Source organism: Lepus europaeus, chromosome 6 (assembly GCF_033115175.1).
Source record: "Lepus europaeus isolate LE1 chromosome 6, mLepTim1.pri, whole genome shotgun sequence".
Lineage (NCBI taxonomy): Eukaryota > Metazoa > Chordata > Mammalia > Lagomorpha > Leporidae > Lepus > Lepus europaeus.
In genome coordinates, this window is record NC_084832.1 from 1,245,323 (window position 1) to 1,383,938 (window position 138,616).

General features: G+C 56.2%; 2 protein-coding genes across 3 annotated transcripts; one reads left to right on the forward strand and one right to left on the reverse strand.

The window, feature by feature from the left end:
* Positions 1 to 22,144: 22,144 nt before the first annotated feature.
* LOC133762578 (basic salivary proline-rich protein 1-like) lies at positions 22,145 to 24,103 on the reverse strand. The gene has a single exon (XM_062195555.1). It carries the CDS (start codon positions 24,101 to 24,103, stop codon positions 22,145 to 22,147), a length of 1,959 nt encoding a protein of 652 aa, XP_062051539.1.
* A 3,361-nt stretch (positions 24,104 to 27,464) lies between these two features.
* TUBGCP3 (tubulin gamma complex component 3) lies at positions 27,465 to 112,790 on the forward strand. Of its 2 annotated transcripts, XR_009866181.1 has the most exons (23): positions 27,465 to 27,611; positions 40,356 to 40,463; positions 44,083 to 44,150; positions 48,241 to 48,318; positions 48,865 to 49,082; positions 51,712 to 51,884; positions 54,433 to 54,551; positions 55,465 to 55,590; positions 57,128 to 57,196; positions 57,541 to 57,673; positions 58,984 to 59,150; positions 71,545 to 71,655; positions 72,315 to 72,423; positions 76,153 to 76,342; positions 78,398 to 78,533; positions 79,329 to 79,397; positions 82,609 to 82,744; positions 92,775 to 92,863; positions 92,948 to 93,079; positions 99,536 to 99,676; positions 101,199 to 101,315; positions 111,689 to 111,901; positions 112,424 to 112,790. XR_009866181.1 is itself a non-coding variant. In XM_062193927.1 (22 exons), the coding sequence occupies exons 1-22, from the start codon at positions 27,536 to 27,538 to the stop codon at positions 111,845 to 111,847; spliced, it is 2,724 nt and encodes a 907-aa protein (XP_062049911.1). In that variant the 5' UTR covers positions 27,465 to 27,535; the 3' UTR covers positions 111,848 to 112,790. The 2 variants fall into 2 exon arrangements, 1 of the variants encoding a protein (XP_062049911.1); XM_062193927.1 differs by having other exon boundaries at positions 111,689 to 112,790.
* Positions 112,791 to 138,616: the final 25,826 nt, after the last annotated feature.

The window sequence follows — 138,616 nt, forward strand, 5'->3', positions numbered from 1 at the left end:
TCCTTCTGAGTCCGTATCCTCCTGGGATATTTTTTCTAAGCACATAGTGTGTTTTTTCCCTCACGGCGCAGGTGCCATTGTATGTTTGTGCAATCATAGATGTTATTGAGATTGAATTTACCAATTTGCTGATTATCTCACATTTCCTCCATGACCTCCTTTCTCTGTTGATAGGTTTTTATTTATGTATGTATTTGAAAGGCAGATTGGCAGAGATCTTTCCTTCTACTTGTTTACCCCCCAGATGGCCACAGAAGCCAGGGCTGGGCAGATCCGAAGCCAGGAGCCCGAAATTGCTTCCTGGTACCTGGGTGCGGGAATCCCAAGCACCCGGGTCGCTGTCCACTGCCTTCCCAGGAGTCCTAGCAGGGAGCTGGACCAGAAGCAGAGCAGCTGGCACTCTGGTGTGTGCGCTCACGGTCCTGGAGGCGGAACCCCAGGTCAGGGCACTGGCAGAGTCCATGTCTGTCTGTCTGTCTGCTGAGGGCTCTTCTGTGTCCCCGGTGCCTTCTCACTGCGTCCTTGCAGCAGGACGGGGTGGGAGCCCGCTGGGGTTCCTGTTGCCAGGACACGAATGCCCCTCGGGGGGCAACACTCCCCCCCACCTTGTGGCCTCTCCTCGGACACCTCCCCTTGGGAGTAAGGATCTCAGCTCAGGAGTGGTGACCCTAGGAGGGTGTGGGTGCCTCCTCTGCAGGGGACCAGGGCCGGCGTCTGTCTCTGGCAGGTGGGAGGGGCTGCTTGCCCAGGCTGTGCACCCCAGGGCCCTCCTGGGTCTCGGGCCTCGCCAGGCTGGGCTGCTCTGTGCCGTGGGCCCCCACGCCTGACTGCTCCGTGTGCCCGGCAGCCGGTGAGGGATGGACGTCTGTGCATCCCAGTGTCCGTATGCAGGAGCCCTGCCCCAGCAGGTGATGTTGGAGCTGGGGCCCCCGTGATGGGATTAGCAGTCTGTAAGAAGAGGAAGGGAGTCAGAGCCCCCCCCCCCTCTCTCCCCCTCGCTGCTGTGTGAGGACACCTTGAGCTGCGGCTTAACCACAGACGGAGTCTGCCGCCACCATGACCTTGGCCTTCCTGCTGCAGAGCTTGGAGAAGTAAATGACGTCTGAGCTGACCAAGCACCACCCACATCCCAGCGGGCTCAGTCCATCCTGAGGTCGGGGGCTCAGGGAGTCCCCACACTTGCACCCCAACCCCGGGAAGGGCACCGGGCTCCTCACCCCCACCCAGGAAGGCTGCACCAAACTCGCTGCTTTGCCCAGTTTCTGTTCTGGGGACGTGTGGCGTGGGGCTGGCCCTTTCTAGGAAGATCTTCTGGGGCCGCTGCTGGCCATCCCTGGACACAGCTCCCTTCCTGCCCCACAGCTGTGTCCTCCCCGCCCCAAGCATGGGATGCGGCCCCTTCGTCTTCATGAAGCAGTGACTGCTGGTGCCCGGGAGACACGGCCAGCACGGGACAGGGGTGGGGCTGGTGCCTTCTCCTGGGGTGCCAGGGCACTGCCTGGCTGAATGGGGGCAGCTCTGCAGAGCCCACCCCAGGCCTCAGGCCGCAGGGCTGTAGAGAGCAACCATGTCTCCTATGTGAGTTCATCTGTGACCCTCGGTGGTGTGTTGGGAAGGGTAAGGTCGTGTAGACACAAGGACTCCGAGTGAGTTCATATCTGGTGGGCAGGGCTGTGTAGACTCAAGGACCCCGAGTGAGTTCATCTCTAACCCTCAGTGGTGTGTAGGGCAGGCAGGGCTGTGTAGACAGGAGGACCTGGGGCGCGCAGGGCTGTGTAGACTCAAGAACCCTGAGTGAGTTCATCTCTAACCCTCAGTGGTGTGTAGGGCTGGCAGGGCTGTGTAGACACAAGGACCTGGGGCGGGAAGGGCTGTGTAGACTCAAGGACCCCGAGTGAATTCATCTCTAATCCTCAGTGGTGTGTAGGGTAGGCAGGGCTGTGTAGACACGAGGACCTGGGGCGCGCAGGGCTGTGTAGACAAGGCAGAGCTGGCGTCGCTGCCCGTGGGCGTGCGGAGCGCCCACACGCTCGGCACACGCCCGGCCTCCCCACCGTCGGCGCAGGGTCTGCGCTGGGAGGATGCTGCCATAGTTGCTGTGAGCCCATTCCCAGAGAACAGAAAGGAGACTGCTTCTCCCGCCCCAGCGACCGTCCTGCCTCGTCCTGCCTCGGGTGTCGGGTCAGCCACAGTAAGAACCTCGGCCGGGAGGGAGCGGAGGTTCCGGGGGTGCTGAAGCATAGACGAGCGTCTCTTTATCCCCCGCCTTTGCCTGTTTTTCTGTTTGATTTCGAGCTGCTCCGTTCCAAACCGCAGCTGTGCTCCTGTGCGGGTGACTAACAGCAGGGCAAGCTCCCTGAGACGCGTCATCTCGGGGAAAACGCGCCCCTCGCCACAAAGTCTAGAAACCAGAAGTCACACGGACGATGTCTCCTGAGCATGTTGTCGCCCGAGAGAGGAGACTTCGCCCACTTTTAAGAAGCGCGTCCCTCCTGTTGGCCTCCGAGAAACACGGTGCCGCCGGTGCGTTCAGAACGCTGCTCCGGGTCTCCTCCGGCAGCCCGGCCCTGTCCACCCCCTCCAGTCGCCTTGGCAGCTCTGGGAGTGGCAAGGATCCAGGTCCCCGGAAAACACCAGGGCACTCCCTCCAAGCGGGGTGGCGGTAGAATTCCCGTCAAGGAGAACGCTTGCCTTAGGCCCAGGAAGCCACAGCTTACAACAGGCCTGGCTTACAAAGACTTAGGGGATAATTTAGAGCAAGCTTCTACCCTCCCGAGCTCCCGCGTGACCTCGTGTCCCGCCCCTCTTGGCTGCCCGTGTCCACGGCGCCGGCTCCACCGTGAGCCCTGCTGCCTTCAGACGGGATTTTACAGCCTGGGGCCTGGCTGTGCAGGTGACGGCTCTCCTGGCTCAGGGGAAAGGAGCCGTATGAGAGGGAGAGACACCACAAGCCCAGGAGCAACGGGAAATCCGCAGGCTCTGTAGGAGCCCCCAAGCCGCCTACACCCCCGGAGGGCAGGGGCACCGGCTGATGCCTGGGTTGCTGAGCCCCCAAGCCACCTGCACCCCCGGAGGGCAGGGGGCACCAGCCGATGCCTGGAGGTGTGCAGAATGTGCTCGGAGCCCAGAGGGGCTGTCCATTCTGTGAGCCAGCGCCCCCGTGGGGAAGACAGCTGCTGGGAATCCCGCCTCTGGGTCACCGTCCTCGGCCCTCTCCAGTTACCGGGGAAGCTCCTTCAGCCCCACCTGACAAACAGGAAACGACCATTCTCACTACGCTCTCTGTTGTTAAAAATACTGATTTAGTTTTTCACTTGAAAAGCAAAGATACAGAGGGGGGAGAAAGAGACAGGGAGAGGGAGAGACAGAGAGATCTTCCATCTGCTGGTTCACTCCCCAAATGGCCGCTACGGCTGGCGCTGGGCCAGGCCAAAGCCAGGAGCCAGGAGCTCCTTCTGGGCCTCCACGTGGGTGCAGAGGCCCAAGCCCTTGAGCCATCCGCTGAGTTAACGGGAAGCGGCGGCGTACGCTGCTGTGCTACGTCACAGGGATTCTGCCAGTGCCTGATCCAGCTTGATCCAGCAGGGCGTCTTCCCGCTCCTGCCCTGCTCCTCCCTCCAGGCGGAGCAGCTGGGGAAAGGCGTCCCCCTCCCTGCACGCACTCAGCCCATCACTGCACTGGCTGGGTGTCGGCCCCGACGCGCGTGCCCAGACAGGCCAATCCTGCGTCCTGTCGGGGTGCCGTGTGGCCAGTGAGGACAGCCACCCTGACGGCGCAGCGAGGAAACAGAGGCCAGGCCCCCGCTGCGGGCCGTGCTTGGGGGAGGGGCCTGTGCTCTCCCTAGGAGCCAGGTCTGGGCTGGAGGAGAGGTGCCCCCTGCCCCCCCCCAATGCTGCAGACCCAGGCCCGTGAGGCCCGCCCAGGTACCCTAGTGAGGACAGGCAGTGGCCAGGGAAGTGCTTGGCCCAGAACTGCCAGGAAACTTTGGGTCCAGAATGTTCCTAACGGAGCCAGGTAGAACCCATGACGGCGATGGCGGCTTGACCCGAGGCAAAGTACGGAGGCTGCGCTGGGGAAGCCCTGTCGTTGCTGACCGCTGCTTGTTTGGGCTCCTGGGGCCGAGGCCTGCATGTGCGCCCCAGAATCCATGCGTCAGAAGCCCGGTGCCCAGTGCGCCTGTGGTGGCCAGCGGCTAGGACAGGGGACTCCTCTCACAGAGCAGGTCAGTGCTGGCATCAAGGGGGCCGGGGTGGGTGGGGGCTCGCTCTGCCATTCACGGCACAGCAGGAAAGCCCTCGCCAGGCACCAGGGCCCCCAGCTGGGATGGCCCAGACCGGGAGGCTGCTGTCTTACATGACCCAGTGGGAGCGGGAGGGTCCTAGATGGGCTGATCTGGGCTCTCAGCAGGGTGACACGTCCCAGCCCGGGCCAGCCCCTCATGGAGCCCAGGGCTACTTTCTTTACCCACGAGTGGTGAGGTGAGGCTTAGAAACGGCCTACATAAGGTAATGCACGGTCCGCGTCAGGTGGGCATGGTTGGGTTGCTGGCAGTGCAGGGTCCGTGGCCTGTGGGCATGGACAGGCTGCCAGCAGTATGGGGGTCTGCAGTGTGCTGGCGTGGACGGGCCACTGGCCGCCCACAGTCACGTGTCTGCTCACCCTTTGTAGTAGGAACGCTGTTTAAAGACTTTGTGTCTGAGAAAGCTTTGGGGTTGCCTGACTCCCCCAGGCTGATGCAGGCTCCCCGCGTAACGACCGCTCACAGGGCCGGCGCTGCTCCCTGTGGGGCGCTGAGGGCTTCGCCAGTCCAGGGGACCCTCAGCGGAGCTGGTCCCTCCGGTCTGCAGATTAGGAAGGGCGCACGGCTTGCTCTCCTGGCCACGGGGTCCCCTGGACTCTGCCTCCGGGGCCTGTGCCCTGATGCTGACCACCATGGATACAGGACTCCGGCGCACACCTGGTAGGGTGTAGAGGCCGAGTGGACAAGCTGGGGTGCAGCCGCGGCACTGGGAAGGAAAGAGTGGTCTGGACGGAGCCAGAAGGGGCAGGGGTACCCGTGGTGGCCGGAAAGTGTTCAAAGAACTCGGAGAGCAGAGAGGCTGGACTGAGGGGGAGGACAGGTGCAGGGCAGGAGTAGAGGAGGGGGGTCTCATTCCCAGACAGCCTGGGTAGGAGAACAGGTGCAGTGCGGGAGCTGGGGGGGCTCATTCCCAGACAGCCTGGGTGGGAGGACAGGTGCAGTGTGGGAGCTGGGGGGGCTCATTCCCAGACAGCCTGAGTGGGAGGACAGGTGCAGTGCGGGAGCTGGGGGGGGCTCATTCCCAGACAGCCTGAGTGGGAGGACAGGTGCAGTGCGGGAGCGGGGGGGGGGGGGGGGCTCATTCCCAGACAGCCTGAGTGGGAGGACAGGTGCAGTGCGGGAGCTGGGGGGGGCTCATTCCCAGACGGCCTGAGTGGGAGGACAGGTGCAGTGTGGGAGCTGGGGGGGGGGGCTCATTCCCAGACGGCCTGGGTGGGAGGACAGGTGCAGTGCGGGAGCTGGGGGGGCTCATTCCCAGACGGCCTGGGTGGGAGGACAGGTGCAGTGCGGGAGCTGGGGGGGGGGCTCATTCCCAGACGGCCTGGGTGGGAGGACAGGTGCAGTGTGGGAGCTGGGGGGGCTCATTCCCAGACGGCCTGAGTGGGAGGACAGGTGCAGTGCGGGAGCTGGGGGGGGCTCATTCCCAGACGGCCTGGGTGGGAGGACAGGTGCAGTGCGGGAGCTGGGGGGGGGCTCATTCCCAGACGGCCTGAGTGGGAGGACAGGTGCAGTGTGGGAGCTGGGGGGGCTCATTCCCAGACGGCCTGAGTGGGAGGACAGGTGCAGTGCGGGAGCTGGGGGGGGGCTCATTCCCAGACAGCCTGGGTGGGAGGACAGGTGCAGTGTGGGAGCTGGGGGGGGCTCATTCCCAGACAGCCTGGGTGGGAGGACAGGTGCAGTGTGGGAGCTGGGGGGGCTCATTCCCAGACAGCCTGGGTGGGAGGACAGGTGCAGTGTGGGAGCTGGGGGGGCTCATTCCCAGACAGCCTGGATGGGAGGACAGGTGCAGTGCGGGAGCTGGGGGGGGCTCATTCCCAGACGGCCTGGGTGGGAGGACAGGTGCAGTGCGGGAGCTGGGGGGGGGGGGCTCATTCCCAGATGGCCTGGGTGGGAGGACAGGTGCAGTGCGGGAGCTGGGGGGGGGCTCATTCCCAGACGGCCTGGGTGGGAGGACAGGTGCAGTGTGGGAGCTGGGGGGGGGGCTCATTCCCAGACAGCCTGGATGGGAGGACAGGTGCAGTGCGGGAGCTGGGGGGGGCTCATTCCCAGACGGCCTGGGTGGGAGGACAGGTGCAGTGCGGGAGCTGGGGGGGGCTCATTCCCAGACGGCCTGGGTGGGAGGACAGGTGCAGTGCGGGAGCTGGGGGGGCTCATTCCCAGAGGGCCTGAGTGGGAGGACAGGTGCAGTGCGGGAGCTGGGGGGGCTCATTCCCAGACGGCCTGAGTGGGAGGCCGGGGCGGCGTTCCGGCCGCGTTCTGGCTCAGGAGGAAGAAATTGAAGGTGGCGTAATGCTGTGGTCGACAGAAACGCCCACAAATATTGCTCTGCTTGGCAGGAAGGATGCTGGGACGAGCAGAGAGCCTCCTGCCACGTCTGCGCCCAGAACTCTGTGTGTTTTCTCGAATGCTGACCTTGAGAGCAGTCCCGGGCTGGGAGGAGGCCAGAGGGCAATGAGGATCCTCAGACGTGAAGAGGTTTGTAGTGAGAAGGCAGGGGCGAAGTCTGGCCCTCCACCTTGAAACCAGCTAAGGAAAAGCGAGCCTCGGGAAAAGGTGGCGATGTCCTCACCGTGGGTAGAGCGGAGCGCCTGCCCCGAGTCTGTGCAGAGTGAAGTTCAGAGGCCGGAGTGACGCCAGCATCCCATATGGGCACTGGTTCCTGTCCCGGATGCTCCACTTCTGATCCAGCTCCCTGCGAATGCGCCTGGGAAAGCAGCAGAGGATGGGCCAAGTCCTTGAGCCCCTGCACCCACGTGGGCGACCTGGAGGAAGCTCCTGGCTTCAGCCTGGCCCACCCCTGGCCTTTGCAGAGGGATGAACCAGCAGATGGAAGATTCTGTCTCTGTCTCTCCTCCTCTGTAACTCTTTCAAATAAATAAATAAATAAATAAATCCTAAAACAGTTCAATGTGATAGAGCGCCCTACAAACCACATGCGTGTGCACACACACAGACTCACATCATGTTCCAGACCTGTGGGTCACTTCCACAGGCACTGGAAGTGACAATGTCCCAGTGACATTGGCACTGTCGTCTCAGTGTTGCCCCAGCAGGCCGAGCCCTGCGAGGAGTCACCAAGTTCATGGGCAGCAGGACTTCTGCAGTAATTGTTCAACACAGCAGTGAAAAGTTTGAGATTTGCTAAGCCCAAGTTGGTGCCAGTATTGCTAATGTTTGTGTACAGACAGACAAATGGGTACTGGTGCGTGTAGATGTGTGTGTAACTACTTTGCTATTTTTTGTCAGGTGAAAAATAAATGGGTCCCACTGGGGAAAAGAATCTGACTCCACAGTTTTGACAAAGTATTTTTAAATTTGGCTGTCACTTAAATATATGTCAGTGTGACCTTTAGGACGAACTCCTTATGTTCGTAAGCAATCAGGTAGGGCAGAACTCTGAAATCAACAGAACCCCGTGTGACATCGTCTCCGTAAGGGAGTTCATCTGACGCACGGATAAATGTGCGTGCTCTGTGTGTCGCCGGGCCGGACGACTCTTTCCGTTGTTTGACTCATCGTGCTTACCCTTGTTTTTGTTTTCAACAAACTCATTCCAGCCACTGACTCATTATTTAGGAGAGCTAATCAACTTGGCAGTGCTTCACCGAAGATTGTCCGTCAAGGCACAGAGTCCGCACGGGACGCCTGCATGTCCAGGAGGTCTCCGCGGCCACGGCCCCTCCGAGGGGAAGGGACCCAGGGCTCGCTCACGGCCCCAGCCGCCCTGCCGTCGTTTGGCCTGTACTGGCGTCTCTCCGGCTGCTGGAAGTTCCGTCTGCGTTCTTTCCCATCATCCCTCAGTGTGTCGAGAGGCGCTTCAGAAAGCCGCGGTACAGGACAGGGAACAGGTGAGTTCTGACTTCGTGCCTGCTCACAGAGGCTGTGGCGACAGTGGGCGCCGCCCTGGTCCTCCGCGGGACGTGGGCCACGCCTGTCCTGCAAGTTGCACATGGCCGCTACAGGCGCCACCTGCAGCACGCGTGGGACAGGCGGGGTTGTGGGCTCAGGCGGGGCCCTTGGGTGCCGCTGCTGTGACCCAGCGTGTGCTTCTTCAGAGGATCGTGGACAGGGTGGCTCACAGCCAGCCCTAGCGTCCCTCCGTCTCTCGGGGACAGTGGCACACAGGCTCTGCCAGGAGTGCGTGTGTTGTTCCAGCCTCAGCCCGGAGTCCCCAGCAGGAAGCCTCGGGCAGCCGCCGAGGGTGGAGCCAGCCGCCGAGGGTGCAGTCTGCCCTGTGCCTCCGATCCCCCTCTGCACAGGGGTGACAACAACGGTGCTCCCCACAGGCCTGGCGAGGACACTGGACAGGCAAACAGGGAAGCAGCTTTTACACTCTGGTGCCTAAGACACGTCTAGCTATTGTCATGACCCCTAGGCAGCGGGAATCCTTATTCTTCCCTTGGCGTCTTTGCTTTCATAAAAATGTGCTGCTTTTGAGAGGCAGACAGAGAAAGATGGAGAGCGCCCACGTGCTGGCTCACTCCCCGCATGCCCACAATGGCTCAGGCTGGGCCAGCCCAAGCCGGGAGCCAGGCCCTCTCTCCAGGTCTGCAATGACTTGACCCATCAGTGCTGCCTCCCAGGGTGCACATCGGGGGGGGGGGGGGGGGCTGGGTCAGCAGGCGCCGACGCGGGCCGCAGGGGCCGCAGGGGCCGCAGCTGCGAGCAGAGGTACGGGCGGGCTCCTACTGCCTTTGCTCAGCAGCTGAGAGCACAGAGCTGAAGTGACTCTCCCGGACAGGCTGCCCGAATGTTGTGTCTGTTTTACTGCTGCTGCATCCTCCATCAATCTCCGTTATCTGATAAGGCAGGCAGCCGGATAATCACGAAGCCTGAAGGCGAAGGCTCGGAGAGGGGCCCCCACGCCCTGACCCCAGGTGCTCACCAGCACCAGAGGAATCTTTGAAACAAGAACACTGAGAGCACTACGAGTCGTCACAAAGCCACGGCAGCTGACTCCACAGTGGAGGGAATCCCCCACCCTCCTGCTCCGGCTGTATGGGATTCCTGAGTCCCCAGAGGGGGACACGGGGTACACCGAGACCCCAGCGAGCCCCTGGGGCCCGACAGGCTCGGTTCTTCCTGACGCCCAAGCTGGCACAGGAGGGCACCACCTCGGCCCAGGGCTGACTGCAGCACTTGGGCTCCGTCTCTCCAACAAGGATGGTTTCTAACAGCGGGGGCAGGGAGGTGTCTCCGGGCTGAGCCAGTGCTGTCGCGCTGGCGGGGGAGCCCCCAGCCTCAGGACTGCCGGCCGCACTTCCTGGTGTTTTCCAGGGTGGAAAGACGAGGGCCCAGGGATGCCAGTGCCTGGGGAGCGGAGCCATGCCCTCGGGGCTGCACTTTCTGGTGGGGTGGGGGTCCTGGGCTCAGCAGGGGGCTGGGGCTGTCTGATCGGAGCCTCCAGGGCCTAGGAGGATGGCTCTTGTGCTCTTTGTCTCCCAGTTCCTTCTGCAGTCTGTCTCACGCCCAGCAAGGGCACAGACGGCCCTGCAGACCCCAGGTCTGTTTCCAACTTCACTGGGAGGCCTGAGGGAAGCACCCACTTACGAAACAGAACTGCTGTGCTGGGCCTGGACCCCCACAGATGGACAGCAATGCTGGGCCCTGGACCACGTGTCAGCCAGACAGATGGACAGCACTGATGGGCTGAGGACCCTGAGTCAGCCAGACCCTGCCCACACCTGCCCCAGACAGATAGCACCGATGGGCCCTGGACCCTGTGTCAGCCAGACCCTGCCCCCCACCACAGACAGACAGGAAGCAGTTATCCAGCCAACAGACTATAAGCCCCAGCCTCTGCACGGGTGGGTGGGAGAGAGCAGCCTCCCCCTGACTCCCGGGGACGAGGGAAGTGTCCCGTGGGGTCCTCTCCCACGACTCCCGGGACGAGGGAAGTGCCCCGTGGGGTCCTCTCCCCGACTCCCAGGACGAGGGAAGTGTCCCGTGGGGTCCTCTCCCCCACTCCCGGGGACGAGGGAAGTGTCCCGTGGGGTCCTCTCCCCGACTCCCGGGGACGAGGGAAGTGTCCCGTGTCTTCTCTCCCCTGACTCCCAGGACGAGGGAAGTGCCCCGTGTCTTCTCTCCCCCGACTCCCAGGACAAGGGAAGTGTCCCGTGTCTTCTCTCCCCGACTCCCAGGACGAGGGAAGTGTCCCATGTCTTCTCTCCCCTGACTCCCGGGGACGAGGGAAGTGTCCCGTGGGGTCCTCTCCCACGACTCCCGGGACGAGGGAAGTGCCCCGTGGGGTCCTCTCCCCGACTCCCAGGACGAGGGAAGTGTCCCGTGGGGTCCTCTCCCCCACTCCCGGGGACGAGGGAAGTGTCCCGTGGGGTCCTCTCCCCCGACTCCCGGGGACGAGGGAAGTGCCCCGTGGGGTCCTCTCCCCGACTCCCGGGGACGAGGGAAGTGTCCCGTGTCTTCTCTCCCCCGACTCCCGGGACGAGGGAAGTGTCCCGTGTCTTCTCTCCCCCGACTCCCGGGACGAGGGAAGTGTCCCGTGTCTTCTCTCCCCGACTCCCGGGGACGAGGGAAGTGTCCCGTGTCTTCTCTCCCCCGACTCCCAGGACGAGGGAAGTGTCCCGTGGGTTCAGGGCTTCGCTGGGAGAAGGCCCTGGCAGGATGACTCCCTGGCAGGTTGATGAATTGAGGTTGCAGAAGGAGATGTTCCAGGAAAACTGATGGCAGGGCAGGATTGCGGTCACCTTCCCCGAGGGCTGCGGACAGAGGCCACTTCTCCTGTCTGAGGTCAGATAAATCAGGCCCGGCCCAAGGGAGCAAAGTCCACCCGGGACTGTGAAGGTCCCGCGCGTCTGCGGTTTCTGCACCACTTGACCTAGGGAAGGTTGCACTCCCAGTGCGCTTTGGGGAGGCCGACAGCGCGGCAGGGCGTGGCTCCGCAGGCACCTGCAGCGGGGCAGTGCAGACTTCGGCTTCTCACAAACACCAAGTTACCAGGCCGAGTGAGCAGAGACGCTCAGGCCACTGCTGGGGTCTCAGAGGCGCCGGGAACCCTCGAGCCCACCCTGGAGACCCCCGTGCGGTCACCACGGCCAGGCGCAGGGACCGGGAGAAACCTCAGGCAGCACAGACCGCGGACTGGACCAGGGGGCCTTGGAGGGCAAGCCTGGCCGCTGCACCTGTGCCGGGTCGCGGAGGGGTGGGCGCGCTCCGGCCACACGCCCGGGGCCGGGGTGGGGCGCGCCCCTTCCTCAGCAAGAAGCAGGCTTGCCATTTTCAGGGGCGGGGAACTCTCCACCACGTCCTACAGCCGGAGCGGAAGGGGTCAGCAGAGTGGACGGCGAGGGGCAGCCGAGAGCCGGGGTCCTTAGCCCTCTGATGCCAGCGCACCATCACCGCACCCGCGGGGACCCCCGTGGGGCCTCACCCAGGGGCCGCTCCGTCTTGGAGGAAGGCCCCGGCGCTTCTCAACCTTACCAGAAGCTAGGGCGTTGCAGCGTCATGACGTCACTTCCCGTGGCCTAGATGGGGCGGAAGTGCCGGTCCGCTTCCGGTCAGGCTCCTCTGACCCCCGGTGGCACGGTTGGGGCCTTTGCGTCACGTGGAACAAACGCGCGTGTGCTCAGCGCAGGCACCGGCGTGCCCGCATCGGGATGGAGGCGACGGTGAGACGAGGCCTGTGCGCGGGAGGAGCTCACGGTTGCCACGCTTCCCACACAGCGGGCACACAGGGTCCTGCGGGAACCAGACGCCCAGCTCCCCCCGGGGGGGGGGCAGTGGGCGGGACGAGGAAAGGCGAGTTCCCAACTGCAAGAACAGCGTTTTCCACGGGCTGGAAGGAGCGGGACCTCGCGGTGGCTCGGCCAAGGCCATGGGGCCATGGGTCTGTCCACGTGCGGGGCGGACAGGGAGGCTGCCCGGCCCGGCCAGCTGTCACTCTGGCTGCATGTTGCACTTGCTTGGTGGTTGTGCACCATCTGCTGGGCTATTGAAGGTCGGAACGGGTGATGCGTGAGCCGGGCGGACAGTCACGGAGGGCAGGGCGTGGGCCTGGGCAGGGGCCGCGCGCCTGCAGAGGGGACACCTGGAGGGCCTTCGTTAGCAAAGAAAGGCGGCCGGCATCCCAGAGGCACGCAGGGCAGGCCCAGGAGAGGAGCAGGAGGTGGCAGCAGGGTGGGTGGGAGGGAGGCTGAGGGGGTTGTGGGGAGGTGGGGGGTCAGGGGTCTTGCTCTGTCCCAAGAGGAGACCTCGGCCGGCCACTCGCGTGCCGGGAGCACCCGGCTCAGCCCTTTTGGCCCTGGACTCTTCCCGCAGCCAGGATGGAGAACCATGGGTTGAGTGTGGCTGTGCTTCCCCTGGAGTTGCTTGAAGTGGATTTGTGCAGTGCCTGCTCTTAGCAGGCACACGGCGAGGTTGAGCCTCCTCTCCATCTTCCCTCCTGGCTTTTCTTCCCCGTGGTCTCCCACGGAGCAAATCAGCCCTGCCAGAGCTTGGTCCTTGTTTCCCAGTGTTCTGTCCTATGAGATCATAGCGAAAAATCTCATTTTTAAACCATCATTTTATTTATTCTGCCAAAATTGCACTTTTGAGCCTGTTGTTGGCAGGGCGCGGCCTCGCCCTGAAGCACCATGGCCTCCTCCGGGCGGCATGCTGGAAACCCGATCTGAAACGCTCCGCCCGCGCTGCCCGGCTATTGATTTCCCATCAGAGCACCATTTTCTCCTCACCCCGGCCAGCGCTGGCGGGGCCGGTGGTGGAGGGGCAGGACGTGTCCTGAGCCAGCCCGGCTCTCCTTTGAAGGATGCCAGTGCATTTTTATATATAGAAGGGGCCATGGCGACTGTGGCAAGAGCGAGCAGGCTCTGAGTGATGACAGACAAGTGAGGACGTTCTCCGTGGGCCGCCGCGGCTCAGGGACGGGAACAGAACCGTCCTTGGCAGTACACAGAGCCCGGTCAGCCTCCCAGCAGGCCAGGCCCCTCTGAGATCCTGGATACGAGCATACACCAACAATGTTATGTCTTCCACTCCCAGGCTTCGCCTGTGCTTAGTCTGTGTCCCAGAGCTTGCGAGGGCCCCCGCGTTAGTAGTGACAGTGGGAGAGCCTGATGGACAGCCCCCGAGCTACAGCTCCGTGGGAGGAGGCAGTGTGGGGGTTCTCTCGCACAGTCGGGTGGCTTCAGTGGAAGACAGGTGTAGCTCTCAAAAGCTGGAAGAAACGACCTTGAATGTTTTTGCCTCAAAGAAAAGATAATTTAGGTGGCGATATGCTTCTCCGGATTTGAACATCACGTAATGTGTACATGCATCGACATCGCTTGACTCCTCATAAACACGTGTGATTTTCTGTATCAAAAACAACAGATAAACAGGGGAGGGCTTCTGGCGCAGAGCCAGGGGCACCCGCATCCCATACTGGAGTGCTTGCATTTGGGTCCTGGCTCCACTTCCGATTCCGACTTCCTGCTGGCACATACCCTGGGATGCAGGGGTGAGGGCTCAAGTACTGGAGCCCCTGCCACCCTCATGGGAGTTCGGATGAAGCTCCAGGCTCCTGGCTTCGGTCTGCCCAACTCTGGCCATTTGTGGCTATTTGGGGAGTGAATCAGCAGATGGAAGATTTCTCTCCCTTTCTCTGTGTAACTGCTTTTCAAATAAATGAATACATCTCTAATGTATAATGTATTCAAACATGGGTCCTAGGGTTTAGTGCATATGCCTCCTCTTAATGAGGTCAATGTGTGTGCACTGGTGTGCCCGGAGCTGAAGTCCTCTCCCGTGGTGCCAGCTTTGGGGAATCGGATGTTCAAGTCTCCAACTGTCATCTTGGAGTTGGCTATTTCTCTCTCCAGCTTTATCGCCGAAACTCTACTTTTTAGGCCTAAATTTTTAAGATTTCTGTATCTTCTGGTGGATTAATTCTTTTATTTTTTTATTTTTATTTATTTGACAGAGAGAGAGACAGAGAGAAAGGTCTTCTTTCCGTTGGTTCACCCCCCAAATGGCTGCTATGGCCGGCGCGCTGCGCCGATCTGAAGCCAGGAGCCAGGTGCTTCCTCCTGGTTTCCCATGCAGGTGCAGGGCCCAAGCACTTGGGCCATCCTCCACTGTCCTCCTGGGCTGCAGCAGAGAGCTGGACTGGAAGAGGAGCAACCAGGAGAGAACCAGCGCCCCAACCGGGACTAGAACCTGGGGTGCTGGCGCCGCAGGCAGAGGATTAGCCTAGTGAGCCATGGCGCCGGTTTGTCATTATATTTTTTAAAGAATTATTTTTTATTTATTTGAAAGAGAGAGAGAGAGGTCTTCCGTTCTGCTGGTTCACTCCCCAAATGACCACAATGGCCAAAGCTGATCTGATCTGAAGCCAGGAGCCAGGAGCTTCTTCTGGGTCTCCCATGCAGGTACAGGGGCCCAAGGACTTGGCCCATCTGCTGCTGCTTTCCCAGGTCATAGCAGAGAGCTGGATCGGAAGAGGAGCAGCCGGGACTTGAACCGGTGCCCGTATGGGATGCTGGCGCTGCAGCCTGGGGCTTTAACTCACTGTGTCACAGCGCCAGCCCCTCGTCATTATATCTGAAGTGAGATTCACTTGCGATTGGAATCTGCTCTTCCAATCTGTCATTTAAGTCATGTATTTAGGTCATTTGCACTTAAGGTAACGTCGATGTGTTAGGAATTTGCCTGCTATTTTATAATTGTGTCTTTCCTTCTTCCTTCATTTCTCTTCTCACGCTGGGTCAGGTGAACATATCTTTAGATGTCCATTTTAATTTCTATACCATTCCAGTACATTTTTCTTAGTGGTCTGGTTGTTACAGATTTACAGCATACACATAAAATGATTACCGGCTGCTCTATTTCAAGACCACTTGAACAAGGTCTTGAAGTCTTCCTTCACCTGGCTCCTTTCACGGCCCCCACTCTTAAAGGCCGGTGTTTTAAGCACTGTGTACACACACTGCCCACCACTTCAACCATACAGTATCACTTAAGAAGTCCGGAGGTGAAGCACCCTGTGCTGCAGCTTTTGGTGCCCCCTGCTGTTCTGTTGCTGCAACTCGGTCTGTTTTGGTCCTCATTTCCTCCCTGCAGCCATGGAGGGGGGGGGGGGGAGGGGGTGTCTGCAGGCTTCCTCTCCCTCTGGGGATGCTCCTGTTCCCCTTGGTCCCCAGAGGGTGGCCTTTCTCTGTCTCTGTCTGGCGTGAGCGTTCTGATCGTGTGTCTCACTGGGAACGCTCGGTGTTCACGCCAACCAGGATTTCCCGGAATCTGCAGGTTGCCTCGCCAGTTGTGGGAAGTTGGCAGTTCCTGCTCACCTGTGCTCCCTGCGCCTCGGGGGACTCAGGGCGCGCATGGAGCCTGTTGTTGCGCACAAGCCCTGCGGCTCCTGGCAGTTTCTCTCTGCTCTCTCTGTTCCTGCTGTGAGAAGGTGACGGAGCACCCTGGGCTCCACGTGGCCGCCGCACTTGCTCAGCACGGCTTCATTCTTGTTGTTGCGTTTTTCAACTTTATACTTTCCACTTAGATCTTTTTAAAAAGTAATTCCATTTCTTGGCTAAGATCAAGAGCACGCGCTCCTGTCCTGATTAGGAAATGGAAGTCCCATCGGGACAGCAGGAGAGGCCAGGGCCCAGCGATGGCGGAGCCCAGGGAGCAGCGTGAGCCGCGGGCACAGAGCGGCTCTGCGGCCCCAGCGGATGCCAGCGGCGGCCACGTGCACGGCCATGGGGCCGGGTTCGGATCCCAAGTTAGGAAGCCGGCTTGCTAATTGTGATTCCTCCATTCACCCGCCCACGCGTGCCCAGCAGGGCGCCCGAGGCTCACGTCACCACGTCGCGCACAGCATTCTCCACGGCGCGGGCCTTGGCCAGGAGTTCAGGCGCTGCGCCGCCGCCCCTTGGGCCGCGCTGCCTGTGACCACAGCGGCCTCGGCGTCCGCCAGGCCCCCTGACGGCCCTGACAGCCCGTGGACGGGGCGGCGCGGCCTGGGAGCCGTGGGGCCGCACTGGCCACGGAGGGCAGCCCCGGGCCGGCGGGGGCGGACAGGCCGTCCACGCGGGGCCATGCACGCTGGGGGACTCTGGCGCCCGGAGCGCCGGGCAGAGGGCTGCTGACCCCGGCTGGTGACAGCTCCCTGAGCCTGGTCCACCTTCCGCACGCTGGGGACGCCGGAGCTGCAGCCCGGGCCGCTCACCCGGCGAGGATTTGTCTTACACGCGGCCCTACATCGACTTTCTGTCTCCCAAGTATTAATGCGCTGTTAGAATAAGGAGAGCGGTGCCTGGTCTAGCCCGTCTCTATTTAAGAAGAGGCTTTCAGGCGGCGCTGCTTTTGGGCGAGTGGTGTCTTCGACAAGGGCAGCCGCCGGCCCGGGGCTCGGCCAGGCAGGCCGCGCCGGGAATGGAGGACAACGGCCTCACCTCTCCTTGCTAAGGACATGAGCACAATCCGAGATGGGTGCCGAGTTACCAACGAGACCCGTGCCCTGAGGTTAGCACTTGTCATGGTGCCTGGTGGTGGCCACGCTGCTGCCCACGCCGCTGTGCAGTGGTCACGGGGCTGGTAGCAGGGCCAGACCCTGCCCCTCTCACCTCCCAGCCCTGCGCAGTCTGACTTGTGCAGGCCGCCGCAGCAGCAAAACGGAAGATGCTGAAGGCCCGTAGAGCTGACCCTCGGCGCCTTCCCAAGAGATCGGTGCCTGGGCCGTCATCTCCGAGAAACTTCCGTGGGGCGACCTGGGGCAGCGAGTTCAGGTGCCGAGGGTGCTTCCAGAATCCCTTCAGCATCGAGCCACGCTGAACTGGAAACCAGCTGGCCAGAGGAGGAGGTGAGCCACAGAAGCCGCCCTGTGTTCCGCGGACAGACCAGTGTGCAGCCAGCGGTCAGGCGTGAGCCTATGGTTTGACACTGAGCAGTAGAGTGGGAGGGGAGGAGCTGTCACGTGCGGGACAGTGGCAGTGCGCACAGCGGGAGACTCTGGGTGTGAGAGCTACTCAGCTCGTTGTCACAGAGTACCCGAGGCTGCTTCGGAGAGAGGTGTGTTCGGCACGGCTTTGGAGGCAGGAAGTCCAGACAGCACGCTTGGCTCTGGCCGGGCCGTGACAGATGGCAGGAGCAGGAGGGAGCCTCACACCTTGAAACAGGAAGCAGAGGGCTGGGCGGGGCTGGGCGCAGGCCTGTAACACGGTCCCCTCAAGTGCTCTCAGGGTCCCTTTCAGAGCAGGCCCCAGGGACCCCAGGACCTCCCACAGGCTCATGCTAACCCCCAGCGTGGGCACTCTGGGACCAAGCCCCTTGGTGGCCACCCAGACCACAGCAGTGGTGTGGGTGAGAACACTGCCTGCCAGTGGCCAGTTCTGTGGGCACAAGAATGCCTGGTGTTGATGCTTTAGGTGTTTCTGTGGTTTCCTAATTTTTCAAGGTACATTAATTTTGGGAGCAGAAAAAGGTTAATTTTTAAAGTGTATATGTAATAGTATCAACAATATAAAAATTACTTCATAGGTGAATAGCTTGAAGACGTTTCCCAAACTCAAAGATACCAAAAGAACTCCTTGAAGGGGCTCAAGTACTTGGGTCCCCACGGCCACACGGGAGACTGGAATGGAATTCCAGGAGCGCAGCTTCAGCCTGAGCCAGCCCTGGCTGTCGTGGAGAGGGAACCAGTGATGGAAGGACCTCTCTCTCCCTCCCTCCCCCCTCCCTCCCTTTCAAATAAGAAATAAGAGGTTGGCACTGTGCTGGAGCAGGATAAGCCTCCGCCTGCGGCATCGACGTCCCAAGTCCTTGGGCTCCTGCACCATGTGGGAGACTAGGAGAAGCCCCCGGCTTGGGACCAGCCCAGCTCCAGCTGCTGCAAGCATCCGGGGAGTGAAGCCGCGGATGGAGACCTCTGTATCTCTCCCTCTTTCTGCAACCCTGCTTCTCAAATTAAAAAAAATAAAATTTTTTTTAAAGAAAGCCTTAGAAAATCAAAAGTGCTTGAACTGAAAATAGCAGACTATACTACCAACACACTAAAGAAAACAGTACGACCTAGCGGGAACAGGAGGGTGGTGGAACAGGTGCTGAGGGGCGGTGGCTTCGGCCGCCGCTCACGACGCCGGCATGCCGCGTTGGAGCGCCGGTTCGACTCCCAGCTGCTGTTGCTGATCCTGCTTCCTGCTGCTCCGTCTTGGGAGGCAGCAAAGGGGGGCTTAAGGGCTCGCGCCCTGGCCACCCGGCTGGCAGACCTGGAGTTCCAGGCTCCTGGCTTTTGCCTGGCCCAGCCCTGGCTGTTGTACTGTTGCCAGCATTTGGGGGGTAAGTCAGAAGTTAGAAAATACTTCTCTCTCTCTCTCTCTCTCTCTCTCTCTCTCTCTCTACCTTTCCATCTTCAAGTAGATGAAAAAATACATAAATGAGCATTTTTAGAAGAACCAGGTAGGAGCCAGCGTTTGGCACAGCAGGAACGACGCCGGCCGGGACGCCTGCACCCTCACGGTGTGCTTGGCTTCGTATCTCGCGCCGCTGGCACTTCCAGCTTCCTGCTGCTGTCCAGCCCGGGAGGCGGTGCCGAGGGGTCCAGCAGTCGCTTCCCTGGCGACCATGTGGGAGACCTGGATTCAGCCCCAACGAGCACCAGGAACGAACGAAGCCCTGGGCGTTGTGGGTCCGGCAGAGACAGCAGCCGCCGGAAGCGAAGTGAACGGCCTCTCCCTTAGTCTGCGAGGGTGAGATTCGGGAATGCAGATCTTGCCTTGGGAATGTCCGCGTGGCAATTTTGTATGCACGTGGTACGTGACGTGTTCCCGTTGGCCAGAAGTTGTGTAGAAATCCCAGCTGTGCAGTGAAGTGTTCGTGTGTGAGACACCCCGGGGCAGTCTCCTGGTGTTGATGGCGTGCCTCGGTCGGACAGACTCCCCTGGGAATGGCACACACCCACGCGAGCGTCAAAGCGAACACACCGTGGTCGTGTGCCGTCCGGCGCGGCCCGCCACTTGTTCCGAGCGGCACGGGGAGTGGGACGGTGCCTGAGAGCACGCGCCTTTCTCCGTGCAGAGATGAGCTGCAGACGCTGCGGCCGAGGTCATTTATAACGTGTGTTTATAGACAGGAGCGGCCCTGCGGCCCTCCCTGTGCTTCAAGTTCATCCCCGAGCACGGCGCCGGCTGCGCGGGGAGAGGGAGGGACTCCCAGGCCGGGGCCTCGCGGAGGGGCGCACAGCCTGGCCCCCGGCCCACGCGCCAACCCCGAGCCCATCTGTCCGCTGCCCACCGGGTTGCTCCCCGAAGCGCTCCTGGAATTCCTTAGGAGCGCGGGGCTAAAGCCTTTTGAAGGACAAGCAGCACCCAGAAATGCCTTCGCGCGAGGCCCAAGGCTCCCCTGGCCGTGGGCTCGGAGGGGCCGTCTGGAAAGCCGGCTGCACAGGGCTGACCTCCCTCCGCCTCGGGAGGTGGGCACGAGGCCCCGGACGGCTGGGCAGGGCCCTCGGGGCAGCGCTGTAGCCATGCAGAACCCACAGCCCCGGCCACGGGGCTGCACAGGCCACTGGGAGGTGTGGACGTGGTCGCTTTGGGCCATGGCCGCCCCTGAGGCTCCCGCGCTGCCAGGTGCTGGGCAGACCCAGCCTGGTCCCGGGCGCGGGGGCACAGAGCATCCTGCTCTGAAACCAGACATCAGAGCACACAGGCCTGCTGAGCCTGAGGGGGGGCTGTCACAGAGTCCCTCTCAAGGGGTCCCTGTCGTGGGGTCCCTGTCACAGAGTCCCTGTCGCGCGGTCCCTGTCGCAGGGTCCCTGTCATGGGGTCCCTGTCGCAGGGTTCCTGTCACAGAGTCTCCGTCGCGGGGTCCCTATCGCAGGGTCCCTGTCACGGGGTCCCTGTCACGGAGTCCCTGTCACGGGGTTCCTGTCATGGAGTCCCTGTCGCGCGGTCCCTGTCGTGGGGTCCCTGTCGTGGGGTCCCTGTCACAGAGTCCCTGTCATGGGGTCCCTGTCGCAGGGTTCCTGTCACAGAGTCTCCGTCGCGGGGTCCCTGTCGCAGGGTCCCTGTCACGGGGTCCCTGTCATAGAGTCCCTGTCACGGGGTTCCTGTCATGGAGTCCCTGTCGCGCGGTCCCTGTCGTGGGGTCCCTGTCACGGGGTCCCTGTCAGAATCCCTGTCGCGGGGTCCCTGTCACAGAGTCTCCGTCGCGGGGTCCCTGTCACGGGGTCCCTGTCAGAATCCCTGTCGCGGGGTCCCTGTCACAGAGTCTCCGTCGTGGGGTCCCTGTCACGGGGTCCCTGTCAGAGTCCCTGTCGCGGGGTCCCTGTCACAGAGTCTCCGTCGCGGGGTCCCCGTCACAGGGTCCCTGTCGCGGGGTCCCTGTCGCGGGGTCCCCGTCGCGGGCCCCCGTCATGGGGTCTCTGTCGCGGGGTTCCTGTCACATGGTCCCTGTCACGGGGTCCCCGTCACAGAGTCCCTGTCGCGGGGTCCCTGTCGCGGGGTCCCTGTCACGCGGTCCCTGTCGCGGGGTCCCTGTCACAGAGTCCCCGTCGCGGGCCCCCTGTCAGAGTCCCTGTCACGGGGTCCCTGTCACAGAGTCTCCGTCGCGGGGTCCCCATCACGGGCCCCTGTCAGAGTCCCCGTCGCGGGGTCCCCGTCACGGGGTCTCTGTCGTGGGGTTCCTGTCACATGGTCCCTGTCACAGGGTCCCTGTCACAGAGTCCCTGTCACGGGGTCTCTGTCGCGGGGTCCCTGTCGCAGGGTCCCTGTCACGGGGTCCCTGTCGCGGGGTCCCTGTCACAGAGTCTCCGTCGCGGGGTCCCCGTCACGGGCCCCTGTCAGAGTCCCCGTCGCGGGGTCCCCGTCACGGTGTCTCTGTCGCGGGGTTCCTGTCACGGGGTCCCCGTCACGGGGTCCCTGTCACAGAGTCCCCGTCACGGGTCCCTGTCACAGAGTCGCCGTCGCGGGGTCCCTGTCATGGGGTCCCTGTCACGGGGTCCCTGTCAGAGTCCCTGTCACGGGGTCCCCGTCACAGAGTCTCCGTCGCGGGGTCCCTGTCAGAGTCCCTGTCGCGGGTCCCTGTCACAGAGTCACCGTCGCGGGTCCCTGTCACGGGGTCCCTGTCGCGGGGTTCCTGTCACGGGGTCCCTGTCACAGAGTCACCGTCGCGAGGTCCCTGTCACGGGGTCCCTGTCGCGGGGTCCCTGTCACGGGGTCCCTGTCACAGAGTCCCCGTCGCGGGTCCCTGTCACAGAGTCACCGTCGCGAGGTCCCTGTCACGGGGTCCCTGTCACGGGGTCTCCGTCGCGGGTCCCTGTCACAGAGTCCCCGTCGCGGGCCCCGGCCGGTGTTGTCGGGGCGCGCAGCCCTCCCAGCGCTCCAGGGTGGAGGGGCTGCACAGCTCCCACGCACGAGAGGCCCAGCCGCCGTCTGTGCCGGCCCCCAGGAGGGCCTCTGCGGGGTTCCCGCCCAGCGCACTAGGGGACAGGGGAACTGGGGGAGCGAGCCACGAGGACTCTGTCCCTGCCGTGTGCCGTCACCAGCCCGGGCGGCCGGCCTGTCCTCTCCGTGGAACCCGGGAGCGATGCGCACCTGGAAGCCCCTCGAGTGCGCAGGCGCGCCCCCTGCTGGGGAAGGGAGCGCCCTCCCTGCGCCGGCCACGCGGGGGCAGCAGAGCGCCCCCCGTGCTCCCGTGACGGCGGGCTGGGCCCTGCAACTGTCCACCTCGGATCACGGCTGGCAGAACGAGTGGCGGAGAGCAGAGTGGCTCCCCGCGAGGCTCCCCTGCCCGCACAGCTCCTGGCGTCAGCGTTAGAGCAGACCGGAGCCAGCCCGGCCGTCCTGCGTGGCCTGCACACGCCGCTGTGGGTTGCCCGTGCCGGGAGCGGTGCTCCGGCCTGAGCGGCCAGCGGACGCTGCTCACTCGGGCGGCCGGTGCGGACGGCTCCCCGCGCCACGGGGACCCAGGGCGGCCGGTCCCGACGGCTCCCCGCGCCACGGGGATCCAGGGCGGCCGGTGCGGACGGCTCCCCGCGCCACGGGGGTCCAGGGCGGCCGGTCCCGACGGCTCCCCGCGCCACGGGGGTCCAGGGCGGCCGGTCCGGACGGCTCGCTCCGCCACGGGGATCCAGGGCGGCCGGTCCCGACGGCTCCCCGCGCCACGGGGGTCCAGGGCGGCCGGTCCCGACGGCTCCCCGCGCCACGGGGACCCAGGGCGGCCGGTCCCGACGGCTCCCCGCGCCACGGGGGTCCAGGGCGGCCGGTGCGGACGGCTCCCCGCGCCACGGGGACCCAGGGCGGCCGGTCCGGACGGCTCGCTCCGCCACGGGGATCCAGGGCGGCCGGTCCGGACGGCTCCCCGCGCCACGGGGGTCCAGGGCGGCCGGTGCGGACGGCTCCCCGCGCCACGGGGACCCAGGGCGGCCGGTCCCGACGGCTCCCCGCGCCACGGGGGTCCAGGGCGGCCGGTCCGGACGGCTCGCTCCGCCACGGGGATCCAGGGCGGCCGGTCCGGACGGCTCGCTCCGCCACGGGGACCCAGGGCGGCCGGTCCGGACGGCTCGCTCCGCCACGGGGACCCAGGGCGGCCGGTCCGGACGGCTCGCTCCGCCACGGGGATCCAGGGCGGCCGGTCCGGACGGCTCGCTCCGCCACGGGGATCCAGGGCGGCCGGTGCGGACGGCTCCCCGCGCCACGGGGGTCCAGGGCGGCCGGTGCGGACGGCTCCCCGCGCCACGGGGGTCCAGGGCGGCCGGTCCCGACGGCTCCCCGCGCCACGGGGGTCCAGGGCGGCCGGTGCGGACGGCTCCCCGCGCCACGGGGACCCAGGGCAGCCGGTCCCGACGGCTCCCCGCGCCACGGGGGCCCAGGGCGGCCGGTGCGGACGGCTCCCCGCGCCACGGGGACCCAGGGCGGCCGGTCCGGACGGCTCGCTCCGCCACGGGGATCCAGGGCGGCCGCTCCGGACGGCTCGCTCCGCCACGGGGATCCAGGGCGGCCGGTCCGGACGGCTCCCCGCGCCACGGGGGTCCAGGGCGGCCGGTGCGGACGGCTCCCCGCGCCACGGGGACCCAGGGCGGCCGGTCCCGACGGCTCCCCGCGCCACGGGGGTCCAGGGCGGCCGGTCCCGACGGCTCGCTCCGCCACGGGGATCCAGGGCGGCCGCTCCGGACGGCTCCCCGCGCCACGGGGATCCAGGGCGGCCGGTCCGGACGGCTCCCCGCGCCACGGGGGTCCAGGGCGGCCGGTGCGGACGGCTCCCCGCGCCACGGGGACCCAGGGCGGCCGGTCCCGACGGCTCCCCGCGCCACGGGGGTCCAGGGCGGCCGGTCCGGACGGCTCCCCGCGCCACGGGGACCCAGGGCGGCCGGTCCGGACGGCTCGCTCCGCCACGGGGATCCAGGGCGGCCGGTCCGGACGGCTCGCTCCGCCACGGGGATCCAGGGCGGCCGGTCCCGACGGCTCCCCGCGCCACGGGGACCCAGGGCGGCCGGTCCGGACGGCTCGCTCCGCCACGGGGATCCAGGGCGGCCGGTCCGGACGGCTCCCCGCGCCACGGGGGTCCAGGGCGGCCGGTGCGGACGGCTCCCCGCGCCACGGGGACCCAGGGCCCGGTCCCGACGGCTCCCCGCGCCACGGGGGTCCAGGGCGGCCGGTCCGGACGGCTCCCCGCGCCACGGGGACCCAGGGCGGCCGGTGCGGACGGCTCCCCGCGCCACGGGGACCCGGGGCGGCCGTGGCAAGCACGTCCCTGACAGCGTCAGACAGACGAGCAAGACTGCGCGTGCGCTGCCTGACGCCGGGCCAGGTCAGGGTGAGCACGGCCCACCGGGGGAGAAAGGCGTCCCAGGTGCCCCAGGACACGGGCGACCAGCGCATCCACGAGCCCGACTCCCACGAAGGCCTGGTGTCACACAGGGACACGGCCCACAGCCAGTCATCTAAACAGAGGCCGGAGCTGGGAAGTTGTGGGCCTCAGCTAAGAGTGCCCTGTGCCTGTGTGTGCTCACTGTGTACCGTGTGTGTGTGCTCACTGTGTACCGTGTGTGCTCACTGTGTGTGCTCTCTGTGTACTGTGTGTGTGCTGTGTGCTGTGTGTGTGTGCTCTCTGTGCATGCTCACTGTGTACTGTGTGTGTGTGCTCACTGTGTGTGCTGTGTGTGTGTGCTCACTGTGTGCTCACTGTGTGTGTGTGCACTCACTGTGTACCGTGTGTGCTCACTGTGTGTGTTGTGTGTGCTCACTGTGTACTGTGTGTGCTGTGTACTGTGTGTGTGCTCACTGTGTACCGTGTGTGTGTGCTGGTCAAGCAGCCCCCAGCCCCACCCTGCGCAGGGAGAACCCTTGCCCCTCACCCCCGGAAGCCCGTCCTTTCCCCGTCCCCTGCACTGGTGCCGGCAGGGTCGGGGGCTGTCCTGTGTCCCCTGCACTGGGGCCGGCAGGGTCAGGGGCTGTCCTGTGTCCCCGGCAGGGTCGGGGGCTGTCCTGTGTCCCGGCAGGGTCGGGGGTTGTCCTGTGTCCCCTGCACTGGCGCCGGCAGGGTCGGGGGCTGTCCTGTGTCCCCGGCAGGGTCGGGGGCTGTCCTGTGTCCCCGCACTGGGGCCGGCAGGGTCGGGGGCTGTCCTGTGTCCCCGCACTGGCGCCGGCAGGGTCGGGGGCTGTCCTGTGTCCCCGCACAGGCGCCGGCAGGGTCGGGGGCTGTCCTGTGTCCCCCGCACTGGCGCCGGCAGGGTCGGGGGCTGTCCTGTGTCCCCGCACTGGCGCCGGCAGGGTCGGGGGCTGTCCTGTGTCCCCGGCAGGGTCGGGGGCTGTCCTGTGTCCCCGCACTGGGGCCGGCAGGGTCGGGGGCTGTCCTGTGTCCCCGGCAGGGTCGGGGGCTGTCCTGTGTCCCCGCACTGGGGCCGGCAGGGTCGGGGCTGTCCTGTGTCCCCGCACTGGCGCCGGCAGGGTCGGGGGCTGTCCTGTGTCCCCTGCACTGGCGCCGGCAGGGTCGGGGCTGTCCTGTGTCCCCGCACTGGGGCCGGCAGGGTCGGGGGCTGTCCTGTGTCCCCGGCAGGGTCGGGGGCTGTCCTGTGTCCCCGCACTGGGGCCGGCAGGGTCGGGGCTGTCCTGTGTCCCCGCACTGGGGCCGGCAGGGTCGGGGGCTGTCCTGTGTCCCCTGCACTGGCGCCGGCAGGGTCGGGGCTGTCCTGTGTCCCCGCACTGGCGCCGGCAGGGTCGGGGGCTGTCCTGTGTCCCCGCACTGGGGCCGGCAGGGTCGGGGGCTGTCCTGTGTCCCCGCACTGGCGCCGGCAGGGTCGGGGGCTGTCCTGTGTCCCCGCACTGGCGCCGGCAGGGTCGGGGGCTGTCCTGTGTCCCCGCACTGGGGCCGGCAGGGTCGGGGGCTGTCCTGTGTCCCCGGCAGGGTCGGGGGCTGTCCTGTGTCCCCGCACTGGGGCCGGCAGGGTCGGGGGCTGTCCTGTGTCCCCGCACTGGCGCCGGCAGGGTCGGGGGCTGTCCTGTGTCCCCGCACAGGCGCCGGCAGGGTCGGGGGCTGTCCTGTGTCCCCCGCACTGGCGCCGGCAGGGTCGGGGGCTGTCCTGTGTCCCCGCACTGGCGCCGGCAGGGTCGGGGGCTGTCCTGTGTCCCCGGCAGGGTCGGGGGCTGTCCTGTGTCCCCGCACTGGGGCCGGCAGGGTCGGGGCTGTCCTGTGTCCCCGCACTGGCGCCCGGCAGGGGCGGGGGCTGTCCTGTGTCCCGGCAGGGTCGGGGGCTGTCCTGTGTCCCCGCACTGGCGCCGGCAGGGTCGGGGGCTGTCCTGTGTCCCCGCACTGGGCCCGGCAGGGTCGGGGGCTGTCCTGTGTCCCCGCACTGGGGCCGGCAGGGTCGGGGGCTGTCCTGTGTCCCCGCACTGGCGCCGGCAGGGTCGGGGGCTGTCCTGTGTCCCCGCACAGGCGCCGGCAGGGTCGGGGGCTGTCCTGTGTCCCCCGCACTGGCGCCGGCAGGGTCGGGGGCTGTCCTGTGTCCCCGCACTGGCGCCGGCAGGGTCGGGGGCTGTCCTGTGTCCCCGGCAGGGTCGGGGGCTGTCCTGTGTCCCCGCACTGGGCCCGGCAGGGTCGGGGGCTGTCCTGTGTCCCCGCACTGGTGCCGGCAGGGTCGGGGGCTGTCCTGTGTCCCCGCACTGGGCCCGGCAGGGTCGGGGGCTGTCCTGTGTCCCCGCACTGGCGCCGGCAGGGTCGGGGGCTGTCCTGTGTCCCCGCACTGGCGCCGGCAGGGTCGGGGGCTGTCCTGTGTCCCCGCACTGGCCCCGGCAGGGTCGGGGGCTGTCCTGTGTCCCCGGCAGGGTCGGGGGCTGTCCTGTGTCCCCGCACTGGGGCCGGCAGGGTTGGGGGCTGTCCTGTGTCCCGGCAGGGTCGGGGGCTGTCCTGTGTCCCCGCACTGGTGCCGGCAGGGTCGGGGGCTGTCCTGTGTGCCCTGCTGTTCTCGCGCCTGCGTGAGGCTGAAGACTTCAGAGGAGAAAACACGGAGGTCCAAGGCTGGCGAGTCCGCGTCGCCAGGCACACGCTTGTGAGTGGCCGCAGGCACGAGTCTAGGCACCAGTGAGCGACAACCGAGGCACCAAATGGTCACAGTCACGAATCCAGGCCGGCGCGCTGGCTTAGCAGGTAAAACCACCGCCTGCGACGCTGCATCCCAGGCAGCTGGAGGTTCGAGTCCTGGGTGCTCCACTTCCAATCCAGCTCCCTGCTCTGGCCTTGGAGAGCAGTGGAGGACGGCCCACGTGCTTGGGCCCTGCACCCACCGGGGAGTCCTGGAAGAGCTCCTGGCTCCTGGCTTCGCCCTGGCCCAGCCCTGGGCGTCGCAGCCATCTGGGGAGTGAACCAGACGGAAGATCTGTCCCTCTCTAACTCTGCCTTTCGAATAAATAATTTTTTTTTAAAAGTCACGAAGCTATTGCACTGTTGTCAATACATTCCTTTCATCGAGAGTGTGAGCCCAAAAAACGCCATTTAAGAGAGAACACTCCGAACGACGGACGGCAGCGGTTGCCTGGCGCAAACACCCACATGGACCCGCGGCCCCGGGGCCCTTCTGCTGCCCGGAACCCTTCTGGCCTGCGGGTGTTGCCGGAGGGAAAACGAGCAAGCGCGCGGGGAACTGTTAGGCCGACGCACGCCGGCCGGTTCCCGGAAGAGCGAGGCATTCTGGGAAGCGGCTCGGTTTCGCGCGTTCCGGTAAAATGGCGGCCCCGGGGCTGGCGGCCCCTGCACCGTAGGCGGCGGGAAGGCGGGGAGCCACGGGCGCAGGCGGGCGGGGCCCCGCCGGGGCGAGGATGGCGACGCCGGACCAGAAGTCGCCGAACGTTCTGCTGCAGAACCTGTGCTGCCGGATTCTGGGCCGGAGCGAAGGTAGCGGGCCGGGCGCGGGGCCGGGCGTGGATGCGGGCGCGGGGCCGGGCGCGGCGGGGCCCGGGGCGGCCGCGTGCTGGCGAGTAGCCCCTCGCGGGTCCGCGGGCTCCGCAGGGAAGCGTGGCGGCGGAGCTGTGCGGGGCGCGCTCGCGAGCCTCCCCGGCCATGCGTTCCGAGCGGGAAGCCTTGGGGGCTGGGTGTGTGTGGGGTCCTCGCGCGTGGGGGCTCTCGCTGCGTGGGCGCGGGCGGCAGCTGCGGGCTCCGGAGTCGGCCCCGCGGGGCGGCCTCGGTCTCCTTTCTCGCTGGGTCCGGGGGGGAGGAACCGCCCTGTGTCGGGATAGGCGAGCGCCTGTCGGGGACTCGGGCCGTGGGCGAGGGCACCGTCCGAGACCGAGAGGCGACCCCGTGCACGGCAGCGGCAGAGCCGGGGGTTTTGTGCCCCTGGCGAGCTCTGCGGGGCCCGGTGAGAAGGGTGCGCGCCCCGCCGCCCCGGTGACCTCCAGCTTAGGAACCCGCGGTGCCCTGGCGGCCCGGGGCTTCTTAGCCGAGTCCGGCCTCGGGGCGTGGGGCCGGCCCCCGGGCAGCTGTCGTTGGCGCGCGCAGCTGTCCTCGTTCCTAGGTGGCGGTCCTGGTCCCGGGCTGGCACCGGGACAGCAGAGTGGGTTCTGCCGGTGCCGGCGGAGCTTTCCTTCGGGTTTACATTCCGGTTGTCACCACGGGGTTTTGGAAGTCACTTGTTGTGAGCTGGAATGTGTCAACAGTTAAGCATTTTGAAAACTGGACACTGTCAGAGAGTGCTCCCGTCCACTGGCCTCAGTCCCAGCCACGGGGCACCTGGGAGCTGGGGGTGGAACCCAGGTCTCCCGTGGCGGTGGCAGGAACCCAGCAACCGGAGCCAGCACCTGCCGCCTCGCCGTGCGCAGTAGCTGGGAGCAGAACTGCGCTGAAACCCCGGCGGTCTGATCCGGAATGCAGCGTCTTACCCTGTGTGTTACCTGCTGCTCCAACGTCCTGAGCCCCAACATGTAACTTTTTTTTTTTAAAGTGAGACTTCTCGTTGATACAAAAGTTCCTCTCCCGCCAAGACACCGCAGTGCCCCGTCTGCGGAAATCGCTGACCTCTGTGTTTGCATTTAGCATTGGGTCTACATTAAGATGGCTGACAGTGAGACCCGCAGGGGTTCCTTTGAGTGACATGTCATAAAACAGACTAACGGTGATAACCGCTTTGATGTGTTCTGACGTGCTAGCATCGCCACATGTTTATGGCACTAATTTGAGATTTTACTGCTGTTCACGGAAAAACTTGTTTCCTAGCTTATTGTGTTGTTTTATTCTGGCTGACCGAGCAAAGGAGCAGCAGCTGCTGCCTTTACCACATTTGGCATGGAAGCCTTCCTCGCTCGGTGGCTATTTTATCTGACAACCGCCTAGTGCCTTCATCAGTTACTCTTTCCTAATGATAAATTACATGTTCTGCATCCCTCATCCAAAAATCTAAAATCTGTGATGCTATGCAATCTGAAATGTTTCTAGTGTCATGCAGTATCGGAATTTCATTTTTCAGACTTTTGGATTAGGGATGCTCACCTGGTAAATCATATGTATTATCCCCCCCTCCCCCAGATCACCCCAAAGTCAAAAAGACTGCTGGCCCCAAGCATTTCCGGTAAGGGACATTCAGGCGGCACAGAGGAGGGTAAGGGACATTCAGACGCACAGATGACCGGTCTTGTGCTTCCCTGACATGTTGCTCTTTTAAGGCTGCAAAATCAAGGCGAAGTAGACTGGTTATTTTTAATGTGAATTTTATATGAATCACATTTGTATATCTTGGTTTTTAGGTTTTATTTATTTGAAAGACGTAGTGACAGAGGCAGACACACAACGAGATTGTTCATCCCCTGGTTCATTCCTCACGTGCCCACGGCAGCTGAAGCTGGGCCAGACCAGAGCCAGGAGCATCAGCATTCGATCTGGGTCTCCCGTGTGCACGCCAGGCCCAGTCCTGGAGCCGTCACCTGTGTCCTCCAAGGGTGCACATCAGCGGGAAGCTGCGTCAGAAGCAGAATGGGAACTTGAACCCAGGCCCTCTTGATATGGGAAATGGGCATCCAGGCCGCAGCTTGGGCTCTGTGCTTTTCAAATACATTCTGTCGTTTGCTTCCAGGGACCTTCAGATGCAGAGTGCCATGGTATGTGTGTGCTTGATGGTTTCATAAAGTTCTATCCCCACTACTCCCACTGCTTCCCCCTTGAGCCCTGCACGCGGGCTTGGTAGGACAGGGCTGTCTTCGTCCCCGCTGCTCCCTGGAGCGCGCGGCCATGCGTTCAGGGACTCCTGGTGAGCCCGGTGTCTCATCGTCAGGGCTTTTCAGCTCCGTCAGGGGCAACGCTTCCTCCTCACTGCTCATCCTCCTCTTCCTGACCGGAGTGAGGAAGGGATGAGGAGCGTTTCGCTAGATAATACTTGGGCCTGCGTGGCACTGAAGTAGGGGTGGCGGCTCACACACAGGTGAGTCGAGGGTTGTCCTGGTGTTGCCCTTGGTTACAGCATTTTCCAACATGGTGAGAAGCCCTTGATGGAGCTCCACATACGTATGATCTTCTTTGATATATGATAAGTGCGTTCCTGGGAAATTTAGCATATGCTAAGTATGTGTTAAAATGTACATTTTGGGGGCCAGTGCCGTGACTCATTGGCTAATCCTCCGCCTGCGGCGTCTGCATCCCATATGAGCACCGGGTTCTAGTCCTGGTTGCTCCTTTTCCAGCTCTCTGCTGTGACCCAGGAGGGCAGTGGAGGATGGTCCAAGTCCTTGGGCCCTGCACCCCATGGGAGACCAGGAGAAGCACCTGGCTCCTGGCTTCGGATCTATGCAGTGCCGGCCGTTGCGGCCATTTGGGGAGTGAACCAACGGAAGGAAGACCTTTCTCTCTCTCTCACTGTCTATAACTCTACCTGTCAAAAAAATGTATTTTTTGAAAAAGAAAAAACATGTCTATTCTGGTGGACTGTCAAGATGCTCACATCATGGTCAAAGTGCCTGGGTGTCAGTCCTGGCTCCACTCAGATTCCAGCTTCCTGCTGACTTGCACCCTGGGTACAGCAGTTGGTGGCTCAGATTCTTGGGTCCCCGCTCACCCACCGAGGAGATCGGTATGAATTCCTGGCTTCTGGCTTCAGCTTGACTCCGCCCTGGCTATTGCCGGTATTTGGTGAGATAACCAGAGAGAATATAAAATGTATGTTTATTTTAAAAAAATTTTTTTTAAGATTTATTTATTTGAAAGAGTTACAGAGAGAGGTCTTACATTCGCTGGTTCACTTTCCAGATGGCCGCAATGGCTGGAGCTGCGCCGATCTGAAGCCAGGAGCTACTCTCGGATCTCCCACGTGGTTGCAGGCGCCCAAGGACCTGGGCCATCCTCCACTACATAACAAGATTTTGAGTGCCTTCATCATGAGTGTGAAGGGACCCTGAGATTTAAAAAAAATAAGAATTTTTATATAATGTTTTTCTTTTGTTTCATTTTTAAAAAGGGTTTATGTTGTTTATTTGCAAGCAGAGTTAACAGATATTCCATCTGCTGGTTCATTCCTCAGATGGCCCCAGTGGCCAGGGCTGGGCCAGAATGAAGCCAGGAGCTTCTTCCCGGTCTCCCATGTGGGTGCAGGTGCCCAAGTACGTCTTCTGCTGCTTTCCCAGGTGTATTAGCAGGGAGCTGGATTGGAAGTGGAGCAGCCAGGACAGGATCTGGTGCCCATATGGGATGCTGGCATGGCAGGTGGTGACTTTGCCCAGTGTGCCACCACGTCAGCCCCTTGATTTTGTTTTAGAGCATTGCTTTTCAGCTGCACGTTGGAATCACCTGTGATCACTGGGGGTGGGAAGGGGAACCCGGGGCACGGGGGCAGGGGTAGGCGGTAGTTGAGGGCGGGATACTTGTTTCTGACCTGACCTCATGCCTTTTCATTTTGAACTCAAAGTGAATGCTGTGGGCCCATCTCTAGGGCTCTGAGTGTGTAGGTCTCAGTTGGACTTGGCATCTGAACCGTTAAAATGCAGGAAAAGTTATTCTGACAGGAGCAGGACGAGGATTGCTGGTGTAGGTGCTCTGCTCCCAGATGGAGCACCTGCGGCTCCCCCCTCCCCCCATCCTCCTGGCCTTCAGAAAAGCCAGAGTGTGCACCTGGGAGCCAGACCGTTGTGAGGGCGGAGGGCAGCATCTCAGCCCCCGGGAGCAATGTGTGTTGCCCCCCCCCCCCCCCCCCCCGCCACTTGCACTGCGCTTGTGTTTGAGGGCCTTTGGGCTGGGTGTCTTTGGAGCTGCCTCATTTGGAATGGAGATCTGCAGCCCTGAGTTTCTTGTCCTCCTCTACCCTAGAAAGGCCTTTTCTGGGAAACCCGTTGAGGAGACCTAATTCGTTCCTGTCTGTGGTCCCAGGATGGAGACCACATGACCTTGCTTAGGGGTAAAATCCAGCTGCTTTATTGAGCTGTGGTAGACATATGTCTTTAAAGAACATTTTCAGGTTAATAATAAAAATAGCTAACACTTCTGAGATACTTAGAATATGCAGATCTCACCAGCGTGCTTAATTCTCAAGCAGGGTTGGTGTAATTCTGTCGTGTAGACAAGGAAACGGAGGCTCTGAGCCACGCAGCTGACAAGTCGCAGGCGGGGGGTGGAGCCCAGGTCTCCGATTCAGCGCTGTCATGTGGAATTCGTCGTCCCTGCTCCGTGGTGTGGAGCATGCTGGCAGGTGTCACCTTTACCCTCCCTGCCCTGGGCCTGTCAGTGTCTGCGCAGCCCTGGTGCCCAGCTCGTGCCTGGGCAGTGTGGTCAGAGTGCCCGAGGGCACTGAGTGCCCTCTTCCCGGCTCCCCACCAAGACTGCCTGCTCCTCTCATACCCAGCCGGGTGGAAGGTGAGAGAATGATTCCCGCCTTTGGTACTTGGTGACCAGACACTGGTAACCTCTAAATTTTAGTTCTGGATTAAGCCAGATCATCAAAGATTTACACCCAGACTCAGTTGTCTGGGACTCTTTCTTTTTTTTTAAGATTTAGTTATTCGTTTATTTATTTGAGAGGTAGAGTTATAGAGAGAAAGGTCTTCCTCCGTCCATTGGTTCACTCTCCAAGTGGCCGCAACGGCCAGAGCTGAGCTGATCCGAAGCCAGGAGCTTCCTTTGGGCCTCCCACGTGGGTGCAGGGGCCCAAGCATTTGGGCCATCTTCTGCTTTCCCAGGCCATGGCAGAGAGCTGGGTTGGAAGAGGAGAGCCCAGGACTTGAACCAGCACCCTTATGGGATGCTGGTACAACAGGTGGAGGCTTTACCCACTACTCCATGGCGACGGCCCCTGTCTGGGACTGTGAAGGAGTGACTTTTGGCTGAGTTTCGTTTTGGAGCCCATGGTGTTGGCCTCCTGGGGGAGCAGCATGCTGGTGGGCCCTGTGGCTCACTGTTCTGTTCTTCCCACCTGCTGCTCCGCCTCCATTCCGGTTGGAGGCCGCTGCCTCCCCGAGTCCTTCCCTGGCCCGCCCACGTCCTGGCATTTTCCCTGTTGATGGTCTCGGTAGCCTTCTTGTCTGTGTTGTAGTTCTCACAGTCTCATTATCTTGTGTGGTTATGTGACCTTTTGTATCCTTCGGTCTGTCTGCTGAACCCCTGTGTGTTAAGTGCTTAGGGCTTGTAGCGTTCGGCACGTGGTACCTGCTGAGGAATTTTGCTTGAATTACTGGGAGTAGTTGTGCTTTAAAAACAGAAGAGCATTTTGGGAGCATTTAGTGTGTAGTTGAGGGTGTCTGATACTTCCCATGTTGGCCTTTGATGTCAGTTTCCTGGAAGAAGAACGCTTGTTACTGCTTGTTTCTTTGTCTGCATTCTGTGCATCCAGCTTTGAAATGCGGAGTGCAAAGATTTGCTTTATTTATTTATTTATTTTAAGATTTATTTTATTTATTGGAAAGAGTTACAGAGAGAAGTAGAGACAGAGAGAGAAAGAGGTCTTCCATTCACAGGTTCACTCCCCAGATGGCTGCAACGGCCGGAGCTGTGCCAATCCGAAGCCAGGAGCCAGGAGCATCTTCTGGGTCTCCCACGCGGGTGCAGGGGCCCAAGGACTTGGGCCATCTTCCGCTGCTTTCCCAAGCCATAGCAGAGAGCTGGATCGGAAATGGAACAACCGGGACTTGAACTGGCGCCCATGTGGGATGCTGGTGCTTCAGGCCAGGGCTTTAATCTGCTGTGCCACAGCGCAGCCCCGAAGATTTGCTTTAATAAATAGGTGGGTTTTCCTGTTGTTTTGTAATCAGCAAGCAGACTAGAAATTGGGTTGATGAGCGAGCGGGTAGAGAGTTTGAGTCATGGATGAAGTGGGCATGGGACGAAGTGTACTGAAGGTGCTGAAGGAACGCGGCGAGGAAGGAACACAGTATTTCTGTGTGGAGGAGTTTGTAGTTTTTGAGAGGAAAAAATTCCAAGGTGTATGGAGCTCTGAAGATGTGTTTGTGTGATGTACTTGAGTAAGAAAAGGGTAAAGTAATGACCTGAAGTAGAACTGCAGCAGTCCTCTGAAATCACTTCTCAGTGACACTTCATGTTTAGAAGATTAATGTGTCCTAGTGTAGAAGACATTGAAAGTGAGGAAAACTAAGAAAAAAATAAAAACCACTCCCTGGTCCTCTGCCCCGGAAACAGTGTTTAGATGATTTCTTTTTGCCCTTTTCCCCACTGTGTAGGCATCTGTCAGGTGTTTCCTGCACACACACTGGAGGCACAGTGGTGACTGGACTGTGTGCCTGCTAGTGAGGGAGGCGTTGGCGGACTCCGGGACAGGTGGGTCCCAGGAAGATGTGGACGTGTGCCAGGCCGCTGAGCAGGGGCTGTGCTTGTGGTGCGGCCGTGTGAGCGTGGCCTGGTGAAGGAGCCAGGCCAGGTCCCTGTGCTGCAGTCACGAGGCCCCTCTCTGAGCGCCACAGCCCCGGTCATGTGGCCCCTGGGCACTCTGCTCTCAGGTGCTGCCTCTGCCCTCCCTGGAGGTGTCCCTTCGTTACTGACCAGGCCTTTCCTGGCAATCTGATTCTTGTTCCCTTGAAGTTGTAACTGGTAGCTTTATGTTCTGAAAATTTGCTACGATGGGTCTAGATGTGAGATTTAAAAGTTCATTTGGATCCACAATCGGTGATCCTTCAGGCTGAGAACTTTTTTTTTATTTAAATTTTTAAATTTAAAATTTTTAAAGATTTATTTATTTATTTGAAAGTTAGAGTTACACAGAGAGAGGAGAGGCAGAGAGAGAGGTCTTCCATCCGATGATTCACCCCCCCGTTGGCTGCAATGGCTGGAGTTGCGCTCATCCGAAGCCAGGAGCCAGGAGCTTCTTCTGGCTCTCCCACACGGGTGCAGGAGCTCGAGGACTTGGGCCATCTTCTACTGCTTTCCCAGGCCATAGCAGAGAGCTGGATCGGAAATGGAGCAGTCGGGTCTCGAACCAGTGCCCATATGGAATGTTGGTGCTTCAGGCCAGGCCGTTAACCCACTGCACCACAGCACTGGCCCCTAATTTAATTTTTTAATTTGCTGCTATTTCTGTTTTCTTCCTCATGGAATCACACAGTTCGGTCTTCTGTTGTGCTTGAGTTTCACTTGCTCCTTGCTAATACCGTTGTGGTGCTGGGCATATTTTAAATGAGAGATTTTTTTCTAGTTACTTCCTGTATCCTGTACTGCTCTTTAGCCTCTGGCAACCCCCGTATCTGTGTTAACTTCCAGAATGTCGTGTGACTAGGATCACGCAGTGTATAGTCTCTTGGGGCTTACTTCTTTCACTAAGGAAAAGTGTTTGGCACGCAGTGTGGTGCTGGGTGTGGTAACAGCTCGTTCCTTTCCCTTACGGAGTAGCGGTCCACGGGTGGATCCAGCCGCCCATTGGAGGGTGTTTGGGCTGGTTCCAGTCTTAGGTTCTCCAGATTATGGGGAGTGCAGCTGTGAACAGTCACCTGCAGCCTGCAAGCTTTTATTTCTTTGGAATAAAGAGCAGCAAGTGGGATCTGTGAGCCATGTGCTAGGCGTAAGCTTACCTTAGAAGAAGCTGCCGGACTCTTCAGGGTGCAGGTGTCAGGTTCACGTCCTCCCCAGCAGAGTGGAGAGCTGGGGTGCCCTCTGCCTGCTCCCCTGCAGGGGGGAGAGCCCCTGGCGCCCAGCCTGCTGACCTGCCCGGTGGGGAGCTTGGGGTGCACCGCCTCCTCCCCTGCACTGGGTGCTGATGGCGTTTTAGCCTCGCGGGCAGGTGCGCAGTGATCGCTCGTTGTGGTTGTAGTGTTCCTTCCCCTAACCTGCGGCGTCTCGTCACGTGGCTTTGTTTTTCTCCCTGCCAGCTGTCTGTCTTCCTGATGACTTTTCTGTCCTAATCTTTTGCTTATGTTTTTCTTAGATTTTTTTTCCCTCACACTTGCTGACCATTGAGAGTTCTTAACATTTAAGTCCTTTATTGGTTGTGGATTTTAAAAATCCCTTTTCCTTGTTATTTCCATTCTCTTAATATCCTTAATCTTGAGGAAGTCCACTTTGCCCATTTTTGAAAAGTTGGTCATGACTTTGGTGCCTCCATGTAAGACCTCTGCCAGACCCAGAGTCGTGAAGTTTCTTCTTTCTCCTTTTTCCTAAGAGGGCTTTGATTTTACTCTTGGGTATGACCTCTGTGAGTTCGTCTGCATCACCTCTGTGTAGGTTGAGGTTCAATTTTGAGTTTATTAAAGAAACCTTGTTTTCCCATATTTCAGCTTGGTTTATTCTTTTTTTTTTTTTTTGACAGGCAGAGTTAGAGTGAGAGAGACAGAGAGAAAGGTCTTCTTCCGTTGGTTCACCCCCCAAATGGCCGCTGTGGCCAGCGTGCCGTGCCGCTCCGCAGCCAGGAGCCAGGTACTTCCTCCTGGTCTCCCATGTGGGTGCAGGACCCAAGCACTTGGGCCATCCTCCACTGCCTTCCCGGGCCACAGCAGAGAGCTGGACTGGAAGAGGGGCAACCGGGACAGAATCCGGCGCCCCAACCGGGACTAGAACCCGGGGTGCCGGCACTGCAGGCGGAGGATTAGCCTAGTGAGCCGCGGCGCCGGCTTACTTGGTTTATTCTTGAAAATAGAACCTTAAGAAACTGCTATTGTGACCTGATTCCACACTTTGTGAGAGAGTTCTGTCCTAAGTATGTTTAAAAATTTCATTTTAGAATGATTTTGGGTTCACAAAAAGATTGCAAATAGAGTCCCCGGATATTCTCCACTATTGTTAGCCTGCTACACACTCAGGACAGAACTCTCTCACAAAGTGTGGTTTTAGAGGTGTGGAATGGGGTCACGACAGCAGTTTCTTAAAGCTCTGTTTTCTAGAAGAAGCCAAGATGACATACGTTGCGATGGTGCAGTTGTTATAACTAATGTTAGTGTTAACTAAGTCCACTCCGTGCTCTGTAGACTTCCTCTCTGCTGCTCCAGGCTCCATCCAGGCTCTGCATTGCATTTAGTGTCAGCAGTCTGTGACTGTGTGTGTGTGTGTGTGTGTGTGTGTGAGAGAGAGAGAGAGAGACAGAGACAGAGAGAGAGAGAGATGACCTTGGCGGTTTGAGGATTAAACGTTACTGTGTAGGATGTCTCAACTGGGGTCTGTCTGCAAGCCTTCTTCTCATGGTTAGACCGGGAGGAGAAGCACACGAGTGAAGCGTCTCTGGCCCCGTTGTGCCCCTGGTACCTGCCGTCCACGGCTTTGTCTCCGAGGATGCTGCCCTTGGTCTCTGAGCGGGGGGGCTAGCACATTCGGGGGGGGGTGCTGGGTTTTATGTGCCGCCTTCAGCAGAGGTGGTCGACAGCAGTTATTTAGCCATTGCTGTCTTTAAACTTTCGTAGGATCAAGGCTGCTGTCCTATCCCCGCTTTCATTCCTGAGTTTATGCCTTGTCTTGTTCTGTCGGGCTGGTGGGGATTTATCAGTCCTTTTCCCCCTTTTTTTTTGTTTTAAATTCTATTGATTTCTGTTCTCATTTTTATTATTTCCTAATGTGTACTTTGAATTTAGTCCCCCCCCCCCCCTTTTAATTCAAGATTTGTTATTTATTTGAAAGTTACAGAGCGAGAGGGAGAGACAGAGAGGGTTCTTCCATCTGCTGGTTCGCTCCAGATGGCCGCAACAACTGGGGCAAACCAGGCTGAAGCCAGGAGCCAGGAATTCTCGTGGGTCTCCTGTGTGGGTGGCAGGGCCCAGGTACGCGGGCCATCTTCTGCAGGAATTCTCGTGGGTCTCCTGTGTGGGTGGCAGGGCCCAGGTACGCGGGCCATCTTCTGCAGGAATTCTCGTGGGTCTCCTGTGTGGGTGGCAGGGCCCAGGTACGCGGGCCATCTTCTGCAGGAATTCTCGTGGGTCTCCTGTGTGGGTGGCAGGGGCCCAGATACGCGGGCCATCTTCTGCAGGAATTCTCGTGGGTCTCCTGTGTGGGTGGCAGGGGCCCAGATACGCGGGCCATCTTCTGCAGGAATTCTCGTGGGTCTCCTGTGTGGGTGGCAGGGCCCAGGTACGCGGGCCATCTTCTGCAGGAATTCTCGTGGGTCTCCTGTGTGGGTGGCAGGGGCCCAGGTACGCGGGCCATCTTCTGCAGGCATTCTCGTGGGTCTCCTGTGTGGGTGGCAGGGCCCAGGTACGCGGGCCGTCTTCTGCTTCCCACGCACGTTAGTAGGGAGCTGCATGGGGAGCAGAACAGCTGGACGAGAACTGGTGCTGGCATTGCAGGTCTTGGCTTAACCTGCGTTGCCTCAACACCGGCACCAGTTTATTCTTTTTCTAGATTTTATAGTATAAACTGTCATTTTTTTAAATATGAGATTTATCTTCCTTTTGAGTGAAAGCATTTCCAGCCACAACTTTTTATCCAAGAGCTGTTTGAGCCAGATTTCACATGTTCTGGTATGTTGTATTATCATTTTCTTTCAGTTCATTTTCTAGTTTCCTTTGAGGTTTTTTTCCCCAGATATTGTTTTGTTATTCATTTCATTTTTTTTTTAAGATTTATTTATTTGAAAGGCAGAGTTACAGAAAGAGAAGAGAGCTTTCATCTGCTGGTTCACTCCCCAGACGCTGCAGTGGCCAGAGCTGGGCCGATCCGAAGCCAGGAGCCAGGAGCTTCTTTGAGGTCTCCCATATAGGTGCAGGGGCCCAAGGACTTGGGCCATCTTCTGCTTTCCCAGGCCATAGCAGAGAGCCGGATTGGAAGTGGAGCAGTCGGGACTTGAACCAGCACCTGCATGGGATGCTGGCACTGCAGTCGGCGGCCTTACCTGCTAGGCCACAGCACCGGCTCTTCAGTTAGTCATGTCTAGCATGGTGCTGTTAGTGCTAGGGAACATTCTTTTGAATAGTTTGAGGTATTCATATTCAGTACAGTTGTTTTGTGAACCCCTGGTTTGGTCTGTCTTGATGGGTGTTCCCGTTGCATGTGAGTAGAACTTGTGTTCTGGTTGCTGGATGCACAGCTGGGTCAGGCTCAGTCAGGTTGGCTGGTGGTGGTGCCCGGGCCGGGTCCGTCCGGGCTAGCTGGGCTTGCTCACCGTAGTCTTCACTTGCTCTTGCATCCCGAGCAAGCCCCAGCCGTCTTTGTGCACAGGTGTTTTCCTTTCAGTTCTCTTAGTTGCTTCAGGGATCTGAGAGATGTGCTTTAGGTGTGTACTGTTTAAAACTGTTATCTTCTTGGTTAATTGGCCCTGTTATCATTTGTTAATGCCCTTCTGTGCGCTTGCTAACTTGCTAGCTTTCCTTTGTCTGAAGGTGCATTGTGTGATGTGAATATGCCCCGTCCACAGTCATTTTAAATTGCCTGCAGGGTGTACCTTTGTTTCATTCTTTTATTTTTAAGCGACCTTCATCATTGAGTTTCAGCTGGGTTTGTTTAGCTGTCGTGTAGATTTAAAGGGGCCCTTTTCGCAGCTCCCTCTCCTTTGGTCCTGCCCTCACCCTGGCTTCCAGCACACTTGGCTGTGTTCCGGCTAGAGTGTGGGAGTTGCTAGCCTGTCAGTGCTGATGGTGCCTTGGGATTGCTGGGTGGTGTTTGTTACTCTTTCCTGTGGAATAGGAGGGTGCTGTAGGTTGCCAGGCATGGGAAAGAAGCAGACCCTTCCTCCCTGCCTGTCCCCTGGCTGGAGAGTGGGCCTGGCTTGGACTGTTGTCTTTGTGCATCCTTGGTCTGGGGGTGTAGAGGAGGCAGACAAGTTGACAAAATATCTTGGAAAAAAACACAAAGGCGAGGGAAGGCACTGCAGGTCCCTTGTTCCCTAGCTTCATTCCAGGCCTACGCCTCCTGTCCGTGGTTCAGTGTCTGGGGCGTTGACAGGGAGTTTTTCCAGGATTGAGTTGTTGCAGTGTGGAGTGTGCTGATTTGGGTCTGTGTGACTGTTCCGGATCGGAGTTCTCAGAGGCTCTGCTCTCCAGCGGACCCTCGTGCCTCCTGTCTGGGCTGACTTGGCAGGCTCCTTTCGCGATTATCAGTCCGGCTTGTTTCCTGCCTGTAGGGTTCCTCTGTCTGGCCTGTTACTTCATGCAATCCTCGTTTCGTTCATTTGTTCATTTTTATTTTGACTCCTGGCAACTTTTCTGTGCTTTCAGCTGAGACCATGGGACGGCGGATGCGGCACTGGTCCCCAGGTGGCCAGGGTCCAGCCTGCTTGGTGGTGATTCACGGCCTCTGTTTACCTTCCAGCTGATGTGGCCCAGCAGTTCCAGTTTGCCGTGCGAGTTATTGGCAGCAACTTCGCCCCAACTGTTGAGAGAGATGAATTTCTCGTAGCTGAAAAAATCAAGAAAGAACGTATGTATTTTTCCTAACTGTTGTGTGTTGGGTTCTGAAGCTTGTCAAAGGCTGAGAATATACGAGGGGTCTTGATAAAGGTCATGGAAAACTGGTATTGTGAAGAAAGCCATAGGGACTGGACAATTCCTCAGCACCAGGATAAACTGATCTTTTCATCCATTTTTCCACTAACTTTTTGGAGTCCTGTGTTTGCAGTTCTAAGCACATTGTGATTCCAAGTATCGTGAAAACCAAGACAACTTAGTTCTGTTTTAGAATTAACTCTGCCGGAGCACAGTGGTTGAGGTTTGTCTCAGGTATCATTAGACAACGTGATGTGTTCGGTAGAACTTTCTGGGTGGCAGTGTTTCTTTATGATTCGCGGGTTTTGAGCAGGCAGCACAGGACACCATCCTGGCACTAAACAGCTCTGGCGTCGTCACCTCCATGCTTGCGGTGCTTTGGAGCCTAAGGTGCCTGAGGGAGAGAGCTTTTCACTTATGCATGGCTGGGGTGTGGCAGGGTTATCTGGCTGTGGGAGGTAGGGCTGCTCACCTCTGCGTGTCAGGGAGGCGTGGCTGTGAGCAGCAGGCAGCCTTGCGTGGGGGTCGCACTGGTCCCGCTGAGTGGTCCTTTTCCTCTGGTGGCCGGTTCTCCCCTCATGGGTCCTGGGCTGTGTCAGCCATGCTCCTATGGAGCTTCTTGGCTGAACTGAAGGGGCCTGCTGTGAAGGCCAGCAGGTTTTCCTGGGAGGGCCCCTTGAGACTGTCCCAGCGAGTTCACCTCGGCCTCGTTTCTCAGCGTTTCGGCAAACTGCAGTGGTACCCCCGAGGAAACCCTTTCTTCAAGGCAGTGTCCCACCCCGGCCGTTGCCCTGTGAACTGCATTTGGCTATGGTGTGTACAGCTGTCCCGTTCAGAGCTGTGTCACCAAGCGGATGGTGGGTGAGCTGGTAATAGAGTGGAGGCTATGGCCTGGGAGTAATTGGATCTGACTGTAGTGGCCTTGTCCTGTGTAGAGTATGATGAGCAATGTTAAGTCTGAAATGATCCACCTGCTGATAAGTGTTACTCACTGTGTGTAGGTCAGTCCCCCCTTACTGTGGTTTCATTGTCTTGGTCAGCCGTGGTCCAGCCACATCATTATACACTGTTCTGAGAAGTGTGATGAAATTCCAGGCTGCCCAGCTCTGCCTGCTTCATTCAGCGTGTCCATACTGTATGTGCTACCCACCCAATAATCCCTGAGTAGCCGTCACAGCTACCAGACCTACTGTTTGCGTATCGCAGTGTTTGTGTTCATAGAACCCTTACCTTTCTTGAGAGTGGCCCCAAAGTACAAGAGTAGTGTTGCTGGTGACTTGGATGTTTCCAGAGAAACGGTGAAGTGCTTCCTCCAAGTGAGAAAACCCAGGGTTTTTTTATTATTTTTTTTTTTATTTTTTGACAGGCCAAGTGGACAGTGAGAGAGAGAGAGAGAGAGAGAAAGGTCTTCCTTTGCCGTTGGTTCACCCTCCAGTGGCCGCCGCGGCTGGTGCGCTACGGCTGGCGCACCGCGCTGATCCGAAGGCAGGAGCCAGGTGCTTCTCCTGGTCTCCCATGGGGTGTGGGGCCCAAGCACTTGGGCCATCCTCCACTGCACTCCCTGGCCACAGCAGAGAGCTGGACTGGAAGAGGGGCAACCAGGATAGAGTCCGGTGCCCCAACCAGGACTAGAACCTGCTGTGCCAGCGCCGCAAGGTGGAGGATTAGCCTAGTGAGCCACGGCGCCGACCCTGGCATGTCTTTAAGACAGCAAGTGTATGTGTCCAGGGCCCTTTCTTGTTGGTAAATATGAAAAGTGTTGGCTGTGTGCTCAGTCTTTGTACAAGGAATAGAAATTTGATGTGATAGATCAAAGAAATTTTAATAGATTCAGACTATTCAAAAAGGGAAAACACAAAATTGAGAATATGGAAGTTAGGGGCTGGCGCTGTGGTGTAGTAGGCTAAGCCTCTGCCTACAGTGCCAGCGTCCCATTTGGCTGCTGGTTCGAGTTCCGGATGCTCCACTTGTGATCCAGTTCCCTGCTAATGGCTTGGGAATGCAGTGGGAGATGGCTCAGGTACTTGGGCCCCTACATCCACGTGAGAGACCCGGAAGAAGCTCCTAGCTCCTGGCTTTGGATTGGCCCAGCTCTGGCCATAGCGGCCATTTATAGAGTGAACCAGCAGATGGATCACATCTCTGTCTCTCCCTCTCTCTATCTGTAACTCTGTCTCTGAAATAAATAAATCTTTTTTTTTTTTAAGAGAATATAGAAGTTATGTTAGCTTTTATTTATTTTTTAAGATTCATTTGAAAGAGTGGTGGGGAGGTGATCGAAAGATTGAAACCTTCCATCTGCTGGTTCAGTCTAAATGGCCACTACAGCCAGGGCTGGGCCAGGCCAGAGCCAGGAGCCAGGAGCTTCCCCCAGGTCTCCCACGTGGCACAGGGGCCCAAGCACTTCGGCCATCTTTGGCTGCTTTCACCAAGGAACTGGGTTAGAAACAGCAGCTGGGACTCAAACTGACAGTCTGACATGGGATGCCAGCGTTGCCGCTGGTGGCTGCTGGGCATGGCAGTGGCCTGAGTTAACTTTTGAAGTTCCTTTCCCAGTAGGTGTGGGAGGCACCTGTGCACGGGTGGTATGTGGGATGTTGTCAGTGTGGGCAGCTGGGGTCTCTTCCCTCAGGGAACCAGGTAGCATTGGTGTTTTCTCCCCTCTGTGGAGCAGGGCCAGCATGCACTTCTCATGTGCTACCGCCGAGTGTGGCTGCAACATCCAGAGACGTGGGGAATGATATGAAAAGTGATCAGCTGTTTTTTGTTTTTATATTTTTATGTATTTACTTACAGAGAGCGTGCTCCTATCTGCTGGTCCACTGGTCACGTGCCTGTAATAGCCAGGCCAAAGCCGAGAGCTGGGAACCCAATGCAGGTGTCTTGTGTGGGTAATGGGGACCCAGTTATCTGAGCTAGTACCTGTTGCTTCCCAAAGTGTACATTTTAGGAAGCTGAGGTGGGAATTAGAGCCAGGTACTGAATTCAGGTGCTACCATATGGGATGTGGGTACCCCAAGCTGGGTCTGAATCACTAGGTCAAACAGCTACCGCTTGATCTTTATTTTGAAACAGTAATTCTACAACATTTTATATTAAAACCAGGCTGGACACTGCTGCATATCTTCACAGAAATGTTCAGAATGTGTGGTTTTGCAGTCAGGTGAACCATAATGTTACACTTTGTTGTCCTTCACATTTAGCATTCCAGACATTGTCACTTTCGGTCTCTCCAGATGACTACTGTTGATTAGAGATATTTGCCTTCCCTGTTCATTTATCTTTAGAAGTAGAATCTGATCATCCCATCGTTTCCATTACTTTGTCTAATTTTTACATAAACTCCTTGATTTCAGCCCATATTTTACAAATGCCAGAGAAATTAAGTGGGTTGTCCAAATTCTTGCGTAGCTAAAAGTTACTCATTGGATAGTTCTTTTCACACTTGAACTCATGGTTTTTTCAGCTCTTGGGAGTTGGTCACTGTAGCAGAAATGGCGTAAAATGGATCTCGGTTTGTGAATAACATGCCGCTTTCTTTTCTAACTTGTCAGTTATTCGACAAAGAAGGGAAGCAGACGCTGCGTTATTTTCGGAACTCCACAGGAAACTTCATTCCCAGGTATAATGCAAGCATTCTGAGAGAAACTCCACTAATTATACAACGGGAATATTTGAACGTGTGTATGTGTGTGTGTGGGGGTGTCATATTAACACTCTGAAATGCGTAGTGACTGTCAGTTGTAGCTAGTGTTTGCTCTTCTTCGGGCTATTATTAGAAGGGAGCTTCATCTGGAGGAGTGAGGCTCCGTTGGGAACATCCTCAGGCATGTGTGAGTGTGTGTCCCAGACACCCGAGTGACTGCCGGGTGGAGTGCTCGCGTGTTAGCAGCGGCTTACCAAGCTTATCCCGCTGACGCGCTTTCCTGTGTCTGGGGTCCTAATTGTCCTGCTGCAGGGAGGAGCAGACCACAAGTGATCTTAAACATCTTGTGTTGATGTTGATACTTGAACACAAACCAGGGGATTTGTGCCCCTGATGTTTTACACAAGACTGTGAGCCTCTCTGTTGCTCTGGTAGTGGTGGTTTCTGGCCACGAGGGCACTGGGCTCACCCAGCTTTCTTCTGCAGGAAGACGGTGGATCTAGAGGGGTTTAGAGTCTGTTCTTGTACTGTGTGTGCCCTGAAAGCAGGGCTGGGGAAGCTGCTCTTGCCAAGGGCCTGTGGACACTTACAGCGCCATCTGCAGGCCACACAGCAGCTTGCGCGTCAGCCTGCTCTAGCTTTACTAACTTGCGAGTCTGCTTGAGGTTGTCTTGGCGGGGCCAGACCGGTGATTTCACGGCCTTGATGGTTTGGGGCTGGACGTTCCCCACCACTGCCTCAAAGAAGGAAGCTTATGTTTATTTGCTGGCCATTTTGATTTCTTAATTCAGTCTAATCCATTTGAATTCTTTGGCATAAGTATGCTTTTCCATCTGTGATAGAAGTTATGTAGTCAGAAGTAGTCCTTTTTGTTTTGTTTTGTTTTGTTTTGTTTTGACAGAGTGGACAGTGAGAGAGAGCCAGAGAGAAAGGTCTTCCTTTTTCCGTTAGTTCACACCCCCCCACCAATGGCCGCTGTGGCCGGCGTGCTATGGCTGGTGTACCACGCTGATCCGAAGCCAGGAGCCAGGTGCTTCTCCTGGTCTCCCATGCGGGTGCAGGGCCCAAGCACTTGGGCCATCCTCCACTGCCTTCCCGGGCCATAGCAGAGAGCTGGCCTGGAAGAGGGGCAACTGGGACAGAATCTGGTGCCCCGACCGGGACTAGAACCCGGGGTGCTGGTGCCGCAGGCAGAGGATTAGCCTATTGAGCCATGGCGCCGGCCAGTAGTCCTTTTTTTATACATTGATTTCTGGGCACATTGTTTCAAACCGTGATGTCATGTTTAGAATTCTGAATCTTTGAAATAGTGGCCAACTTCTTGGGGCCCACCCAGGACTCGCTTGATTGTTTTTCATTTTGTGGCTGGATATGAAAAGAAGCACTAGGTAATAGTGTAACACCAGTAATTAATCAAAGTATAAAAAATAGGTACAGACCACAGCTCTCATTGCTCGGCTGAGACACCTGTTCCTCAGACGTGCAGGGCTTGCTGGTGGTGTTCGTCCTGCCGTCCTGCGGGCTGTCCGCTGCCCTGCATGCCTGGCAGGAGGGCTGAAGGTGCAGCTTACTGCGTACTGTTGATGTTTTTGCCTCTGGACAGGGGTCCAGGTGAGGAGTGGAGATGTGGTGGTCCTGGGCTGGGCCCGGATGTGTAGCTGACAGAGGGCTGAGGAAGTGTGGCTGGGGCCAGTGAAGTATGGCCCAGCGCAGTGTGGGGCCAGTGCTGTGTGGAGGCCGTGGGGGCCTCTGGGTGGAGCCAGCTGTTTGCTGGTGCTGGCTAAGTAGCTGCTTCAGGAGACACTGTTCTGGAGTGCCTTGTGGTCCTGTGGTGTCTTCACGTTTGAAAGTGGAATGTCTGAGCTGGGGTCCTCGCGTTTTCAAAGTCTAGGGTGGCGGGGTCGTGAATGGTCCAGCGCGGGCTGAGCGCCAGTGCTGATGCGAGTTGTGAGGTTCTCTCCCTGGTCTGTTCTCTCCCTGTTCTCCCTGCTGCTCCGGGGTGTGTCCCTGTTCCTCTTGCCTTGCAGGAAGCAGCTGGGACTGGCCGGGGAAGGGGAGCGGAGGCCGGGCTGTGGAGCTGTCGCGGAGTGACGGTTTGGCTGACCAGTGCCTGCGTGTCCTGCAGGCAGGCGCCCTCCCGGGCTGCAGGGAGTTCACCTTCACCTGTGCCTTGAGGTCTAGCTGCTGGCTGCCCCTGTCCTGTGTTGTCCCCTGTTCCTGTCTACACCTGTGCCCGTGCCTGCAGCGCGCTGATACTGGATGGTTAACACCAGCTCTTTTTATATTAAAACAGCGTTGCTTCCTCCTTTAAACTGTGTCATTTGCTAATTGTTTGGTGCACAACGTTGTTCCTTTTTGGAACTTGGCTCATTTTTCATCCCCTTGTTCATGTTTTCTGAACAAAGAGCTGGAATCTCAGGCCTGTGAGGTAGGGCTGCTTTGCCTGTTGCCGCGCAGTACTCAGACGCTGCTTAGGAGATGCCACTGGGACTTAGCAACCGCACGGAGCGTGCGCGTTCCTGATGTCACACCCTTGGGCGTCCCTTCACCTCCACCCTCTGCAGCCTGAGTTCCCCAGACTAGACACCCGGCGCCATCTTGGCTCCCCAAGTCCTGTGGACTGTTCCTCTGCTGCCTGCCTCCCTCTGTCCCTTCTGGTTTGATCTGGTTGACCCTCTGATCTGGCGTAGAGCGTGTTGATGTAGGTAAGTGTTGAGGTTTGCCGTGTTTCTTAGCTGCGTGGACTGGAGAGAGCAAGTCCCATCGTAGATGCTGTGATGTGGGAGGAGATGATGTGGGGGGGGGACTTGACTCTGTCGGTTATCCCGGATGGCGGCTGCTGTTAGATGCGGCTCCTTAGCAAGGTGTCCCTGTGGTGCAGGCAGACTGAGGTTTGGCTACCTGTCCTGCACCAGGGAGTTGCTGAGCTCAGAGACTGGTCATGGGCTTGAGCACACACTGCACGTTCCCTTCCGGGCCTCCGTCCTCCCAGGTACCCTGTTGGTATGTGGTTCCTGCCTCCCCAGGCACTGTGTGAACTGTCAGAGAAGGGGTCCTGTGAAGGCTTCCTGCCTCTACACCCTGAAATCCGCCTTTCTGGGAGTAGCATCTGAGGCCCCTTCATCTCTGTTTTCGGTTCCTCCTGGGCCCCAGCTCCAGCGGATTGGTCCGTTTGCGGTCTGTACTCTCGCTCAGTCCGTCTCTAGAGGCTCAGGCTGCACTGGGAGCTCTTCCTGAGCTCTGAGCTGTCATGGTCTTGGGTTGCTGCTGCTAGACTGACACCCCGACAGGCCAGGGTCTCCTCGCGGGGCGCCCTGAGTACCCACAGCGGAATGGCGATTTTGCTTAGTGCAGGTAACCATCCATAATTTGTTAGTAAAGATGCTGTGTCGTGTGGGCCGTGCACCCACAAGGTAGCTCTGTGTAGATGCTAGATGGCACGCACTGAGGTCGGCTGCTGTTCTGCTTTGCATTAGGGTGGCGTGATTCACAACTGGAAATAAGTGCGGCCTGTGTGGTAGTCCTCCCATGGGGACCTCCAGCTTAGTGATCCTGACATCTGAGGTCTGCAGGGCCGGACCTCGATTCCGGTAAACGTGACAGAGACTGATACCTCTTGCACTTCAGAATTCTTTTTTTGTGTGATCTTTTGTTTTGTGGCCTGAATGAGACATTGATAAATGAGAAAAAAAATTGCATATTTTATGATGACATTTATTTTGTACTCAGCGTCTGAGTATTCCCAGGACTTTTTCCCAGGGGACACAGTATTGTTCGGAGTAGGGTCGTTCACACTTGTTCTCGGGCGAGAATGTGGAGGTAGCTTGTAGGGGTGAAAGCATGCGAGGGTGCTGGTGGGAGAGGAGCGTTGCTTCTGGTCTTCTGACGTGGCACCGTGCGTGTTGGTAACACATGAAATGAGCCTGGGTTTGAAGTTACCACGTGAATTTTAAAGTGCATTTCTATTTTGGAGGTAAGTATAATTTAGGGGAGAGGAAAAGAAAACTGGAGAGTTATACGGAACAGTTCTTTTAATACTGACCTTTTTTTAAATTTTTCTAAACAGGGAGTTTTGAAAAATAAATGGTCGATACTCTACCTCTTGCTGAACCTTAGCGAGGATCCACGCAAGCAGACAGGCAAGGTAACCATTCTGCTGTAGCCACTGAGTGTCTTTTCTGGGGACAGTCCCTCCAGATTTGAGTAACTGTCCATTTCAAATGCGTGTCTGGTCCCGGAGGGCCACCGGATTTCTTTGGGTTACCTTGTTTGAGGGCAGTTTTGGTGCGTGTGTGGTCCCCGGGATGTTTCTCATCGTTGTGTTATCTAAGTGTGACAACGTGTGATTAAGTAGGTACTAGAGAGAGCAAGTAGAAACGGTCAGTTTTGGAGATGTTCACTTTTTCAAGTCCCGTTCCCAGCAGTGGGTGCTTCTCCCTGCGCTGGGAGGCCCTGCGGGGGGTCTTGGGCTTGCAGTTGTGAATGTCTGCGGTGGAGCTGTGAGTGCTCAGACCACGCGGGACGTGTGGGAATTCAGGAAACCTAGGACTCTCTGGTTCTGCACATTTCAAAAACAGACCTAGCAGCGACTGTGCTGTGCAGTGAAGTGTGGAGTCCATGCCCGGCTCCGTGGGCGGGAAGGAAGTGCGGACGTACATTCTCCTGCTCAGTGCGTGTCTCTCGTTTGCAGGTGTCCAGCTATGCTGCGTTATTTGCTCAGGCGTTACCCCGAGATGCTCACTCAACTCCCTACTACTACGCCAGGCCTCAGACCCTGCCCCTGAGCTACCAGGACCGCAGCGCCCAGTCAGCACAGAGCGCGGGCAGCATGGGCAGCAGCGGCGTCAGCAGCCTCGGCGTGTTCACCCTCAACGGCCCCGGGCCCACACCGCACTCTCTCCTCCCAGGGTAATGCTGCCCGCACGCAGTGTCTGCACGGACAGAAAAGTCCACAGGCTGTTGACAGCCTTCCGTGTGGGAGTCCTAGAAAATGTCTCACGTAGTCAGAGGAGTTGTCTTCCAAGAACTGAGCTCCTCAGTCGAGGATTGTGACATGGTAGAGTACGGACTGAGATGGTAACATACAGGTGGACACAGCGCAGGGGCCGCCTGCCTCGTGGCTTCACGTACTGGCCGTCTGGTCACAGGGGGACCCAGGGTGTATGATGTGGGTGGAGCCGTGCCAGTGGCCTTGATGGCCTTCAGAGCTTGGTGTTTCAGTACACATTTCTGCGCGGAGATAAGTGGGTGGCTTTGCTTTTTGCCGGGCTTCGTTGTGGGAATCCCATGAAATAGGATTATAAAGTGGATATTTTCCCAAGAGAACAGTGGTTAAGGATGTGGAAACACATGAGGGCTGTTTTCTACCTGTGTGCTAGAGTGTATGCACTTCGTTCGTGGGCTGTCAGAAGGGGCTTCTAATGTGTCTGCCGGCAGTGCTCCCCAGAGATAACGTAAAACCATATTCTGACTTGAGAAAGTAAACTGGCATTCTCATTTATGCCTTAATAATCGTTGTCATGACACAAAAACTACGTAGAGAGCTTTGAACTGGGACAGTCTTTTAGAACTATTCACTTAAACTTAGATCTGTTCAAAGAGATACTTTTAGTAAATGTTATGAATCGCTTTCCCGTGATAAATGGGGGCCAGCGTTGTGGCGTGGTGGGTGAAGCCGCCTGCGACTCTGGCATCCCGTAGTGGGGTGCCAATTTGAGATCCCGCTGTTCTGCTTCTAACCCAACTTCCTGCTAATGCGCCTGGGAAAGCAGTGGAAAATGACCTAACTACTTGGGCCCCTGCCACCCTTGTGGGAGACCCGGGTGGAGTTCCTAGCTCATGGCTTTGGTCTGACCAGCCCTGGCCATTACAGCCATTTGGGGAGTGAGCCAGTGGATGGAAGACCTTTCTCTGTCCTGCTCTCTCTCTCTCTCTCTCTGAGTCACTCTGCCTTTCAAATAAATAATTAAATTAAAAAAAAATCAGATAAATAAAGGCTATTTCAATTTTCTCCTCTTCTGCCTCACTTCAGTCATGGGTTGGACATGGACTCATTATTTTTGCTTCAGTACAAATCAGAACTGCACACCTAGGAGCAGTAGTGCAGTTGGTGATTCTTGGTTTTTGTGTTTTACAGTCCCCAAAGTGCTATTATTTGAAATTGTCAGAGCATATGTTCTTTCTTTTTTTAAAAATATTTATTTTTTATTTATTTGAAAGATGCAGTTACAGAGAAAGGCAGAAACAGAGAGAAAGGTCTTCCATCTACTGGTTCACTCTCCAGATGGCCGTAACGGCTGGAGTTGCGCCGATCTGAAGCCAGGAGCTTCTTCTGGGTCTCCCATGTGGGTGCAGGGGCCCAAAGACTTGGGCCACCTTCTACTACTCTCCTAGGCCATAGCAGAGAGCTGGATCAAAAGAGGAGCAGCCAGGACTTGAACCAGCGCCCATATGGGATGCCAGCACCTCAGGCCAGGGCTTTAACCCGCTGTGTCACAGTGTTGGTCCCAGAGCATATTCTCTTGAATTTTCATGAACAGCTTTGATGTTTCCCCTTAATATTAAGAAATTAACTTGAGGGCCGGTGCTGTGGTGCAACAGGTTAATGCCCTGGCCTGAAGCGCTGGCATCCCATGTGGGCACTGGATCGAGACCCGGCTGCTCCACTTCCGATCCAGCTCTCTGCTATGGCCGGGGAAAGCAGTGGAAGATGGCTCAAGTCCTTGGGTGCCTGCACCCGCATGGGAGACCCAGAGGAGGCTCCTGGCTCCTGGCTCCTGGCTTTCGATTGGCTCAGCTCCGGCCATTGCAGCCAATTGGGGAGTGAACCAGCGGATGAAAGACCTCTCTCTCTCTCTCTCTCTCTCTCTCTCTCTCTCTCTCTCCCCTCCTCTCCCCTTCTCCCCTTCCCCCCTTCCCCCCTTCTCCCCCCACCTTTCCCCTCTTTGTGTAACTCTGACTTTCAAATGAATAAATAAACCTTTAGAAAAAAAAAGGAATTAACTTGACCTTGAACGTGCATTTTTTTGCCTTACATGTCATGCAGTCATACGCTTTTTAAAAATGAGTTGAAACTACCATGTCCTTTGCGTTCTGAGTACCACAAAGTGAGGAGACCCTGAGGACAGGCAAATGAGAGAGGTCAGGTGTTTCAGCCCCTACTAGAAAGTGTGGGAATTCAGGGTTTAATCCTGGGGTTGGCAGTTTCACAGAGGAAACAGGTAGGTAACGTGTGTTATGTGTTTCTAAAGTCAAGTCCCATGGGTTTTGTCTTTTCTGATGAGAAGTGTGTGGAAGGCAGAGCAGTGACTCTTGGCAGTGCCACGGCTCTGCTGCTGGGTCCCAGGGTGTCCTGTCAGGTTCTGGGGACTTCCGTGGCTGTGGCCTGTCCCACTGGGGTGAAGTCAGGTGTTGCCTCTCAGACGTACACATTCTGTCGTTCAGCCTTGTGTCAAGACAGAGATTCCCAGGAATGCTTCTGTGTCTTAGGTGGGGGCCTGGTTGTTTGAAGCTTGTAAAGGTTGCCTCCTCCTTTCAGACAGTCTCACCAAGCCCCGGGAGTAGGAGACGGCCTTCGGCAGCAGTTGGGGTCACGGCTTGCGTGGACTCTAAGTGCAAATCAGCCTTCCTCTCAAGCCTCTACCTCCAAAGGCATCCCAAACTCTGCTTCTCGCAACATGACAAGGCCACGGAGAGACGGGGACACGGGCGGTGAGTGAGGACATTACTCATGGTCACTTGGTCTTTGTTGAGAATCCATCCTTGCGTGATTTAAAACACTGATCTAGGATTTCTGCTAAAACTTATGCTGAAGGCAGAATCCCTGCTGTTGTCTTTTTTTTTTTTTTTAATAAATGTTTTATTTATGTGAAAGGCAGAATTAACAGAGAAAGAGGGAGAGACAGAGAGAGTGTGAGGTCTCCCATCTGCTGGTTTACTCTCCAGTGGCCGTAACGGCCAGAGCTGGGTTGATCCAAAGTCAGGAGCCAAGATCTTCTTATGGGTTTCCCACATGGGTACAGGAGCCCACGCACCTGGGCCATCTTTCACTGCTCTTCCAGGTACATTAGCAGGGAGCGGGATCAGAAGTGGAGTAGCTGGGACTTGAACCAGCGTCCGTATTGGATGCCGGTGCTGCAGGCTGTGGCTTTGCCTGCTGCGCCACGGCGCCGGCCCTGCTGTGGTCTCTTGATGCCTGGCTTTCCTCCCTGAACTTTTCCTCCAGTGCCATCCTCCTCTCCGCCGTTGTCTGCATGCTTCCCACCCACCCCAGCATTGCCATTCGCTGCTGTTCCGTGCCCACTTCCACTTTCCTGCTGTCTTCCTTCCTGCGAAGCCTCTGCTCAGGGACGCCTGTCAAAGTCACATTTCCCGCTAAGACACAGTTCCTGGCAGGGCTGCATCCGTCTTGCTCACAGCACCAGTGCTCTGCACAGTCCTGGGACAGAGAGGACACTCATGGACCATTCAGTTGATGGTGAAGTCAGTACCTCCTGGAGGGTGCAGAGGAACGATAAATAGCAGTGCATGAGCCATAGGTGTCCTGGAAGGAAAAGAATGGGCTTTGCCATGAGCTCAGTGTGCCGCCTCCAGCCTTGCTCCAGGTCTCCCCTGTCCTGGTGGGATGCAGGGCAGGGCATCTGTAGTACTTCCTGCCTGCAGCAGCTGTGTGTGTGGCCTGGCGTGTTAGCTTCCAGACTTTGCCCCTGATTCTGACCAGCACTTTCAGACTTCTGTTCTGTGCCACGTGGGAAAGGCAGTTCAGAGGGAGAACGGTGGGACAGACAGCGAGCGTACAGCAGTGAGGTGATAACTGTCCTCACACTTTAAATGTGAGGTGGGTGGGAAGAACACTGTCTGTCTGTTAGAATGGCAGTGTTGTGTTTGCCCTGGAGTAGACCCCAGGGGTGGGGCGGGGGGAGGTGCGATCGCAGCAGTGGAGGGGTCCCGTCTCGGGAAGACCTGATCCCAGCTGCGTTCGCCCAGAAAGCGTGCACTGGACAGAGCTGTAAAGAGCAGACAGGCCCACGGTGAGAGGCGCATGGTCAGCGTCCTGTTCCTCAGTGCTGGAGTAGCGGATACTAGCAGCCCAGGAGCTACGTGCCCTTGCTCTGCACCCCGTGCCCGGCCGCTGGAGCCTGTGCCCTGTGGCCTTCTCCTCCCCCCTCTGACGTTTTGCATGTCCGGGTATTGCTTCCTCTCCCTTTGTTGGCTCATCACCCAAATTCTGCCTTGGCTTTTGTCCCGGGGAGGGAGGGTTATGAAAACCTTAAGTATCTTTTCTCTGCTTCTAATTCCTTTTTGTGTGGTGGTGGGGAGGGGCCTGGGTCATTGTGCAACCGTTTGGTGAGCTGGTTTTTACAAGTGCTGTCTATTAAAGCTGACCCCGCCCCTCGTGTTGACTGAGCTGTGCTCTGATTTTATTAGTACCCTCTGATGAGTTCACAGGAAATGGAATTAAAGGGTCAGCTTAGGGGTCAGTGTTGTGGCACAGCATTTTCAAGCCACTGCTTTTGACACTGGCATCCTGTATCAGTGCCCATTTGAGTCCTGGCTGCTTCACTGCGACCCAACTCCCTGCTATGGCCTGAGGACAGTGGAGGATGGCCCAAGTGCTTGGGCCCTGCACCCACGTGGGAGGCCTTGAGGGAGCTTCCAGACCCCGGCTTCGGTCTGACCCAGCCCCAGCTGGGGTAGGCATTTGGGGAGTAAACCAGAGGATGGACGTGTTCTCTATGTCTGTCTGTCTCTCTCTGCCTCTCAAATAAGATAAAGAAGACAATCAGAAGATAAAATACATCAAGTGACAGCAAGGATTTAAAACACCTTGAGAGGAGTGCTAGGCTTATATCCCAGCAACCTCTGTAGTCCAGTCCTGGCTGTTGTGGCCATTTGGGGAGGGAACCAGCAGAAGGAGGGTCTCTGTCACTCTTCCATTCAAATAAATCTTTAAAAAAAGTTAGTTTATTTTGGTCGTGAAACAGTCTGAAACCCACGCGTGGTTTTTCATAATACACGTTTACCTCCCACGTGTTGGGTTCTCACAGGCAGCCCCATCGTGACAGAACTTCTCCCAGGGAATTGCACCACCTCCACCCCACGCCCTGGCAGAACGTGCATCTTTCTTCCTGTCCCGTGCTCTTCCCAGCCTGACCTCATTCACTGAGTTGGTAGACTTTGGCCTCCTGGAAATATAGCATCTGATAGCATTCATCTCATCTTACAACGTGGTCATTAGTAACTGTTCTTCGTTTTGCAGGGACGACGGAAGTTACGGAAGCAGCTCTTGTGAGAGATATTTTGTACGTCTTCCAGGGCATAGATGGCAAAAACATCAAAATGAGCAACACTGAAAACTGTTACAAAGTGGAAGGAAAGGTACCGTGACACAAATCTAGTGTAAAATATTCAAAAGCATCATTAAGTGCAGTTAGTGAGCGTTAGTTTATAAGGTGGTACCAGGGTTTGTACTGCGTAGGTGCACTGCCGACGTGTGGTTTATGCGACCCTGCCCAGTTTGTGCCGGTGTGATTCTGCTGCTGGGCCCTCTGGGCGGTGCCTGCTTCCTGTCCTCACATTCACTGATGCAGCTGCCCGTTGAGCCCTGTACCTGTGTTCTGCAGCAGAGGTCACGGCCTTGGGGGACAGGTGCAGCTCAGGGGTCTTTGCGTGATCCTTGCCTTCTTCCAGAACCTGCCTTTCCCGTGGCATCCTCAGCCCTCAGCCCTCACAAAGTGACTGTGTCACAGCCTCTGTCTCACTGAGGAGCAGTCCCAGGCCCCAGCAGGCGTTACACAGATGGCTGTGACACACGCTTAGCATTCCTGTCAAGGTGTTTGAAATCCTTGCTGTCACTTGATGCGTTTTGTTTTCTGTAACTCACTTGAGAGGCAGGGAGACAGATTTACAGAACACGTCCATCCTCTGGTTTACTCCCCAAATGCCTACACGAGCTGGGGCTGGGTCAGACCGAAGGCAGGATCTGCAAGCTCAATCTATCCTTCCCCTGTGGGTGGCAGAGACCCAAAGCCTTGAGCCTCTCGGGGTCTACATGGGCAGGAAGCTGGAGCCAGGAGCTGGACCAGGAGTGGAGCCCAGGCACTGCAGGGTGTTGCTGCCAGGCGGATGCCCACCCCGATGCCTTTTCTTTTGTTGATGGTGTATTAGGTACTGTTAACTTCCATGTGGCGCAGCCCAAGAAGTTTCATATTAAAGTACACATGGTTGAGAAATGAAATTAAAATTCTGGTATTGGTCTTTAATTTTTAACTCTGAATGTATTTACTTTTAGGCAAACCTGAGTAAATCTTTGAGGGACACGGCCGTGCGACTCGCGGAGCTGGGGTGGCTGCATAATAAGATCAGGAAGTACACTGACCACAGGAGTCTGGACCGCTCCTTCGGACTTGTAGGTCAGGTGCGTCCACTGTCTCTGGAATACTGGAGTGTGCTGGGTCCACCTTACATTTCCGTGACAATAGCTCTGAAGCGGGCTCTTTGTAGAGAGCGCGGTTTTGAGAATTGTGTCATCAGGATCCACTCTGGAAGACAGAAACGACTGGTGTTGGCAGGGCCTGCTGGATGTAGCTGCTGTCTGGGCAGTGAAAGGAGACAGCCTGGAGCATGTAGTCACTTGGGAGCCGGAGAGAGCGGCAGCGTCAGGCCCCAGAGCATGGGGGGACCTGCTCGCTGCTCTCCTGCTTCAGGCAGGTGGAGGAGTGGCCCTGCTGGGACACAGGTCTGTGAGCAGGGCGTCTGCCACTGCGTTGGCCACCCCTGCTGCTGCCATCGCTGATGGACAAGCAAGTTGTTGGGGCTGGAGGGTGCTATTCCTTCTCCCTCCTCCTGCCTAGTGTTAGGAAGTGGTGGACATGAAGAAGTGGCATTAGAGCTTTATTTTCCCAGTATTTTGTATGTATTAGAAAGAGAGACAGAAAGGTCCCTCCAATGCCCACAGTAGCTGGGACTGGGCTGGGGCCACAGCCAGGAGCTCAGTGCAGGCCTCCCGCCTGGGCGGTAGGAGCCACCACTTGAGCTGTCACCGTTACCTCCCAGGGTCTGCACTAGCAAGAAGCTGGAGTTGAGCTGGGGCTGCTACTGGCACACAGGGCCCGGATGTGGGGCACAGGCTGCCAGGCCGAACAGCTGCTCTCTGCAGTAACCCCCTCCTCCCCCTGCCCCTTTTAAGAAAAGATCATTTATTTGAGAGGCAGAGTTAAAGAGAGAGGCAGAAACAGAGACAGAGATCTTCCATCTGCTGGTTCACTCCTCAGATGGCCACGGTGGCCGGAGCTGGGCAGTCTGAAGTCAGGAGCGAGAGCGCCATCCAGGTCTCCCAGGTGGTGGTCTGAGCCCAGTACTGGGGCCATCCTATCTTCTGCTGCTGCCCAGGAGCACCAGCAGGAAAGTGGATCAGCAGTGAAGCAACTGGGACTTGAATCAGCACTCATGGGGTGCCCTTGTCTCCTGGTATGGGCTTAACCCACTATGCCACAATGCCGGGCCCCTCTCCCCAGTCCCTTTTTAATTGTTAGATGGTGCATAGTTGTGGGCACAGCTTGATTCTTGGGCAGTGACCATTGCCATTCTAATTCTCCGAAAAGTCACAGAGGGATCATGGAACAGTCACAGAGGGATCTGTGGACAAGTACCCATCGGGGGGCTGGTGGGGGTTGTGCGACTGTGTCTGCCCTGGGGCTGGGGTTGGGCTTGGGTAAGACAGGGTGCTGTGCCTGCACGGATTTCACGTGGTTTGCTCTGAGTGCTCCTTAAGAAACCTGGGCTGAAGCATGGCGGGATCCAGGCTGTGGGCAGAGACGTGGAGGCCGTTGAGGGGCCAGAATTCAGTGCCGCTGCACGTCACCAGGACTGTCTGAAGGCGTCGCCTTGGCGCCGACACGGGGCGGTGTGCAGGACTGCGTCTCGCCGCATTGTTCTTTTCCCTTTCCCCGCAGAGTTTCTGTGCCGCCCTGCACCAAGAACTCAAAGAGTACTACCGGCTGCTCTCTGTTTTACACTCCCAGGTAAACTTTGTTGTTATTTTGATTTCTCCATGATTTGAAAGGTTAAAAAAGTGAAGCTATTATAGAATACTATAAATTGCTGCATACATTATTTTTAAAAGATAGACTGTATCTCCTCTATTTGTAAGGTCTGAATATCTGTAAAGGTCTACTGTAGCCAAAGGCAATTATTTGTTGATTTTCAAGTTCCTCTGAACCATTTGAAGAGTTCCGCAGCATGAAAGGGGACCTCCTGCTTCAGTTTAATGAGAATAATCACTTCCTTGTATGACTTCGTGTAGATTATGTAAAGATGTGAAAGATGAGTTGCCTGTCTTAAACCTTCTACCTGTGTTGTCTTTCAGCTGCAACTGGAGGATGATCAGGGAGTGAATTTGGGATTTGAGAGCAGCTTAACACTGCGACGCCTCCTGGTTTGGACGTATGACCCCAAAATAAGGCTCAAGACCCTTGCAGCGCTAGTGGATCACTGCCAAGGTCCCTCTGCGTTTCTTGTGTGTTTGCTCCCTGGACTTGCTTTGTTTCAGAACTCGTGTGGTGCATGCCCTGTCCTTTTTTTTTTTTTTTTAAGATTTATTTATTTATTTGAAAGTCAGAGTTACACGGAGAAAGAAGGAGAGGCAGAGAGAGAGGTCTTCCATCTGCTGGTTCACTGCCCAGTTGGCCACAACAGCCACAGCTGCGCTGATCCGAAGCCAGGAGCCAGGAGCTCCTTCTGGGTCTTCCGTGTGGGTGCGGGGCCCAAGGACTCAGGCCATCTTCCACTGCTTTCCCCGGCCATAGCAGAGAGCTGGATCGAAAGTGGAGCAGCCGGGACTTGAACCGGCGCCCATATGGGATGCTGGCACTGCAGGTGGCGGGCCTTACCCGCTATGCCACAGCGCCAGCCCCTGCCCTGTCCTTTTGTGTCCTCTACAGTTACCAGTATGTTGATGGGCACAAGGTGACAGGTGTGACCATGAAAGATACCACCTTTGTCTTTGTGATCGACCACTTATCTTAATGGTGATGATGGCGTGGAGGGGTTCTCTGGTGTCAGAAGGCTTTGAGTTTTGTGTTTCTCTTTCATTTGAATCTTAACAGACAGCCTTTCCTGGTTTGGTTACCTTTTTTCTTTTCTGGTTTGGTTGCTCTCTTTCCTGTTGAGGCTAGGGTTCATGGCCCTGCTCGTGTGGGTGCCTGAAGTTCCCGTGTCAGCATGTCCAGCTTGAGCCTCTCTTGGGCCCTACGTTCCATGTTTCTGGTTGCCTTCTCAACATTTTCCTCACTGTTTGTGCTACCTGGACTCTTTTTCTCATTTGACAATTTTGAAGCCAAGAGTCACTGCTGCTCGGGATTGTTGGGCCTGCCTGAGATGGGTTTGTTGCAGCCAGTGAATGGTTTATGAAATGTTGAGTTCGTTGAGACTGGTGTATTACACCAAGAAGAGAGTAAGTGTTGACTCAGAATTAGTTTATGTGTTTATGTATTTCTGAATTGAGAAAGGAAGTGTGGCTCGCAGCGTGTCCCAGTCAGCGAGTCCCGTCAGCTCCAGGTCGCACATCCGGTTCCTTTCTCCCGAAGAGCTCCTCAGCCTTCGTGTGTAGAACGGCTGACCCTAGGGTCCGTGGAGACCAGCTTGGTCTCTCTGCCCTGCCTTGTTATGGCATTGCTGGTTCTGAGTCAGAAGTGCTGATGGCCTTGTGGAAACAGATGCACTGTGTTCTGGTTTTGTGGCATCTTGGGGGGTGTCAGTGACTGGTGTGTGCCGAGTGTAAATGTGTTTCGTGTGTTTCCCTCATGCCCAGGAAGGAAAGGAGGTGCACTGGCCTCTGCTGTCCACGCCTACACGAAAACAGGGGACCCGTACGTGAGGTCCCTGGTGCAGCACATCCTGAGCCTGGTGTCGCACCCCGTCCTGAGCTTCCTCTACCGCTGGATCTACGACGGCGAGCTGGAGGACACCTACCACGAGGTGAGCACGCGGTGGCCGGGCACCGGCCTCAGCTGCCGCTCCCCCTTCTCCTGACAGGAGCGCGCGTGCTCCTGTGGGTGCCTGGGTGCTTGCACAGCTCCTCGAAAGGCAGTTGGCGAGCTGCACTTGCGTAGTGGGCAGTTGTCACCCAGTCTGAGCAGTGGGGCCCCGTGAGGGCGGCGACCTGTCCGAGGGAGAGAGGCGCTGCAGAGCAAGAGCTCGGGCTCCTGAGTCCAAGCCCAGTTTTCTTCGTGGCACAGAACTTAAGAGTCTGCGCTGTGTGGTTACTTCACAGACTCACTTGGTTAGCTGTGTGCCAGCGGTGAGTGAAATACGTTATTCAGGTCTGTGTAGTGAACCTCCTAAAATGCAAAAACTGCATGCTTTTTTTTTTTTTTTTTAATGTATTTATTTGTTTGAGAGGCAGAGTTACAGAGAGAGCTTCCATCTGCTGGTTCAATCCCCAAATGGTTGCAGTGGCCAGGAAGCCAGAAGCTTCTTCACGGTCTCCCACATGGATACAAGGGCCCAAGGACTTGGGCCATCTTCTGCTACTTTGCCAGGCCATTAGAAGGGAGCTGGATTCGAAGTGGATCAGCCAGAATCCGAACTGATGCCTATATAGGATGCTGGCGCTGTAGGCAGTGGCTTTACCTGCTGTGCCACAACGCCGACCCCAAAAGCAGCCTTCTTAAACATGACAGAACAGACATCATGCAACAAAAACCACGGGACTTTTGGCAGAAAATAGGACGAGGGGCACTGTACTCAAACTCTGTCAGTGACGTTACAGAAACAAAAGGATAGGAACCTAGTACCAGTTTGATGTATGTTAAATGGTTAAGAGATGGATAAGATCCCAATAATTATGACGTTCACCTTGCAAAAGCCCCACATTTGCTGTGGAAGCAGGCGTTGCAGGACTTGGCATGGGTGTGGCTGGGATGGCTAGAGGGGCCACCTGCCGTGGCAGGGAAAGGGTGGCCCGAGGCATGGTGGCAGTGGGACCTGAGGGTGTCCCTGCAGCTTCCTGTGGATTCCTGTGCTCCCCACCGCCAGGCACTGATGAAGCCGCACATCAGCAGACGTGCAGTGGGCATTGGGCTCACACTGTGGCACTGGGTTTTTTTTTTTTTTTTTTTTTTTTTGTATTATTATTTTTTTTTTTTTGACAGAGTAAACAGAGACAAAAAGACAGAGAGAAAGGTCTTCCTTTGCCGTTGGTTCACCCTCCAATGGCTGCTGCAGCTGGTGTGCTACGGCCGGCGCATCGCGCTGATCCGAAGCCAGGAGCCAGGTGCTTCTCCTGGTCTCCCATGCGGGTGCAGGGCCCAAGGACCTGGGCCATCCTCCACTGCCTTCCTGGGCCATAGCAGAGAACTGGCCTGGAAGAGGGGCAACCAGGACAGAATCCAGCACCCCGACCAGGACTAGAACCCGGTGTGCTGGTGCCGTAGGTGGAGGATTAGCCTATTGAGCCGCAACGCTGGCCAGCACTGTTTTTAACACACGCTTCTACTGCTTTCCCAGGCCATAAGCAGGGAGCTGGATCAGAAGTGGAGTAGCTGGGATGGGAACCCACACCTTGCCATTGTTGCAGGTGGCTGTGTTACTAAAAGAGCAGGCCCAGGATACCTTGTTATATAGACGCAGATATTCCAGATGTTTTCCTTTACTTCAGATCTGCTTTCCCTGTGTCGTCTTTCGTTTGAGGTTCTCATTCCTCCATCCTTATCAGCACTTGCTGCTGCCAACCATTAGTAAAGCTATTCTTTTTTTATTAAAGATTTTATTTATTTACTTATTTGAGAGGTAGAGTTACAGGCAGACAGAGGTTGTGACAGAGAAAGGTCTTCCATCTGTTGGTTCACTCCACAAACGGCTGCAATGGCTGGAGCTGAGCCTATACACAGCCACGAGCCAGGAGCTTCTGGATCTCTCTGCCATGCAGGTGCAGGGCCCAAGGACTAGGGCCATCTTCCACTGCCTTCCCAAGTTACTAGCAGGCAGCTGGATCAGAAGAGGAGACATGAACCGGCACCCATGTGGGATGCTGGCACTGCAGGCGGAAGCTCAGCCTGCTACGCCACAGCACCGGCCCCAGTAAAACTGCTCTGAATGTAAAGTACGAGGGGCCGACGCTGTGGCGTAGTGGGTAAAGCTGCCGCCTTCAGTGCCAGCATCCCATATGGGCACAGCTCTGGCTGTTGCAGCCAATTGGGGAGCGAACCAGCGGATGGAAGACCTCTCTCTGCCTCTCCTCTCTGTGTAACTCTGATTTTCAAATCAATAAATAAATCTTTAAAAATATTAAATGTTCAAAACGTGGCATCCGCTGGAGTGTTTTCCTTTCCCAGGTACCAGTGAGGTTGACCAGCTCTTCCTGCTTATTGGTTGTGCTTTTCCTTGTGACAGTTCCTGTCCTTTGCCCATTTTTCTTACAGATTTGCCTTTTGTTCTTAGAATTGATCACAGATAGTTTTACCCGTATATATTTGGATGTCTTGTATAAGTAATCCTACTTTTAATTGTTCTTTTAGCTGTTTATATTCACACTGTTTTGAACTTGCAGAAAACTTAGAATGACTGCACAGAGGATCACTGTGCTAGTGACCAAGCCTTGGCTGAGATGCCCCGTGTCCTGCCATGTGTGTAGCTGAGCTGTGTCTGGATTCTCTTTCCTGTTTGCTGTTAATTTGTCAGTGTTACCAAGGCAGCTGCTTTATTGTTTGTATGGAAGGGCACGCCTTCCCCTGTGGGCTCCTGCCATGGTTTCCCTGCTGGCATTGCGTGCCTGTCTCCGTAGCAGTTAGCGTCAGCTGTCAGTTCCCCTTGCCCCTTTCTGTTTATGGGGACTGCATGTTGACTTTACAGAAGAAGAAGAAATGTTTTCATGTTCCCTGTGTTCCTTTTGCTAAGTGAACTTTTACACATGAATTGAAAGCTTTGAAGGGTGTTGTGTTTTCAGTCTTTTAATGGTTGACTTAGGGCATCTCGACGATTTCTTTAACTTCTGTCTTTCTAAATGTCAAAGTCATCACAACCATTTGTTTACCCTCCCCCACTAAGAGGAGGTGTTTTCCGCCTCTCACATCTGCTCCCACCCTTACAATCAATCTCTGTATAGCTTTTGTTTAGATCTTGATTGTATTATTACTACTTTTAACCTTACACACGCCATTTGTAAAAACTGCCTTCTATTGCAAGAGTTTAGCTGTGCATTTAGATTTGCATCGGTTTAGCATTGCATTTCTACATTTAATGGCTGTTATTGCTTACCACCGTGTTTAGTAACAGCTCCCTAGATTGAGATGCTCATATGGAAAAGTGTACAAATTGTAACGGCTTATCAAAGCCAGGAAGCAGCGCTGTGTCGGCGCCGTGTCCTGCGTTCGCTGCTGTTCTCCATCGCTGCACCCTTCCTTCTCCCTGTCCTCACTTCTGATGTCACGGCCCTGGAGTGCCAGCGTTTCTTTGTGCTAAAGTGCATGTAAGTGCCATCTGCTCGGAGGCGTACTCGGTTGTCATCATACAGTTTGAATATATTTAGCTCTGGAAAGCGTGTAGATATTGTTTACTTAATTGGAACTTCATGTCTGCATTTTTCAAGGTTAAATGGAGACTTCAATTCTTGTATTCATTTGTATAGTGTAGTAATTATTTGGTAAGGTAGTCAGGATACTCAGGTTGTGGTCTTTATCCTTTAGTAGAGTGAGACTGGTCATTTTAGGGGGTCATTCAGTTACAGGAGGGCACAGGCATGAGAGTGAGCCTGAGGTCCATGGAGTAGAACTGGAGTCCACAGATAGGGGTCGCATTGCGCTGCAAAGAGTTAGCTGCTACCTGCGACGCTGTCACCCAGTTGCGCCCTGCTTCCAATGTTGGCTGCTACACTTCAGATCCAGCTCCCTGCTAGTGTGCCTGGGAAAGCAGTGGAAGATGGCCCACGTGGGACACCCGGATGAAGCTTCTGGCTTTGATCTAGCCCAGCCCCAGCTGTTGCAGCTACTTGGGGAGAAAGCCACCGGCTGGAAGCATGCGCTCACTCTCTGTAACTCTGCCTTTCAAGTAAAATAAATAAATCTTCAAAAAAAAAAAGTCTAAAAAATAAATCTTCATTACATTTTTCATTAAGTCGATTTTCAACAGAGGTGCCAAGACTGTTAGCTAGGACAATTGTATACCCTCATGCAGAAGAATGAACTTAGACCTGCATTGCAGACCATGTATAAAGAACACCTCAGATCAGATAGATGCCTGTGTGTGAGAGCTGGAGCTATAAAAACCTGTGGCAGTAACAGCTGGAGATCTGGGCGTGTGAGTTAGGTGGTGATTTCCTAGTTTTTCACCACAAGGATGAACAACAAAGGAAAATGCAAGTTGGACTTTATCAAAAGTAAAGCTGTTCACACGAAAGGTCGCTTTTGAGAAACTGATGAAGCAGCTGCCAGTGGGGAGCTCGTATTTCCCAGCCATCTGTTTGGAGTGGTCTGCTGTCCTGTCTGTGATATTTAAAGAGCTGTTACAGCCCAGTTTTCAGAGGGACCCCAAGAAGGTAAGCAAGAGGTAAACAGGTACAGGAGGGTACTCAGCATTGTAGGTCGTGGGGAGATGCACGTAGACCAGTCGCCAGACACCACTGCACATCCTAAAGCAAGCCAACCCAACAAGCAGAAGGCAGCAAGTATGGCAAGGACGTGGAGATGTTGGAACCTCATGTGTTGTGGAAATAGAGTGCCGTGGGCTGACCACGTGACCCAGCAGTTTTCTGCCTGCTGAGATCCCTACTCGAGACACATGAAAACACGTGTCCACGTTCTACGTGCACATCCACAGCGTTATTCAGTGTCTGTCAGTGTGGTCCACGCTCTACGTGCACATCCACAGCACGTTATTCAGTGTCTGTCAGTGTGGTCCACGCCCTACGTGCACATCCACAGCACGTTATTCAGTGTCTGTCAGTGTGGTCCACGCTCTACGTGCACATCCACAGCGTTATTCAGTGTCTGTCAGTGTGGTCCACGCCCTATGTGCACATCCACAGGACGTTATTCAGTGTCTGTCAGTGTGGTCCACACCCTACGTGCACATCCACAGAACATTATTCAGTGTCTGTCAGTGTGGTCCACGCTCTACGTGCACATCCACAGGACGTTACTCAGTGTCTGTCAGTGTGATAGATCCATGCAGTGGGAAATCATTCTGCCTTAGCAAGAATTGCAAATCTGGTTCTTGCTGCAACACGGATGAACCATGGAAACTTAGTGCTGAGGGAGATCAGCCAGGCACAGAAAACCACATGTGCCCTGATCGTGCTTATAGAAATGTCGGGGCCAGCAAACGCACAGCAACAGAGCAAGGTCGTCAGGGCTGAGGGGGACTGGTGGGAGTGGTAGGGTCGTCTGGGCGGAGGGGGACTGGTGGGAGTGGTAGGGTCGTCTGGGCTGAGGGGGACTGGTGGGAGTGGTAGGGTCGTCTGGGCTGAGGGGGACTGGTGGGAGTGGTAGGGTCGTCTGGGCGGAGGGGGACTGGTGGGAGTGGTAGGGTCGTCTGGGCGGAGGGGGACTGGTGGGAGTGGTAGGGGCGTCTGGGCGGAGGGGGACTGGTGGGAGTGGTAGGGTGGCCAGGGCTGTGGGGGAGTGGTAGGGAGTGGTAGGGTCGTCTGGGCGGAGGGGGACTGGTGGGAGTGGTAGGGTCGTCTGGGCTGAGGGGGACTGGTGGGAGTGGTAGGGTCGTCTGGGCGGAGGGGGACTGGTGGGAGTGGTAGGGGCGTCTGGGCGGAGGGGGACTGGTGGGAGTGGTAGGGTGGCCAGGGCTGTGGGGGAGTGGTAGGGAGTGGTAGGGTCGTCTGGGCGGAGGGGGACTGGTGGGAGTGGTAGGGTCGTCTGGGCGGAGGGGGACTGGTGGGAGTGGTAGGGTCGTCTGGGCGGAGGGGGACTGGTGGGAGTGGTAGGGGCGTCTGGGCGGAGGGGGACTGGTGGGAGTGGTAGGGTGGCCAGGGCTGTGGGGGAGTGGTAGGGAGTGGTAGGGTCGTCTGGGCGGAGGGGGACTGGTGGGAGTGGTAGGGTCGTCTGGGCGGAGGGGGACTGGTGGGAGTGGTAGGGGCGTCTGGGCGGAGGGGGACTGGTGGGAGTGGTAGGGTGGCCAGGGCTGTGGGGGAGTGGTAGGGAGTGGTAGGGGCGTCTTGGCGGAGGGGGACTGGTGGGGAGTACTCAACGGGTATGCGCTGTCTCTCGGGGTGATGAACGTGTTCTGAAATGCGATAGTGGTGATGATTATTGAAACCCCTGAATTGCACAGTGGGTGGCATTTGTATCACGTGGCTTTTATCTCAGTAAACACAGGGGTGAAAGTTCTGGAAACTCAGAACACGGGTGAGGGACGCTCGCTGCCTGTGGCTCCCGGGTTTCTTCGCTGACGCCTGCTTCCCTCCCACTGACCGAGGTGGGGCGGCCCTGCTCACTGTCTTGCGTGGGCCCCTGGTATCTCACTCCACGTGTCTCCTAGCTGTGTGGACTGAGGATACTTCGGGTGTGGTGGGAAGCCGGGGATCCAGCTGGCCCCTGCCCGCCATTTCTTGCAACTCTGCCCCAGCACCTGGGGCACCTGCAGAGTATGTGCTAGAAGGTGACAGTGGTCGGGGGAGGTGGGCTCCTGCCGCCTTGCTCTCCGCCAGCTCGGCATGCTGGTGTCCCCGCTCCACGCTCCCGGCAAACTCAGATGTGCTGCTGGAAAGGACTGCTCTACCCAGGGTTCCCCACGGGTGATGCGGTTGATGGGACGCATGGTTGGTAGCACACGAGGTAGAAGGGTTGGTGGTTATGCCGGGGTAACCTTCTGCAAGTTAAGGTGATGTGAAACTGTGTGGTTTCTGTTGGTGGCTCCCAGGTCCTGTGTTACAGAGATGCTCAGTGTCCAGAGAGTATGCTGAGAGTAGAGACGGGACGACTTTCCTTCCAGGTCTCCACCTGTGGACACAGTCAGGAAAGCCAGAATTGGAACCCAGGCTTTTCTTTGACTTGGGCTTTGGCAAGTGGGATTGGTTTCAGGTTGTGGAAGGAGAGCTGGAGGGTCTCTCAGTCTTCCTCGGCCTGAGGCAGTGGGTGCTGGTCAGATGCAGCCCATCGTCCCGGCTCCTGCCAGTCGCAGGAGTACTGATGTGCAAGTTCTCACTGCTGCCCCTCCTGGAAGCACTTTTTCCTTCCTCCCTCCCTCCCACTTAGAAATCTGTCTATCTTTCTCTTTTAAAGATTCATTTATTTATTTGAAAGGCAGAGCTACAAAGAGGCAGAGAGAGAGAGGTCTTCCAGTCACTGGTTCACTCTCCAGATGGTCATGATAGTTGGAGCTGAGCTGATCCAAAGCCAGGAGCCAGGAGCTTCTCCCAGGCCTCCTAGGAGGGAGCAGGGGCCCAAGGACTTGGGCCATCTTCCGCTGCTTTCCCAGACCATAGCAAAGAGCTGGATTGGAAGTGGAGCAGCCGGGATTTGAACTGGCACCCGTATGGGATGCTGGCGCTGCAGGCGGCAGCTTTACCCTCCATGCCACAGTGCAGGCATCCCCCTCCCCCCTCCCCTCTCCCTATTTCCTGCTCCTCCTCTTCTTTTGTTTTAAGATTTATTTGTTTGAAAGGCAGAGTTACAGAGAGGGAGATAGAAAGATCTTCCTTCTGTGGCCACAATGGCGGAGACTGGGCCACACTGAGGCTGGAGCCAGGAATTCTATCTGGGTTTCCCACCACATGGGTGGCAGGTGCACAAGCACTTGGGCAAGCAGGGGTGCTGGATAGAAAGTGGAGCAGCTGGGCCTCGAACTGGCTCTCCTATGGGACGCTGGCGTCCCAGGCTGGGGTTAACCTACTTCATCCCAAAGCGCCCCTTGCCAGCTCTTGAGCTGTGGCTCTTGAGGCTGTGGCCTCCTCCTGGGAGGGTCTTCTCTCCTGGTGCTGTCTAGTCTGGGCTGCTCCTGGGTGTGGCCGATTGGCAAGTGAGCGAGTTTACACCCTGCTCCTTTTATCCGACAGCTGAGCTTGAGATGCCTGTTGGCCTTTGCCATTTCTCCTGCTTCTAGCACCAGCAGCTAGGATTTTACTTTTTGACAATAAAAAAGACAGGGGTCTTTATCCTTAAAGTGTAGGGAATGGAATCCAACTTGTATTTTATGTATTTATTTTAATTACATCATATACAGGAGTACTTCAAAGAGTTCTTGAAAAAATAGAATTAAAAAATAAGCTTATTGTGGTCCAAAATTTTTGAAATTTATGCATAGTTTTTTTATAATGTGCGTTCATTTCCACAAACTTTAGAGACCCGTTGTGTTTGAAAAGGCAGGCAGAAATGGAGTTTTAAAAATTAGAAGATATTCTCAGTGATTAACTTGAGGAGTACTTTCCACATTAGGAGATGCGTTTAGTGTCTTAGTTAAAAGGGAGCCAGATTCCCCCGTGTTGTCGTTGGCGTCCAGGGCACCAGTGTGATGGGCTTTTCGTGGCTGTCGGTGTCACAGGCTGTGCCGAGGCGGTCAGTGAGAGTGGAGGTTAGGTCCTCAACCAGCAGCAAGGGAGGAAGAAGGGGAGCGTCACCCTGAAGCTTTCAGAACTGGAGGGTTTTCACACGTGGTTCAAGTGTTTGTCTCAGTGCTCTCACAGCACCCAAAGCACACGTGCTCGTCGGGAGCCAGTGAACTACAGACCACTCAGGCGGTGCTTTCTGGGACTTCTCTGTGTCCGTCCTGCACTCTGTGTTTTTGCTACGAAAAGTTTACCATGAAAATGTCAGCGTTCGGCATTTTTACGCCGTAGCCGTTGAAACGCTGAGTTTACGGGGATGAGCCTGTGTTGCACGGCCCAGCAGCTCACCTTCCCTGGTGCCCCGCCCCGCGTTTTCTCTGGGTGTGGCCCAGGAGGAGTCTCTCTGAGTTGCCAGCGTGATTGGCAGCTTGGAGCTGGGATCCTTTGTGGTCGGTATTAATGGATCTGATTTTTAGAAACTAAGTTGCTTGCTAAGAAAATTACCCTCTTCATTTCTGTTTTTAATACGGAGGCCTTGGCATTTGTCCAACAGTTAATGAGAAATCACGGTACAATTATGTTTTATTTTTTTTCCTCGATTCTTTCTGCAGTTGACATAATGGTGAAAATTAAAGAACCTTGAGTGGAAAATGCATCAATAAAATAAAAGCATATTGCAATTATATTCTGACCTTGGTTTTTTCCTCTGTAACTATATATTTTTCACAGAATTAATTATCTGCTGAAGTGTACCACGCTCTTTGTGTTTGCTCCGAGATGTTTGCGCGTAGAGTGAGTGCACGCAGCTTTGCCTTGGATGAAGCGATGCTCTCAGAGCTTCCAGAGACGACTGAATGGCCTGAGGTTTTGTGGTCTAAATTAAATTTTCCTGTCGCTCATATGGATGGAAATCCGGCTGCACTCCAGCTATCAGGACAAATGAGTGTGTTGTCTGTAAAAACTAGCTCTCGAATTTAAGTGAGAAGCAGAGAAATACAATTTATATGCAGCAGTTAAGTCTGATCTGCTGAATGGCTGCCTGCAGAGCCGGCCTAGCAGGTGACTGGCCCACTGGGCAGGTGTGGACTGCCGCAGGGCAGGTGCTCTCTGCCTCTGTCTTCCTGTGAGAGGTGATGGGAGCATGCTGGGGGTGATGGCCCTTTATCCCTCCGCAGACTGAGTTCTGTGTTCCAGGATAAAGTGGTAGCGTAACTCACAGTCTACACGGATCACTGAGTGGGTACCTGAAGATGATGAATTGTAGTGGAAGATCAAGGTAGCCGTCTCTCTGTGGTCATAAAAGCGTTGCTGCCTCTCATTTGTACGTAGTGGATTTCACCGTGCTCTCGCTCCCAGGATCGAAAGTGAGACTGACGTCGTTAAAATTTTGTTTCTGTAAATATTTACCCTTGGGAGTAAATTTCTTTGGAGGAAAACAAATCTTTTTTAGTTAATTGTCCTGGGAAAATGATGTTATTAAAATTTCTTAGTGCTATGTGCTCAATATTTAGTTGAAATTACATGATTGTTTTGTTAAACTGTATCTTTTTCTGATTTTAAAATGTTTAAAGCCAGCGCCGCGGCTCACTAGGCTAATCCACTAGGCTAATCCTCCACCATGGCGCCGGCACCCTGGGTTCTAGTCTCGGTCAGGGCGCCGGATTCTGTCCTGGTTGCTCCTCTTCCAGTCCAGTTCTCTACTGTGGCCCGGGAGGGCAGTGGAGGATGGCCCAAGTGCTTGGGCCCTGTACCCCCTGGGAGACCAGGAGAAGCACCTGGCTCCTGGCTTCGGATCGACGCAGCGCGCTGGCCGTAGCAGCCACTTGGGGGGGTGAACCAACGGAAAAAGGAAGACCTTTCTCTCTGTCTCTCTGTCTCTCACTGTCTAACTCTGCCTGTCAAAAGAAAAAGAAAAAATATGTGTTTAAAATTTTATCATATAAACCATTTTAGAGGAAAAGTCAGAATTCGTCAGTCATCTTATGACAGATAACACCTGTCCATACTTATTATGTGTACTATATTTTTTATTGTGTATCTGTGTGTCTCATAGCATGCATAATATTTTATAACCTTTAGTTTTTCCTTAAATAACATTATTTCATGCCATTAACTATAATTCTTCTGTGCCTTTGTTTCTTTACGTTATCTCTGAAATTCCTGAATGGCTTGTAATGTAGTTTGTGGATACTTGGAAAGAAAAGCTGTTCTTTTGATCAGATTCTTAGTAAGGTGTGTGCTGGTTAAGAGCAAATTTTATTGTCAATGACTACATGGTTATAATTCATTTTCTCTATTTCCTTTTCCTTAGACATATATTAGCTTATGGGAGGTATAATACACTGATCAACACTGTTTTGTGCCATTAATGCAAGGATGATACTTACTTCAGTTCTTCCATTCCAATAAAGCTGACCTCGTTTTATTGTTATTATTTTTTTTTTGTATTTTTTTAACTGAATGTGCTAGTTTTATATTTGTTTTATAAAATAATCCAGGGCATTCTGTACTTTTTCTGTTGTCTCAATTACCTTAAACAACTAACATAAAAATGATTTGTTTTTAGAAGTTAATTAGGCCTGTGCCTTAGCGGTCGCATTTTACATTTACAGGTTCTTCAAAAGGTTGTGTTTTTTAGTCTCCTCTGGCTCCAGTTAGTTTTGGTCATTTCCAGTTTGCTAAGACACCATTCATTTTGCATGGCTATGTCATTGCTTTAAATATACCTTAAAAATTCCTTAACTCCATTTTGTATTTGTGGATGCATCTCCCTGGTGAGGATTGTGTGTCATGACTAGTGAGGAAAGCTCACACGGGAGGTGACCTCCGTGGAAGCTCCATTGCAGCCTGACCAGGGGCTAAGCTTCAGCCTGTGCGAGTCCTGAGGCCGTGGGCCCAGTGCCCTTTCTTCCGAGAAGGGAGCAGGGCTCCTTTAGGGTCTTGGGAGAAACAAAGATGAGCCTGCAGGTGGCTGGAAGTGAGGCGCCGGGACACCAGTGCGCTGGAGGGTGGGGGCTGCAGCATCATCGGTGGCTCCGCAGTGGCCAGGCTGCAGAGCCTGCTGCTTCCTGCCGGAGTGGGGGGGCAGTGTCAGTCACGACCCCCGACCCCCGATGGAAAGGAATTCTGGTGCGGTGACTCAGCAGTTCTGCCCTCAGAAGAAGTGCACAAGTGTTATGGCGTGTAACTGGGGACTGAGAGTAGCCTCTGTGTCAGTGCCAGACTCACTGCACACCACGGCGGTTTGCTCCTTGCTGCTGTGTGTCCCTTCTGTGTGCTTCTGGTGCCTGCGATCCAAGCTGTGTGGCTGTCGGGGGCTGAGGCGGGGTCAGGGGACAAAGCGGAAGAGTCACTTCCCGCAGCGCCCGTTTGCGTGTGTGGTTGTGGGTGCTTCAGTGTCTGCTTGTGGGAGACTGGCCTGCGGCTTCCTTGTGAGCAGGGCACACGGCTGCAGGCTCCGGACGTGGGAACCCTGCACAGAGAGCAGCCTGAGGCAGGCAGAGTGAGGAGACAGCACTGAGTCCAGGCGACCGCAGGCACCAACGGGGGTCTGTTCTTGGCAGCGGGGGAAGCCCCCAGACTGGATCCCTGGATGGAGCACACCGGCGGGGTTGATGTGCGCAGCGAGCATCCTGCTTCTCCAGGAAAAGGGGCAGCTTGTCCTCGGGCGTCAGTTCTAAGTGTCTGAGAAGGCATTTGATTTGAAGAGATGCTGCCCACATGTTTTATGAAACAAGTTCCAAGTTGGGTAAACACGGGCAGGAACCCCATCCCTCCCACCTGGGCACCTTGGCTTTCTAGCATAGCTTACTCTTGGTGTTGATGTGAATTTCTTGCTGAAATACTGCTTTTTAATGCGTTTTGGTGTTCCTTTGCTTACAGTTTTTTGTGGCCTCAGATCCGACAGTTAAGACAGATCGGCTGTGGCATGACAAGTACACCTTGAGGACGTCCATGATTCCCTCGTTCATTACGATGGAGCAGTCCCGGAAGGTAGGGGCAGAAGAAATCTTTGTGGTTGTTTTTTTTTTTTTTTTTTTTTTTTTTTGACAGGCAGAGTGGATAGTGAGAGAGAGAGACAGAGAGAAAGGTCTTCCTTTTTGCCGTTGGTTCACCCCCCAATGGCCGCTGCAGCCGGCGCATCATGCTGATCCGAAGCCAGGAGCCAGGTGCTTCTCCTGGTCTCCCATGCGGGTGCAGGGCCCAAGCACTTGGGCCATCCTCCACTGCACTCCCGGGCCACAGCAGAGAGCTGGCCTGGAAGAGGGGCAACCGGGACAGAATCCGGCACCCCAACCGGGACTAGAACCTCGTGTGCCGGCGCCGCAAGGCGGAGGATTAGCCTGTTAAGCCATGGTGCCGGCAATCTTTGCGGTTTTAATCTTGGGTTATGTAGGATTGTACGTGTTTTTTGAGGTGAGGTTTATATTAATTGAATACATTGATGTGTTCACCTATGTTTGTTAATGTATCTTTTGAATTCCCAAAATTCACTTGATACTATACCTGATGCTCTTGGAATTTAGTTTTTAATCCATAGCTGCTTTGAATATATTAAGTATATATATTTATATATAGTCACGAATATATGAAGCATTTGGATGATCACTTGAATTTTATATCAGGTAATCGTAGGATATTTTCTGTTTTAGGTCCTGCTGATAGGAAAATCAATAAATTTCTTACACCAAGTTTGTCACGATCAGACTCCCACCACAAAGATGATAGCTGTGACCAAGTCTGCGGAGTCACCCCAGGACGGTACGGTGATGATGATGGTAGAAGTGATGAGAGTGGTGGCGGTGGTAGTGGTGGTGATGGTAGTACGTATTGCTTAAAATACGTTTTGTCCTATAGGATTTACAGGTGATCTGAATTACTGGCTAAAACACCTTAAAATGGTGTATATAAAATCACACTATGTAAATTTTTAGTTCTGTTTCCATATAGAGGTAAACAGTAAGCAGTGATGTAGGTATTTTATCCTGCTTAAGCAGTTCGTGTTGCTCGTTTCTTTTTAATGGCAGTGTGACAGTGTGCCAGAAGAAGGAAGGAAAGGGGAGGATTGCTGATAGCAGCCGTGCTCTGGGGCGCATGCGTTGGGCGAGAAGCAGGTGTTGGGAGTCCTCGCTGTCTTCAGGATGCCGCGGTCCCCTCACCGATAGTTGTCGCCACCTCCCGTTGCTCAGCCTGCCCGGCCTCAGTGAATCCGTGCTGTTTTGTAGATGGCTAGCTGAGGTCGGTAGCTTTGTGGTCCTGGCCGTCTTTCTTTTTCATATCGTCATCTTGAAACGTTCAGAGAATCTACGTTGCACAGGACATTGCGGACGTTATAGGAAGGATAATACAGATTCATCATGCATGGCCCTTCCCTTAATCATGACTTGTTAGTCTAGTCGTGGAGATGCGGTGTCATAAAACACTCCGCCATGAACCCTACAAGTGGGAAGTGATTGATGGGCGCCTTCAGCAAGCCCTCAGGGGAGGGGTGGGTGGGAGCTGCCCGTCCTGCAGCAGGGTGGGATGTTCTTGTGGCTGTGTGCAGCCCGGGAGGGGAAGAAATCGCAGGAATTGAGTGAGGGTTTGAGCAGAAGCGTGGCACGCTTGCAGCTACTTTAGTTACTTTTTTCTTTTTTCTTTTTAATGTGATGGGTGGATCACAGAGAACTTGGGAGGTGAGCTAGGCTGTTACTGGACTTGGTTTTAGTTAGTTGAGGTTGTGTAGGGTGAAGATGCTTAGTAGGATGCTCCTTTTTGAACAAGAGGGGCAGGGGAGCAAACAGAGTTCTCAGATTTTGTGAGATTTTGTTTTGGGCAGACTGATTTTCAGCGGCTGGGAGGAGGTTTCCAGGATGGGTTGGAAGTGCTGGACCCAAACTAGTGCTTGGGAGCTGCTTCACCAAAGACAAGACGACACGATGTCCCCAGACCCCCGGGCGGGGCAGATGACCCTTCCAGTCCTGTGGAGCCACGGTCCCAGCCCAGTGCGTCACGCTCTCACATAAATTGGCACCTGCTCTTTGGGGTCTGACAGACCCAGCTGAATGCCTGGAATGGAGAGCTGTTACCCAAGTGCAGAGTGTTGAGAATTGCGTACATTTAAGAGGTAGAAGCAGGAAGAAGAGCTAGGAGAGAAGTTGTGTGGTTAGCTTTGACCTTTCGGTAGAGCCTGGACTAGACTCCCACAGGAGAGGCACGCAGCCCGCAGGGGATGTCTCGCGGCGTCACCCCGGGCCCGCGGTGGAGACGGCTCCGGGGAGGGCTGATGCTGGAGCTCTCGCTGCTGTGCGGCTGCTCTGCCCGCTGCGGCCCCCGCGTCGCCGCCCTGCTGCTCTTCCCAGGGACGGGCACTCCTGCTGTCCTGTCGTCCCTCCCCTGTGACCGTGTCTGCCCGCTGGGCCCCCGCGTCGCCGCCCTTCCCAGGGACGGGCACTCCTGTCCTGTCGTCCCTCCCCTGCGGCCGTGTCTGCCCGCTGCGGCCCCCACGTCGCCGCCCTGCTGCTCTTCTCAGGGACGAGCACTCCTGTCCTGTCGTCCCTCCCCTGCGGCCGTGTCTGCCTGCTGCGGCCCCCGCGTCGCCGTCTGCCGCTCTAACAGGGACCGGCACTCCTGTCCTGTCGTCCCTCCCCTGCGGCCGTGTCTGTGGAGGCCACGGTGTTTTCCTTTACCGTGTATGGTATAGTTGGCAAGCAGAAAGACTCAAAGCCTGAGACGATGAATATTGCAAAAGCCGTGGAAGTATCCAGTTGGTGTTTACGTGTGGAACATTTGGAAGACGTGACAGCGTGAGAGGAGAGCGCGCTGTTCCCAGCTGCCGGCTCTCTGTTCCAGGTCTCCTAGTGGGCTGCTCTGGGGGAAACTGGCTAATATGCAACCCTGTTTATTTATTTATTTATTTATTTATTTTATTTTTATTTTTTTTGACAGGCTGAGTGGACAGTGAGAGAGAGAGACAGAGAGGAAGGTCTTCCCTTTTGCCGTTGGTTCACCCTCCAATGGCCGCCGCGGCCAGCGCATCTCGCTGATCCGAAGCCAGAAGCCAGGTGCTTCTCCTGGTCTCCCATGCGGGTGCAGGGCCCAAGCACTTGGGCCATCCTCCACTGCCTTCCCGGGCCATAGCAGAGAGCTGGCCTGGAAGAGGGGCAACCGGGATAGAATCCGGTGCCCCAACCGGGACTAGAACCTGGTGTGCCGGCGCCGCAAGGTGGAGGATTAGCCTGTTAAGCCACGGCGCTGGCCAACCCTGTTTATTTTTTAATGGAAATCTTTAATAGCTCAAGAAAGGATGAGGCAAATTGTTACATTTTTGGAGCTGCGTAGATTACAGAGATGTAACCCCTGCTGTGGACTCAGTGCCAGTGCAGCTGGTCCGGCAGCTCGTGGGTCTCCCCGGTTTCCCCCGGCCTGTGGTGGAGCCGCAGTAGCAGTAGACGTGCACACACTAAGATTGCTGAAGTCCTCTGCAGTGTTGTGGGCAGCTCACTGCTGGGGAGACCAGCGGGGACCCCGGGGCACTGCCTGTGGGCGGCTCACCGCTGGGGAGACCAGCAGGGACTCCAGGGCACTGCCCCGCTCACTCGGCCTGACTTAGCTTTTCTCCTCCTTAGATGCTTCCGGCCTCGGGTGAGTTTCTACCCCAAGTGTTGTCACAGTTGCAGAGTTAGACAGGGAGAGAGAGACAGAGAGAAAGGTCTTCCTTCTGTTGGTTCACTCCCCAAATGGCCGCCACGGCCGGCCGGCACTGCGCCAGGTGCTTCCTCCTGGTCTCCCGTGCGGGTGCATGGCCCAAGCACCTGGGCCATCCTCTACTGCCTTCCTGGGCTTCAGCAGAGAGCTGGACTGGAAGAGGAGCAACCGGGACTTGAACCCGGCGCCGGCCCCCATCACAGTTTTTAAGACAGTTCAGGAGCAGATTTGTGCTTTTGAGGTTTTAGTGAGCATCGGAAGGAGCTGTGCCACGTGGCGGTGTCCACATTGTTTCTCCTCGGTGTGACGCTGTGGACGCACTCCTGTCTCTGCTTAAGAGTTCGGCTCCGCCTTTGCTGACAGCCAGAGTTTGCCCCTGGGGAAGCTGCAGTAGCTTCCCAGGGGCTTCACTCTGCGGTTCTTGACGTGGCTGCGTGGCGGTCGCGCTGGCCTGTGCCGAGATGAGGGGATCCAGAGCCCACCCCCAGGTGCTCTTGGAGCACGCACAGGTCACTCAGCACTCACCTGCCCTGGTCCCAGAGTGGGTCAGTGAGGCTCCAGGCAGCTCCCGGTGTCGGGGGTGACCCTCGAGTGCTGTAGCCACTCAGCTCTTGTGCATCCGAATGTTGCTGTCTGTCTGAGCCAGCAGACCTTAGCCTTCTGAGGCTGACGTGCTGGGACTGGGTCGCTTTGTCGCGGTCGCTGTTGGCCGGTGTTGGGTGGACGTTTGTCCGTGTGCCCTCAGCGCTCCTTTGTTACGGTACATATGGGCATGTCTGTGTGCTCTCCCTTCTGTTCTCACAGCTGCAGACTTATTCACAGACCTGGAAAATGCGTTTCAAGGGAAAATTGATGCTGCTTATTTCGAGACCAGCAGGTATCTCTTGGATGTGCTCAATAAAAAGTACAGCTTGCTGGACCACATGCAGGCGATGCGGCGGTACCTGCTTCTCGGGCAGGGGGACTTCATAAGACATCTGATGGACTTGCTCAAGTAAGAAGTGGCTTGGATTCTTAGAATGCTCCGTGCGTTTGGTAAAGTCTCACAATTTTAGTTTAAAGTTAGAGCAAAGTGAATTGAGTCGTTATAGACTAGTGTGTCTTTAAAATACAATTTGGGAAGACAAAGGACGAAATGCCCGGGCGTTGAAGTCTGTTTGTGTGTTACCAGAAAGCTCGTGTTCCTTGAGAGGGCTTCACTGTGATGTTAATGCCCCAATCAAATGTGTGTTTTATTTTAAAGATTTATTTATTTGAAAGGCAGAGTTACAGAGAGATCTTCCATCTGCTGGTTCACTCCCCAGATGACCACAGTAGCCACAAATGGGTATTTTAAAATATTCATTAAATATTCATAACGAGTTCCTTATTTTTACTTGATTTTTTTTTTTAAAGATTTATTTATTTATTTGAAAGTCAGAGTTACACAGAGAGAGGAGAGGCAGAGAGAGAGGTCTTCCATCCAATGGTTCACTCCCCAATTGGCCGCAACGGCCGGAGTTGCGCCAATCTGAAGCCAGGAGCTAGGAGTTTCTTCCGGGTCTCCCAAGCGGATGCAGGGTCCCAAGGGCTTGGGCCATCTTCTGCTGCTTTCCCAGGCCATGGCAGAGAGCTGGATCAGAAGAGGAGCAGCCCGGATTAGAACCGGCGCCCACATGGGATGCCAGCACTTCAGGCCAGGGGGTTAACCGGCTGAGCCACAGCGCCAGCCCCTGATGTTGTTTTATGTAACAGCAAAGCGGCCCACTGTCTCTATCCTTTTGTTGCCTGGCTTTTTCCTGGAGTCTTCCTTTCCAGAGTTCGGTGCATACCCTTCCCCATCTCCACAGGAACGGCTGCTCTCTGTGCCCTGGGCTTGGAGACGTCCAGAGAGGGACCCTGAGTGCCGGGTGTGCCAGGCCGTGTGTGTGGCGACTTTCACTTAGGCACTTGTAGCAATGGGGACTTCTTTCTTTAGGCGTGCCCTGTAGCAGACTTACAAGAAGTGAAGTGTTCCCTTTAGGACGTGAGAGAGTTACCTTAAACGCCTGCCTGTGGTTATCAAGCTGTTTTGGGCTTTGGTCCTCACAGGTCAGTGCGCATCAGATTTCCAGGGAGCAGGTGCAAGTGGGCGTCAGGCACGTTCCTGAAGTGTGCGGGAACACCCAGCGTAGGGGTGCTGTCGGCGAGGGCGGCACTCCGAGGCAGCTGCTGCTTGCCTCCAGCCACAAGTCAGTTTGCAACATGACAACTTTCTGAACTTTTGAGGTTGGCAGTAGCTGACCTCGCTCTGCTCAGGAGTTAGCTTGTAAAACAGGTGGTTTCCTGCAGGTAGAGAAAGGGTCAGTGGTCAGTGCATGGCACGAGTTGCTGAAGGGGAAGTGTTCTCCAAATGTGGGTGCCGTGTGCAGGTCTGGGCAAGGTGCAGGCAGAGGTGGGCCAGGCCGGGCGAGGCACCGGGCACGCCCTGCAGCTGATGCAGCACCGTGTTTGCCGTAGGCTACGTTTGGGTGTTGAAAGTGTCTTTCTGCTATTTAATGAAAAATGTATTTGTTCTCAGACACTTGGGTTTCTGAGACTACAAACGAGCGTGCCCTCAGCATGCCTGCCTGCCTCAGAGGTGACCGGGCAGTGGCCCTGCGGGCCCCGCCCAGCACGTGACAGTTTGTGTGTGCTCCTGCTGCGCAGCTGTGTGCTTAGAAGCGCAGGTGGCAGGCCCTGCAGGCGGTGCGTGCCGCCGGCACAGCGGCGTCACGTGCCCTAGCGTTGGAGTCCGTGCAGGCGCCCCCTTCCCTGGACTCCAGAGGGGGTTGCAGTGCTGCTGCCCTAGGCCAGGCTCGAGTTTGAAAACCGCGTTACTGTGCGTGGTGCATTTCAGGATCTTCCGTTTAAGCAGTAGCAAGGTGGATGTTAGTTCATTTTAAGAAATAGCAGTTAGTACTGTGGCCCTTGTCACGATGTTACTGTGCTGGCCCAGCTGTCCCTTCAGCTTTTATTATTTGAACTCAGACTTTTTAAAAGGTTTTTAGAACTTGTTAGTGATTGAAGGAATATTTCTTTAATTGTTAAGACCAGAACTTGTCCGTCCAGCTACAACCTTGTATCAACATAACTTGACTGGGATTCTGGAAACTGCCGTCAGAGCCACCAATGCACAGTTTGACAGTCCTGAGATCCTGCGGAGGCTGGACGTGAGGCTGCTGGAGGTACGGCAGCGGTGTCGGGGCGCCCGGGGCCCAGCCCAGTAGCCTGCCGGGCTCGCGTTCCCCTGCTACTGACGTGCACGCGACCGGTCATTTCTGCATCTGGACAGCGGGGAGTGAGCCCTGCTGTGCGCCTGTTCCTGGGGCACCGTCAGCAGTCCCTCCCTTCGGAGCCACTCCACCCTGCAGAGCAGGGACTTGCAGGGCTGCTGGGCCGAGCTGGATTAGAAAAAGCAAGCTCCTCACCCAGGGCCTAGCAGCATCTTCCAGGCGCTTAGTAAGTCATACGTGCTTCTCATGGGAAACCTGCCGGAAGGCGTGAGGAGTGGGACGTAGTAATACTGTTTGTTCACCCGAAAATTCCACGCGTTTCAGTTTGGTGGGGAGTGGCTTTCCTCGGGCCTGGGTGTTTGAGACATCACCATGCGGCTTGTATAGGTGTCATGTGCGAGCATTAGCAGACCCCATTGATTTTCTTAACATACTGACTTCTCAGGGTTTGAAAGATGCTGTGGGGGAGTAGGCTGTCGTTTGTCATAAACGGTGGTGACCATGTATGTACAGAATTCATTTGGCCATTCGTTGCCAACTGTGTTTGGGGCACCTACTCTGTGTCTGATGTTCCTGAGGATGCAGAAGTTGATAACAGACAGAGCTACTTGCTCTCAATAGCTAAATCTCAAAACTTAAGGGGACTTTAAAATCTGGGCATGGTTTTATTGCCTTTTCTTGAAGGGGTCCCTTGACTGTTCGGCTGTCAGCTTAAGGTCTTGTAGCTGTTTTTCTGTTTGATCCTAGGTCTCTCCGGGTGACACTGGGTGGGACGTCTTCAGCCTGGACTACCATGTCGATGGACCAATTGCAACTGTAAGATCCTCTGTGCACAACTGTGTACTTTGCTAAACATTTTGTTTCAAATTGCCTTTCTTCTCTAAGAAATCCTAATCAAAATGAACACTTAACACCTAGGATATACCCATTGAATGAGTACTTGTGCCAAAAACGTGTCAGTTTTAAATAATTATTAATGAGTGCTAAAATACTCTTATTTTAGGGATTCTTAAAAATATCATTTGTTCTATCATAGGTTTCGGCAAATATTTAATTAATGGATTGTTCATTTTGTTCAGTTATTCTGAGGCTGTAACAACTAATTTAGGATGATTTGAAAAGAACTGTAAAGTATATTTTAGGAGAATCCTATTTTTATTGCTTAGATAGAATTTGATGATTAGTATTCATTTGAACTGAAGAGAAGATGGCTGCGCTGTTGTTCCCAGGGCTTTACCAGGTGCAGGGCAAAGTCCTGTTTCTTTTATGGTCGGCAGATCCTAAAGGGTTGACCGGGGAGGGGAGTGTCTTGCTGCTGGTCTGCAACTAAAGGGTCTCTTTCTAGTGGGCGTTTTTTTCTCTTTAATCAAGCTTGAATTTGACCCAATACTTCTTTGAACTGCTTTCAGTCATTTTTTAAAAAAGATTGATTTATTTATTTGAAAGACAGAGTAACAGAGTGGGGCGGGGCGAGAGATGTCATCCATCCTCTGGTTCACTTCCCAAATGCCTGCGACCTGTGGCTAGCTCACAACAAGGCCAGGAGCCCAGAACTCCATTTGGGTCTCCCACGTAGGTGGCAGGAACCCAAGTACTTGACCTGTCACCTGCTGCCCCCTCAGCTGCGGTAGCAAGAAGCTGGATTGGAAGCAGAGGAGCTAGGAGTGGACCCACGCACCCTTACATGGGCTGCAGGTGTCCCACGTTGTGGCTTGACCCAGTGCATCACAGCCCCTGCCCATTCAGTCATGTTTATACTGAAATACTGGAGAGGATATTGCATTTCTCCTCGTTACTGGGAAAATATTGTGTTAAGAAATAACGCAGGGGCTGGCACTGTGGCATAGTGGATATCTAAGCACCGGTTCGAGTCCCGCTGCCACACTTCTGATCCAGCTGTGTCCTGTGGCCTGGGAAAGCAGTAGAGGATGGCCCAAGTATTCAAACTAGTATTAGAAATTAGAATAACTTTCAACAGATTACATATTCCTTTGTATGTAAAAGTCCTGGAAAGATAAAAAAAGTGGGCTCTCATTAAAAACAATACTTTTGAAGTCAAGATTAGAAAGAAATGTATTTTTGCTTTTTCCCTGTTAAATTTACTTTGCATATTACCTGTACTTTCTCTTCACATTAATTGAAATGGTTGTTTTTGTATAGAATTTAATTATAATAGGTACATGCATTATGCTCTACGATTCCTTCTTAGGTAGCATAACTTTAGCTTTGTGCTGATTCGGTGGGAAAATTCAGGAAATCTTAGGGTAGGCTAGTTTGGAAAATAGTCTGGGAAATTCAAACCTCAGGCCATGCAAAAATACTTGAACTCATTGAATGTCTTTAGTGAGTCCTGAGCTGTTTGGTTCCAGTCAGTAACTTTATCCAAACTTCTAGTGCGGCAGGTCGTTGAAGCTAAGGATTTGCTTTGCTTTGAGGCCGTGCGGTTGCACTGTGGCAGGCCAGCCTGATGCCAGTGGAGAAGGGAGACAGAGTTCTGTCCCCGGCTCCAGGGATGAGTGTGAGGTGTGGTGTCAGAGTTTCTTGGTCAGTATTTCTCTGAACTTTATTCTGTGTTAAGAGTGACCTGGAAGGTCACGGGAACGGCAAAACGAAAGCACGGGAGATGTGTGCCTCTGCCCCAAAGCCATGGAATGCGAACGTCTTCCTCTTAAAAGAGTTGTTTGTGAGCCAAATTAAAACATGGGATTGTTTGAAATGTGCTGTGGGAGCGTACTTGGTGTGTTCCTCCCTTCGCAACACCGCGGTTGTGTAGGGAAGAACCTTCTGCAGGGTGGGAACACCCAGCCCACCGACCGTGCAGGCCCATGAATCATTGCTGTGGCCCTGCAAGGCAACCGTGCCGGCCTCGGCACTCCGCAGATCGACAGCAGGCTGATTTTTAAGTTGCTGATTCTGTGTGTGCATGCAGATGTCATAAATATCCACATAGCCGTGGTTGCAGGAGGGCTCCCACTCCTGCTTTACTTTATTGATACATTTATTCAAACTAGTCAAGCTAAGTTTCTGTAATCGTAAGAACGTTAGTGGTGCAGGCAGCATTGCCCAGTGTGTGCCTTCCAGAACATTCCTGTTTGGTTTGGGAGGCCGTGCAGCCAGCACCGAGTGCTCCCCAGGTACTGGCCCAGGAGGTGCATGGAAGGGTAGGTAGGCAGTCCTTGCTGACAGGTGAGAAGGTGTGGAGTGGGGAGGCGGGCAGAGCTGTGTGTAGACGGCTGTTAACAATGGTGTGAGCAAGGAAACGTGGCCTCGTGGTACATGGATGGGGCTGAGGCAGTGAAGAGGGCAGGTGGGGCTCTACAAGAGGGTCACGTTGGGAGGGGGGCCGGGGCTGCTCCCTGCACAGCTGGTTGGGCCCTGGGGCGCCCTGCGGGGGTCTTCAGGCCACTGTGTGGTGACAGTGGTAGCAGCTGGCAGAGGATGAGCGGGTGCCCCACATCTACGCTGCACTCGGGCGGGTCAGAAACGTGTGGGGCTGCAGTTCGGGCACACTCTGCCTCACGTGTGCGTGGCACATGCTCACACCAGGAAGTCACTTGTAGCTTCTCTGGTCCCATGTTTCCTGAGGGTCCTGCGTCTTCATGTGCCCCACAAACCTGCCCCAGGGGAAGGTGTGGCCTGGGAAGCAGGTCTCACACGGCCCCCTGCACCACAAGGAAGCACTCAGAAGTGAAAAGCAAGCGTGGAGACAGCCTGAAGGACGTGAGACCCAGGCTCCTGCGGGCTCCCTCCCTTCCCTGAGATTCGCCAGCTCGGGAGCCATCCTGGTGGACAACCTCTGGCGAGCAGGTGCTGGGTTTCCAGTGAAGTTAGTGGAGAAACCCTGCCTTCTCCTGCGAGCCTGCTTGCCATGTGCGGAGTCGGTGTGGTAGCCCCGTGCTTCCTGAAGTGTGCCGCGTCGGCCGCTGGCAGCCCCCTTAGACCTGGCTGGGGACTGCGCAGCGAGGGGGCGCGTGCGCGTGCACGTGGGCGTGCGACTCCACGAGCCTGTCGTGTGCTCCTCTTGCAGGTGTTCACTCGGGAGTGCATGGGCCACTACCTGAGGGTGTTCAACTTCCTCTGGAGGGCCAAGCGCATGGAGTACATCCTCACCGACATCCGGAAGGGGCACATGTGCAACGCAAAGCTCCTGAGGGCCCTGCCAGGTGAGCCCCCGCAGCCGGGTGAGCCCCCCCAGCTGGGTGAGCCCCCACAGCCCCCACAGCCGGGTGAGCCCCCACAGCCCCCACAGCTGGGTGAGCCCCCGCAGCCAGGTGAGCCCCCGCAGCCGGGTGAGCCCCACAGCCGGGTGAGCCCCCCACAGCCCCCACAGCCGGGTGAGCCCCCACAGCCAGGTGAGCCCCCGCAGCCGGGTGAGCCCCCCAGCCAGGTGAGCCCCCACAGCCGGGTGAGCCCCCCACAGCCCCCACAGCCAGGTGAGCCCCCGCAGCCGAGTGAGCCCCACAGCCGGGTGAGCCCCCACAGCCCCCACAGCCGGGTGAGCCCCCACAGCCGGGTGAGCCCCCACAGCCAGGTGAGCCCCCGCAGCCGGGTGAGCCCCCGCAGCTGGGTGAGCCCCCACAGCCAGGTGAGCCCCCACAGCCGGGTGAGCCCCCCAGCCGGGTGAGCCCCACAGCCCCCATAGCCGGGTGAGCCCCCATAGCCGGGTGAGCCCCCACAGCCAGGTGAGCCCCCCAGCCAGGTAAGCCCCCACAGCCGGGTGAGCCCCCGCAGCCAGGTGAGCCCCCACAGCTGGGTGAGCCCCACAGCTGGGTCAGCCCCCACAGCCCCCACAGCCGGGTGAGCCCCCACAGCCAGGTGAGCCCCCTCAGCCCCCACAGCCGGGTGAGCCCCCACAGCCGGGTGAGCCCCCACAGCCCCCACAGCCAGGTGAGCCCCCACAGCCAGGTGAGCCCCCACAGCCGGGTGAGCCCCCACAGCCAGGTGAGCCCCCACAGCCCCCACAGCCGGGTGAGCCCCCATAGCCCCCACAGCCCCCACAGCCGGGTGAGCCCCCCCAGCCGGGTGAGCCCCCGCAGCCGGGTGAGCCCCCACAGCCGGGTGAGCCCCCACAGCCAGGTGAGCCCCCACAGCCCCCACAGCCGGGTGAGCCCCCATAGCCCCCACAGCCCCCACAGCCGGGTGAGCCCCCCCAGCCAGGTGAGCCCCCGCAGCCGGGTGAGCCCCCGCAGCCGGGTGAGCCCCCACAGCCGGGTGAGCCCCACAGCCAGGTGACCCCCCCCAGCCTGGTGAGCCCCCGCAGCATCCGCTGGCTGTGGCTCCCGGTGGCATGCAGTTCAAGTCTCTTTAAAGTGACGGAACTGAATTGGTTTTTGTGGAAAGCCCCACTGTGATGTGGTTTAATCTTTTCTTCAGCCATATCAGGAAAAATAGTGGGGTCAGCCTGGTTGGTTTTTTAGACCATGAAGTTACTTTTAAAAATCTCATTTGTTTTTCACTTCAGTTTTCATATGTATACTTTACTTTTTTTAAATTGCCAATTTCAAAAATTTATTTGTTTGAAAAGCAGAGAGAGAGAGGGAGAGGGAGAATGTCCCTTCTGTTGATTTACTTCCCAAACGTCTGGGCCAGGTTGAGGCCGGGATCTGGGAACTTAGTCCGGGTCTCCGTGTGGGTGTCACGTGCTTGAGCCATCACTGCTCCCTGCACAAGGTGCGCGCTAGTGGGAAGCTGGAGTCAGGGTGGGGCGGAGACTTGACTCCCAGTCACCGGATACGGGACTGAGTGTCAGAAGCAGTGTCTTAGCCCCTGTGCCACTCACTCACTCCTAAAGCACCAATTACCAAGTTTTTATGAAATCTGCATCATTTAAAATGTAATTAGTGTTTTAATTAAGTGATGTTCAGGAATTTCTTTTCTTTATGTTTTTGTTCATAAACCAGCACATGTGAGTATTTATACTACTTTACAATTTACAGTAAAAACTCCTGGGTGTCAGATAGTCAAGAATATTTTCATGTTCACAGGTTTTGAATGACCTCAAACATGAGTAATTTTGAAGCCTTCATATTGAAATGGATTTGGTCAGAACCTCTGTGCAAGGGTTTCAGGAAGAACGTCTGTGAAGGACCTAACTGTGCATGCCCTTAACCCTTTGATGGGTGAAGGGTAATCGCTAGATGCAGTTGCTCTGGGGGCAGGGGTTGCTGGAAGACATGATCGCTGCTTCACGCAGAGGCTCGTCCTTGGGGATACCAGAGCTCCAGGACAGTGAGAGGTGGCAGGCCTGTGGGCACCAGGGGACGTGCACTGGCATGGACTGCGGGGCTCACTCTGTACCGGGCGTGGCGCTGCACCTGCAGAGGAGAGACTTGGGGCAGGCATCCTCCGAGCGCGCCGCGACAGGCGTGGAGGGGTAGGGACAGGCCGTGGACAGAGGCGTCTCCTGCAGCGTTCTGCTCGCGCGTGGGGCTCACCTGGTCTGTGGGCAGGAGCAGAGGATGGCACCGGCCTTGGTGCTGCCCTGCCCAGACCTCACTCCGCGCCAGGTGCTGACGCCCGCCCGTGTCCTGCACCTGCGCTTGAGGGCTGCTCTTGGCTGCCGTGTCCGGCCTTTGCCTTCTTCCATTCGACTGAGTAGAGGGTTGTGGGCTCCCGGGTCCCGGCCGGTGTCTGTTCCCGAGAGTGTAGACCAGCTCTGGGACAGCGGAGGCTCCCTCCACGTGGGCGCCTGTGTGCTTTTAGCTCTGCAGGCCCTGATGGCGTGAGATGATGTGGCTGTCAGCTCAGGTATCTACTGCAACTGGCTTTTTCGTATTCTTTGTTGGATAATCAGTGAGTTTTGTTTTCAGGTTAGAGGTAACTTTCGTAAACATGCCTTTGTACGCCTCTTGAGCATAGCTGGATAGAAAGGCAGGCTAGCCGGTGTGAGCCTTCTGTTCACATTTAATACTAATACTTAGTCTTCACGTGTTTCAGCTCTGTTGACGTGTGTTGTCAGATTACTTTCCAGGAGAGCTGTAGCGTTCAGTGTCCATGCTACTAACCACAACACTCAAAGTTGTCTGTCCCTGGATTTTTGCTAGCACTCGCTTTACATTCGAACAGATGGTTGATTTGGAGGTGAAATGGAAATTAATTTAAATTTCTCTTACACTGTCAACTTTACTTTGGTGGATAAGCCCTCCTTTTTTCTCTTTTTTGCAGTTGGATTCTCTTTTTTCAGGAAATTGTTTCTTTGTGTTTCTGCTTGGGTGTTAGTGTCCTTACTTTCGTGGGGAAGGAAGTATTTAGAATAGTTTATGAACAGTTAACTTGATGAATAGAAATTAACCAGCCGGGTAGGCGTGCTGATAGAGCCCGTTTGGAAGTGTCCTCCCAGCCGTGAAGTGAGGGGATACAGACGACCGTGTAGATGCTCCACAGGTCGCAATCACCTGGTCTCACCGGAGGGCCTTTACTGCTGTCCGTCGGAATCCTCACTTCTGCACTGGGCAGAGTAGTTGTGGAGCCCGGACGTGAGTTGCTGGGGCTGGCAGTTTTGTCTGGTTTGTAAGAGGGTTGTCCCCGTTTCTGGTGTGACACTGTGTTTCCCACACCTTTGCCAACCCTGGATACGTTTTTTGAAATACATTTGCCATTCAGTTAGACTGAAAACAGCACTGAAGTGGTTTGTTAGAGTAACCTTAGAAAAAATGTCTGCTAGTGGCCACTAAATTCCTAGTTAAGTCCCGTTTCAGAGAATGGAATAGACATGCAGGAAGGGCTCGTGCCTGTTACCTCAGGTGCTGCGGAGGTGTGCGAGACTTCTCTCACCCAGTCCTGCGTTCAGAAGAGCAGTGTGAAAGTAACTCCTGTCTGTGCTAGAGGTAAATTTGACCTCGTGAGAGCTGAAGGAGACACAAGAAGGCCTGCATCTTCATGAGAGCGAAGATGCCGTGCAGAGCGAGGTCCGGGCTGCGTCTGACGCAGAGTGACGTGCCTGTGGGAGTCCTCCTTTGCTCTCTCAGACACTCGGGTTTGTCAGGGTGCACAGTAGCAGGGAGTGGCGTCAGAAATAGAGCTGGGACTGCAACCCAGGTCCTCCAGTGTGCATGTGGGTGTCCCAAGCAGGGCCAGCTGTGCCACCACCCAGGGCTCACTTTCTGTTTAAGTAATAGAAGTCCACTCGCTTAAAGTACAACGTCGTGACACTGTGCCTAAAGTTGGAGTTTGTGCACTAAGTACCAAATTAGTCCTTGGCTAAAATAATTTAAAAAAAGTATAAGTTTTTCTTCTTTTTAAAAAATATTTACTTATTATATTTCTTTGAAAGGCAGAGAGAGAAAGAAAAGATAGAGATCTCCATTTCCCATCTGAAGGGCAGAGAGAGAGAGAAAGAAAAAGCCAAAGCCATTCCTCCCCTCCCTGGCTGACTCCCCGGATGCATGAGCAGCCTGGACTGGGCAGGGCCTGAAGAGGCTGAAGTGAGGCGCTGGGGTCTGCACCTGGGTCCCCCACGGGGTGGCGGGGACCTGAGTGTTGGAGCCGTCATCTGCCTCCCAGGGTGCTCGTAAGCAGGCGGCTGGATTGGAAGTGGGGGCGGCGGGGCATGGGATGTGGGTGTCCCGGATCGCTCCTGCCGCACCAGACTCCTGTGCCCAGTCCTCCTCGTCCAGTCCCACTGACCGGAGCGCGCTCTCGGGAAAACCAGCGTCTGCAGGGAGACCTAGCTGTGTGTTGAAGGCCGTGCCTGCCCCAGAAACAGGTTTAAGGACAAGTCAGTCAGCATGTTCCTGAAGGGGAAGGCGCGTGGAGCTTCCGTGGTCAAACCTCCTTCACTGGCAGTTGAGAACAGTCAGCTGGTGCGTGAACCGACTGGCCCTAGACCGTGCATACACACGTTTACACTCAGGTTCCTCGGATCTGCTTGAAAATGGAAACAGAAATCCTGGGTCAGACGAGCCCCCTCGCTGGTGAAGGTGCGGGACACAAGGTGCGGCCGTGAGTGTTGGGTTTGGGGCTGCAGGGAGGCCAGCCTCTCCCTCCAGTTCCCTCCCTCGCCTGCTGCTGCAGCCTCGCTCCCTTTTTCCTTTACTGGAGAGAAAGATGACAATCCGCACTCGGTGTGTTACCGGGGAGGAAGGGGCACGTGGCCGCTGGCGGGGGCCCTGGGAGAGGCGGAGCCGAGAGCCCAGCGCGTCCCCGGGAGCCTGCTCACTGCCCAGGGGCTGTTGCACGTCTGGCAGTTAGTTTAATGGACAACTGTTTAAATTTTTTTTTTTAAAGTATTTGTTTATTTTATTTATTTGAAAGGAGGAGAGGCAGAGACAGGCCCCAAATGCCCACAGTAGCCAGGGCTAGGCCAGGTCAAAGCTGGGAGTCAGGAACTCAGTCCAGCTTTCCCAGGTGGGTGGCAGGGCCCTGACTCCTGGAGCCATGCCCTGCCTCCTAGGGTGTGCGTTAGCGAGAACTCTGACCTGCCAGATGCCTGTCCCCTTAGCTGGTTGTCCTTCCTACATGTAAGTCATGCATCTGACAGACCCCGGGTCTTAGCCTTCGCTTCGAAAGAGAGTTGAGCGTTTTCTCCCTCAAAATGTCCTTGTGTATATACCCTGTGTGGCTGCGCGAGCCCTCAGAGACGATACAGACGGCGCAGCTCTCTCTGCCTGCTGCTCGCTTAGTGAGACTTGACGTGCAGTGGCTCGTTTCCAGCACAGATGCTGAACGCGGTGCCTGGGGGCCTCCGCCCCACCACCCTTCGCCTCGGCTGTTTAAGCTCACTTAGCCCTCTTCCTCCGTCCCCTCCCCTGCGGCGAGGCGTGATGAAGGCACTCACTTCAGAGGGCTCAGCGTTAAATGCCCGGCTGGCGGGGACCCCAGGAATTACTTGTCTGGGGACACCGGGAACAAATCCCAAATGATGTGAGGAGAACCTGTGAAAACGAGACACAGAGCAAATACCGTTCGAATCCTTAGCTTTGAGAAAAGTAAATGAGATGGGCACTGATAGTCACTTGTATATGTTGTAAGATCAGGTACGAGTGCAGGCTGAGGGTGGTGTTGAAATTGGAGAAGTTGTCCTGGGAGCTCTTCCCCAGTGCCCAGTGCTGCTCACAGGGATGTTTCCAAGGGAGTGGGAGCCTGTGTGGCAGGGCTGCAGAGTGTAGGGGAGCCACCAGGGGGCAGTAGAGAAGCGTGGAAAGAGACAGACCACCTCTGATCTCCTTTTGCATGGAACCCTGTGGCAGGGACGTAGCCAGCAGGGGGCAGACTTCACGTGTTCCCTGTACCTGGGTGCCAGTGTTGCTCTGATTCTGGGCACTTGTTAGTGCAGCCACTTGTGGGTCAGCTGTCAGAGGAGGCCTGCGTGTGTTTTCAGTGTATACCTTCAGAGTGCGAGGTACAGTTTAAAGGTGCTCGCGTGTAAATTGCGTTTTGGTGAAGTTGTGCCTTGCGAGCTGAGTTCCCAGGACTTGGAGGCGCAGAGCAGTTGGAAGCTCAGGGTTACTGCGCACTGGCAGTGCCGTGTGGTGTGCACAGCTTTACTGGGTTCTCAGTGGGCAGTGGCCTCAAAGCAGCCATCTCTGCTCCCTGCAGAACCTCTGTCTAGAGGAGGCCCTGAAGGTGCTGCCCCTGTACTCGTGCTGGCCACTGGGAAGACGGTTTTCCAGGGAGAACGATGTGTAAGTTGGCAGTGCTGTCAGATCTAAAAAGAAGGGACTTACGCATTGGCCTTGTTGCCGAGTTGCCCTTGGTCATGGAACCTTTCGGAAGCATTTGGGTTCTCGAGATGTACTCACTGGGAGTGTCCCCGTCACCCAGGAATGACGGAGGCTGTGCTCTCTGCTGCCAGGCTGGCATCTGGTGACCCATGCGACAAGCAGACCCTGTGGTGCAGAGCTTTGTTGCCTGCTGGGGTAGGACAGAGTGCACACGGCACGCTGAGTTGTTCGTACTGTAGGAATTACAGAGGGAAAGCTGTGGCAGGGGAGCTGGGGTGATGACGTCCAGGTAGAGGAAGGGTGTGGGCCTCCTGGAAGGAAACTTCACACTCGAGAAGGTGGTGGTGCTGAGGGGCACGTCTGCTGAGATGGTGACTGAGAGCCGAGCAGGGTTGGCCCTGGGCAGACCCCGGGCTCAGGTGCAGGGGTGCTGCACAGCTAACCGCAGGCAGCTAAGCTGTGGCACCTGGTGGGCCTTCCCTTGCCAGGAGAGCGTGCGAGAAGGGGGGGGGGGCAGGCGAGTCCGCACCCCAGCATTGCGTGGTGAGGCTTTTGTAGATATGTTTGATATTGCAGCCACTTGGTTGCATTTTTATTTCCAATTGTAGCGACGTTAAAGCATTGAGAATATTAATCAGTAGTGAAGGAAAATGAGAGATTATAAACAGAATCCATGATTATCCTCTGTGTTCTGTATCCAGTCTGAGAAGCCAGAGAACAAATCCTGGTTTCATAGTTAGATCAGACGTGAAATGTGGAAAATGTCAGCCTGTTGCTGCGGCGCTGCTGGGGGACACCCCAGCCGTGCAGGCCACGCCCACCACGGCTCTCCCGGGAGAGCTGCAGCGCCGTGCGTCGTGCCGTCTTCTCTGGGAGAGTTGTCGAGACATCACGTGTGAACCAGAGCTGTGTCAGAGACGAGGGAGTCGGCACGTGCTGCTCCCTCTGGGAGCAAAGCCAGGGTGTGGGAATGTCCTTGGCACGGACGTGGAAGCCTGAGGGTCACCCTGCAGGACTTGTGCCGTTGCTAGTGTTTCCTCCACCAGGACTAGGATAAAATGAGGAACACTGGGGGAAAAGCTGCCCCGTACGCGGCACCTACACCCGCCCATAACTCTGCTACACCATAGAGTGACTCCTGTAGAAAGGTCTCGAGAACTGGTAACGTCACGTGTGTTAACACACACAGACGGTGGTGCAGACCTGGCTCGCCCAGGCTGGACCCTGACTGGCACCAGGGTGAGGGGTGTGGTTCTGTCATTTGGGCTCCAGGTTTAAACCCAACACCAGTAAGGTGGGAGTTATTTCCCATGGAAGCTTAAACAGTAACACAGCAGACCGCTACTTCAAACAACACTTCATGATGCCTTTTTACGTTGAAAATTAATTTCAGTTGAATAGGCTTTGAGTGCTGGATTAGAAATCCTTTTTTAAAAAGTATTAATTTATTTGAAAGAGATGGGACGCCCCATTTTCAGGTTCACTCCCCAGATGCCCACAACAGCCAGGAGTGGAGTGGACCAGGCCGCAGCCTCAAGTGGGGCACTCGGGCTGGGTGACCTGCATGGTGGACACAGGGCCGCAGCGCCTTGAGCATCAGGAAGCCGGGGGGTGCGGTGCTCAAACGCAGGCTCTCCCCGGGTGATCCCGGTGTCTGGTCGTGGTTTCCACGGAGAGAGGGTGCTCTTCGTCCTGGGCCTCGTGAGCCCTGAAGCTCGGCCTATTCTGAGGTGCTTGGGTGTGGATTCCCAAGGGTGGCAGAGGCGTCTGGTGGGGGCCGTGAAGGACTGTCTTTCTGAGGGTCGGCCGCCTCCCAGGGTCAGCGAGAGGAGGTTGCCCCATGCTAAAACTCCTTTGTGCAGTTTTGGACATCGTTAAGATCCTGGCTGTGCCTCGGACAGGCCTGCGGCCTTAGCGGTGAGTGAGGGCAGAGCCGCGAACCCTGGGTGGTCTTGCTCTGGGTGATGAGCCCCTTTAAAAAGTTGATTTCAGCCACGTGAGAGGTGTGTCCGTTCTCCCAGTCTCAGTTTATCTCTAAAGAGAAATACCTCTCCCTCTTGAGAACAAATTTCTTATTTCTGTTTCTTTTACCTTCTGAAGCATATTTTTAAGACATTTTTTCTCGTTGCCAGCACTGGTCTTCACTTCACCCACGTGTCCTCAGTGCTTTTCCCATGAGGAGAGAGTTGCTGCATGGCACGTGTCCACGTTGGCTTTAGGAGTCCTGTCTTTTCAGAGCCCCCCTCCCTGGCCCCTCTGTGAGGCCCGCGTGCCTGGGGCCTGACTGACGTCTTCCCTGCCATTTCTTCCTCGCCATTTCACAGATGTGTGGCTCACCCGTCTCATCGATCGTGTACAGCACTTAGCAGTTTGCACCTGCAGTTTATGCTTGTCTGTCATTGGTTGACGTTTGCTCTCCCTGTGACCAGATGGCACAAGGTGAGCCAGGACAGCAGAGTCCCCAGTGTCACTCAGCCCCTACCCTGCACAGAGGAGTGTTTTGTTGTTTTAAACACTGATGTGGGTTTTTTCTTTTTGAAGATTTATGTATTTATTTGAAAGGCAGAGTTACAAAGACACACAGAGAAAAGTATCTTCATCTGCTGGTTCACTGCTTGGATGACCCCAGAGGCCAGGGCGGGCCAGGCTGAAGCCAGGAACCAGGAGCTTCTTCCGGGTCTCCCACATGGGTAGCAGGGACCTGAATACTTGGGCCACATTCTACTGCTTTTCCAGGCCATCAGCAGGGAGCTGGATCGGAAGTGGAGCAGCTGGGACCAGAACCAGTGCCCTCACGGGATGCCTGCATTGCAGGCAGGGCTTCATCTGCTCCGCCACAGTGCTGTAGTGGATATGTTGTGGTTTCACACACCTGTTTGTAGCCCCCTTCGTTGCCTCTCTCACCCGCCGTCCTGTGTGATGCACAGCCCTGCCTTGTGGCTGTGTAGCTTGCTGAGGGCATCTGGAGAGACAGACACGGACAGGACGTCCCGTCTGGCCCCTGCCACAGCTCCCGGGGCCACTCTGCCGCCGGGCCTACTGTCGTGCACGGTTGTGTGACGTACTCTAGTGAGCGGAAGTGCTTGCAGGGAAAGCTGCACCCCAGGGACTTCGAGCCCCTGGTGGCTGTCCACCGCGTGAGGAGCTCTGCAGAGGCCGACTTCGGCCTCCGCAGAGGGGACGAGTGCACGGTCAGTCCCTCGGAGGTGCCCCTCCTGTCTAGATCACAAGGGAACCAAAAAACAGAGCTTGAGTTCCGTGCAACTTACTGTATTGTGTTAAAGTGAAACTTCTGTATCTAACACTTAAATACATTGTGTTTCATGCCATTCCTAATAAGGCCCTAGTAGGTGGTACAGTAACGTAACTCCCCATTTGATAGCGAAGTCCTTGTTTAGCTGAGGATCACAGAAAGTGGTCATGGAGAGAGTTTCCTGCTAACGGGCCAGGAGTTGTAGCCAGCGCTCTCTTCAGAAGGAGGGTCTGTGAGCAGCGAGGCCCCGTCTGACGTGTGCTCTCTGCCTCCCTGCAGAGTTCTCCGGGGTGCTGCACCAGTGCCACATCCTGGCCTCCGAGATGGTGCACTTCATCCACCAGATGCAGTACTACATCACGTTTGAGGTAGGTGTCCCCAGCTGGGCAGCGGCACGGCCGTGACCTGCGCTGTCCTTGGTTCAGAGAAGGACACGGCCTCGCCTTTCCTAGGTGCTCGAGTGCTCTTGGGATGAGCTCTGGAACAAAGTGCAGCGGGCCCAGGACCTGGACCACATCATAGCTGCCCACGAAGTGTTCCTGGACACCATCATTGCCCGCTGTCTGCTGGATGCCGACTCCCGGGTAAGAAGAGGACACTGGGATCAGAGGGAGTCTTGGAGGTGGCCTGGTGGCGGCCGCGGCGTTGACAGTCCGCACAATGTCACCGCAGGCTTGCTGTTTGAGCGCCGTGTTCTCACAGCATTGGAACAGCCATCGCGAGACAGGGACGTGCCTGAGGTCTAAAAGGCTGTGCACGTGGGAGGTCAGGGCCAGGCGTTTCGCAGAGCCCTGGGAATGCTGCTTGGAACACCACGCCCACGTTGGAGTGCTGATTGGAGTCTCAGCTCTGCTTCCGGGTTTGTGCTGATGCACACCCTGGGAGGCAGCAGGTGGCGGCTCAAGTACTTGGGTCCCTGTCACCACAAAGGCGACCTGATTGAGTTCCTGATCCCGGGCATTTGGGGAGTGAGCCCGTGGTTGGGAGATGTCTGTCTGGCTGTCTGCCTTGTGAGTAACTTAAGTAAATAAATAACAAGCTTTTAAAGATGGTCCCTAGTCACCTCCTGCTGGGGTGTTCAAAGAGAAAAGTGAACTGTGAATGATGGTTTTGAGTTGCGGAAGGATACTTTCTGAAGAAAATCAACTGAGAAGCAGAACAAAACACGTGGTAACATGTATGAAAGTGCTGAAGGATGGCGTGAAGAATGTATGTAGTGCCTTCGGCTGGGCGTGCATTTCTTCTTCTAGTGGTAGTGATCTTTCTGTATTTTCACTGCATGAAGTCGGTGTCTACACGAGCGAGGAAACAGCTCATCCAGACAGTCCACAGCATTCCCAGGGCTCCAGACCTCCTGCTAGCACTCTTTGCTGTCAGGAGAAGTTAGCATGTTTCTTCAGTGGGTGTTAGTGGGCATCCTTAGAACACTGGTCCATGCGTTGCTGTGGTAACCAGTAGGCCACAGGTCTTGGGCTTGAGGTGTTCCCTGCTGTGTGCCGGAGGGCAGGTGCTCACCCACCTGGGAGTCTGCAGGCCGCAGACCCAGGCTTGGGTCCCGCTTCACACCTGCTTCTCCGTTGTGAAAGGCCAGTGCTGGTAAGAATTAAAATCAGCCGTAATTCATGTAAAATGTCCACTATAAAGGTTGACACATAGCTGTTAGTAGCTACTGGTTTGTATTTTTTAAAGATTTATTTATTTAATTTGAAAGTCAAAGTTACACAGAGAGAGAAGGAGAGGCAGAGAGAGAGTCTTCCATTCGCTGGTTCACTCCTCAGTTGGCTGCAGTGGCTGGAGCCGTGCCAATCCGAAGCCAGGAGCTTCCTCCAGGTCTCCCAAGTGGGTGCAGGGGCCCAAGGGCTTGGGCCATCTTCCACTGCTTTCCCAGGCCATAGCAGAGGGCTGGACTGGAAGTGGAGCCGCTGGGTCTCAAATTGATGCCCATATGGGCTGCTGGCACTGCAGGAGGCATCTTACCCGCTATGCCACAGCACCGGCCCAGTAGCTACTGTTTTTAAGCAATTAAGTCATTTTTATGTTCTGTGTGTGTTGCAAGAATATTTGTAATCCCTTGATTACAAATTGTTGGGATTATGCCCAACATGACAACAGCAGCCTGGGCAGTTCAGCACACTCAGAGGTAGGGAGTCTGCATTCGTACCTCTGGAGAGCCTCCACTGGTGGAGCCACGTCCCGGAGGAGACGCTGCTGCCTGAGGACCGGTGTCCCACGCCGTGGTCTGCATTCGTACTCTGGAGAGCCTCCACTGGTGGAGCCACGTCCCGGAGGAGACGCTGCTGCCTGAGGACCGGTGTCCCACGCCGTGGTCTGCATTCGTACTCTGGAGAGCCTCCACTGGTGGAGCCACGTCCCGGAGGAGACGCTGCTGCCTGAGGGCCGGTGTCCCACGGCGTGGTCTGCATTCGTACTCTGGAGAGCCTCCACTGGTGGAGCCACGTCCCGGAGGAGACGCTGCTGCCTGAGGGCCGGTGTCCCACGGCGTGGTCTGCATTCGTACTCTGGAGAGCCTCCACTGGTGGAGCCACGTCCCGGAGGAGACGCTGCTGCCTGAGGGCCGGTGTCTGTCCACGGCGTGGTCTGCATTCGTACTCTGGAGAGCCTCCACTGGTGGAGCCACGTCCCGGAGGAGACGCTGCTGCCTGAGGGCCGGTGTCTGTCCACGGCGTGGTCTGCATTCGTACTCTGGAGAGCCTCCACTGGTGGAGCCACGTCCCGGAGGAGACGCTGCTGCCTGAGGGCCGGTGTCTGTCCACGGCGTGGTCTGCATTCGTACTCTGGAGAGCCTCCACTGGTGGAGCCACGTCCCGGAGGAGACGCTGCTGCCTGAGGGCCGGTGTCTGTCCCACGGCGTGGTCTGCATTCGTACTCTGGAGAGCCTCCACTGGTGGAGCCACGTCCCGGAGGAGACGCTGCTGCCTGAGGGCCGGTGTCTGTCCACGGCGTGTTGTGAGCTCTCCCGGCTTCCCCGGAGAAGTGCTGGAGGCTCAGCGGGGCTCTCTGATCTTGTGCCTTTGCTTACAGTTTCCTAAGTAGTCACTAGAATTGTTTTTGTTTCTAAGATTTTTCAAATTTACATGAAGGGTAGAGTCAGAGATAAGGACACACACACACACACACACGGAGAGAGAGACTGTGAGCACTCTTCCATCTGCTGGTTCACTCCTCAAAAGGCCACAGTGGCCAGAGCTGGGCCAGGCCAAAGCCAGGAGCTTCTTCTGGGTCTCCCATGTGGGTGCAGGGGCCCAAGGACTTCGGTTATCATCTGTTGCTTTCCCAGGCCATAGCAGAGAGCTGGATGGGAAGTGGAGCAGCTGGGACTCGAACCGGCGCCCATATGGGATGTTGGCATTGCAGGTGAAGGTTTAATCTGCTACACCTTAGTGCTGGCCCGAGGTGGTTGTTTGTTAAAGTAACAATATATAATAAACAGATCAAAACACTGTGACTGACGAACTATTCTAAGTGTATTATTTCTGTTGTACTGCTTGCTAAGGAACCTGAAGTAGTTCTGACCCCGTCATGACAGGTACCACTTGCAAGGTTTGTGTAATTTGTTTTGCTTTTTCATTATAAAATACCCCTAGAAAGACAAAAGTACTAACCAGGCCTGACCCTGCGTAGCTTCCGAGATCAGAGGAGATTGGGTGTGTTCAGGGTGGAATGGCCATAGATGACAAAACAACTCTTAAAATGTGAAGGGTGTGCTGCCTCCTGTTGGGACGGTGGCACACACACACAGCCCGCCGTCTGGGGTGAAGCAAGCCTGCACCGCTGGGGCTGTGTCATTTATTTATTTTTTTTGACAGGCAGAGTGCATAGTGAGAGAGACAGAGAGAAAGGTCTTCCTTTTTGCCGTTGGTTCACCCTCCAATGGCTGCTGCGGCCAGCGCATCTCGCTGGTCCAAAGCCAGGAGCCAGGTGCTTCTCCTGGTCTCCCATGCGGGTGCAGGGCCCAAGCACTCGGGCCATCCTCCACTGCACTCCCAGGCCATAGCAGAGAGCTGGCCTGGAAGAGGGGCAACCGGGATAGAATCCGGCGCCCCAACTGGGACTAGAACCCTGTGTGCCGGTGCCACAAGGCAAAGGATTAGCCTGTTAAGCCACGGCGCCGGCCAGTGCTGTGTCATTTAAAGACCCTGTTTAGCCCAAGTGCGTTTGGAAAGTGAGAGATCACAAAGTGTTTATTTCTTCGTGTCTGAGTGCTCTTGAATCGGCTTGTTCTGGGCGTCATGTCGCTAATAGTCTTCCAGTTTTGCTGCACGTGAGTTCAAACATTGGCTCAGCTGTTGATGCTGCTGCAGGGACTTAGTGAGTGACGTGTGGGCCGTGCTAGTGCTGGAGGTTTTCCGCAGAGTGGGCGTGAGCCCGGGGTCCCCCCTGAGGATGGTCCACTGCGTGCAGCCCAGGTCTGAGTCAGCTGCATTGTCTTCCAGGGACCCAGGTTTCGTTCATGCATCGTGATTCATGTAGGTCAGACTTTCCTTGATACAATTAGGTTGTTTTTTGCTCCCATATGTCTCTTGCAAATCTCATTAGATTATTGCCACAGTTGTTGGATGCTGGGACACTTTGGATATGTTTCTTTTAATCTCTTACCTATTTTTCTAGTAATTTCTTGGAACGTTTTTACAAGTAAGAAGCGTTCTCTCTGTCATTCTGCACAGTGTGCCTTCTGCTGCCTTTGCTCGCCTCCAGTGTGCCTGGGTTGATTCTGAGCACAGGGGAGTCATTTCTGCGGGGCGCCCTCCGCCAGCACCTGTGTCGAGGGAAGGAGGTGCCGCTGCAGGCTTGTTTTGCTTGGGTGCTTTATTTAAACCATGAGTTCAGTTTTATCTCTGGAGTTTTCCGGGTGGTTGAAATTAGCTACCCCTCCGCATGGCTGAAGGGTTTATAACCCGAGCCTGCAGAGGGAGCGTCGGTCTCTATGCCAGGAGAACCTGTCCTTCCATCACGCATGGGTTTACTTTTATCCCCTCCCCCGCCCGTCTCTGGTCCCGTCCTCTGTCACCCTCCTTCCCCACCACATGTCTGCTCTGTGGCCTCCGTGTGTATGTGTGCCATTCTCTGTGTGTATTGTTTTAACATGCATAAGTGGTTGTGTGCTGTGGGTTTTATCATCCCCTTCTGTTGTGGGCTGGGTTGGGCCTAAATTTCTGTTCCAGGCTCTTGCTTTTTACTTGAAGCAGAATTCAAAGCACAGGCGTAAACGTGGCGTGCAGTGTTTATTTACAAAGTGAGGCACACACGCACGTGTGAGCTGTATTTGGTGAGAACGGGCCTGGGGAGGTAAAGAGGGACTTTCCAGTCTTGCTTGCTCTGGGTCCGTGAGGAGAGACAAAGCAAGCTTTTGCTTTACCCTACTCCTTATGAGCTTAGGGAACGGAAGTGTTTATATGGTACTGTCCCCAGGTCCTGGGTAAGGGGAAGTACTTCCTGGGTAAGGGGTCGTTTGATTGACAGGCGAGTAGATTTGGTCACAGGAAACGGGGGGGCCTGGCTTCCTGCTAGTGAACTCAGTCCATCTCCCTCACTTCTTTCTGTGCCACACATGGAGAAAGACTCACAGAAACGTGGTGGGCATATGAAGATCACTGTGGCACAGTTACCAGTGTGCCGTGCTGTTATTAGATTTCGAAGGGACAGCACCGTGGCTCACGTGGTTAATCCTCCGCCTGCAGCGCCGGGATCCTATATGGGTGCCGGTTCTAGTGCTGGTTGGGGCGCTGGATTCTGTCCCGGTTGCTCCTCTTCCAGGCCAGCTCTCTGCTGTGGCCCAGGAGGGCAGTGGGGGATGGACAAGTGCTTGGGCCCTGCACCCGCATGGGAGACCAGGAGAAGCACCTGGCTCCTGGCTCCTGGCTTTGGATCGGCGTAGCTCTGGCCGTAGTGGCCATTTCAGGGGTGAACCAACGGAAGGAGGACCTTTCTCTTTGTCTCTCTCTCTCACTGTCTACCTCTATCTGTCAAATAAATTAAAAAAAAAAAAAAACAGAAATAGATTTCTAAAATGTGAATAATTTTGTTTTCAGCGTTAAACCACCCTTTCATTCCAGCTATAAGATGTGCTGCCCTCCCCCCCCCCCCCCCTTTAAACTTTGCTGAATTTGGTTTCTGTATTTTACCAGGAATTTCCTTCCTCATGCTCTCTGGGTTTGCTATGCCAGAAACCACCACCCCTGCCATCCCATTCTTTCCTCGTCTTTGCACTGGTTCCACTGCTAGCCCATCTGGGAACGGGCTGAATTTTGTTTTCTGAGGTTGGTTTGAGAATTGGAGGTTACTGCCTCAGGAGCCTGGCCCATCGTCTGCCTGGGGCCTGGCTTTTGATCTGGTCTGAGTTCTGTTCTAGAACACACTCCCCAAGACCGTAGCAGATAAGGAAAAGTGGCTCGTCAGGCTCACGGTGCTGAATTCCGGCAGTGGTGCTGCTGGCTCTCGGCTTCTGCTGAGGACCAGGCAGGAGGGCAGGCAGGGAGAGGGCTGGAAGTGCCCACTCCCCCTTCGCAGCCTGCCCTCCTGAGCACCAGTCCAGTCGCAGAAGCTCTGGACAAGCCACATCGAAACCATAGCAAGTGCGTGTGTGTGTGTGTGTGCGTGTGTGTGTATTAGCCAGTATTTTTTTAAGGATTTTATTTATTTATTTATTTATTTGAGGGGTGGCGTTACAGAGAGAGGAAGAGAGAGAGAAAGGTTGTTCATCCGCCAGTTCACTCCCCCAGTGGCCGCAAAGACCAGAGCTGAGCCCATCGGAAGCCAGGAGCCAGGAGCTAGGAGCTTTTCTCGAGTATCCCATGCAGGTGTGGGGCCTCAGCCTTGGGCCATCTGCTGCTGCTTTCCCAGGCCGTAGCAGAGAGCTGCATCAGAAGAGGAGCAGCCGGGACTCACTAACTAGCGCCCACGTGTGATGGGGCGGAGGCTTAGCCTACGTTGCCACGGCACCAGCCCCACCAAGTATGTTTTTTTGCAGTAGCAACATTTTATTTGAAAAGCTGTTAAGCCTGATGATGCGTGTCTTCCAGGTACTTTTGAACCAGCTCCGAGCTGTGTTTGACCAGGTCATCGAGCTCCAGAACGCCCAGGACGCCATCTACAGGGCTGCGCTGGAGGAGCTGCAGAGGCGGCTGCAGTTCGAGGAGAGGCAGCAGCAGCGCGAGGCCGAGGTAGGCTCCACGCTGGCCGCTCTGCGTTCCCGGGCGGGCTTGCTCGTGGCCGTGCCGCTGCCGGCCGGCTCCGCCTCCGCCCTGCTCATGGCGGTGCTCGTGTCCTGAGGATGCGTGAGGTGCTCTGAGGTAGAGGGGCCCCTCGACCACTTGTGAGTCATGGATGTCACTGCCTGTGTGGTGCCTTCACAGAGCGAGCTTAGCGCTGCACGGTTAAAGCTGGCGATGGCACCCCAGGCACAGGTACACATACGCACAGGAGCTCAGCTCCAGAGGGGGCTTCGTGATTCTCCGTACGTTTCCAGAGGACCTAGAAGAGAAAGCCAGGTCCGGTCAGACTGCTGGAGAAGAGATGAAATCGCTGAGGTGGCACCGCGGAGGGCGTGGTTGGGGCCTGCACAGCAGCCCGGGGCCCTCGCAGCCAGGTCAGAGTGCTGTGCTTGTCCCAGGCTGGCAAGTAGTTTGCAGATCCCATTCGGGAAGCATCCTGAGGCTGGCACCAACACTCAGAGAATAAATCTGGGTTGTGAATATTGAGGGAAAAATCTTGCATACAATGTGAGTGAAAAAGCCTAGCAGAATTAAAAAGATAAATGCCAGGGTTCAGGAAATCAAGTGACGTAATTTGCCGTATTAGTTGAAAAAGGCAAGAAATCCAATGATAGTTCTTGCATTTGCTGGCTAAAAGACATGTTGTCAGATTTGCCATTGATTGGAGGCATTCTTTTTAAAATAGAAACAGGTGCTGTGTCATGACCAGTGCACAAAGGGTGGGTGCTCTGAGAAGCAGCGAGGTGCCCAGGAGTCAGGGTGCCCACACATGAACCTGGTGGCTCCTGTTTCAGTCCTTGCTCTCACTAAAAAATGTGGAGAGGACTCGGGGGTCCCGGGTGACTTCCTCAGCAGTGTTGAAAACAAGTTGAGACTGTTACATTGATTGTTACAAAGTGGTGTGTTTTTGGTTTTTTTAAGATGTTTATTTGAGAGGCATAGTTACAGACAGAGGTCTTCCATCCTCTGGTTCACTCCCCAAATGGTTGCAACGTCCAGAGCCAGGCCAGTCCGAACCAGGAGCCAGGAGCTTCTTCTGGGCTCCTATGCGGGTGCAGGGGCCCGAGGACTTGGGCCATCTTCTACTACTTTCCCAGGCCATAGCAGAGAGCTGGATCGGAAATGGAAAATCCGGGACTCGAACCAGTGCCCATGTGGGATGCCAGCTCTGCAGGCGGAGGTTTAGTCTGCTACGCCACAGCACCATGGTTGCTAGACTGTGCAGTGAGGAGGCTGTGGAAACCAGAGAAGCAGCTCCATGGGCTCCAGTGTTTCGCATCGAGTTATTTCCAAGGTTCCTTGGTTCAGAGAGTAAGCTGCAGCGTGCTTTGTGTCAGAAGTTGTCGCAGGAGTGTGGGCGACAGAGCAGGGCGAGCAGAGTTGCCCCACTCCTGACGTGCTGTGTGTGGCCGCTGCTACGGGCGGTTTCCCCTTGAGCTGTTAATTGAGTTCGGTGTGTTTGGTTCTTCAGGGCCAGTGGGGAGTGACGGCTGCAGAGGAGGAGGAGGAGAACAAGAGGATTCGAGAATTCCAGGAATCGATACCAAAAATGTGCTCACAGTTGCGAATACTGACACATTTCTACCAGGTGCGTGTGTCTGTCAAGCACCCGTCCACACCACAGTGCCCCTTTTCAGTAACTGATGGTTGCTTCCAAAACGGTGAGAGGTGAAGCCACTGACTTGTGTAGGTTCCCACCTTGGTGACATGTTGGTGTCCCCAGGGGCCTGGGACCCTCCAGGAGTCTTGGGTCTGCCCTGGCTCCCTGGCAGTGCTGCCATGCACCCCTGACCAAGGCGGGGGGCAGCAGATGTTCTCCCGTGGTGGGTGGGGGCACGGGGGTCCCAGGGCTTCTCAGCTCGCACACGAGTCTCCCACGTTCGAGTTCTGCAGAGACGTAGGCCAGCGGGACGTGCACGCAGATGTGTGTCAGTGCATGCCGTCTGCACGCTGGCATCCGTGGGTGCTGGTAGCCAGGCTCAGGCCCAGATACAAAGGCTTCACGGTCCAGGCCGAAAGCTTGAGCTGGCCGGCGGGGGCATGGCGGGCGGTCCCTCCGGGGAAGTCCTGGGAGCCCTAAGCCAGCAAGCCTAGAGTTCTGACGCAAAGGCAGCAGCGGAAAGGTCTCTCGGGTCACCTGCACGCGCTGGCCCTGGCCCTGGCTGGTGGAGGTGCCGTCCACACTGGCCAGGTCTTCCCTCCTGTTCCACTCAGACCTGTGTGCTCACCTTGTTTGGGAACACTCAGCAGAGTGCTTTCCAGGTTTCCGGTGTTCCTTAATCCAGTCAAGGGGACACTGGTGGGACGGCCAACCTTGCCACACCCGCTCGTGCCGGGGGGTGGGGGGAGTGTCCCAGCAGCCAGTGACCGTGTACGCAGAGCTCAGGCATCTGAGGAGAGAGCAGCCGGTCTGCTAGGCCAGGTGCTCTGCCGTTGTTTCCAGTCCGTCTCATCTCATCTGCTTCTCTGTGTGATTTTTAATGATAGAAATTAGAAGAATTTGTGAAGAATTTTTCCACTCATCGGCTGATAACTGCTTACACAAATCAAACGCTGACCCTCTCCTCTCAGCCTTTAGAAGTTGTTTTTGTATGCTGATGGCTCGCGTGGTTCTGTTCTGGAGCCAGCCAGTCTGCTTTCCAGGGCCTTTCTAGGTTTATATTTTTTTCTTTCAACGTAACAGGGAAATGTGTCCCTTTTGCAAATGGCATACTCCTACAAAACAAGTTTGGGAAATGGCAGTTTTGGCTGGCTTGTGTTCCATGCTGAAATACCCGTGTTAGACAGACAGGAGTGCTTCCTGTAAGTGGTGTGTGCGGTACATACTCACGCAGATTTCCGGAGCGTGGATACATAATGGCTAGTTCCACACTACTGAAATAATTAGATAGCTGTTCAGCTCGGAGGAAGAAGGTGTAATTAAGCATTTGTCCATGTGCTCATTTCTGAGAGGCAGTAATCTTGTTTATGGTTGCACGTCTTCCTGATGGAGTTAATACACTGTTTAGAAAGCCGTCTCAATCAGCATACTCCCAGTTTTACTGAAATTAAATCATTACCTCTCAGATTCCTTTTCCTCACCACCAGAAGGCCTTCTCTCTTCTCTGCAGTGGTGCGTACCATGCGCTATAGCAGCTGTGTGTCCGGAGACCCGACCCGTGCAGAGAAAGTCCCCGGGGGTTCCTGACGGTTGTCATTCCATTGTGTACCTTGACAGGAAGTCCCTGTCCGTGTCTCTGCCGTGTCGTTTCATCAGTGCTTTCTTCTCCAAACCCTGGACAGACACGTTCCCATCCCCCGGCACGATGGGCTTGCTAACAGGTGGGGCCCTTCCTGCAGCATCTGCCCGCCTCCGGCACACACCTGCTCTCCACTCTCCAGAGTCCGTCTGCCAGCTGTGCCCTCTGTGCTTGGTTCCTTCCCTTCTCTCTTTAGATTCGTTTGTTTGAAAAGGACAGTAAGAGAGAGAGAGCGACGATCTTCCACCCACTGGTCCTCCTCCCAAATGCCCACAACAGCTGGGGTGGGCCAGGCTGAAGCCAGGAGCTGGGGCTCCATGCTGGTCTCTCTCAGGGTAGCAGGGGCCCAGATAACTTGAGCCATCGTCATCTGCCTCCCAAGCACATTAGCAGGGAGTTGAATCAGAAACAGAGCAGCCAGGACTTGAACTGGTGCTCCAGTCTGGGTGTGGTCATTCCAAGCCACAGCTTAACCCATGGCACCGCAGTGCCCACTCCTGTTCTTTTTTCCTTTCTTTTATTTATTTATTTATTTATTTTTTAATACTTAGGTACCAGTATTGTGGCACAGCCAGCTAAGTCTTCATTGCCATCTCTATTGGAGTGCTGGTTCGAGTCCCAGCTATTTCACTTATAATCCAGCTCCCTGCGAATGTGCCTGAGATAGCAGCCAAGGATGGCTCAAGTGATGTGTGATGTCCATAGCGGATTTACCTGTCTCCTCAAACGTCTGACCTCTCTTTATGGTCAAAGTCCAAAGTCACATCTTCTAGTTCTGCCTTTAAGTAGTGAAATATGCAGTGTACGCATGTTATCTGTAGTCACCCTAATTGTGGAGGGGATCCCCAGAACTTACTCTTGTCTCGTCATAACTCAGAACCTGTTATTTCCCCTCTCTCCTCAACCACTGGTAAATCACCACCGTTTTTTTTGTTTTTTGTTTTTTTTTTAAGATTTTTTTTTTTTTTTAGTTTATTTATTTGAGAGGTAGAGTTATAGACTGTTGGTTCACTCCCCAAATGGCCGCAATGGCCAGAGCTGTGCCAATCCGAAGCCAGGAGCCAGGTGCTTCTTCCTGGTCTCCCATGTGAGTGCAGGGGCCCAAAGACTTGGGCCATCTTCTGCTGCTTTCCCAGGCCACAGCAGAGAGCTGGATTGGAAGTGGAGCATCCAGGACTGGAACCGGCGCCCATATGGGATGCTGGTGCCGCAGGCGGAAGATTAACTGCGCCACAGGGCCGGCCCCACCATCATGTTTTTGAAAAGATCTATGCATGTATGTATGTATGTATCTATCTATTTGAAATGCAACTTTATAGAGAGGGAGAAATGTGTTTAGGTTGGGTGGAGATCTCCCATCTGCTGGCTCGCTCCCCAGATGGCCACAGTGGCTGGGGCTGGTCCAGGCTGAAGCCATGACCCTGGAACTCTGGGTCTCCCCAGTGGCTGGCAGGGCCCCAGACGCTTGTGCTGTCCTCTTCCCAGGCACATGAGTAGGGAGCTGGTGCAGAAGCAGGGCAGCACAGACTGCACAGCACCAGCCCCGCCATGCTGTTGTGCTCGGCCCCTCTCACTGGCCACGCTGCCCTCTCCACGTTACTGTGGTGAGAGTTCACTTGGCGTTGTGGCCGGTGCTGGAATACACCTGGGATGCAGATGTGGGTTCCACAGCCTGGCTTCATTTCCCTTGGCTGAATATCCACTGTCCTGTGGTAGTTCTGGTTCTGGTTGGTAGAGGAATCTTCCTACGCTTTCCACAGTGGCTGCACTGATTGGTCCTCGCAGCAGTGTGCAGGAGTGCGCTCGTCCGCACCCTCGCCGCCTCCTTTAGTGTTTTGAACACAGCCGGTCCGACTGGGGGGAGGCGCTCTCCCTGGGCCCTGGCTGTGCATCCCCGGGCGCACGGCGGAGTTCAGCCTGTCCTGCTCCACCGGCTGCGTGTTTACTGCAGGGCGGCGTTCAGATCTGCTGCCCGCTCTGCAGTTACTGAGTTGCAGTCCTGACGTATTCTAAGCATTACCCGTTGTCAGATACACAGCGTGTAAGTGCTTCCTGCTGTTCTCTGTTCACTCTTTGGTTGCTTCCCTTGCTGCACACAAACTTGCTAGTTCAGTGAAGTCCCAGTCGTCGGTTTTTACTGTTGCTTCCTTGTTTTGGGGTCTGAGACAGGGAATACCTTTTTTTATTCCAACGTCCTGAAACTTTTCTTTTCTTTTTTTTTTTTTTAAAGATTTTATGTATTTATTTGAGAGGTAGACTTATAGACAGTGAGAGGAAGAGACAGACAGAAAGGACTTCCTTCCGTTGGTTCACCCCTGAAATGGCCGTGACGGCTGGAGGTGCGCCGACCCAGAGCCAGGAGCCAGAAGCCTCCTCCTGGTCTCCCATGCGGGTGCAGGGCCCAAGCACTTGGGCCGTCCTCCACTGCCTTCCCGGGCCATAGCAGAGAGCTGGACTGGAAGAGGAGCAGCCGGACTAGAACCGGCGCCCATATGGGATGCTGGCGCTTCAGGCCAGGGTGTTAACACACTTGCCACAGTGCCGGCCCCCTGAAACATTTCCCGTATGTTTTCTCATAGTAGTTTTAAAGTTTCAGGTCTTGGTCTTTAATTCATTTTTAGTTAATTTTTATCAATCTTTTTTGAAGTTTATTTTTATACATGAGGAGAAATCGGGGTATGGTTTCATTCTGCTGAAGACTGTCTTTTTTTTTTTAAGATTTATTTATTTATTTGAAAGAGTTACACAGAGAGAAAAGGAGAGGCAGAGAGAGAGAGGTCTTCCATCCGCTGGTTCACTCCCCAGTTGCCCACAACGGCTGGAGCTGCACCAATCCGAAGCCAGGAGCCAGGAGCTTCTTCCAGGTCTCCCACACGAGTGCTGGGGCCCAAGGACTTGAGCCATCCTCCACTGCTATCTCAGGCCATCGCAGAGAGCCGGATCAGAAGTGGATCAGCCAGGATTCAAACCGACACCCACATGGGATGCCGCACTGCAGGCGGCGGCTTTACCCGCTAAGCCACAGCAGCGGCTCCGGACACTATCCTTTTTCCCAGTGTGTGTTCCTAGTATTTTATTGTCGTTGGCTGAGATACAGGAGTTCACTTGTAGGATCTCTGTTCGTTCCATTGGTCTGTGTATCTGGTTGTATGCCATGTTGTTTTAATTGCTTTTTTTGGAAGTCGTTTAAGAAGGATTGATGTTAATTTGTTAAATACTTGGTGGAATTCAGCAGTGAAGCTGTCTGGGCTGAGGCTTTTCTTTGATGGGAGAGGTCTTGCTGCTGATTCAGTTTCTGCTCATCACCGTTCTGTGCGAGTCTCCTGTTTGCTCAGGGCTCTGTCTCGGTAAGGCGTAGCTGTGTGTCCAGCTGTTTCCTCCTGGCTCTGTCTCGGTAAGGCGTAGCTGTGTGTCCAGCTGTTTGCTCATGGCTCTGTCTCGGTAAGGCGTAGGTGTGAGTCCAGCTGTTTGCTCCTGGCTCTGTCTCGGTAAGGCATAGCTGTGTGTCCAGCTGTTTCCTTACGGCTCTGTCTCGGTAAGGCGTAGCTGTGAGTCCAGCTGTTTGCTCACGGCTCTGTCTCGGTAAGGCGTAGCTGTGAGTCCAGCTGTTTGCTCACGGCTCTGTCTCGGTAAGGCGTAGCTGTGAGTCCAGCTGTTTCCTCCTGGCTCTGTCTCGGTAAGGCGTAGCTGTGAGTCCAGCATTTGTTTCTTTCTTCTCAAGCTTGTGAAATTTGTGGCTGCACGGTTGCTGACATTAATCGTCAGCAGTCCCTTGTGCTCCCTGGTCAGCTGTGATGTCTGTTCATCCCTGCTTTATCTGTGTGGACCTTCTGATTTTTCTTATTCTAGCCGTAAAGGTTCGTCCGTTTTATCTTGTTAAAGAACCAGCTCTTACTTCATTGCTTTTTGTTTGTTTTCTGTTTTTAGCTCTATGTCCTAATCTGTACTAATTTTTTACATCTACTCATTTGGGGTTGATCTTTTCTTCTTGTTCCCTGAGGTGCAGTGGCAGGTGACTTATTTGGGATGTTTCTGCTTTTGTTGCAGGCCCCGATTGCTATAAAATTCTCAGTGCAGGACTGCTTTTGCTGTTTCTCATAGGTTTTTGGTATGTTGGGTTTCCATTTTGGTTTGTTTCAGTAAATTTAAAAATTTGCCTCTTAATTTCTTATTTGACCATTGATTATTCAGATATTAGTTGCTTGGTTCCCATGTATTTTTGTAGTTTTTCATTTCTGGTTTCTAGTTTTATTACATTGTCATCAGTAAAGACGCTCGATGTGATTTCTGTTGCCAAATGTGAGGAGGCTTGTCTTGTGGTCGCTCATGGGGTCTCTCCTGGATGGTTCCACGTGCTGTTGGGAAGGGCTGACTGTATTCTGCACTGTTGGGGAGCACCCTGTGGGAGTGTATCAGGTCCAGGCCATCTAGGGCGTGCTGTCTTCTCTCGCTGTTCCTTTGTTGACTGTCTGAATGATCTGTCACTTGGGAGAATGTGGTGTCGGGGCCAGTGGGGGGGGTGGTGAGCCAAGCTGCTGCCTGGGCCCCCTTCCCATATCAGAGCCCTGGTTTGAGTCCCAGCTGTCTTGCTTTTCATCCAATTGCCTTCTAATCCTCCTGGGAAAGCAGTGGGGGATGGCCCAAGTGCTTGGGCCCCTGCACCCATGTGGGAGACCTGTGGGTTATTCCTGGCTCCTGGCTCCTGGCTCCTGGCTTTGGCCTGGAGCAGCCCAGGCTGTTGTGGCCATTTGGGGAGTGAACCAGTGGATGGAAGATCTCTTTCTCTCTGCCTCTCTTCCTCCCTACTCCCCATCTCCCTCCCTCCCTCCCTTTCTCCCTCTCTTCCCCCCTCCCTGTCACTATGCTTTTCTTTTTCTTTCTCTCTCTCTTTTTTTTTTTTTGACAGGCAGAGAGGACAGTGAGAGAAAGACAAAGGTCTTCCTTTACCGTTGGTTTACCCTCCCATGGCCGCTGCAGCCGGTGCGCTGCGACCAGTGCACCGCGCTGATCCGAAGCCAGGAGCCAGGTGCTTCTCCTGGTCTCCCATGCGGGTGCAGGGCCCAAGGACTTGGGCCATCCTCCACTGCCTTCCCGGGCCATAGCAGAGAGCTGGCCTGGAAGAGGGGCAACTGGGATAGAATCCGGCCCCCCAACCGGGACTAGAACCCGGTGTGCCGGCGCCGCATGGTGGAGGATTAGCCTATTGAGTCGCGCCGCTGGCCTGTCACTATGCTTTTCAAAATAATCTTTTTCAAGAGTGAAACGTTAAAGTCCTCTAGTATTATTGTATTAGAATCTGTCTCCTTAGGTTTATTAATATTTGCTTTATATATTTGGGTGCTCTGATGCTGGGCACATACATATTTATAATTGTTGTCTCTTGCTGGATTGCTTCATCATTTTATAATAACCTTCCTTGTCTCTCTTTGCTGCTTTTGATTTAAATATCTATTTTATCTGACAGTAAACACGGCTGATCTTGCCATCCTTTGGGTTCCTTTGCAAGGAGTACCTTATCCATTCTTTGGCTTTGACTTAAAGGTGAAGTGAGTTTCTTGTAAAGTACATGTAGTTGAGTCTTGTTTTATTCTATCCGTTTGGTCACTCTGTGTTTGGTCACTGGAGGATTTCAGCCAGTTATATTTAACGTAACTGTTGATAAGTAAGACCTTACTGCCTTTTTGATGCTTGTTAATTATTTATTTGATCGCTTCTTTTCTTTATCCCTGACTTAGAACCATTTATGGTTAAGATTTTTTCTAGTAGTGTGGTTTGATTTATTATATAATTTCTGGTATTATGTTTATTATGAATTTTGTCTTGTAGTTACCATGAAACTTACAAAAAACTTCTTTTGGTTATATCAAGTAGTTTTGAAATGACAGGAGCTTAACATTGATTATAAAAATAGTGGTGTAGAAGGTAAAGCCGCCGCCTGAAATGCTGGCATCCATATGGGTGCCAATTCGAGACCCGGCTGCTCCACTTCCAATCCACCTCCCTTCTATTGCACCTGGGAAAGCAGCAGAAGATGGCCCAGGTGCTTGGACTCCTGCGCTCTTGTGGGAGACCCAGAGGAAGCTCCTGGCTCCTGGCTCTGACCTGGCTCAGCCCTGGTTGTTGTGGCCATTTGAGGAGTGAACCAGCAGGTTGCAGATCCCTCTCTGTGTCTGTCCTCCTGTCTGTCTGTCTCCCTCTAACTCTGCCTTTCACATAAATAAAGAAATATTTAACAAAAAGAAACAGAAAAGAGCTAAGAAATACTAGTTTAGAACTCTGCATGTGCACTCCGATCCTTCTGTGAGTTGTGTCCCATTTTGCCTGTTACCATTGTGATGTAGTTATTTTTGTTTTGGTCTTCACACTAAAGGTGTGAATGGTTTGCATGCTCTGGTTCGTAGATTGGAGCATCCTGAACTTGCGTGCTCACTCTTACTCCAGTGACTTTTCCGTCCTCTGATCTTCTTATCTTTGTCCTTAGGTTGAAGAACTCCCGTTAGCATTGTCCCGTTAGAAGCTGTGGTGGTGCGACATGTCTCCCGCTGTCCGGGAGTGTGTGTCCCCTAGCGCTGGAGAGCAGCTCTGCTGGCTACAGTCTTCCTGGCGCTTTCCTTCCTGGCCTGTGCGGTCTCCTTGAGAATTCTGCAGCTGTGCAGATACTTCTTCCTCTCGCTGCTTTGAGCGTCTTTTCCTTAGCCTGCAAGAGCTCCATTATAGCTTGGCTCAGATATCCTTGGTTGAGTCTGACTGGGGACTTTTGGCTTCTTTACCTGCTTAATCGTATCTTTCTCCAGGTTGGGAGTTTCCTGTCATTATCTCTGAATATGCTTTCATCCCTGTGCCGTTCTCCGATTATCTGCTCTTGGCATGCTGTCCTGTGTTTCTCCTAAGCCTTCCTCATTCTTGTCGACTCTTTTTCCTCCAAGTGAATTTTCGAGCTCACTGATTCTTCTGTGTGATCTATTCTCTTGATGCCTTCTGTCGTGTTTTTAATTTTCACATACTTTACAGTTGAAGGATTTTTTAAAAAATATTTATTTATTTGAAAGAGTTACAGAGAGAGGTGGAGCGAGAGAGAAAGAGAGGTAGAGCATGAGAGAGGTCTTGCAGATGGTGGGTCACTCCCCAGATGACCACAACAGCCAGAGCTGAGCTGATCTGAAGCCAGAAGCCAGGAGCTTTGTCCTGGTCTCCTACACGGGTGCAGGGGCCCAAGTACTTGGGCCATCTTCCACTGCTTTCCCAGGCCATAGCAGAGAGCTGGATCAGAAGAGGAGCAGCTGGGACTTGAACCTGCGCCCATATGGGATACAGACACTGCAGGCTGGGGCTTTCATCCATTGTGTCACAGCGCCAGCCCCAAGGGATTTTTTTGTTGATTTATGTTAGTTCCATCTTTCAAGTCTGTTAGAATATTGAATCATTTCTCTCTTTTATCTTGAAGTTCGTTGAGTTTCCTTAAAGCAGCTATTTTGAAATTTTTTTTTTTGTTTTGTTTTGTTTTTTTATTTTTGACAGGCAGAGTGGACAGTGAGAGAGATACAGAGAGAAAGGTCTTCCTTTGCCGTTGGTTCACCCTCTAATGGCCGCCGCGGTAGCGCGCTGCGGCCGGCGCACCGCGCTGTTCCGATGGCAGGAGCCAGGTGCTTCTCCTGGTCTCCCATGGGGTGCAGAGCCCAAACACTTGGGCCATCCTCCACTGCACTCCCGGGCCACAGCAGAGAGCTGGCCTGGAAGAGGGGCAACCGGGACAGGATCGGTGCCCCGACCGGGACTAGAACCCGGTGTGCCGGCGCCGCAAGGCGGAGGATTAGCCTGTTGAGCCACGGCGCCGGCCTATTTTGAAATCTTTATGCAAGCATTTGAAAATTTCAGTTGACCTGTTGCATGAATTGCTGTTGACCTTGATGTCTCTCTGGGGCGGTGGCGGTGGTGGCCAGAGCATTGCCAGCGTCTTACTTGCCCTCCGTGCGTCCATTATTCTGACCAGAGCAAGGACAGGGCTAACAGCAGCCAGTGACGAGGAGGGGAGGTTGCGGAGGGTGTGGTTGTTCGGTGACCTCTCTGGACGAGAAGTTTGCAGCGCAGCTAGAACGTATGGAGGTGAGCGGCAGCGACCTGGGCTGGTGCCGTCTGCTGGCAGCAGGGTGGGGACTTGACAGGAAGGAGCTTGTCCTTAGGCCATGACCCTGAGCCCTGAATTGAACTGTCACTCTGGGTGCACTTCTGCATGAAGTGACTGTGGCGACGCCATGCCCACCCATGAGCGCAGGGGCTGCAGCTGCGTTCACAGCACAGACTTGGCACTGAAAGGCCGTGGTCTTTAGTCCATGGCCTCGCGTGTCCTCCTGTCAGCCCGTGAGCCTGGCAAGCCCTTCACAGGAAGCGTGGCACTGAGCTCTGTGTGCGGAACCCAAGGGTAGCTGCTCTGGCGTCCGTGGCACTGAGCTCTGTGTGCAGAACCCAAGGGTAGCTGCTTTGATGTCTGTGGCTTCGCTGCTCGCTCATTCTCGTAGACCTTGGGGCGGAAAGGAAATACCTGTCGGCCAGTTGCTTTTAAGTGAGGAATTTTCATTGCTTGTTTGTATCCGTGACGACGTTTGCTCTTCCTGACCTGGGCTCAGGTACCCAGCGCCTGCCCCGTGGGGGTCCGGCAGCAGCTGCTGGGGGGCGTTTATGGTGGTTCTTGCTGAAGTGGGTGTTGTGTTCCTGTTCTGTGCAGGGCATCGTGCAGCAGTTTCTGGTGTCGCTGACGACCAGCTCTGATGAAAGCCTCCGTTTTCTGAGCTTCCGGCTGGACTTCAACGAGCACTATAAAGCCCGGGAGCCCAGACTGCGCGTGTCTCTGGGCAGCAGAGGGCGGCGCGGTTCGCACACGTGAAGCCCGTCGTCCCAAGGAGCTGCCAGTGCGCTGCCATTTCTAGCAATGTCGGACGTAAGAGTTCACACACAGACCTTCCAGGCACCTGGCATGCTGCAGGTGCTCCTGTTTCTGCCCACGCGTGCTCTGGCGTCCGTGGTGTCGCACGTCGGAGCAGGCTGTTCTGATACCACGGCGATGAGCAGCCCGGGTGCCGTGTGCCATGGGTTACAACTGAAGGACACCCCGACTTGTTGAGGCTTCTTGAGCTCTGTGATACAGTTTATGTTTGTCACTTTTTAAGAATACCTGTTTCTTTTAGAGATTAGGGTGATAGGATATTCATCTGTTAAGATGGTAATGTCATTGCTATTTTTTTAACATCCTCTTTAAGACAGTTTTTGTTAATGTAACCAAATTAAGATGTAAGAAAATGTCCCTACTAAGAAAATAGAGAGAGCATTTTATTTTAGTTTTTTAGTGTTGTAAAATATTAACCTATATAAGAACCTTTGTATCTTAATGTACCTTACATATGTTTATTCTTATTTTCTCTCCTTTCAAAGTTTACATTTTATATTTAATTTACTATTTCAGATAACTTCTAAAGAGTCTAGGGAAAAGGCTGAGCTGTGCAGAGTGAGATCCTTCAGCCGTGCAGCCCACGTTCCTTGGCACCGTCAGCGGAAGCAGTGGGAGCACGAGTGGCCCACAAGGGAATGGAATACTTTATTTCCAAAGCTGTTGATAAGCATCAGAAAGAAATTGACTTGGATAATGCAGATTCCCTTTTTCCTTGCCTATTTTTTCATTGTAAATATTTATATCAACATCCAAACAGATGTTGGGGAAGTGTTTTTGTAAAAATAACATACAGGTCACATAAATCTGCCTTTATTATGTCCATAACCGAAACCTAGGGATTAAAACGAACCTCCTCCAGCCGCGGCTGTGGTCTCTGGAGGGCTCTGTGAGGAGCTGAGTGACTCGCGCCAGCTCTGGGTGAGGGTGCTAGAGGCTGACTTCCTGGGCGGCCGCGCGTGGGTCATTCCCTTGGCAAACCAAGAGGTCGGGCCGCGTGCAGTTCAGTGCGGAAGCAAAAGGGGTCCTGCACTTGGTGCTGAAGGGACGCGTCCTGTGAGTCCCATCTGACTCCCATGGCTGTGGGTTCCCACCATCAGTCCTGTGAGTCCCATCTGACTCCCATGGCTGTGGGTCCCGGCATCAGTCCTGTGACCCCACGTGTGTCTCTCGTGGCTGTGGGTTCCCCCATCAGTCCTGTGACCCCACGTGTGACTCCCATGGCTGTGGGTCCCCCATCAGTCCTGTGACCCCACGTGTGACTCCCATGGCTGTGGGTCCCGCCATCAGTCCTGTGACCCCACGTGTGTCCCTGGGGCTGTGGGTCCTGGCATCAGTCCTGTGACCCCACGTGTGTCTCTCGTGGCTGTGGGTTCCCCCATCAGTCCTATGACCCCACGTGTGACTCCCATGGCTGTGGGTCCCCCCATCAGTCCTGTGACCCCACGTGTGTCCCTGGGGCTGTGGGTCCCGCCATCAGTCCTCTGAACCCATGTGTGACTCCCGTGGCCGTGGGTTCCCACCATCAATCCTGTGACCCCACGTGTGACTCCCGTGGCTGTGGGTTCCCGCCATCAGTCCTGTGACCCCACGTGTGTCCCTGGGGCTGTGGGTTCCCCCATCAGTCCTGTGACCCCTGTGTGTCCCTGGGGCTGTGGGTCCCGCCATCAGTCCTGTGACCCCACGTGTGACTCCCGGGGCTGTGGGTTCCCCCATCAGTCCTGTGACCCCACGTGTGTCCCTGGGGCTGTGGGTTCCCCCATCAGTCCTGTGACCCCACATGTGTCCCTGGGGCTGTGGGTCCCGCCATCAGTCCTGTGACCCCGCGTGTGACTCCCGTGGCTGTGGGTCCCGCCATCAGTCCTGTGACCCCACGAGTGTCCCTGGGGCTGTGGGTTCCCCCATCAGTCCTGTGACCCCACGTGTGACTCCTGGGGCTGTGGGTTCCCCCATCAGTCCTGTGACCCCACGTGTGACTCCCGGGGCTGTGGGTTCCCCCATCAGTCCTGTGACCCCACGTGTGTCTCTGGGCCTGTGGGTTCCCCCATCAGTCCTGTGACCCCACGTGTGACTCCCGTGGCTGTGGGTTCCCCCATCAGTCCTGTGACCCCACGTGTGTCCCTGGGGCTGTGGGTTCCCGCCATCAGTCCTGTGACCCCACGTGTGACTCCCGTGGCTGTGGGTTCCCCCATCAGTCCTGTGACCCCACGTGTGTCCCTGGGGCTGTGGGTTCCCGCCATCAGTCCTGTGACCCCACATGTGACTCCCGTGGCTGTGGGTTCCCCCATCAGTCCTGTGACACCCGTGTGTCCCTGGGGCTGTGGGTTCCCCCATCAGTCCTCTGACCCCACGTGTGACTCCCGGGGCTGTGGGTTCCCCCATCAGTCCTGTGACCCCACGTGTGACTCCCGGGGCTGTGGGTCCCCCCATCAGTCCTGTGACCCCACGTGTGACTCCCGGGGCTGTGGGTCCCCCCATCAGTCCTGTGACCCCACGTGTGTCCCTGGGCCTGTGGGTTCCCCCATCAGTCCTGTGACCCCACGTGTGACTCCCGGGGCTGTGGGTTCCCCCATCAGTCCTGTGACCCCACGTGTGACTCCCGGGGCTGTGGGTCCCCCCATCAGTCCTGTGACCCCACGTGTGTCCCTGGGCCTGTGGGTCCCCCCATCAGTCCTGTGACCCCACGTGTGTCCCTGGGGCTGTGGGTTCCCGCTGTCGTGACAGGGCAGCCAGGTGTCCTGACCGTGCAGAAGGGAGTCCGTGGCCAGGTCCGACATTCTGAAGAGCGCAGATTTAACCCATGGTCATGTAAAGCCTCGCAGAGTGAGGAACCAGAGGCAGGCATCCCTGGTCCTGTGTGTGGTGTCTCCGAGAAATGTCCCCAGGCCCCTGGACGGTGAATGCCACCCCAGACCCAGGGGTGAAACTGCGTTTGAGGTTGGGAGTCAGTGAGCAGCTCACACTTGGGTGTGCACGTCTCACTGCGTGGACTGTGGGCCCCAGGTTGGCGGCATGGCTGCACGGACGAACGAGGCCTGGGATGTTGCCGTGAACAGGTGGCCAGGCCTGGCCACAGCCAGGTTCCTGTGACCTGTGGGTGCTGCAGAGTGGGGAGCCTGGGATGGCCCTGAGGGTGGCACATCCTCACTCGTACAGTGTAACTTACCCCAGCTCAGGCGTGGCACAGAGTGCACGCAGCGTGCGTGGGGTCTGGCAGTGAAGGGGATGCCTGCCTTCTGGTCGGGGTGCGCCTTGGTCCTGGCATCCGGGGGGCCACACCCTGCTGCTGTCACTGAGCAGACCACGTCCCCTCCCAGGAGCCAGCGGGTGGAAGGGCGGGTCTTCCCTGTGTCCTGTTTGATCTGCAGGCTCACCAGGAGCAGACACACTCCGGCCTTTCCTGGCCTCCTTGTCACAGGCAGGATTCGTGGCATCAGGGCTCACAAGTCCCTGAGGGAGGTGCGTCTTCCCGACATAACGTTTATAGGAACGAAGGGCACGCCAACCTGAAATCCCATTACCAGGAGGCTTTATCACGTAGCCACAGTCCCCCAGGCCGCACAGGCGCCGAGGTCGGAGCTGGCGAGTGGGCCAGGAGCCGCACCAGTGGCAGCCCCGTTGTGGCTGGATCCAGGGCGAACGCCCGCGAGACGTGTGGCTGCACTTTTGTACTTGAGCTGCAGACAGTGAGTTCAGGTCCCGTGACCAGCACCTGCCGAGCGGGAGAGGCCAGCTCTGTGCCACTCCAGGAGGTTTAGATGCAAGACAGATGTTCAGAATTCAGGAATAGTGTGTATTTAAGGAAGGAAGGTTGAATGAGTGTCACTCAGTATATAAGTGTTAGGGAGAGCTAGGGTCCTTCTCTGGGTCGCGTGGACTAGGTTGGGCCACAGCCTGTTGGCTTTTGACCTTGTGTTGAGGTAGAGTGCCCATCAGGTGTGCGTGGGGGTCTGTTCCTAGGGCTCTCACCTTGGTCAGCAGGACCACGCGTGGCCAGTTTCACAGTCATTCCACAGTGTGGGAATTACTTTACCTTTAGAGGGTGGATTCTAAACAGCCTACTGTGCGCTGTGCTTAGTGGACTGTTGGAATCCTGGAAGGGAGGTAATTTGTTGGTGTTTCCACTTCCTAGCGAGTGTGTGTTCTCACTGTGTAGGCTTTCAGATCTGTTGGCGTTAGTTTTTACATAGGTGCCTTTGCAAGAGTTTGAATAGTCATTTTTGAGTTTGTTTGTTCTTAGTATCGTATACTTTTACTTTCAATCTCACACAAACCAAGATTTGTTTATAGTTCAGGTTTTTTAAGAATTATCTCACTTTCGGGGGCAGCGATGTAGCGTAGTGAGTGGAGCCACACCCTGTGACACTGGCATCCTGTATAGTTACCGGTTCAAATCCCAGCTGCTCCACTTCTGATCCAGCTCCCTGGTAATGGCCTGAGAAAAGCGGAGGAGGAAGCCCCAATGCTTGGGCCTCTGCCACCCACGTGGGCGACCAGATGAAGCTCCTGGCTTCGACCTGGCCAGTGCTGCCTGTTTGGGCCATCTGGGAAGTAGGCCAGCAGGTGGAAGATTCTCTCTCTCTCTCTCTCTGTAACTCTGACTTACAAAATAAATAAAATCTTAAAAACATTTATCTCACTCTTGGTGTTACCGTTTTACTGTAGATGCAGTTTTTTCTATATTCATAAATTATTATCTTAAAGTTAATACTTTACTCTTTCAGTTGATTTCAGGAATGATTGCTGATTGAATTGTTTTCCAAGTCGTTAATTTCCTAACTAGTATGTCATTTCTGTTGGCTCTGGGCATGGCTACACCTGAATCGCTAGCACGTTTGCCTGTTTTCTTCAGCTAGTAAAAAACCGCTATTTTACTTGAGACGCAGAGAAGACTCCCATCCATTGCTTGCTCTGCAAGTGCCCAGAGAGCCGGAGGCTGGACCAGCGCCTGGCTGGGAGCTGGGACTCAGGCCAGTCTCCTGCACGGGTAGCAGGCGCCCAGCACGTGAGCCGTCCCCAGTGCCTCCCAGATCTGAACCAGAGCCAGAACTCGACCCCAGACATTGTCAGAAGGCGCACCCCATGAGAACACCGCACAGAGGCGTGCCTGTGGCAGCCTTACCCGTCAGGTGTGGTTTTTGTGTTCTCGGGCATGGATTCGGTTTTCGCACACAAACTTTCCTTTTACCTGTATTTTTCCACAGACTTTTCCTCTACACATGGTTGATGCAGTCTGATGGATGTTGCTGGTGTGTACACCGGGGAAGCCATGAGCTCTTCCCACCCCTACGTTCCCTTCTTTTTTTTTTTTTTTTTTTTTTTTTGACAGGCAGAGTGGACAGTGAGAGAGAGAGACAGAGAGAAAGGTCCTCCTTTACCATTGGTTCACCCTCCAATGGCCGCCACGGCCGGCATGCTGTAGCCAGCGCACTGCGCTGATCCGAAGCCAGGAGCCAGGTGCTTCTCCTGGTCTCCCATGGGGTGCAGGGACCAAGCACTTGGGCCATCCTCCACTGCGCTCCCGGGCCACAGCAGAGAGCTGGCCTGGAAGAGGGGCAACCGGGACTGGAACCTGGTGTGCCAGTGCCGCTAGGCGGAGGATTAGCCTGTTGAGCCATGGCACCGGCCCCACCCCCATGTTCCCTTCTCAGCCCTGTTCCTCTGTCACCATGGTCACAGGTCCCTGTGCCCACCGCCCGCCCTGCTGGCACAGTCCTGTCATCCCTAGATTTGTGTAAGCAGCCTCACCACCAACCACGTTCTGTCCAGAGTTGATCCATGCCGTTCCCTGTCAGAGCTTACTGTGCTGTTATTTTTTTTCCTTAGAGATTTATTTATTTGAGATGCAGAGGCAGAGAGAGACAGAGAGAGAGTCTTCCGTACACTAGTTCACTCCCCAGATGGCCGCAAATGGCCAGAGCTAGACTGATCTGAAGCCAGGAGCCAGGAGCTTCTTCCAGGTCTCCCACGTGGGTGCAGGGGCCCAAGGGCTTGGGCCATCTTCTCCTGCTTTCCCAGGCCATGGCAGAGAGCCGGATCTGAAATGGAGCAGCTGGGACTGGCACCGGCGCCCGTATGGCAGTGCAGGCGGTGGCTTTACCCGCTACGCCACAGCGCCGGTCCCAGCTCTTTGCTCCCTGCCCTGTTGCTGAGCCGTCCTTCCGGTGATAAATGACGATTTCCCACCCATTTTCCTGCAGGTGACTGTTGGGTTTTGACTGCTGTAAGTAAAGCTGCTGTGAATGCGGGGGTCCCTCCAAAAAATCCACAGAAAATGGAAATGTAAAGTTTACTTTGGTGCAGAAATTTTGGAAATTTATAGTTTTTTTCATAGTGTATTTCCCATGAGGTATCTGAAGACTGCTTGTATCCAGACCAAAATGGCTTTTAATTCCATTTTCCTCGAACTTTGTGAAGAACCCTTGTGCCCTGCCCAGGTGCTGTATGGGTAAAGCGCCGAGGAGAGGGGTGGCCAGGTCACGCCTGGGTTTCTGTCTAGGAGCCTCCGCCGCCTGGCCTTCCCAGCAGCGGCCGTGAGTCCCGGTGGCTCCAGATCCTGCAGCGCTGGTGGTCAGCCCTGTCTCGGGGACGTTCTGAGGGGCGTGTGGAGGCATTCATGTGGTTGTCACTGACGCACTAGTTGACATTGTAATTGACGAGTTTCCTGCGCTTCCTGGCCATGAAACAGCAAATGTCAGAACAATTTTGCCCATTTCTTGGTGTTTTTTTTTTTTTAACTGAATTTTGAGTGGCAGTGTGAGAAAAGTGTATTGTGTCACACACACACACTTCACATATTTAGAAGTATTTCATGTGTACCTTTTTTTTTTTTTCAAAAAAGATTTATTTATTTTACTTGAAAGAGTTACAGAGAGAGAGGAGAGGCAGAGAGGGAGGGAGGTCTCCATCTGCTGGTTCACTCCCCAGTTGGCCGCAGTGACTGGAGCTGTGCCGATCAGGAGCCAGGAGCTTCCTCCGGGTCTCCCTCGTGGGTCCCTGGGCGGGTGGCTGTCCCTGGACGTTCCCCGTCGGATTGCTAGCCAGGGCGCTGACTGAGTGCCTGTGTCGGTTCTGTGCCTTGTGCAGCTCTCAGTTCCTAGCACGCGTTCGCTCTGTGTCGTCCTGTCTCGACAGGCATTTCACACTCCAGTACGGACCTCCTCCCTCCTCATGTTTTAATACAATGTCATGGCTGGCAAACGAGGTTTCAGAAATCTTTCCAGTCCTGAGCCCGTGGAAGGTCGGCTCTTGGTTTTATTCAGGAGACTTCGTGCTTCTGTCCTTTGCATTTGTGTGTAACCTGGGGTTGAGTTCCCACGTGGTGTCGGAGCCCAGTTTCCCAGCTCCAGATATTCAAAGGCTGGACACGTTGACCCTCTGAGCCCAGACCCTGCAAGGCTGGCCTGAGTCTGGGACTTCCCTGGCGTGTCCGCCACTCCTGGGGAGAGCGTTGAAATCAGATACTTCCAGAATGCCCCGGCTATTTCTTCTGACCTCTTTTCCTTCTGATTTGCTTAATTTTAGAAAGTTTGGGTCAGGGCTGCGCTGTGTCTGAGTGGGTTCCGAGGGTGCCGTCCCGGACGCCCCTGCGGTCCGCCCGTCTCTGCGGGTTCTGTGGTTGCTCTGCGTGGCTGGTGTCAGCTGCTAAGTGCTGTCTTCCAGGGGAGGTTCCTCCTCGCTGCCGATGCAGACGCGGTCGACTGGCTGAGCTGCCGTGGCGTCAGGCTCCTAGCCGTGTGTCCAGACTTCCTCGGCTCTTCCGGGCTCTGTGCTGTGTGCACCCCAGGAAGCAGTCGGTGAGCTGCACTGCACCTGCAGGCGGCCTGGCCGGGAGAGCCACTGGGAGCCCAGGGCAGGCGCTCAGTGGAGGTGGGGGAGCTCAGTAGACCCTGGGTGGGCTTCTGTGCAGACAGGAGGGCTGGGAGGCAGAGGGCGTGGCTCTCAGGCCGCAGAGCAGCTCTGAGCTCGGTGGAAAAATCCCTGGGGGTCCTGGAGCCCTGTCCTTGCAGTGTGACCTCAGGATGGGGACGCTGCGTGTGGGCAGCTGGAGGGGCAGCCCCGGGTCCCGTGCAGCTCATGTCCTAGGCCTCAGCTGTGTGGCCCAAGTGCCCGGATTGTCAGGGCATGTCCGAAGGCAGAGGCTCTGCTACAGTGATAGCACAACGTATAAAAAGCAAAACTGGACACGAAGATCGAGGTGGAAAAAGTGCAACGATAGGTGACTTTCTGAATCAATATTCAGTGACTCTGAACGTTTCCAAACAGGAAGGAGGCTGTATGTTCCCCAGCCAAGAGGGGCTTGGTTATATTTTTGACGTGTCCCCACGTTACGGGGTTAGGATGACCAGTCTCCGGCGTTCCGGTGCTGGCGAGTGGTGTGGATCCAGGAGCTGTTTCTGGGGCTTGGTTTGGAGCTCTGCCAGCTTCGGTGCACTCACCGGAGCTGTGACCCTGCCAGCCGTGTGCTCGCCGCTGGGCTGCCACGGCTGTGAGGCTGGGACATTACTGTGTCTGCTTCGTGTGATGCTTTCAGCCTACAACGGGTTTACCAGGGCGTCTCCCCACTGTCAGTCAAGGGGTGTGTGCGTGCTGTTTGTATAAGATACTTGAATTTTGTTCACATGTAGAAATGTATTTACTCTGTATCCATCCATCCATCCGTCTGTCCATCCACCCATGTATCTATCCATTTGTGTATCCATCTACCCATGCATCTGTCCATCCATGTATCTGTCTGTCCATCCATCCATGTATGTATCTACACATCTCTACCATCTGTGTATCCATCTACCCATGCATCTACCCATGCATCTGTCCATCCATGTATCTGTCTGTCCATCTGTCCATCCATCCATGTATGTATCTACACATCTCTACCATCTGTGTATCCATCTACCCATGCATCTGTCCATCCATGTATCTGTCTGTCCATCTGTCCATCTGTCTGTCCATTATCAAAAGACTAGGGGATACGCCCCCACAATGCCAAGGGTCCTCTCTGATTATAGAGTTTGCAGGAATTATTGTTTTCTTTTTTGTACAACCTTTTCATTTTATCTATTTTTTAAACATTATTTACTTAATTTTATTTGAAATTAGGGAGAGCATTTTTATCTGCCCACCAAACAGCTGGATCTGGACCAGGGCAGAGCTAGGAGCCTGGGACTCAATGTGGGACTCCCACGCGGTGGCGGGGCCCACATCTGAGCCCTTACGGTCTCCCAGGGCGCTTGTCTGCAGGCAGCCGGGAGGGCAGAGCACTGGGGCTGAACCCATGGACTCTGCTGAGCGATGCGGCCGGCTCCGTGGCGTCTTCGCTGCCGGGCCCGACGCCCACCCAGCAGATTGTGTCCTGTAGCCCATGGATCCGTTTGTGTAGTGGACTAGCGTGTGGGCTCGCAGGTCTTGGGTGACAGCCTTGGGGGCTTTGGTGCCATGCCTGCTGCATCCTTGGGAGCCGGGCGGGAGACAGCCGTGTGCTGTCACAGCCGTGTGCTGTCACAGACATGGGCCACACCCCCTTCCTTACAGAAAAGCCACAGCTCTGTACATTAGAACACACGTGGGTGCACGTCTTGGAGAGCTTGTGCCAGCAAGTCCTGCAGGTCAGCCAGGCTGCCCCCAGAACTGCCCAGAGAGCGGACACAGCCTGGGCCACCTCCCCGCTGTCCTGGGTGTTGGGCACAGGCATCCGTGGGGTCAGTGGCCACACAGCTGCACACTGTCAGGTGTGCCCTGTGGGTCACAGCCTCACCTGAGCACAGGGCTGTTGTCACGCGCGGCTCTGTGACAATGGCAGCCTGTGTGGGGTCGTTGGTGATGCCCAGGGTTGGTTTATCCACACCTAATGAGTACCTGGCACTTCCCTGCCTGCACCCTGGAGGGACTCCCAGTGGTCCCTTTGTATCTGGAAAAGCGAGGCTCAGAGTGGAGGCGCTGCCCACTGACCCTCCACCAGCCCTGTGGGCAGAGGCCACCCCGTCCAGGACACGGGGTGGGAGGGGCGTCTGTGCTGCCACTGCCAGGGCTGCGGGGGGGCACCGTGCAGACCCAGTTCTGCTCTGCCCAGCGCCGCCCCCTCCCCGGCTGCCCACAGCTGGCTGGCCCCCCAGGGGCTTTCTGAGCAAGAACCCATTCACAGAAGCTAAGTTAGCAGAATGCAGTCCTTGCCAGGGGCTGGGGTTGGGCCCGACAGGAGGGGAAAGGAAATTACACACGACATCCGCACTCCAAAAATATAGCTCGGCTTTTGAGAAAATGGAGTGAAATGGTATGGAAATTGGACTACGTGATTATGGATATTGTTCTGTGGACGTGTCGCCAGGTGTCTTAGAGAAGAAAAGTGAATCTGTATTTCTTTGCCCTCACCCAGGCTGATGGTTTTACAAGAATGCCGCCAGGGAACGCTGCCAGAGCTGTGGCGGGCCTCGGGCTGCCCGTCTCTGGCGTGCCATGGCAGGCACCCTCACCCTGAGCGCCCATCTGGAGTAGGGTGAGGACGGCGAGTCTGGCCTCACGGCCCGAGCACCCTGGGTGGGCGCTGGACTCATTCTGTGCGTCTAGGGCTCAGCTCCCCCACAGCCGGGGACTCGACGGGGACCTCCTCGACCTGTTCACCCCAGCACCTGCACCCACGCTGCTGCCTGCTCAGGGCTGGCTCCTTCTCGGTGCTGCTCTGGACGGGAAGCAGAGGTGCAGCTGGGCAGAAGGCCCTTCTGCCTGGAACCACGGCTACAAGCTGGGAGCCCGTTGTGTCGGTAGCCATGTGTATGCCTGCTGTCCGGGCGTGTGCACCTGTTGGCTGGGCAGCTCGTAGTGGATTCCAAGTTAGCCACTCACATCCCGTCAGCGGTGGGCAGCAGACTTCAGGGATAGTCCCAAGCACCTTTTCCCGGAGATTCAGAGCATAGCGTGGCCTGGCTGCGGGGCCTCCGCTGACCTGGCTGACCACAGCGCCAGTGTCCAGAGGAGCTTTCAGTGCAGTGGTCCCCAGGATGGGACTTGTAGACCATCTGTGGACGCCTGGGAAGAATGTTTGCAACTTGCGTTTCTCACTTGAGAAGCCGAAAAATGGAGGCTGTGCTCTGAACACTCAAAATGCCGTCAGAGCCTGGTGCCACGGCACAGCCGGCGCGTCAAGTCCCACACCGCCCTGAGGGGCAGGGGCGCTCTCCACCTGGGCCGGTTCCTGTGTGGGAGCAGACAGACCTGTACTGGGGGCACCTACCTGTGTGCGTGCGCGTCTCCCGGGGCCTGGCGTGGCATCCACACTGGGTGAGGCTGAGCTGGGAGGAAGCCCGGGGCTGAAGTGCGTACTGAATGCAGCCCCCGCCCCGGCTCCATGAAGGTGGGGGACACGGACGTGTGTTGGCACGAGTCGGGCCTGTCGCGTGCATCCTGTGTGTGGCTCTCGGTGGTTGCTCTGGAGAACCGTGCGTGGAGCTGCGCACAGCAGTGCCCGCTTTGCACGGCTCCAGTTCCTTTTCCCGTGTGTCGCTGGGCAGACGCCCAGGCTGTTTCCGTGGACTTAGTTACTATATCACACAGCTACCTTCAGTATTTGTGGACAGGCTGGGTGTGTGTGCACAGTGTCTGTCTCGTGGATAAACCCTGTGGGTGGAGTTTCTGGGTTGCACGCTGGCCGTGTGACTGTCAGACACTTCCGATGGTTCTGGAACCAGGCTGAGCACATCTGAGTCCCGGCTGCTGCACGCTTTCCAGCGGAGAGCCCGGGTCTCCCCTCGCCCAGCCCTGGGTCAGCGCCTCGTGGCTGTGCGGGGCGCCCGTCCCCCTGGGTCACTGGGCTCCGTTCTGCACAGCCGATTCTGTGGGGCCGCGGGAGACCCTCACGTCCTCGGGCCCGCACATCCATCCCGGGGCAGTGGCTGTGTTTTCTCGGCTTACAGCTGGCTGGTCTAACTTTTTATAAACGCCCTCGCTGAAGCAGTCTCGGGCTTGCAGAAAAGTTGCACGTGCAGTAGAAGAAATGAAGCACTCGACAGTTGCTTTGCTGTACAGTTCCCGCGAGCAGGCGCTGTCCTGCATACCACATGTAAGCGTCACAGTCGGGGGTTTCCCCGGGGGCCCAGACCTGGGTCAGCTCACCCAGTGTCCCAGCTCATTGGGGTTTACCAGCGAAGGGCCGGGTTCAGAGCCCGGCGTGGCCTCAGCCCCAGGACTTTGCCCCCACGCCTTGAAGAGGTGCTCCCCTCCCGGCTGTGGTCACCTGAGCCGTGAGGCACTGGGCGGTCAGTCTGGGTGGCAGTGGCAGCAGCCGTGCTGTGGCCCTCTCCCTGCTGGTGAGGGCTCGTGGGCCTGGGATGTGGGTCTGCTGGTCTTGTCTGCCAAGGGGCTCCAGCGTGGTGAGAGGGTCTCTAAGGAAGTCAGCATCGGTCCCTCTGTGTTCAGAGCCCAGGCTCAGGCTTCCCGTGGACACGGAGGCAGAGAGAGATCTCCACCTGCTGGTTCACTCCCCACATGCCTGCAGCACCCAGAGCCAGGAGCCCCACCCAGGTCCCCCTGTGGGCGGCAGGGACCCACGCACTTGAGCCCTCACCTGCTGCCTCCCAGGGTGCCCACTGGCAGAGCACTGCAACTCGTAGTGGAGCCAGGACTCGCACCCGGGCCCTCCAGGATGGGATGGATGGGCAAAGTGGCATCTTAGCCACAGCGGGACGCAGGATCCGCTTTGTCTCACGAGAGCCACGCTGGCTTCTTCGGTTTAGTGTGTGGGTGGCATCTTCACTTCCTGTTAACTTCTGTGGTCTCCCGGTTGCCCCTCAGCTGACGTGGACTGTGTCGTGGCAAACACTCGCGCTGAGGATACCCCAAGTCAGAATCGTGCTCCACGCCCTGAGCTCCCGCACATCCTGCTCAGCCCGGCCTGCCTGTGCGAGCTCAGAACGAGTTTCCCGGCCCCCGGGCGGCATCTCCCAGCAAACTTGCCCCGTAGCTCACTGAGCACTGGGCGCGCCACCACGCAGGGTGGCCGCAGGAGTGTCACTGGCCACCCTTGGAGCCGGGAAGTCGTGGTTTGGATGAGGACCTTCCTAACTCAGGGCAGTCTGTTCTCTTCTTGGTAATTTTGTCACGTTTAAAGCCTGGCATTTGGTGTGTTACATACAACGCCATTGTCGGGACACCGGGTTAACTCTGTGGTGTCCCTGTCTCTGTGTGTAGTGGCTACCGTAGGAGTGATCTCTTCTGCTCCTGGTCGGTTCCTCTTCCTGCCCTGAGGTTCTGGCGTTCCACGCGGTTTCTGTGGTTCACTTATCTGTGGTTTCTCTTCGCACGCCGTGGTTCTCAGCGCTCGCGGCTGACGTGGAAGTGTGCACCTCCTCAGTCCGCACAGCTCCACGTGGGGTCCACAGCACACGCGTTTGTACTGTTTTTACCCCAAAGAATCAACAGCCTTTTCAGCACACAGATCTGTGGGGGGAATACAATACCCGTCCGGTACCTGTGCTGTGTGTGTGCGGGGGTCTGCCTGTGTGCACGGTGGTCAGCGTCACCTCTTCTCTCTGCCTGCATTTCCAGATAGGGAAATCCAGCTTGACCCCGGGTCACCACGGGCTGTTCTTCCTGTTGGAGAGAAGCCATGGTGCCGGTGGTCTTTGCTTGCCGCCTGTGTTTCTCTCTGGCTGTTTTCTTTCTTTTTAAAGATTTATTTATTTGTTTGAAAGAGTCACACAGAGAGAAGGAGAGGCAGAGAGAGAGAGAGAGAGAGAGAGAGAGGTTTTCCATCTGCTGGTTCACTCCCCAATTGACCACAAAGGCTGGGGCTGCGCTGATCCAAAGCCAGGAGCCAGGAGCTTCTTCCGGGTCTCCCAGGCGGGTGCAGGGGTCCAATCACTTGGGCCATCCTCCACTGCTTTCCCAGGCCATAGCAGGGAGCTGGATGGGAAGTGGAGCAGCTGGGGTTCGAACTGGCGCCCTGAGAGGAAGCGGAAGTGAGAAGCAACTTCCTGGGTGTGCGCCCCTCTGGCACGGGGTCTGCACTGCACGGCAGCCGACCGCTTGGTGCCAAGTCTGGGGCCCCGCGTCCGCCTTGCCGGCCCCTCGCCGCTCTGTCCCAGGCTCCACGGTGCGGGAAGCGGCCCTTCATCTGCCCGCGAGCGAGCCGAAGCCCCTCAGTGTGCAGGTTGGCCAGAGCAGGAGGCCAGTGGGGGCCCTGGGGGCTGCTGACCAGCAGGGGGCGACGTGGCTGGGCTGGCCGCAGCTGACTCCCCCCGCAGCCGTTCCATGTCCATCCTGTGGGAGGAGCAGCTCGATCCACACCCTGCAGACTGCGGCGAGAGAGGGCATCTGAGGATTTGGTTCTGGGCGGGGGAGATCTGAGGGGAGGTTCCAGGGCCTCACAGGGCATGGGCAGGGGTGGGAGCACGGAGGGTAAGGGGCCACACCCTGCAGACCGCGGCGAGAGAGAGGGCATCTGAGGATTTGGTTCTGGGCGGGGGAGACCTGAGGGGAGGTTCCAGGGCCCTCACAGGGCACGGGCAGGGGGGGAGCACGGAGGATAAGGGGCTTCTGGCCGGAGTGAGCTTTGGGCAGCCTGGGAATGAGATGTTGGGGGGTCAGGTGCGATGCATGTGGGGGTGCGGGGCGGTCACTGACCCAACACAACCAGCTCAAACTGGACCCAGCAAGGACAGAGAGAGCCACGCCTCCCAGAAAGGACTTGGGAGACTGACCCCCACTGTTGGACCTCTCAGTTGTAGAGATGCCCACTTGCTCGAGAGGACGCCCAAAAATCCAGACTCCAGACCAGTTGATGCAAAAAGCATGAGGTATTTATTGTATGTTTGCGCAAACGGGCCCCCACCTAAGGCGGTGAGGAGCCCTGAGCGGCAGTTTCACACAGGTTATATAGTCAACAAATTAGCATATGGGATTGGCCGGTTCGGAGGGACAATTAGCATACCGGAGAGTGCTGAGGAGAGTGCTGAGGGAACCAGCTGAGGAGAATGCTGAGGAGAGTACTGAGACTCTCCGAAGGGGAGTGGCAGCTCTGCTCTGGGCATGCCTAGAGGTTCTCTAAAGGGGATAGACTTTTCCTTCCCAGAGAACGTGCCCGCTGGACCCTGGGGAACATCTAACCTCTTAAGAAGCCCCTGATGTCTGCCCAGGCCTAGTTTCTTGTCCCTCTCCCCCATAAGGGTCCTTCATTCCCTCCTTTTCTTTTTGCAAAGATTTTAATCCTAAAATCTATTGGACCGGCCTGGGGAGAACCTGCCTCACTGGAGGGAGGAAACTCTGTTCTTGCTGGACTGGGTTGGGTTCCACGTTAACAATTGTGGAGCATGGGGATTGGAAAAACAGTGGGGAAAGGCCAGGAACATCATAAATATTAAACAGTTTTTAAAAGTCTTAGCTTGAATGGGTTCTGAGTGCGCTGGAGCTTCCATTTGGCTGGTCTATCCGGATCCTCGGGGCCCTGGGGAGGTGGTGCTCGCTTCACGTGTGAGGCGTGGACCCAAGCAGCGATTCCGTCGACCTTGAGAGCGGTGGGAGTTGTCAACAGCACAGTGAAGGGGCCTTTCCACCGGGGCTCTAGAGTCTTAGATTGGTGCCTTCGGACATACACAGCATCACCGATTTGGAAAGGATGTGGAATGGTTGTCATCTTGGGTTGGTAGGCTGCTGCAAGAGGTTTCCAGACCTGGTTCTGGATGATCTGGAGCGCTCTCAACCGGGCCTGTAATTTAGGGGCATCGGCAACGGAGTCACTGGCAAGGTCAAGCAAGCCTGCTACTGGTGGGGGCCCTCCATAAAGGATTTCGTATGGTGTCAGCCCGCAATGAGAGGGCGTGTTTCGGACCCGGAACAACACCATAGGGAGGAGTTGGACCCAGTCTTTAACACCAGTCTCCAACGCTAATTTGGTCAAAGTCTCTTTAATTATTCTGTTCATTCTTTCTACCTGTCCTGAACTTTGGGGTCTATAGGCACAGTGCAATTTCCAATTTATGCCTAATGCTTTGGCCACCAACTGACTTACCTGGGAGACAAACGCTGGGCCATTGTCGGACCCGATTACCTTAGGCAAGCCGAACCGGGGGAAGATCTCCTCTATGATCTTCTTGACGACCACCTGGGCGGTTTCCCGTTTTGTGGGGAATGCCTCAGTCCATCCGGAGAAGGTGTCTACAAAAACTAGAAGATACTTATTCCCATAACTGCCCGGCCTTATCTCAGTGAAATCGACCTCCCAGTTGATTCCTGGTCGGTCTCCTCTTACCCTAGCTCCCTCCGGGAGCTTGAGGTGTCTGGCATTTACCTTGGCACACGGAACACAGGATTCAGTCACCTGCTGGACTAAAGAGTCAAGTCCGGGGATGTAATAAGACTGCCTATCTTCCTGTAAGGCTGCTTTTAGCTTTTTGTGTCCCAAATGAGTCCATTGATGGAGGCTGGTAATTATTTCTTTAGCCAATTGGTGTGGCAAGACTATTTTCTCTCCGAGCCTCCAAACCCTTATTTGTTCATCATACTCTGCACCGAGCCGCTGAATCGTATCTAAGTCTTGGTCCGAATAGAGGAAAGGTGGTTCCCTCGATACTTGGGTGGGCTCAATTGTCTTTAACGGGAGCACCTGTTGGCTCAGGGCTGCCGCCCTAGCGGCCTCGTCTGCCATCCTGTTTCCCCTTGCTACGGGGTCGTCTCCTCGTTGGTGCCCGGGGCAATGAATTATACTCAACATTTTGGGCAGGAACAGGGCCTGTAGAAGATCTAGGATTTCCTGCTTATTTTTAATGTCCTTGCCTGCTGAGGTTAAGAGGCCCCTTAGCCGGTATATCTCCCCATGTACATGGGCAGTGGCGAAAGCATACCGACTGTCTGTGTAAATGTTGACCTTTTTGTCTTGTGCCAGTTTTAAAGCTTGAGTTAAGGCTATGAGCTCGGCTTTTTGAGCAGAAGTTCCAGGCTTTAAGGCACTTGACCAGATAACAGTTTTTCCATCCACCACCGCTGCCCCAGCCCTCCGCTCACCGTTCTGTAGAAAGCTGCTCCCATCCGTGAACCAGGTCATTTCGGCATCCGGCAGAGGCTGGTCGGTTAGGTCTTTTCGGGTGCCGTGGGCCTCAGCCAGGATTTGGTGACAGTTATGGATTACCTGGGCCTGGGGCCCCAGTTCCGGGAGCAGGGTGGCCGGGTTTAAAGAGGTGGCAGTCCCAAACCGGACCCGCTCTGAGTTTAATAACATAGTCTGGTAATGAGTTATCCGAGCATTTGAGAGCCACCGATCTGGTGGCTGTCGGATAACTGTCTCCACAGCATGAGGTGCCACTATGGTGAGAGGTTGGCCTAGAGTCAATTTATCCGAGTCTTTCACCAGAACTGCCACGGCCGCTATCATGCGGAGGCACGGAGGCCAGCCGGCCGCTACATTGTCTAGCTTTTTTGAAAAGTATGCCACCGGCTTTTTCCAGGGTCCAAGCATTTGTGTTAGCACTCCCTTCGCCACTCCCTTGTTCTCATCCACGTATAATGTGAAGGGCTTGGTCATATCAGGGAGGCTCAGGGCTGGGGCTGACAATAGGGCCTTTTTTATGTTGTCAAACGCCCGCTGTTGCTCTTCTCTCCATTGAAAGGGAGCATTGGACTTCATGAGGGGGTACAATGGGGCTGCCAGCTCCGCAAACCCAGGAATCCAAAGGCGGCAGAATCCCGCACTCCCGAGGAATTCCCGCATCTTTCTGGCATCGGTGGGGGGTGGAATTAGAGCAACCACCCTTTTTCGGCTCTCTGTCAGCCACCGTTGCCCTCCTTCTAGGAGGTAGCCTAGGTAGGCCACCTGTTTCTGACATATTTGGGCCTTTTTCGCGGAGGCTCGATAGCCCAATTCCCCCAGTCTCTGTAGCAGGGCCCCGGTACCTTTTAGGCAGTCCTGCTCAGTTTCAGCGGCAAGGAGGAGGTCGTCCACATATTGCAGGAGGACCAGGTCCGGATGGTTGACTCGGAAGTCGGCCAAATCTAGGTGCAGAGCTTCGTCAAACAAGGTAGGCGAGTTTTTAAATCCTTGGGGCAACCTTGTCCAGGTGAGTTGTCCTGAAAACCCGGTCTCTGGGTCTTTCCACTCAAAAGCAAAGATGGATTGGCTCTGAGGGCTCAGTCTTAAACAAAAGAATGCATCTTTTAGATCTAACACAGTGTACCATACGTGGGTCGGAGGCAAGGTACTTAGCAGATTGTAGGGGTTGGGCACTGTGGGATGCATATCCTCCGTTCTCCTGTTAACCTCCCGCAAGTCCTGTACCGGGCGGTAGTCACCCGTACCAGGCTTCTTTACTGGTAGTAGGGGGGTGTTCCAAGGTGAACGACAAGGTTTTAAAATGCCTAGGTGTAACAGTCTCTGGATATGTGGCCGGATACCTTCCTTAGCTTCCTTGCCCATCGGATATTGACGAACTGACACGGGAATGGCCGTGGGCTTCAGATCTATGATCAAGGGAGGCCGGTTGACGGCCAACCCTATTCCCGCAGTCTCTGCCCAGGCCTGAGGAAAATCTGTGAGCCACTTGGGGTCCAGGGGAGCCATGGTGGACGAGGGCCTCTCGAATAATCGGTGTTCATCCTCCAAGCGTAGTGTTAATACCTGGAGGGGCCGCCCTCCTGAGTCTGTGATGGTAGCTCCTTTCTCATGGAAGTGAATTTGGGCTCCTACCTTGGAGAGTAGGTCCCTGCCCAGGAGGGGGTAGGGGCAGTCTGGCACTAGTAAGAACGAGTGTGTCACAAGTCCTGTACTTAACTGGACCTCTCGATTGGTTGTCCAGCGATATAACTTCCCTCCAGTTGCCCCCTGAACCCAGGAAGTCTTGGAGCTTAAAGGCCCTTTTTCTGAAGTCAGTACCGAGTGCTGGGCTCCCGTGTCAATCAGGAAGGTTACTGGTCTGCCCCCCACTTCAAGGGTTATCCTGGGCTCAGGGGGGGGCTCCTGGCCCTGACTCACCTAGTCGTCTTCTTCCAGGGACAGGATTGGAACTGGTCTCTTCTTTGGTCCCTGTGTTTTCTTCGGGCAGTCTTTGACCCAGTGTCCTCTTTCTTTACAATAGGCACATTGATCTCTTTCCACCCGAGGCTTTCGTTTGTCTCCCAAGTCCCTATTCTGTCCTGGTCTACTCCTCTCTGTATCCTGCACTACGGTGGCCAAAATTCTACTAAGCTCTCGATTACGTCTTTTGTCTCTTTTGTCTTCCCTTTCCTCCTGCTCCTTGCGGATCCTTTCCTCCTTCTCCTCTCGGGTCTCCCTTTTGTTGTAAATCTTTTCTGCCTCCTTCATTAAATCTTGTATAGTACGGTAGGCTTCCATTAATCTTTCTAGGAAGCCTGCCGGCGTTTCCTCAGCCCCCTGCACTATTGCACGTACCTTGGCCAAATTGGTGGGGCACTTTCCAGCCCCTCTGAGACCCGCAAGGAGAATCTGGTGGTAAAGACAAAGTCGCTCCCTACCAGCAACGGTGGTGTAGTCCCAATCAGGACGGGTTGAGGGAAACGCCTCCTCGATTTCGTTTGGCAGTAGGGTCAGTCGGCCATCTGCTCCAGGGACGTTTTTCCGTGCCTCAAGGTAGACACGCTGCTTTTCCTCAGTAGTGAGGAGGGTCTGCAGGAGCTGCTGACAATCATCCCAGGTGGGCTGATGAGTCAATAAAATTGACGCGATCAGCCCAGTCAGAGCCTGGGGGTCCTGAGAGAAAGAGGGGTTATGGGTTTTCCAATTGTAAAGATCGGAAGCAGAAAATGGCCAGTACTGCATCTGGCCAGCCACCGAGCGAAGAGGAAAAGCCTGCGAATTCCAGACGCTTCCCGAGCCCCCTGCCTGCCCCCGACGGAGGCGCAGGCGGCTGGAGGGCGGGGAAGGCGCTGAGACTTCTTCCCCTGCCCTCGTGGAATCAGGGGATGGTGCAGAAGGTTGCACATCCCGCTCTGGTTGTTGTGGGAGTTCCTGCGGGGGAGCAGGCTGGCCGGGAAGATAGGGTGGGGGAGAGTCAAAGAGCAGAAAGTCCTGATCAGCCGGAAGAACCGGTGGCTTGTCAGGTTTTGGATCTCGAATCTCCTTCAGAGGGTATAGGGAGGAGGTTGGCACAACCGGGATAGGAGGAGGGGGTAACGGGGTCCGTATGGGCTCCGTCGGGAAGGAGAAGGGTTCTATCCAGGGAGGGGGGTTACGTGTAAGATCCTCCCACGTAGTAATGTAGGGCACCTGATCAGGGTGTCCATTTGATCCTGGCTGAAAGACTCGCGCCTTAATCTGTAAAATAATATCGAGGTTAAAAGTGCCGTTCCTTGGCCAGCCGACCTCGAAGGCCGGCCACTCTGAGGAACAGAATTTTGCCCATTGTTTCCTTTTAATCTCCACTGAGAGGTGGCACGCGCGTTCTCGAACGTCCTTCCAGTGATCTAGAGTGAGACTTAAAGGGGTGGTTATTTGTTGACCCATGTGTGCAAGGATTTCAGCCCAAACAAAAAGAACAGCCAATGCACAGACACATAAAACAAACAAGACAAGCCACATGGCACCAGATAGGACAAATCGAACGCTATTGCGCTAGTTTTGGGAGCGGCTGCCTGACCAGCCCTCCCCGGGAAGGAGGGAGACTTGGTCTCCGACCCACCTCCAGACCACCCCGGGAGCGTCTTCCGGGGGAACGGACCGAGGGTTTCCCCTACTGGTCTCACAGACCGGAGCGTCCTCCGGGGAACGGACCAGGGGTTACTGGGCACGCCTGCCTCCCCCACTGGTCTCACAGAGTCAGGTACTGGCCAGTCAGAATACTCAAGACGAAGAACAACAAACAGAAAACACTTAATTATACCTCCAACTGGTCCTGCAGAGAATGGGTCTGAGGGCGACCTCGAGCCCCACGTTGGGCGCCAAAATGTTGGACCTCTCAGTTGTAGAGATGCCCACTTGCTCGAGAGGACGCCCAAAAATCCAGACTCCAGACCAGTTGATGCAAAAAGCATGAGGTATTTATTGTACGTTTGCGCAAACAGGCCCCCACCTAAGGCGGTGAGGAGCCCTGAGCGGCAGTTTCACACAGGTTATATAGTCAACAAATTAGCATATGGGATTGGCCGGTTCGGAGGGACAATTAGCATACCGGAGAGTGCTGAGGAGAGTGCTGAGGGAACCAGCTGAGGAGAATGCTGAGGAGAGTACTGAGACTCTCCGAAGGGGAGTGGCAGCTCTGCTCTGGGCATGCCTAGAGGTTCTCTAAAGGGGATAGACTTTTCCTTCCCAGAGAACGTGCCCGCTGGACCCTGGGGAACATCTAACCTCTTAAGAAGCCCCTGATGTCTGCCCAGGCCTAGTTTCTTGTCCCTCTCCCCCATAAGGGTCCTTCACCACGTGGGCTGTGGTCAGATGCCAACATGGCAGCCACTTGGGGAGTGAACCAGCGGATGGAAGATCTCTCCTTCTCTGTCTTGCTGTAACTCTGCCTCTCAAATAAATAAGTAAATCTTAAACAAACAAAAGCCCTGCCCTGCTAATGTTTTTGTAGTTGAGCTGTAGGCAAACTCACGCCTGACCTATGGGAGTTGGCCTTTCTCAGCTGGGGCACAGCACGGTTTTGGCTGAGTGAGATCCGCCAAGGGTTTAAAGGTAGCACGTGCATGGCGACGGCCCAGCGGGGCCACACACCGGGCAAGGACCCACGAGGGAGGAAGTGGGACCGTGATGCAGTTACCTGTGTCTGCACCCAAGAGCCTCAGCTGCCACTGTTGTGCCTGTGCCTGGAGAGGGGACTTCGATGCACACACCCTGTGGGGAGGCCTCAGGGTCATGGACCTGCGGGGACCCAGCCCGGCGGGGGTGGCCCTGGGGACGGGGCAAGGACGTCACCTCCCTGGAGGCTGTGGCCCTCGGTGGCCATTTTTCTACCTGGAGTCAGCGCCCACATGAGTGAAGGCTGTGGCCGCTAGAGCAGTGTGAAAGAAAGTGGTGGGGGAGGAGTGGCCGTGGGCGGTGGTCTGTCCCAAAGTGCGGGCCAGATGGCTGCCTTCCACTGGTGCCGAATTCACAACTCTTCAAGATTTCCTTTCACGCGTGGAGCGAGGCTGAGGCCTGTAGACGTCTCAGCTTCACCCGAAGGTCTCGGGACCACCCAGGTTCAAGTCCAGGTATCTGGCCTGGGCTCTGGGCCTGGTGGGCGAGACGAGAGGCGTGCATGTGGCTGCAGCAAGAGGGGGCAGGGGCACGGAGCTGCAGGGAGGAGTGAGGGCCGGGGCCGGGGCAGCCTGGGGCAGCCCGCTGTGGGGATGGGGCGGGCAGGGCTGGAGGGAGGAGGGCCTGGTGGGCGGGCATGTGCAGGCAGAAGGGACAGGAGCTTCCAAATTCTGGGCACGCCTGGGGCTGCCTGGGTGGACGGCAGGTGACCTGTCCCCCAGGCCCTGTGAAGAGGCTGGGTGGGGGGAGACTTTGCTAACTACAAACCTTTTTATTATTCAAGAGCGAGAGAGCTCTCCCATCCACTGGTTCACCTTCCAAATGTCCATGACAGCCGGACGCCTGCGCTGGGAGCCAGGAGGCTGCTGCCTCAGGCGCTGTAGCCATGAATCCGAGCCGGGCGCCCTGCGGTGGGACACACACATCCTAACCATGGTTTAGCCACTAGGACCGACTCCCATCCCTGGGGGCCTCAGCGGGGGCGGCCGAGTGACCGAGGGCATGGACGCTGGTGCTGCGGGGACCACAGACCCCTCCCTGTCTCTCTGGCTTGCTGCCTCATCAGGATCTCGGGGCGTGATCCTAGCACGCTGCCTTCTCCATGCCATGGGCAGTGGGGTCCTCACCAGAGCCAAGCCCATGCAGGACCCAGGGCCGTGAGCCACACGCTTCTGCCCCGGTGTTGCTACAGTGTCAGGAAACAGCCGGAGACAGCACAGCCGGAGGCAGGGGACTCGGAAGGCTCTGGGGTCCGGAGTCACTCAGGACCCAGAGCAGCCACGCAGCTGGGCCCCCTAGGGCTGACAGCCGTGCCAGAGAGAAGGTGGCGCGAACCAGCGCGAGGTCTTGGTCCCCGGAGCCCAGCCGCCCGAGCGGTCGTCAGCTTCCTGCTCTGCCCTGAACCGGGAGCGCCCAGAGGCATCGGCACTGACATCTCGGCCTCCTGTGACGGCACAAGCCAGCCGGCAGCTGTGGGACCCCTGGGCAGAGGGGGGACAGGGGGCAGAGGAGGGACAGGGGGGCAGAGGGGGGACAGGGGGCAGAGGGGGGACAGTGAGGTAGAGGGGGGACAGGGGCAGAGGGGGGACGGGGGGCAGAGGGGGGACAGGGGAGCAGAGGAGGGGACCGTGGGGGGGCGTGGGGCAGAGGGGGGACAGGGGGGCAGAGGAGGGGACTGTGGGGGGGCATGGGGCAGAGGGGGGACAGGGGGGCAGAGGGGGGGCAGAGGGTGACAAGGGGGGGCAGAGGGGGGACGGGGGGCGTGGGGCAGAGAGGGGACAGGGGGGCAGAGGGGGGACGGGGGCAGAGGGGGGACAAGGGGCAGAGGGGGACAGTGGGGCAGAGGAGGGGACCGTGAGGTAGAGGAGGGGACCATGGGGCCGTGGGGCAGAGGGGGACAGTGAAGTAGAGGAGGGGACCGTGGGGGGGCCGTGGGGCAGAGGGGGACAGTGAGGTAGAGGAGGGGACCGTGGGGCAGAGGGGGGAGACAGTGAGGTAGAGGAGGGGACCGTGGTGGGGCTGTGGGGCAGAGGGGGACAGTGAGGTAGAGGAGGGGACTGTGGGGGGGCTGTGGGGCAGAGGGGGGACAGGGGAGCAGAGGAGGGGACCGTGGGGGGGGCGTGGGGCAGAGGGGGGACAGTGGGGCAGAGGGGGACAGTGGGGCAGAGGATGGGACCGTGGGGGGGCCGTGGGGCAGAGGGGGACAGTGAGGTAGAGGGGGGGACCGTGGGGGGCCTTGGGGCAGAGGGGGGGGACAGTGAGGTAGAGGAGGGGACCGTGGGGGGCCGTGGGGCAGAGGGGGACAGTGGGGCAGAGGGGGGGACAGGGAGGTAGAGGAGGGGACCATGGGGGGGCGTGGGGCAGAGGGGGACAGTGAGGTAGATGAGGGGACTGTGGGGGGGCGTGGGGCAGAGGGGGACAGGGAGGTAGAGGAGGGGACTGTGGGGGGGCCGTGGGGCAGAGGGGGACAGTGAGGTAGAGGGGGGGACCGTGGGGGGGCCGTGGGGCAGAGGGGGGGACAGTGAGGTAGAGGAGGGGACCGTGGGGGGCCGTGGGGCAGAGGGGGACAGTGGGGCAGAGGGGGGGACAGGGAGGTAGAGGAGGGGACCATGGGGGGGCGTGGGGCAGAGGGGGACAGTGAGGTAGATGAGGGGACTGTGGGGGGGCGTGGGGCAGAGGGGGACAGGGAGGTAGAGGAGGGGAACGTGGGGGGGCCGTGAGGCAGAGGGGGGACAGTGGCACAGAGGGGTGGACAGTGAGGTAGAGGAGGGGACCGTGGGGGGCTGTGGGGCAGAGGGGGACAGTGCGGTAGAGGGGGGACAATGAGGTAGAGGAGGGGACCGTGGCGGGGTGTGGGGCAGAGGGGGACAGTGGGGCAGAGGAGGGGACCGTGGGGGGGCCATGGGGCAGAGGGGGGGACAGTGAGGTAGGAGGGATGGGGCAGTGGGGGGCTGTGGGGGAGGGTGGAAGTGAGGTGAGGAGTGGGGACGTGGGGGGGTGTGGGGCAGAGGGGGACAGTGGGGCAGAGGAGGGGACTGTGGGGGGCCGTGGGGCAGAGGGGGGAGACAGTGAGGTAGAGGAGGTGACCATGGGGGGTGTGGGGCAGTGGGGGAAGTGGGCAGAGGAGTGGGGACAGTGGGAGGGGGCGTGGGGGAGTGGGGGAGGGGGTTGTGGGTAAGGGGGGTGGGGGGGAGTGGGGGAGGGGGGAAGTGTGGTAGAGGAGGGGGACGTGGGGGGAGGGTGGTGTGGGGAAGAGTGGGAGGGGTAGAGGGGGGAGTTGGGGGGTTGTGGGGCAGTGGGGGGGGGAGGTGGGGTAGGGGGGGGTGGTGGGGTAGAGGGGGGAAGGGGGATGTGTGGGTAGTGGGGGGCAGAGGGGGGGTGGGAGTGGGGAAGTGGGGGAGTGTGGCAGAGGGGGGACGTGGGGGGAGTGGGGCAGTTGGGGGGGTGGGTAGAGGGGGGACGTGGGGGGAGTGGGGCAGGGGGGAGTGGGTAAGTGGAGGGAGGGGATGGGGGGTGGAGGGGGGAGTGTGGTAGAGGGGGGGTGGGGGGGTGTGGGGGGGGGACAGTGGGGCAGAGGAGGGGACCGTGGGGGGGCCGTGGGGCAGAGGGGGGACAATGAGGTAGAGGAGGGGACGTGGCGGGGTGTGGGGCAGAGGGGGACAGTGAGGTAAAGGGGGGGACAGTGAGGTAGAGGAGGGGACCGTGGTGGGGTGTGGGGCAGAGGGGGACAGTGGGGCAGAGGAGGGGACAATGAGGTAGAGGAGGGGACCGTGGGGGGGGTGTGGGGCAGAGGGGGACAGTGGGGCAGAGGAGGGGACTGTGGGGGGGCCGTGGGGCAGAGGGGGGACAATGAGGTAGAGGAGGGGACCGTGGGGGGCCGTGGGGCAGAGGGGGGAGACAGTGAGGTAGAGGAGGGGACCGTGGGGGGGTGTGGGGCAGAGGGGGACAGTGGGGCAGAGGAGGGGACCGTGGGGGGGCCGTGGGGCAGAGGGGGGACAATGAGGTAGAGGAGGGGACCGTGGGGGTCCGTGGGGCAGAGGGGGGAGACAGTGAGGTAGAGGAGGGGACCGTGGGGGGGTGTGGGGCAGAGGGGGACAGTGAGGTAGAGGAGGGGACCGTGGGGGGCCGTGGGGCAGAGGGGGGAGACAGTGAGGTAGAGGAGGGGACCGTGGGGGGGTGTGGGGCAGAGGGGGACAGTGGGGCAGAGGAGGGGACCGTGGGGGGGCCGTGGGGCAGAGGGGGGACAATGAGGTAGAGGAGGGGACCGTGGGGGGCCGTGGGGCAGAGGGGGGACAGTGAGGTAGAGGAGGGGACCGTGGGGGGCCGTGGGGCAGAGGGGGGACAGTGAGGTAGAGGAGGGGACCGTGGGGGGCCGTGGGGCAGAGGGGGGACAGTGAGGTAGAGGAGGGGACCGTGGGGGGCCGTGGGGCAGAGGGGGGACAGTGAGGTAGAGGAGGGAACCGTGGGGGGGCCGTGGGGCAGAGGGGGGACAATGAGGTAGAGGAGGGGACCGTGGCGGGGTGTGGGGCAGAGGGGGACAGTGAGGTAGAGGGGGGGACAGTGAGGTAGAGGAGGGGACCGTGGTGGGGTGTGGGGCAGAGGGGGACAGTGGGGCAGAGGAGGGGACAATGAGGTAGAGGAGGGGACCGTGGCGGGGTGTGGGGCAGAGGGGGACAGTGGGTAGAGGGGGGGACAGTGAGGTAGAGGAGGGGACCGTGGTGGGGTGTGGGGCAGAGGGGGACAGTGGGCAGAGGAGGGGACCGTGGGGGGCCGTGGGGCAGAGGGGGACAGTGAGGTAGAGGAGGGGACTGTGGGGGGGCCGTGGGGCAGAGGGGGGACAATGAGGTAGAGGAGGGGACCGTGGCGGTGTGTGGGGCAGAGGGGGACAGTGAGGTAGGGGGGGGGACAGTGAGGTAGAGGAGGGGACCGTGGGGGGGTGTGGGGCAGAGGGGGACAGTGGGGCAGAGGAGGGGACCGTGGGGGGGCCGTGGGGCAGAGGGGGGACAATGAGGTAGAGGAGGGGACCGTGGCGGGGTGTGGGG

Bases quoted from the DNA above. Each gene is read 5' to 3' on its own strand.
- LOC133762578 (XM_062195555.1), bottom strand. From the start codon at position 24,103: ATGCGCTGGTCGCCCGTGTCCTGGGGCACCTGGGACGCCTTTCTCCCC.
- TUBGCP3 (XM_062193927.1), top strand. From the start codon at position 27,536: ATGGCGACGCCGGACCAGAAGTCGCCGAACGTTCTGCTGCAGAACCTG. The intron at 54,552-55,464 runs GTACCGTGACAC...ATTTACTTTTAG, and splicing joins GTTACAAAGTGGAAGGAAAG to GCAAACCTGAGTAAATCTTT. The intron at 78,534-79,328 runs GTACGGCAGCGG...GTTTGATCCTAG, and splicing joins TGGACGTGAGGCTGCTGGAG to GTCTCTCCGGGTGACACTGG.